This window comes from Nelumbo nucifera, chromosome 3 (genome assembly GCF_055504915.1).
Source record: "Nelumbo nucifera cultivar China Antique chromosome 3, China Antique-T2T, whole genome shotgun sequence".
NCBI classification, from domain to species: domain Eukaryota; kingdom Viridiplantae; phylum Streptophyta; class Magnoliopsida; order Proteales; family Nelumbonaceae; genus Nelumbo; species Nelumbo nucifera.
In genome coordinates this window covers 107,254,264-107,398,442 of record NC_142651.1, presented here as the reverse complement: position 1 = coordinate 107,398,442, position 144,179 = coordinate 107,254,264, and the positions used below count along the sequence as shown (strand labels likewise).

The following is a 144,179-nucleotide window of genomic DNA, read 5'->3' as shown; positions in this document are numbered from 1 at the left end:
AGTGTCAGACAAAAGATGGTCCAGCTTCCAATAAAAGAACTAAGATGGACTCCCTGAATGTGCTTCTATACACCTAACCAAGAACATAGTAGCCCTTTGAGTTCTTTTTTTTTGTCTTTTCCATTATCAGTGTACTTAGACTGTGTAATCGCCATCCTTGAAACAGCTGCAACAGTGTTTTGGGGAGACAAAACTGTGCTCCAAAACATAAGATTGCCAAAACTCATAACTGGTGTTAGAATTTGCAATGAATGGAATTTTGTTACTTAAAGGGCAGATATCACAATTGAAATCCATTCCTCTTATCAAGAAGAGAGTGGTTTATGGAGTTATAGTAACTTGAAGAGGAAATTCAGATGGCTGGTTCAAGAGATGGAAGTTAAAATCAATTGGGTAAAAAGATCAGCTAATTCTTTTGCTGATGGGTTAGCTGGACAAGGGGTGGACAGGGATGTCATGTTTTGGGCACAGATGTAACTTAATTTTTTTTCTTTCTTATGTTCTCTCTTCTCTCTTGTTTCTTCTCTTGGGGCTCATAATTTAATTGGGAGATAAGAAAGTTTGTCTTCCTCTTTGTAATTATTGTGATAATTAATGAATTGTATTATTGATAAAAAAAAAATCTGTAGTTGAACACCATTCAAGAGTAGCAGTTCAGACTAGAAAAGCTACTTTGATGGGATGTGACAAAAGAAGATTCCAACCCAAAGGAAGATATTTCCCTGCTTGTGAACCAACTTATTGTATAAAGTCTGAATTGAAAACTTTCCCGATTTCTCCCATGCATCAGCCTCTAAATTATTGGGTTTTATTACTTAAAATCAACCTTAACAGCCAAGTCATTGGATTGACTTCTCAATCATTTAATTTTTTTTTGAAAATTCCTGATTAGTACCCTGTACTTTGGGTTTAGTGCCATTTTGGTCCATGAACTTTAAAACACAACAATTCAGTACTTGAACTTTCAAAACGTGCCAATCCAGTACCTGTTGTTAACCAGCCGTTAAGTGGCATTTGAAAAGACAAAAATACCCTTCGAGTGTCATCTAATTCTCTTTATCAACCATCCAAACGTTGACAAAAATGAATAGTCCCAAATCCTTGACCCCAACTTTCTTGAATAGAAGAGGCTAGGATTTGAGACTGTTCATTTTTTGTCAACATTTGGATGGTTGATAAAGAGAATTAGATGACACTTTATCTTTTCAAAGGCCACTTAACAGATGGTTAACAGGTTGGTTAACGACAGGTACTGGATTAGCACGTTTTAAAAGTTTGAGTGTCTTAATCAGGTTTGTTTGGATCCCTCCAAGCCAGATAAGAGGGTTTGGACTCCTAGACCCAATGGAACCTTCACTTGTGCTTCTTTTTTCAAGTCCATCTCTCAACTTTCTACTCACCAACCCTTTCCGTCAAAAGAAATTTGGTGTAGGCAAGTCCTCCCAAAAATTATGGCTTTTTGTTGGGAAGTTTTCCATGGGAAAGTAAACACTTTAGACAACCTACAAAAGAGAAGACCTTTTCTCTGTATTTCTCCTAATTGGTGTATCCTCTGTAGAGCTCACGGTGAGGATTGTTACCATCTATTAGTATCTTGTCCCTTTTCTACAGACCTTTGGGCTTGGCTACTTTCGTTGTTTGGGGGTAGTTGGAGTCTACCAGCAGAAGTTCACATGCTCTTCAACCATTCTAACTTTTATTGGCCTACAAAAATAGGGAGAATTATGTGGAGATGTACTCGTGCTACCTTGACTTGGACTCTTTGGGAAGAAAGGAATCTCAGAATTTTTCAAGATAAGGAAAGGAACAACCAAGATTTGAAAGACTGTGTGTTAAACAGGGCAATACATTGGCTGAAGACCTTGGAAATCTTTCGTCAATTATCTTTTAATGACATTTGGAGAAATTGGTTAGTAGTAGCAAGGTGCTCATCTTTAAAAGCCAAATCAATTACAAGCTGGTCTCCTCCACCCGAAGGCTCAATTAAGTTGAACTTTGATGGAAGCAGCATGGGTAATCCAGGATTATCCGGAATGGGGGGTGCTTTGAGAAATGAGAAGGGAGAGATTTTGTTGCTCTACTCAGGTCCTTTGGGAATTGGGAATTCCATCAGGGCAGAACTTTTAGCTGCTGTACAAGGGGTCCAATTTGCAAACCAGCTGGGGGTATAACTAATAATCAAGGGGGATTCCAAAGTGGTGGTGGGTTGGTTGAAAAATTCTGAAGAGGCTATGTGGCAATACAAGAATGAAATGAAGAAATTTAATTGGTTGACAAGGAATATGTTGGTCACTGTACAGTGGGTGGGGAGATTAGCAAATACCTTGTCAGATGTGTTAGCTAAGCAAGGGGTAAATAGGGAAGAATTATTTTGGGCTCAGTTGTGATTCTTGTTTTTCTTTCCTAGTTTACTTGTAAGTTTCAAGGAGGGGCTGCAGCTCGCACCTCTCACTGGGATGATGTATGAACTCACTCTAATTTGCTTCTGAATCAATAAACTTACTATTATTCATCAAAAAAAAAGTTTGAGTATTGAATTGTCGCGTTTTAAAGTTCAGGGACCAAAATGACACTAGACCCAAAGTACAGGGTACTAATCGGGAATTCCCCCCCTTTTTTGTCTAAAGTAGGGCTCCAAATCATCTCATTATTCACCTGTTCATAAAGTCCTCTATCACAGCATTCTAATTCATAAAGTGAAGGGAATCTTTCTTGTGGTGTGAAGCCCCTACACCATCTCTCAGTTCATATTGCTTTTTCCAACCTGATACTTGATTTCATTTTGAAAATCAGGCAGAATTTTTTGGATGCCATTCCAAACTGCACAACCCATAGGAGTCAAGGCTGGACAAGGGTCCCATGCTCGGCTTGTAAGTCCATATTTTCCTGTAATTACCTTTCTCCACAGGCTTTCTCCTTCCCTGTTGAACCCCCAACACCATTTTCCAAGAAGGGATTTGTTTATTTTCCTGAGATTTCAGATATCCAATCCACCATATTTTCTTGGCTGGAAAACTTTTCCAATTTATCAAGTGAAATTTAAAGCTATCTTTCCAACCAGCCCATAGGAAGGTTCTCGTCTTCTTTTCTAGTTGCTTTGCCTCTGAGAAGGAATTTGAAGTAAAGATAAATAATAAATTGGGATTGATAAAAAATAAATAAATAATAAATTGGGAGGGATGATAAGACACTTATTATCATGTGAACCATTTTGATAGTTCTTTTGTTTTCCACATAGCCAGGTTTCTATCAAATCTCTCAAAGACAGTATCTCATATCTTCATTGAATTGCATTTTGCACCAAGAGGCAAGCCGCAAGCCTAGGTGTGTGGTGGGGAGCTTCCTAATGCTGCTGCCCATTACTTCAGCCAATTGGTTGGCCATGTTGTTCTGACTAGAAATTGTAGAAAGAGGTAATGCTAATGTAGAGATGGTATAAATGAAATGTAATGGAACAGATAGCAGAGATGGTATATGACTTGTGGTCTTATGGACATATTTTTTATGTAAGCAAATGTGAAAACTAACTAGCTCAGTTGGTAGAATATCTCTATATTATCATTGACAGGGTTGGATATGTAATGTTAATACACTATTTAAAGGCAAAAAGAATCTGTGATAAACTCCTTTCTTAATTGATATGCAATTTTGGATATGCATTTGGGATTCAATGATTGCATTTTAAATCTGTCCAGATGTTGTATATTAGGTAATACTTTTTGATCCAAGAAGTTTGAAAAAAGAAGGCTTGGGTTTTGAACCAAAACATGAATACTTAAATGGTTGCACCTTTCTCTAAATTCATGAATACTTTAAAAGTCTATGTTTAGAGTGTTGCTGAACCTTGGATGTCATATCAAAACTTAACTTGGTATAACGGTCCATGGTTGTCAAGGTGCTAAGGCTGGATGACAGTGGAGTGCCTTGTTGCCTAGGTGAATAGGCACCTACCTAGGTATTGTCTAATGTGCTCACTTTTAATGACAGAAAAGTCAAAGAGCTATCCAAGTTTTGAAAGCCTTTGCTTATCTGAAGGGGGTTTATTTGGGGTCAGCCCCTCTGAGAAGGTGAAAAAGGCTCATAAGAGGAGCTTAGTGAAGGATTCTGATCAAGGTGCCAAAATAGAGTCCATGGATAAAGCTTGATTGGTACTAGAAGGGAGAACAGTTTATGACAATAGTGGGTTCTTATTTATATGTGAGTTGGATAGGGCTTTCTCTTTCTGGGTTGAGTTTGTGATTTTTTCTGATAGCAAAAATATGGAGCTGAAGTTGTAGCAATGTTTGATGCCGATTTGGGAGAAAATGAGTTTTTATTATATTGGCATGGAGTATTCTTGTTTTCAGGAGTAATAAGATTTTGTTTTGATTGAAGGTTATGTTGCTGTTATTGCTCTGTTTCTTTCTCTGTCTCTCTGTCTCTCTCTCTCTCTCTCTCTCTTTTCAGGCGATTTCTTATCACCTTTTTTTGTATCTCCTTTTCTCTTCTAATGAATTTTATTTTACTATTAATTTTTGTCTTAGATAAGCCTTTATTAAACAACTTATAGCATGTACAAGGCGTTGTGTCAGCCACTTTGGTACCTCTTAAATTGAAGATTGGTTTTCTAATGTAGTGGTGATGTATATCCTTGGTTTTTATTTTTGGGGAAATCTCTTATACTACCCCTAAGTTTTAGGAAATGGACTTATACACCCCTACTGTTTGCAAAATCCCTTAACCCTAATCCTTCTGATAATTGATCTTAATTCTACCCCTATTTTGATGGCATTAAGGGAATGTGATGGTGTTAAGGGATTTCGCAAACAGTAGGGGTGTATAAGTCCATTTCCTAAAACTAGGGATAGTTTAAGAGATTTCCCCTTTATCAATGTGTCATACATCGTAATCTAGAGAAAAATCTGCATTTTTAAGAGGTTTTATTTATTTTTTATGGTTTGATAATTGAGATAGTGATGAAATGGGATCTTTTCCTGACTGCAGAACCTATTTCATCAAGTAAACATTTCAACAGTGAAAACGTATGAAAATTCTTTTTGGGACTTTGTATCCATTTATGTTTACTTCAAATTTCTGGTACTTGAAATGTCTACTGACACCACACAGGGAGAAAGAATTGGCTGCTGTTAAGATCAACGCTGCAGATGTTGACATCATTGCAAGTGAACTAGAGGTTGGATTCCTCGTCTCCTGTGTTTAACTTGTAAACGTGCCCTTGTAACAATGGTGGTCTTGTTCAAAGTTCTTATTTGTTCTATTATATGGAAACAGTTGGACAAAAAAGTGGCTGAGAGAACACTCCGAGAGCACAAAGGGGATGCAGTTGCTGCCATCCGCTACTTACTACGCTAGGAAGATTGTGAACCATAACATACAATGATGGATCCAATGTTACAGAAGCTCTGTAATGAAACCTTCTCAATGCAAGCAGAAACGACTTCTTTATTGGGAAATACATTTACAGTCTCATTTATAGATTTATCAGCACCATGAAATCCGTTTAGTATTCAGAATGTCCTAACATATTTAGTATCTTATAGTTTACCCATTTGATACTACTTTCTGATATTGTTTATTACCATATCAAGGGAGACACGATTGGCCCAAGAGCCAAAAATTGATGGACCATCACTTGAATTGGATGTTAGGTTGATTACTTTGGCCATGACTCATGAACGGGGACTATTTCCTTTTAGGCCATGTTTTTTTTTCGGAAACATATTTACTTGGGGAAATGCACTTACCTGGAAAGTGTGAAGTGTTGGGTAAGTGCGCTTATCCATTTTTTTTTTGTTTAATTTATTCAGGTAAATAACATTACTTATTTTCCCATGTTCTTTTTCAACAACCATTTTCCTTGGTAAGTTGTTATTTTTTTCACCTTTTGCCAATTTTACCCTTTCACCATTAGCTTTTCTAGAAGGGGAAAGAACATTTTCTAGTATATGTGAACTGCTCAAATTTTTTTTTAGATGAGAACCACTCAAAATTTATGACGTCCAGATAAGGCACATCTTGATAAAAGATCTACTTTTGCAAATTTTTACCATTATCTTGTTGTTGTCTATAGTTGAAACTGTTGGTTAGAATCTGATTGAACAACATTTTTCGAGTTTGGGATAGTAGCATTCACATCATCCTCACAAACGTTAAAACAACCTCTGCATTCAACAGTTAGAATCTAACTGAACAACAAGGCTCTGGTTGGATATGATTATTGCACATCATCTCTCCTGCACAACAGTTCGGTAAATCTGTTCCAAAATGGCTATTGGATATGATTACTGCACATCTCTCCTACCCTATGCACATCTGTGGCAAATTAAACAAGAATCAAATGAAATATGAGAATCTAAATTATATATTTGCATATGGATAGAACACTCATGTATGAAATCAAACATGACTAGCATGGTCAAATGAAAACCATAAACAAGCATTATGACATTATGATATAATGTAATGGCTGATTTGTTCATGTTGGCATTAGTCTCTTTTTTTTTCCTCTTTTTTAGGTTGTAATTTTTTTTTAATCTTTTTATCATTTTATTTCTAATCTCTTCTAGTGGCCATTGCTTGGTTTAGTAGTAAAATCTTAGGCTAGCAACCATGAAAATGCAGCTTCGAGTCTAAGAGCAGCCTCTTTATGCAATAAATAAATAAATAAAAGTAATGCCAAAAATTATTTGGGACCAACATTCTGTAATGACCTTTCATTCCTCCTCTCTTCTCTTTATTGTTAACAAAGTGTTTTTTTTTTCCCTAATGAGAAAATACTACCAAACTTAGTCGCCCCTTGCATGCCCTCTATCTAGACTATTTTACAAAATGTCAAATATTTATGTTTTTCTTAATTTTCTTTATTTTTTTTTGTCTTGAAAAATTTTGTTTAAACTTTAAACCTATCTATCTCAAATCCATCTTCACCTCTCTAGATCCCATTATTGACCCTACAAACATTTATTAACTAATTTTCTAAACATGGACCATACCTATTTGGTCAACAACTTTTTTAAATCTCAAAATAAATTGATGAAAACTAATATTGAAGGGAATTTTGGGATTGACCAACAATGATGCTTTCTCCTTATTTTATGTTGTTTACGACCTTAGCAACTGTTAAACTATGAGAATTTGTGGCCCCTCTGCCTTTAACCCTCTAGCAAACATAAAGAGGTATTCTCATGGAGAAGGTGAAATGGTGAGTTCAAGTACCATCTAAAGGACTAGAATAATAATATTAGCTCCCATCTCCCCACTCCAACCACCTAAAAAATGATAGCGGTTTAATGAAGCAACATACTGTGGAGATCAACCATTGCAACTAAGTATAGAACAAGAAATTTTGAGTTGGAGTGGGTGCATAGTAAAGGATTGGATTGATCAATCCCATACCTCTTTCATAATTGGGCATATATATAAAGTGGGGGATGTCTGCAAGTTGTCTTTATGAAGAGATCCATGGTCTGTTGAAAAACCTCCTATTGAGCTGTATCCATCTCTTTTCATTGCTACAGAGAATAGAGATACATTAGCATGGAACTGCAATGAAGAGGGAACAAGTGTAGTAGTTTGGAATGCAATATTCATAGGAAACCTCAAGGATTGCTGCTACTTATCTTATTTAAGCTATTCCTCATAATCTCATGAATATCCATATCTTTTCCTTAGCTATTCATCTATTTTCCCTCTATTTTCTTGCTTGACATGCCTTTGTGTATATATGCCTATTTGCTTCTTCACAATTTTTTACTTTTCCCCTGAACTTATGTTTTATTTTTTGAAAGAAATTGCACATCACTTTAGAAAGCAGGGTGTGTGTGCACATCAACCATGAGAAAATCCTAGTTCCTCAGCTTTTTGCCCTTAATTCCACTAGTATTTCTGCATTATATATACTCAATACACTTCAACAAGTTTTCTATTTGTGATATATAGTTTACTTATATCATTTATAAGTAACAAGAGATGAAAAACTTCCAATGCCATAACTTGACAAAGTGTTCAACACCTTCATACTGACTAGTATGCTAATCCCACTCTTTTAGGATCAATGTGTAAATAATTTCTCATCGACCTCTTCTCTATTGTTGTTTTTTCTTCAAACCAATCAAACCGGAGCAAGAAAAAGAAACTAGTAAACATGAAAATCAAATATGCCTCAAACCTGAAAATGCAGACATGATGACAAAACCAAGAACCAGATAAATATTCTAAATTGCAATAAATGACACATTTCTATAGAATACTTTGGTAATGTAGTAAATAGTCAAGTCTCATTTTAGATTGTGCTCTATAAAAGAGGGCCAATAAGCTAAACCAAATACATTGTGTTGTTTAAGGTTAAATGGCTAATGTTTCATTTTGATTATTGTGCTGTGATTAATTGTTTCAATGTTTATTTGATGTGCCAAATTACTTGAGTTCTTTTACCATCCAATCAAGCTATCTGAACAAAGAGTCAACTTCATGCACTTTCAAGTACTCAAACAAGCTATTAAACAATGGTTCATGAATATTAAGAAATGGTTCAAATTTCCAGTATTCCTCCCTACCCCACCGAAAAAGTAAAGAAAAAGAGCATTAGCTTCATTTGAAAAACCCAAGAAATAGCATGAAATTATTTCTCTATAATGGAAATGGATCTTCAACAATCATTTACAGAAGAGACAAATGAAATTGTTTATATCCCTCAAGTTAACGATCTAGATCATACAAAAGACAAATATATAACCTTCGAGAGTTGTATCTTGAGCCTCATAGACAATCCTTCCTCCTTGTCCAGAAATTCACACGTTCCTCAAGCTTACCAACGTAGATGTGCACCTCAGAGGATGCAATTGAATCCTCAAGCCCTTAAATTTTGGTAGGCTATAGATTTACCAGATGTTCAAGCATTAATTGAAGAAGTTGCGGTGGCGACAATAGGGTCGTACGAAATCCAGGACGAGGAACAGTTACTGATTCCAGTATCGTAGATACGAGAGATGGATATATGCAAGAAACTACTTAAATAAATCTCCTATGAGAGAGAGAGAGAGAGAGAGAGAGAGAGAGAGATTTCAGGAGACCAGAGCAAACATTGAAAAAGAGAGAAAAAAATAAGATGCATTTGTGCATCACAAAGGAACATCAGAGTAGAAAAAACGATTCTTACCAGGAAAGAAAATGAGCAACCGGCGGTGACTAACGCAGTGGCAGTGGCAAGTAAGAGGATTAGGGGTGGCAAGAACGATGAAAATGATGAAACAATAGAAGTGGAGAAACTCTCAAACAGGCGAAGCCTTATGTTTTGGGGGCAACTTTGACATTTTCATGTTTATTGTATTTACCTTCAACTCGGGAAATCAACTTACCCAAGTCTAAAGAGGGAACCACTTACCCAGGTAAGTGATACCCGGGGAAATAAAATTTACTATAGGTCCCACTTGTTTTTGAAATCCGAACATGGGGGTCCCCACTTTTATTTCACGAATTCGGCTCCATTCCTAACCCCATCCAATTGGTCCTTCAAGTGCCACAAAGCATCACTGCATCACCTAAAACAACCCAAGTGGGAATTGCACCCAATTGGTCCTTGAAAATGTAGCAATTGCCACAAAGCATCATTGCATCACCTAAAACAACCAAAAGTGGAAATGCCACCCAGCACCCTTACCCTTTGCACAATGACCCTATGAAAAGGGAGGTACGAGCATCTGAAGTTAGATCTACCCAATCAAACATGAGTCCAAATCTGCTCCTCATTGTCACAATTGAAGCCTTTAACCCAGCAAGCATGCCAACCAAGTATTCTTTTATGTGTCTTGGGTGGGTTATATATCTATTTTGTGTGTGGAGGGTTGTAATGGCAACATTGTAATTGTCAGTATGAATTTTTAATACTTGTGATGTTTTCTTTGTCACTCCCCCAAAAGTATCTTTTCGCTAATTTGTGCTTGTGCTTGTCATCTTTATTGCAATACAAGGTGTCTTTTGACTAATTTGTGTGTCATTATTGTTACCTTTGTTGCTTGTTTTTTTATTTCATAAATTTTCTTGACTCAATCAAGCGTTGTACGGGGCCTCAACTACTATCCCCATGATAGTTAGTATTAGAGCCGGAGCTCATCAACACCACTGAACCTTCGACACAAGCAACACCATGAAGCATAACATGGGTGTTGTAGAGGAGGTCAAGCATGGACTCTCCCTGTCCCATGAAGTTGGTGATGCACTAGATGATGATACTCTCAAGGACAAAGCCCCAAAGGGCCGAGCAACTAGAACTAGCAAGCGCGATAAATCAGTAGACAATCTTGCAGCCTTTGACACTTGCATCCTTCGGTGTGAGGCTACAGTGGGTGAAACTCGTGATTGAGTGGAAGAAATCAACCTCAACGCTGAAGCCATTGAAAATATGGAAATGAAAAGTCGCTTGAATGTGTTCATCAATGAAGTCCGAGACATCTTGAATGGTGCCTTCAAAGAAGCCCTTGGGTCCTCATCTTGACAAAAGGGGAGCCCCTCATCTTGAATGGCGCCTTCAAGACCAAGTCGAAGAACTCAAAGCCGAGTGGGAAAGGTGGAAGAGAGCCACAACTTCATCAACCACCCTTCAAGCACAACGAGAAGAAATCAAAAGGGAGTGGTTGGCAATGAAGGCCTCCTTGTCCACTCCCTCCAACATCCAAGCCTATTTGGATGACATGAGAAGGGAATTGATTCTCATGAAGAAGGCGATGGCTAATCCACCAGTACCTCCGCCACTCCATCACTTCCCTGCATCAAGATTTGCAAGCCCAACTCATATGCAGGTGCTCATGATGCCCGAAAGCTTGATAATTTCTTGTGGAAAATGGAGCAATATTTCTCTGTAGCAAACTTGAGGATGAAAACACTAAAAAACGTATTGCAGTCATGTATTTATCGACCTCCTTGGGTGCCTGACCTTGGCATTACTAGACCAACATCCCTTGCGGGGCGGCCCTGCTTAATGGGTAGCATGGCTACCAGGGTTCCTCATGGGCGCACACATGCTCATGGGGACAGTGCATGAACTGACACTATGCCACCGACACTCAAGGGAGGCTTGGCATACGGGCCTGGCCTAAGTATGTCCCTTCACCATGCCAGCCCCTTGCCCAAGTTGAATGAGCTATCCCGTTGCCCATAGCGCACGGGTGTGTTCTGGCCCAGCGGTTGCCTATCATCATGGCACAACATGTGCTCTCAACATCTCGGCATACAGGAGTCCCTTCTCATTGATGCCAAGTCGCCTCACATCATGGCCTTCCCCCTTTAGCACGTAAGCAGCGCATCCCATAGACCGGCCAGAGCTAGCAGAGAGCCCCGACCATACGACTTGAGGTCAAGATCCAGTGCTACTGACGTTGGTGGAGCCATCTCATCAGGCAACTCCTAGCCTTGCATCACACAAAAGGATTGTCCTGGCCTGCCTTGGCCTAGACACCGCACGGGTTTCTTCCACTGTAGATCTACCCCCGTGACATTGGTATCAGAGCAAGCTAGCCAACTGTTGCCACAGTTGGTATCAGAGCACACGGAGCCAGTTGAAGCGGTCATCCCGACAAGCAGCATATCGTGTGGTGCGATCCCTAGGCCCTTCCACTCGGGTTCAAGCAAGCAAGCCTACACATCAGGCCTAGCAAGAGGCCATTCATCGTATCCCCATTCCAATGACCCTAAAATAGTGCCCTTATGGGGGCAGATGCATTGGGTCCTGTGCTCATGCGGGGGCAGACACATGAGCCACTTAATGGAAGACATATTCTGGTGGTTTGAGTGGGGGAGTGCCATTCTTCCTCACGGACATCAGTTGTTGTTCATTTTGGTGGGGTATGGGCGATGCGCCTACATCTTGGTTTCATGACGAATGAGCCATTGTTCCGTAGCTTTGTTTGAGGCACTACTAAGGCAGGGACTGTAGTCCGAAATTGGTTGGTGTCGACAGTTGGTCAAGGAATATCACTAAGGTGGCAGTTTTGCATCATGGGTCCTCGGTTGAAGACACAATATTGGAATGATAGGAATGTGGGTACACTGGTCGTTGAAGTATGGCAGCCCTACATCGGCAATGCAATAGGAGGACATGCTCATTTCAACACAGGTGGAACATTCACAATAACAACATACATCACAAGGTGAGTGCATGTTCGACAACATCATGGGTAAAAGTTGCCACCACTCGCACACAACTTGGTCAGATCTCCTTGAGGTAGCAACACATTGGGACCCCCTCAGAGCAAAGATGTAGCCCGAACCGGCGAGGTGAAATGTAGTTTCAAGGGCCAAAAGAGCATAAGCCATGGACTAGGTTTGAGTAACCCGCACACGGTGAGGTGAAGTCTGCAGGCCAGCATGATGAAAGGGTACCCATGACACATCGCCAACAACAGGAGTAGATCCATCACATTGTGTTCGGTAGCACCACCAAAAAGCTACCAAGAAGACGGTCAGGCCTTGAGGTAAAGATGATACATGGGGCGGACCTCCGTGAAGTATACACATCCAATTTCTTCGAGGGCTCTTCTCACACATTTCAATGGCATAGCCATCGCGTGGTTTGAGTAACCTCAACACAGGGGGTGAAGTCTAGGTAGGCCGGCATGGTGAAATGGTTCCGTCCCCATAAATGGACACCAACATAGGCAAGACCCAGGTTATCCAAGCGAGCCCAGGAACTTGCACAGAAGTGGATGACGCGGGACACAGACGCCCATTCACAGAAGGAGCAATTGTCGAGGATGACAATGGATTAAGTGGGGGAGCCTGTTATGGTCTGACACAGGCTTAACCTTGTCTACGCTTGGCGGGCTTACGTTAAGGGACACCATTGTCATTTTTGCTTGTAAGATTTTTGGGAAAAGTGATGTTATCTTTAGGCAGATTTCCAAAAGTTTAATATACTCTTTGTGGAGGGGTGGTCGACCTCCTTGGGTGCCTAACCTTGGCACTCCTAGACCAACATCCCTTACGGGGCGGCTTTGGTTAATGGCTAGCATGGCTACCAGGGTTCCTCATGGGTGCACACATGTTCATGGGGACAGTGCATGGACCGGCACTGTGCCACCGACACTCAAGGGAGGCTTGGCATGCGGGCTTGGCCTAAGTATGTCCCTTCACCATGCCAGCCCCTTGCCTAAGCTGAATGACCTATCCCGTTGCCTATAGCGCACGAGTGTGTTCCAGCCCAGCGGTTGCCTATCATCATGGCACAACATGTGCCCAGCATCTCGGCATACATGAGTCCCTTCTCATCAGCGCCAAGCCGCCTCACATCATGGCCAACAGAGAGACCTGGCCAACTCATCGGGCAACTCCTAGCCTTGCATCACACAAAAGGCTTGTCCTAGCCTGCCTTGGCTTGGATGCCGCACGGGTTTTTTCCGTTGTAGATCTACCCCCGTGACACATGTGCATAGAACATGCTTTTACACTGGTTAGTATAATGCAATTTCTGCATTCTATCCCTTCTAAAGGGCCATTGTCTAATGTTGGTCCACGGTACCAAGTGCTTTAGAGAGAGGTGGATTACATATAGACCTAACCTTAGGTTATTATGTTACACAAAATGGTGCTCTTAAACTTTTTTTTTCCTTTATTTCTCCCAATTTGTGTATTTGTGTGTTCGGGAGGGGGGGTTGCAATGCCATGTGACCAAGTAATGTTGTGTTTCAATTTGGGGTTATATCAGATAAGGGCAACTTTTGGGCCCTAATATCAATAAAAGTAATATATTTAATAAAATTTCAAAAAATAAATTAACTTTTTAAAAATAATATAAAAAAGGGGCAAAGTTGATGTTCATCATCATCTTCTTCTTGTAGGTTATTCATTAGAGCTGCCCGCCACCGTCTCTGGCTTGTCGGACACTGGCAAGCTGTCTTTTTGCTACTATCACGTATCAGATTCTTTTCACCAAGCTGGAATCCATCTCTTCACATATCTGATTCTCTTTGTTTCCTCTCAATTTCCCAAACCTGTTAAACCTGTCCCACCCATTAAACCCCTTGACCAAACGTTTTCTACTTTCTTAATGCTTATAGTGTGACTTGAACCCAGATCAATTAATAATAGCACTTAACACTACTTTAAGCCACCAAGCCATCTCACCTTTTGTGTTATTTAATGAAATAAAATAGATTTTATTAACTTTTGTGTTCATCAAAACAATCAATACATACATACATACATACATACATACATACATACATACATACATACATACATACATACATACATACATATATATATGATTAACAATCCCAACTAAAAATAAAAAAATACTATTTAAAATTAGCATTTTATAACTAAATGAAATAAACAATCTATCAAATCCAAATTTACATCAAATGATGATTTTAATCCCAAGAAATTTATACAAATAAAATATTAATAATAGAATAAATATCTTAGTACTTAAAATTTATAAATTTGTGCATGATATACAATATAATAGGTTTATATTTATGCATCCTGAGTATCGGGTATCGGATACCCTAAAGTCAAAACCCAAAAGCCATCCCAAACCCTATAGGGTTTTGATAAACATGTCCTATTAGGGTTAGGATGGGTCGGATACCCGAAAATTCTCACAAAATTGCCATCCCTACCTAAAAAGCTCACAAAAGCCCAAAATAACCAAAAATTTAGAAGCTTCAAAAGGAGCTTCCTGTCTTTTTGTGCATAAAATCTTTCATTAAACAGCTTAGTGGACCATGGTAGACTAGGATACTAACAAAACAGTCCAAGTCTTTAAAGACAAGATCCCAAAAGCTCATTATGTTTTCCGGACATCTAGGTTGCCATAAAATCTTCTTAAAAAGACTTGCCAAATGGCACCTAGGAGGAAATTCAGAATTTTCTTTTTATAGTTTTAATGTAATTATTGTTTATTATACATCAAGAAAAGAAAATGGAGAAGCTCAAAATATGGAAAATTGAAGGGACCGGATTAGCTAGAGACAAAATCATACACATTGGCCTAGGCAACCTATCACTAGTAACACGCCAGTGTTCCATACACATAAGGCCTACATGGGACCCACACCTTATGTGTACAGAACACTGGTGTGTTCACTCATGATAGGTTGCCCGGCTTGCTCTGTATGAATTTGTCTCCAGCCAATCTAGACTCGAAATTGAGATATTTTATGGGAACATCTACTTCTGATGTATTTTGGTTTGTCTGTTAATAAAGTAATATTATCACAAATAGAAGGGGCATAGTTTTCAAGGCACCAAGGCAAGTTTAGGCAACAACGGAGTGCTTAGTCGCCTACTCGCCTAGTGTCTCAAAATTAAATGTATTTTTCATAGTATTTCCAAGACTATGTCTCAAAAATAAACCTTTTCTTCGTAATATCTCAGAAATAACCATTTTCTTCATAATGTTTCAAGGACAGTGTCTTAGAAATAACCATCGCCTAGTAAAGGAAGGGATTCTCTGTTTTTTTTTCATAGAAAAAGAAGAAAAAATCAACAAATAAGGAGAAGGAAGGGTAGAGACCCTGTTTTTTGTCTCAAAAAAATAGAAAAAGCGACAAACAATATGAAGGAGAAGGGGGGAAGCCCCTGTTATTGTTTAAAAGAAAATGCAAGAAAAAAACCTTGAAAATTTGACCGTTTCAAAAAACAGAGAAAAAAAATCAAATGAAGAACATAAATTTATAAGGAGCGGAGCCCCTGTTTTTGTTCCAAAAAATGAAAGGAAAAGAATCAGAATTTAAGGAGAGTTATTTCTTATCCCAGAAAAAGAAGGGGTAAGCCTCCCTAAACCTTGTTAATACTACTTAAGTCATACTGTTCTGGCATCATAGAAATTGCTGACGAAACAAGCTCCTTGTGAGAATGGCAACATTTTTTTCTTGGGGTTACATAACATGTGTTGGCCCTACGGGTGGATTTGAGCTGAGCCGGGCTGAATACTAGGTTATTCGAGTTCAGTTCGCAGAAATAGTGTTAAGCTCGAGTTCGATTCGAGTTAGAGACTTGAGCTTGAGTTCAGCTTGGTTCAAAAGCTCACAAGTTCGAGCTCGGCTTGATCTTGAGCTCGACTACAAACCAAGATTTTTCTAAAAAATAAAAGTTATACATATAAAAATATTTTTTTTTGTTTTACATAAAAATAAGAATTATAAAAATTATTTACTTATTATACATAAAAAATAAAAATATTATATATAAAAAATACTATTATATATAATAAAAATTATTTATTATATACACATATATATGTATGTATGTATGTAGATAATAAAATTTATTTATTTATTTATTAGACTAGGCTCAATTAGGCTCGCGAGCTTTATGAGCCAAACTTCACTAGGCTTGAGCTCAGTTTGATTAGTAAACAAGCTTATATATCGGATTCAAGCTCGGCTTGAAGTTGAGTTTAAACCGAGCCAAGCCAAGTTTTTCACGAGTCGATCTCAAAGAGCTCATAAGAAGCTTGTCTCATGACCACTCCTAGTTGGCCCATCTTCCATCCCCTTAACCCCCCAACCTTGATAAAGTGGGATTTTTTATCCTAGGTCTATGCTACAACAAGTCAGAGATCCTACTAATTGAACCATCATAAGTTGATGAATCACCACATGAGTTATGCTAATATACAGATATGTTTATTAATTATAACTTGTGCGAATGCCCGATCAATTCCATACTCGCATCGAGTTATGTTAGATCGAGTTCAGGTTGGACTGGTTGATAAAATTGGGCTTTGACTTGTATTGGATCAGGCCGAAATTTGAGATATACGTCTTAGGGTTGGGTCTGAATTTTTACTAGAACTAACTCCACCTTTCTAAGTTGCAGCCCTATACACATTGCCATGCATCCAGACGAATGGGGATTTTAAATTGAATGCATCTTTCATAAAATTGAAATTCAAACTCAAATGGTTGACATTTATTGTTTATAAAATAGTCACTGCCAATGTTTGAAATTAGGTGTCCTCTCTTCAATCACAAGTCTCCCATGCGTTTATAGATGGTATAGGTCTCAAAGAACCATTCAATCTAAAAGCTTAAGCTGTTAAGTGTAGTTCTTGAACACGAAAGCCCATTGGGCTTAAAGCATGAACAAGCATAGGCCCACCCATACCTTGTGCTGAAATTTATTTAATTATAATGGGTATAATGAGAATTGAATACTAGAGTCTAGACCACTTGGTCAAAATGGCTCTGATACCATCTCAAAGAACCATTCAACCTAAAAGGTTAAGTTGTTAGATGAGGTTCTTGAATAGGTTGATTTTCTATCAATAGGACTCACCATTAAATGGATCTTACCTTGACGAATCATTTGTGTGAACATTCTTAAGATCAGATACTTTTTAACCATATATATATATATATATATATATATATATATATATATATATATATATATTGTAAAGAGGAAAGAGGAAGGTGAAGAGTCTTCTTACCTCAATGCTCACATGGATACATCTGTCCCTTCCTTCTCTTCTTCTCTTTCTCCCTTTTACCAAAAAGTAGGCATATCACCAGCCAAGAATGATAAAAAAAAAAAAGCATGAGGGTAAAATAGGAATTTAAATTCATATGAGCTCAGGGTATATTTAAATCAAATGGGATATATTGAAGTCTATTTTGAAAACCTATATTTAAGCCAATTTCTAAAAAATAAAGGCATTTTGATTAATGGAAATTACACCAGTACCCTCAAAACACACCTACACAATACATCCCAACCATGTATTAGGAACATCTTCCAATGAAAAGTATCAAAAGATGTTCCTGCACATGTGGGGAACATCACTGCACATGTGGGGTGCTGATATGATCTCATGTTAATGATGACCAATGACACTATTGATAGATTGACACAAAAAGCCATTCTATTTGTAAAAATATAAGATAACATTACATAATTAAATTCAACTTTGAAACTAACACCAAAACCAAAGCAAGAATACGCTTGATATAGTATAACTATAAATAACTTTGGTTGGAACTAATCGAATGATTTAACTTCATTTTAAGGGTTGGTAATTTTAAAGATTTTTATTTGATTGGGCAATTCCCATATTTATTTTCTATTTTTTATTTGTACCTAAGTTGATATATAGTAGGAATTGATTTTTAATATATATATATATTGAAGTATAAGACTAATAGCATAATAAGTACTTTTTTGTATTTTTGATGATAAATAAAACACATGTCCTCCTTTTATATTGACCTCTTTGTCTTTCTTGTTCTTAGTCCGGTTTATAAATTTGATTTGACAATTGTATTATTTTTTTTTTAATTTTACCGTATCTTTAATGGGATGTATTTTCTAGAAACATGTCCTCCCTTCTATTTTTGTCTTCTTCTCTATAATAAGATTTTATAAAATTAGAGCAGGGTTGAATTGGATAAATAAATAATTAAATATTATTTTTATTCATCCGTTTAATTAATTTTAATGTCAATCAAGAAGACATTGATGTATTGAGATTTGTTTATTTGCAGGAACGCATCGATATATTATCAAGTGTGAAGCGTCACATTGAATACCAGAATCTATCGACCCTTAGGTGTCGGTGATCCCGTACTCTCGTTATATGGCTTTGGCAGCCCCGTCAAAACATAGACAATTTGGAGCTAGAGGTGTCAATTGGACCAAATTTGGTCCAATACGATCAGATTAATGTTTGAACCGTCTAATACGATCAAATTAGTTTTAATTTAGACTTGTTATAATTCAAACCTGGGGCATTGACACTTATATCCAATGTTCAAAATATTGATACACTTGATACATCGGTATGGGCATATTGGGCATTTCAATACTTGTTTTTTTATTTTTAATTTTTCAAAACTGGTTCAGGGGAGTCGGTCTAGGACCCCTCCATCCCCTGAACTGGTCAGACCCCCAATACATCCACTGTAGGGGCGTATTAGAAGGGTCCCGGAATGATACATATCAGCCGATACATAACGATACTTTGAACCTTGCTTATATCCTTTATCTTCTATCAATAGATTGTATATTGATTTAATCTTGACCCAATCCAATACAAATTCATTATGGATGATGGATCAAGTCCAATTCAATCCATTAAATACTTTGGACCATTAAGTCTGGCCTGGTCCAATTCTATGTCTTACTAGTCCATCCAAATTGAGTTTGATTTGGTAGGAGTCCAACCAAAAACCGGTTCATTGACACCACTATTGGAGGGTAGTGGAAAAGGTTCCCAAATCTTGGTGACCCACTTTCCCCCAAATTTTCTACCTAACGCCTTACAAGTGAAGGCATAAGCCTGGGCCAACATGGCCTCGGGTTAGGCTGGGCTTGGTTCTATCCCTTTGTGTTTTATATAGTATAAAGAAATTTAGAGTTCAGTCCACCTCGGAGACTTGTTATTTTTTTTTGGTTTTATTTATCAACACCTCCACCTATGTTTCACTACCCCCTTGAATACAAATTGTACTAAAGTTTATGGGGGTGGACAACAATAAAAACCCCTATAATATATATTTAGTGTTAGTTAATTGGTTTTAATTTCTTTTCTGGTTGTGTGTGTTCACCACTTGCATCCCTTGCTAAAACCTGAGAGAGAGAGACACCACTCAGGTTGGACTTGGGTTGAGGCCTCGGGTAGCACAAGCCCAACAAGATCCCATTTGAACCCACCTAACATTTTATGATATACATATCTACATATTACAAAGCTAAACACGCTCAAGCCCAAGCCTAGCTTGAGATGTTGGGTTAAGCTTGGGTTAGGCCAGGGTTAGTAAAATCAGGCTTAACCTTTAGTTGGGCTAAGACTGAGAGTTTGAGACTTAGGGTTGGGCTTGGGTTGACCCTCAACCCAACCCCACCCACCCATATATGTTGCACCCCAAGAAGGAACATTATGACATTCCTAATTGTATTAGTTTTTATTTTTATAAAATTATTTTAACTTTTACTAATTTTTTATTTAATATTACTTTTTGTTAATTTTAAATGGATTAGGAGATATTTTAAATTTATAATAATTAAGTTTAAAACTAATAATTTTGTTAATTTTTAAATTTTATCAACAAATTTGTAGTATAATTTTGTTTTTTAAATGAACATCAAAATATAAGATTTATTATTTGAAACTTAAATGTTCTTACCTTTCGGTTAAACATGTATTAATTTGAATTAACTTTATGTTTAAGTAAAACTTGTATTAAGAAAAAAATTATTAAGATATTTTTTATTAATTCATATTATTTTTTATCTATAATTTTATTACATTACTAACTTAGTTAATTTATTGTGTCATTAATTAACTAGTTAACTAATTAACTAATTATCTTTATTATTTAATTAATATTTTAAGTATATAATCATTTTCTAAGTTAACTAAATCTGTTAAGTTAATTAATTAATAAAAATTAAATTCACTAAATAAAAGTAACTGATTAAATAACCATGTAGCGTACACAAAGTTAACTAATAACAAATTAATTTATTTATTTAAGATAATGAAGTTAATTAATTAAGGTAATGAGTTTAAGTCAATGAAATAAATTAAGTTAACATTTATTTATTTTTGAAGTTTACTAATTGAAGAATTATGCAATTAATGACTTAGTTATGTTGTCATTAATTAATTATGTAATTAACGACTTAATAAATGAAATTCACTTTGTTACACTTTTCTGTACTTTTGTTCAATATTACACTTGTGCATTTTCTTTGATTTTTATAATAACATTATAATTTTCATGGTGTATAGAAGAAGGTGGGCTTTTCTTTTGAATTTTGCATTGATCTCAAGTTGGGGTGTAATTGGCGTTCCATTACCAATCAATTCCCATACAATGTTTTGCATCAAGAGGTTCTATAAAGTATTTTAGGAGAAAACATGAGTCAATTAGAGAGAGTTATTTTAGAAAGATTTAAGAGAGGTTTTAGGGAGAGAGAGAATATTAAATAGAATGCAAGAGGGGGGGGGGGTTGGAGAAAGGAAAGACCATTTGACGTGGATAACATTGCTTTACATATACAGTAGAGATAGTATTTTAAAAAACACATGTTTTTACTTTTTCAAACAGTTCAACCAAACAACTTTTTTACTGGGTTTAACTTGGGAAAAGCATGAAAGCCCATTTGAGAAGCATTGCAAACGCGACCTTAATACCTTGGATGAGAGACAGCAAGAGCCTAAGGCTGATATTGGCACAATTGGGTGGAGCAGGTAATGCATATATCGTGGTCTGTAATCAGCTGTTAGCCTCTCTAAACTCCACGTTGTTGATCGAATCACTCAACCAAACCAATGTTTTTCCAACTTTTTCCATATTAGGCTGCGTTTGTTTTTGATATAAACACTTCTACACCGATGGAGTTGAGCAACGATGGTTCAGTGAGAGTGTAAAATGCGGGCCGTCCATCGTGCCCATTTACACTCCTGTTTGGTTACATCGACGTAAATGGTGGTTGCCTATGCTTGGTTAATACAGTCCTACGGCAGATTGCTCACCAATGAACTTGATCGGACTTTGGCATCATCGATGAATCGACCTCCATTGCATTCCACTTTCAGTGCTGTTGCCTTCCACGTTCTAGAGATCAGAGCTACGTCAAGGCCAAGACAGTGGGTGGTGCTCTTTTCCAATTTGTTGCAACAGTAAGCAATGGAGATTGATCAGAGAAGTAGAGAGGTAGAGAGAGAGAGTAGATCGGGGGAGAAGGGGATTGATTAGAGACGGAGAGAGAGAGAGAGAGAGAGAGAGAGAAGCAGAGAGAACCACCATTGCATGGTTGAGGATGATGCAGAGAATGATAGAGATATTGAAAAAAGAAGTGGAGAGAAAGAGAGAAAGAGAAGAAATGGCAAAGAACCACCACTGCCAGAAGTTGCAGCAATAAGTAGGAACAAGGGAGGGTAAAACCAGGGAAGAAGTCGAATAAAAGGAGAGAGATGGAGAGAAGTTTCATCAAGTTTTGAGAAGAAGATAGAGTTTTATATCGATTTTATCAATATAAACTTTCCACTGATTTTCAACGGAAATAATGACATTAATATACTTTTACACCAATTGACAAGGCATATTAACACCTACTAAACTCGTGCAAAATCAGGACCCGGGTGTAAAATTTACCCCAATTCTAATTTACACCTCAAACAAATGCATCTTAAAATCCCAACAAAACCAATTGTGTTCAAGTACGGATCTGCACCTCACAGGCTCCTCAAACCAACCTCACAACACCTCCCAGCCATACATCAGGAACATCTCCTGTAATTTGTATTGTTATTCACAGATATATTCCCAATACAAGGTGGAATAGGGCTGTGAGGTTGGTATGAGGTGCAGTCAGTGAGGAGCAAATCTTGATTCATTGTGTTCTTATATCCAAAATCCACGGTGGCATGGTCGTTTTGGAATGTCTCAGCACACCGTATACCTCCTCCCAGTGATCACCCGGTCAGTCATTCCCTTTAGTAGTAGAAATAAACTAGACATTCGACCTTCGGTCAATCAGTCTCCTTGTACAAGTCTTATTTCTGGTAATGTGCCTTTGGGCTACGTTTGGTTGTAATGCAAATAAATTTGCACTGATGCAAAACCATAACAGTGAAAATGCTTTGGGTGCAAATTCTGACCTATTTTTGTTTCAAATTTTAACTTATTTTGTTTGGTTGCAATACAAATGAATTAAATTAAGACATGAAGCAGAGGATTTGCATTTTTTACATTTGCACTCCCATGCATTTGTACTAGTGCAAATAAAATTGCACTGCAACCAAACACAGCCTTGGGTTCCAAAACAAGGATATTCGACCTTAAACAAGAGAAGGAAGACATTGTTTTCTCCGGTTTTTGTTCTCTATACAAATACAAAACAAGGTTTAGAAATACAAAATACATGCTTTTGCACTGCACATACTGAGCCTTGGCTGCATTCACGGATATAAAAAGAATTAAAAAAAAAAAGAGTAAAGAAAAGCGATAGTTCTTCATGGAATGGAACAGAATCATGTTGACAAACATGACAGAATTTATCTCCTTAATTTGCACAAACAAATAAATGACGGTGCACAACACATACAGACTGCAATCAGTGATTTAGATATTAGTCCTCTCAACGCTTTAAAAATCACCAAAGAGAATTGCAGAAACAAAACTTGAAAAAAAAATGTTTGCCCTATCCCTGTCAGAGTATGCCTGCCATCTGTATAACTTGTCACTTTGTGTAGAGAACATCCTCCCATGGATGACGGTACAGTGGCTGCTTCAATCTCTTCTGGTCAAATGTATGCCTGCAATTTTCCAATAAAAGAAAAAGATGAATAATTGAATATGACCATATCTTTCCTGCATCATAGATTTTCCCTATTAATCAAGTGACAACATAATAAGTATCCTCTTACACGTGGACAGCATAAGAAGAAATAATCTATGCCATATCACAGCTAGTTATCATCTCAAGCAAAACTTGTTTTTCTCCAGTAACAGGGAAACTTAAAGTTCAGTATAATATAACTCATATTAGTACTAGTGGGCATGCCATCCAATCTATGGTTGGACCAATCTCTCTCTCTCTCTCTCTCTCCTATCTCTCTATCTATCTATCTACACACACATATATATATAGATATATATTGTGACTTAAATCATATCACTTCCATTCTGAAACCTGATACTGGTGATTTAGAGCCAAAGAGTTAGTGGTATGCCAATGTCATGGGTTTGATCCAACAAAGCAACATGAAACCAATTGCAAATGAATTTTCTCATCCAACTTACCCAATCAGACCAATGGAGCGTGCCAGTACAAATAGACCATTCAGATACCCAATTTCAACGATCTCATCAATTTCTTGCTTGCTGAACATTCCACTACCAGCAAGGAGATCCAAGAAAAGAGAACCGATTGCACCATCTACATTGAGCACCAGATTGTTTGCCTTAGACAAGGTGTAGTTCTCAACTTGAACCGCATATTCCATGTACTTCACAGAAGGGAAATGCGTGCGAGCAAACTTTTGTAGTAGCTCTACTCTCTTATCTCTGTTGTCTCCTCTTTTGATCCTTTACCACAACAATGAAAAATCAAGGCTAAAATAAAAACCATGAGAACACGAAGTCCTTTCTAGTTACATTATCATTGACATTGCTGCATAAACCAATAAATGTGTAGGTAGTGTTACAATCATACTACTCTAAAAACCCTTTGATTGTACTCAATTTAAACAAAATGAGATCACCAGAGAAGCTTCATACCTGTGTCCAATTCCAGGTACACGAATGCCCTTCTTTTTCATGCCTTCAACAAACTCATAAGGTGAAAGACCCTGAAAAGAGAAATAATGATAACAACATCCTAGTATTTTCCACATTCTTCTCTTGGCAATGACAGTAACTTTTGATGAACTCTGGTAATGGCTATGTAAACTTACCCTGTCATAGGCATCTTTGAAGTATCTAGCAGCATCATCAATGGCTCCACCAAATCGGGGACCAATTGTAAGCAGACCTGTTCCAGAAATTCAATCATATCAGAATTTTATAACTAGATTTCCAGATCTTCTTTTCTTTGTTCAGGCATAGGAACCATCAGAGAATTGATAAATGCCATCGAGTGGTTAAAATATACCTGAGACAAGGCTTGAAACCAGATCCTTTCCGGCCCTTGCTGTAACCATGGTGTTGTGAGCACCAGACACACAGGGGCCATGGTCGGCACATAACATTATGCAAATCTGACCAAGATATTAATTTTAGTAACAAAAGTGCTTATTGATCAACAAAGAACTTTAACAGGGACATCAAGGCAAATTTTGGACCAGAATAATGAAAGCAAACAACTTTTAAGATGAGAATAAGGGTTCATGATAATCTCAAACTCTATGATAAACCTACCTCAATAAACTGTGTACAATAACCAGGAAGACTGCGTTTGAACCACAAAAGAGAGATGACATCCCCAATACCATAACCTTGTTCAACAATGGATGACATAGGGACACCAGCATAGCATGGCTCCTCACCTGAAAATAGGAGAAAAGAAGTTAATATAATTGTTTTCTTCTGTACACCATTAACACTCAAATACTAGAGTGAGAAATGGTAAGGTTCAAATTGAACCTCTGTCATCAGAGATAGTTGAGATGATGTGAGTTGGAGCCCGAACTTTCCCACTCTTAATTGCAGTGTTAAGATCCTCGGGGATCTGAGGAGGCTTAACTTCTTTCACTGGTGTGATCTTCCCCTCTTCAACCTAAAATAAAAATACTGATCAGACATGGAGTCCAAGGGGTAATTTATTTCAACCATAAAGGAAAAGACTAAATAACTGCAGTATAGTGACCCATACAAGTTTCTCAAATGTCTCTTTGATTGCAGACTCAAATGCTTCATATGAAGTGGGTACAACAGCACTTGCTTCCCTCAATGCTTGATTTTTTGCTTGTGCTGACTCCATCTCACCACCACTTTTAGCACCCTGATTCAGAAAGATGGTTAGAATTAGAGAAGTGATGATTTCAAATAGAATAGCTTAGGAGGGACCAAGACATTCAAATGGTAACTTACAGCATGACCAAATTGAACTTCTGACTTGAAAAGTCGTGCACAAGTTCCGCTAACCCATGCCACTATGGGTTTATTGACCTTCCCTTGTTTTAAGGCTTCAACTAGGGAGTACTCATCTCGCCCACCGAGTTCCCCAAGCACAACCATCATTTTGACCTAAGTCAGATGGGAGGATTAGGTTGAAGAAAGACAAATTATTAGCAAGTAAAATTCCTCAGGCTGGAAGAAATTAAAATTATGTTATTCACTTGCATTTGTAGTCTATTTTTTATAAGTTTAATTTGTGATTTGAGTTTCTAATTTATGATAATTTGACAAGGAGTATAACACTGAAGTTAGACTGTTAATTCTTAGCTTTTGTACTGCATCTTCAAATGCAGAAATTCTTTAGACTGGCATTTTGAGAATTGCATCTAGGATTTTTGCATTTTAAGAAACGCATAAATTCTTACCTTTTGTAGGGGCTGAGAAGAGGGAGAACACATGTTCAAGTCTGAGAGTGGCCACTTTGTGCAAAAAGCAAATGCCAAAGATTAGGTTAGTATCCAGTCCGCCCCTCTCAAGGCCCTAGATACCCCAGATAGCTGGGACCAAGATTGGGCAATGGCCTTCTTTTATCTAGGATTTTTGCATGGTTCACAAATTACATCGCTAGGTCTATTTTACAATTTTCAACTTCTAAGATTTGGCACTGGTCAAATGCACTTTGTATTGGTCAAAGTTAGGATTTTTGAACCATGGCATATGTTTAGACATAATATGGGAGTATCTTATTTTGCTCATTAAGGATTGCTTAGGGTAAATGCTAGCAACTTAAGAGAAAATTACACATTTTAACTCAAGCAAGATTTTTTTTTATTGGTAACTTGGGAAAGATTTGGACTTTGATGATTATGCAAATACCTATGATTAATGGATTAGAATTAAATAACAGAAAGCTCATGGAGAAAATATAAACTCTTTCGTCCATGCCTATGACCCACAATAATTAAAACAAGATGCATGTCATGCAACTTTTTGATAGCAACTACATGATCTGGTGAACAGTGGATTACCTGTGGGATGTTGTTAAACCGCAGGACATGATCAGAAAGAGTTGAGCCTGGGAAGACATCACCACCAATTGCAATGCCTGAAGAAGTTTCAAAGTTAATAAAAATCATAATCAAACAAATGAAATCCCCATATAGTTGGGATAAGGCATGAATGATGAATAAAAACAAATAAATGAAATTAAAACCATTAAAATTAATAAAAACAAGAATGGCCATATCATAAAGATACCTTCATATATTCCATCAGTTACACGTGCAATTGTGTTGTAAAGTTCATTAGACATGCCACCCTGAAGTTACAAAATACACTTTGAGATCTAAATAGTTTTCAGAACCACAAAGGAAAAATGTTAACTTATTCTCTATTACATAGCACAGCTAAGGTAACAAACTTAAGTAATACTAGAAAGGATGCCAAGTCCACACTTCAAGCATTTTAAGTAAAAGATAATGCATATTCCCAATGAAATCTTATTGCATTTCTTCCATGATTTCAAGAGAGGCATCTTCACGGAGATGGCTTTGGACCACATATTCCAGTAAAAGTTTACTTTTTCATTTAAACAGCATATATGAAAAAAAAAAATCTTAACAAAAATACCACCTCATCTGACGAGGCAGGCCTTAGAAAATGTGTGCATATTCTGTGAAGCCTCACCAAAATAATTTCCCCATATGCTTAACGTTGGGCTCTTTTGGACCCCAAATTATCTTGCCATGTGGAAGATTTCTGAATTGTATAGATTTCACTGAATAACCTGACTAATAAACCCACTCCCTTCTTTATATTTTCAGAAAATATTTTAGTTCCATCACATTTTTCGACTGTTTCATGCTGCAACCCACTATCAAAATTAAGTTTACTTAATTCAGCAAAACATTAGGCATTGAATCATGACTTTATGTTATATGCCACTGAATTACAAGCGACTAACAGAAACAAGACATGGAAAATTCATTATTATGTATTGTAAGTAATAAATTGTTTGCTGCAATGGTAAAATCTAGGGCTGACAAGTTTGAGAATACCAGTGTCAGTCTGAAAGCAATGACAGTGCAAAAAATGCCAAAGGTTAGGTCTGTATCCAGTCCACCCCTACCAAAACTCTGAATGGCTAAAACCACTATTGGGTAATAGCAACTCTGTTGTATGTATGTACATTATGAAAATAAACCATACAACTTTAAATTAAAGTATTGGCAGGCACTTATTAAGGTACTAGTAGTGAAATCATGAACATAAGGAGAGCTATTGTGGAATTTTCAAAATTGCAATTTCTTCATTTTTACTTTTGTGAAGTTTTTTCAAGCATTAAACTTTTGTTCTTGGTTTCTTTCTTTCTATCTAGATTATGTTTTTTTTATGCTTATCCATAAGTGGTCAAGGATTCAATTTACTCAGCATATTCACGCTAAATATGGATTGAGAGCTTGGTTTCAAAGTGCATAAACAAGTCAAAATCCAACAACTTTGAAAGAAATTTTGGGCTTCCAACAAAATAATCTACTTCTAATGCATGTCACGTGAAAAGTAGCAAACAAATCAGTTATATTATGTATGTAAAACATATTTAGGAAAATGGAAGGATGAAAAAACCTTTAATGAGAATAAGTGATATAAATGACCCAAACATGTACATTAATTAGAAAATTACAGCTTCAAAAACTAGCTTAGTCTGGTCAATTCATTAAGAAGCATTGTCAGTATGTTCACAATAGGATCTCACTTTGGCACATGGAAACAAAAGAAGAAGGTAAAATGCATAGAATCTATACATACCGATTTGGACACAAATCCAACAGACCCAGGCCTGTAAAGTTTGCATTGGATTATGTTGTCAATAGTTCCTGCAGTGTCACCAATCTTGAAAGCTCCAGCTTGAATGCCTCCAACAGTAGCAGGGCCAATAATAACCTACAAGAAGCAAAATTTATTGATTAAAAAAAAACATAAGAACTGAAAGAAAAAATGGATGAGGGGGAAATAAAGAAGAAAGATCAACCCAATAACATTATGCCAATTGCCTCCATTTGTGAATAAGCATTTGGTTTTTGGCCATTCTTTGTCAAAACCATTTGGAATTAGGATTCAATAAGATATTGCAAGTTTGCAACTGCAAAAGCAACTGACACCTAAAAGAAATCCCTAACACCAACCCAAAACGGTCTTTTTAAACTCAGTCACAGCTTGTGATCAACTACAGAACACCATGTCAACTTATTGTGTCTTTCATTGAAGCATCAAGCATTCAGTTATTCTATGTCAAAATATCAGAATTTGATTATGTGATGCAAAAGACATTTAAATGAATGTAAAAGTGATCTTTTAAACTCAGTCACAGCTTGTGACTAACTACAGAACGCCATGCCAACTTATTGTGTCATTCATTGAAGCATCCAGCATTCAGTATTCTATGTCAAAGTATTGGAATTTGATTATGCAATGCAAGAGACATTTAAATGAATCTAAAGTTTTCTACTATGATCTCTTTTTACCTTATTATTCAACCGTGCATATGCAATCAACTGCTTGGTATCTGATTCTGGAACACCTTCAGCTATGATGGCTACAACTCTAATGGTTGGCTGTTTCAAAGCAGCCATCGAAGAAGCAGCAGCACTGTAGAAACACTGAAGTGAAATGATGAAGCAGTAAAAGGTGAAGTTTTGCACTTCAGCATATCAGCATTCAGCATATGAAAAGCTCACCTTCGAAATGATGCAAAGTTGATAAAAACATCAGCAGTAGGATGTGCAGCACAGGCAGCTTCAGTGCTGCAGAAGAATCCAAAAGCAAATCAGGAAACTTTTAAGTTTAAAAATTCACAATAAAGAAGAAATCCAATACCACTGAGAAGAAGCCAAGATTCAAAAATCTGAAATGCTGATTACCTTTGTTTTGGTAAGAGATCTGTAAATGATAGGTGGACCATCTAGTAGCTTCCTATTTGACCTGATTAGGAAAATTTTTCCCCATAGATATAGGCCTATAAAGGAATTCTGGATAGACAAATATTCACTGCCCCAGTACACATCACCCCTGTACCCCAACCTGCATTGAAGTTTTTTCCTGAGTTACATGTGTCATCCAAGGTTTCATTATTTAATTTCAAAATGCCCCAAAAGAAGGATTGCTTTCACCAAATGGCAAGGTTTTAAGCTGGAAATTTCCCCATGAGTAAAGAGCAATGAGAGGAGCATGTGGGACCCTTTTTGGCTACCAACCATATTGCCACATGGAAGATTCCCAACTCCCTGACTAAATGACCCAACTAGCATGTAGCTAAACTACAACTTCACCAATGTTATTTTCTTATAGTCAAATGAAGATTTAACAATTTCTTCCTGTCTCCCTCACATATGCAAGTATGGTGGCTGGTGGGTTACTAGGCAGGTGATGAAAACAGGTTTTTGAACCCAGGTCATTATATCAACAGTAGCAAGTTTACCAACTTATGAATTCATTTTATTAGTTCTCCAACCAAATAACTTCTTTCCAAATCAGAGTGCTTGCCAGCCACAGTCCACAAGAACCAAAACAAGCTCTGGCAAGCCAAATTTTGTACTTCCTTTTACAGTCATACCCACATAAATTTCAGTTATTCAAGCCTGCTCATGAATGCAGTGGAACCAACCTATGCTCCAGAGTACCAAAACTCACACTTTTTGTCTGGAGGCATGCATATTATCCACCATAAAGTCTTATATCAAACTTGATGTGGATCACAAGCTTTTTAATCAGAATGCACCAAAGTGCATCTGTTGCGTTTGAACTACATGCAATAAAATATATTCTAACAATGATGTTGAATACTTAATTGAAATGTTTATACAGTATAGAAAGAAAAAACAAGGAGGAAAACAAGGGAGATAAGAACAAACGTTGAGTGGACTGGTATTGCAATCTCCTCTTGACCAAAAAAGAGTTTTTGAAATCCCTCAGAACCTGGGTTAATGATCCCAGCAATAGAAGGTGTCTCCCTCCCTGAACATATAAGAGACATTTGGATATTAATATTCAACAACCTTTCAAGAATAGATAATAATATTAGGTGCCTTTGTTGAGATGCAATGGCTACACCCTTTCCATGAAATTCCATGAACAAGAAAAGAAACTATACATACCACAAAGGAAGTCAAAATCAAGCATCCGTTGGATAGGTAATTGCTTGTAGTTGTAGAATAATGCTTGTGTAGTTCGGGAGAATAGTTGTCCCGTTGCCATGATGAAGAAAAGCACTCAAAGAGACCTGTAGAATAGAGGTGATCTTAGCTTTCAGTGCTGATATTAGCAGCCAAACTACAGAAAATAATTAAACCCAAATAATTACTTAAGGAAATTATTCCATTTCCTTTTCAATTAGTAGTAAAAAGACAACAACAACAACAACAACAATAATAATAATAATAATAATAATAATAAAAACATTTCTCTTGGATACGAGTGACAGTTGATCTTCTACTCTTTATGGTTCTCCCAGTAGCAAATAAAACCACGACTTTGAAGAAATAGTCAACTCTTTAAGCGAGTTTGTAGATAACATACCAAAGAAGAAAAAGGGAAAAAAGAATGAGATGACAAATCACGAGAAACCAGAAAGCTACAGAATATAGCCCCGGAACTATGAAAAAATGGACTCTTTTTGGCGACCTAAGTTCTCGTGTCGACCAAAAGGGGGACATTTTGACTAAACTGCAGTCTAATTTTCAAATATGGAATTTCAATTTTAAAAAGTACATTGATATATCCACAAATTCTTGTCAAATGTATTGGATCAACTACAGCAAAAGAAGCTCTGCAGAAATTCAAAGTTCGGAAAAAGAAAGTGTTTATTATATAATAAACAAATTCAAAAGCCTCATAGCCTGACAACCCTGAAAAGTTACCAAAGAAAGAATAATTAATAACACTGGTTGCTCTCAATCGATAGTACATAAATCTTTCGGTGGTTCAATGTTAGAAAAAGAACTCAAGAAGGATTTTACTGTCGCTTAATAGAAAACTGCGGAAGAAGGAAATCATTTACAACCGCGAAAGAACCACCTTGTACAATAGAGAGAATCACAATTATCTATGACAAGTGGATCTCAAACTCAGTACTAGACACTGTACCATTGAAACTTCCCTGTCGGACCAAAAACCAGATCTAGCACAGAACTCAAATCAAAACAACTGGAACCGAAACATTTCCACAAGACAAAGATAAAAAAATTCCAATACTAAATGGAGTTTTAACGTAAAAGAAAAACAAATACGCTCTCATTCTAACATGAATTCGAGTGTAGAGACAAGGTAGATCAGATCCCAGACTGAAATCCATCACAGAAATGCAAATTTCACGAATTCTTCGAGCGAGGCAATCTACCTGAATCGAAGAGGCTCGACCATGAAAGAGAGAAGCAGATAAGAGAGATTAAATTGGCAGGGGGGGGCCAAGCAAGGAAAATGCAGAAAACACGGAAGAAAGGTGGGTGCTTTATATAGATGGAAGATAGAAACAGCAGAATACAATCCAGCTACCCCCTCCCACACCACAGAGAGAATGGAGAGAGAGAGAGAGAGAGACAGCGGAAGGAAAGAAAGAGGGTGAAGAGCAGGTCACGTGGCGTATGTTAGTTAGTTCACAACTGTTCGATTTTATAACGAGAAAAGGCAGAGACAGAGGGGTGGGTGGTGGTAGTCTGGTTGGTACTTGGTAGGTACATCCAAAGGTGGGATTTGAATTCATTGAAAGCCAAATAAATAAAAGGAAAATGTACGATGCGGGATAGATATGGTATCGGAAGAATTTTGATTAATGAAAACCCAATCATGAATTTTAATAAATAACACCTCATTGACTACCATGATACCAGTTGATTGATCAATTTTTTAAATATCATATCTTTTTCATATCATATTCTAATCTATAAATAAAATAAAGTGGGATTAACGGATGAAAATTCCTAATTAATTGCGCTACATTTTCTAAAAAAAAAATTAATTGCGCTAAACCTGAGGAGGGTGTATTACAAAGCAGTCGTTTGGGGTTGGTGTGCAAATTAAGCTTAATTAGTTCTTCGAATGTGAGTTTGATAAGAAGTTTAGCTTGAAATTTCTTAAGTTTTATTGTATCATATATATTTATAAAATATATATAAATATATTCATTTTCGAGCTTTCAAACCGAATTTGAATTCATTGAATATTTAATCAAATCGAGTTCGAACCAAAAAATAAATTTCAAATAAAACTTGAGCCTAATAGTATTTTAGTCAAATCGAGTCAAGACATGCGAAAGTTCAGCTCGATTCGATTGCACCCTTAGTTTGGGGCCACCATAGACCTTTAATCTTCAGATTAATATCATCCGGTCAATCAAAATTGATTTTCTTTTATATACAGAGAAAATTTTCATTAACTACAAAATAAGATAATCATAAACAGAATTCAACGAGAAATATAAAAAAAAAAAATGCATTCATAGCTTCGCACCCGCCATCTTCTCCCAGGGAAATTTTATGTAGCAATGTATTTCAAAGCAAATTGGCCTTTGACATTTTCTTGAAATATGAACAGTAGGTTTGCTTTAGGATAGAACACTAGGGTTGGAGGGGTTTTGGGTTTAGGGGATGGTCTACTCTCGTTGTATAATTCTATGAAGAAAAAAAAAAAAACAGAATTTTGTGGGATACACATGAGTAAAATGGAATGATATTGATGTTGTTCGATCCGAGGTGTCTCGAACCAAGGTTGCAGTCAGATAGTCATGCCAACTAGTGAAGACAAAGTGGAAGAATAAAGTCGCATAACAAGATCTGAAACCAAGAAAGAGATCAGAGTCCCGAGGAGTGATTGCCCAGATAGGCACTCTGACGCTCCAGTCAGTAAGAAGAATCGATGGTCGGGTCGAGCAGTTGAGAGCAATGTTGGTCCGAGCAGAATAGTAGAAATAACTAATTGCAGATTTAGTCGAGTTTCTTGTGAAAGGAAAGAGGGGGAAGATGAAGATTTCAACAGTAGAGAAGAAAAGAAAAGAAGAAAAGAGTAGGAAGTCAAACAGGATTCAGAATTAACCCTAGCCACCTACCTCTCATTATATTTATACTTAACTTAAAAGATGAGATATTACAAGGATGCCCTTAATATAGCTGAACAGTCACAACTTAAAAAAAAAAAAAAAAAAAACATAAACTAATGGGCATAAAGCCCAACAACTTCCTAACTAAATAAAAAACAACTCGGACCAACTCAACAAGAATAACAGTATAGAGGTTGAAGAGTCCAAAGTCCTTTACCTTGAGTGGAGGTTACATATTTATAGTCAAACATTCGTGTTCAATTCGGATGAGGCTTTCGGGATTGTCGGGATGAGATTGTTTGCCGAGGTCTTCGGGATAAATTCTAATTCCTAGCGGAGTTGTCCTCCTTATTTATATGGGGATCTCCTTTCTTGGTCACGCTTATCCATCCTACATGGTGCCGATATGACCGAAGAGATAGACAGCCACGGAGGTGACACATGACACCCAAGGCCAGCTCAACCATAACCCAAACAGATAGAATTCAAATAGATAGGTAATAAAACAAGCCTCACAAATACATTAATATCATGAACTGTAAGATTGAAATTACCATGAATAAGGCATAGAATCATATTACCGAAAAATATATACAAACATAGAAGATATATATTTTGGTAGTTTATGTGAGGAAATGTATTAAAATTAACGTAGGACATATGGATATCATACAATAATTTCACCAATAATGCATGAACCAATATCTCAACTCTCAATCTGCCAAAAAATCGACATATGATACAATGATGATATGCTAGGTGATGAAGGGAAATTTGGCCTGACCTCGCAATCACCCAACACGTGGCAAAAGCAAACAACTCAGGGCAGCAGAGCGCCCAAAACGAGCACCGAAAGTAACGAAGTCCAAGCTCACTACTGAGCCCGAACTCCACCAGACCGGATTCTCTACTAGGAGCCCGAGCTCCCTACCAAGAACCCGAGCTCCCTGCAAGGAGCCCGAACTATCTCGGGTCCTAAGCCTCACAAAGCCGTGACCTGAGCTGGCCCATGGCAGCTCGGAACACTCCCCAAACCGAACTCAAGACATCTCGCTCGCCACTCCAGCACTTTGCTTCCGAAACACCAGACTGACCAAACGTACCTGACACCAAAGACGTCCATATCCAAGGGCGGCGCACCTGACTGATTTGGGATCTGACGCCTGACGGCCGCACTTCAAACGGCCTCCTGCTACCGCCACCTACCACCGTCATTACCATCCGCAGAGACGGCTCCGACAAAAGGAGCAGTGGCAGTTCTGTCCGGCCAGAGGAAATGACATCCGAACTGGCAGGAGCTCAGAGATAATCATGCCCGATCTGACAGAAGCCTGGAAATGAGTGCGTGAGGTGGTTATAAAAGGCTCCCTACCCCCCAAGAACAAGGTATGCTAACTTTTGCGCTATCTGGCTTATCTTGCCTTTGAAAGACTCTAACTTGAGCTTTGGAGCCCTTACGCCGGGTTCTCCCTGGAGCTTCTTCACCCCCTCCATTTCAGGTCCCCTGCCACTCAATTCAGAGGCAAGAGCATTGACAGCTAAGATCGGCCGGATTGTGCATCATCAATTGGCGCCGTCTGTGGGAATCGCTTCAAAAAGTCTCCCTCCAAACTCTCATACCCCTTTCTTCTTCTTTGAAAAACTCAACACTCATGGCCTCTTCCAGCAACGCCGGACGCGGCACAGAGACAAACACCACCGGGGAACAGCCTCAAGTTCCCGTGGTGTGCATTGGGCAGTTCACCATCCCCCTCTCGGTGGACGGAATTCCCAATCTGAATACGCCACAAGCAGTGGCGCCTGTAAACCTTCCTGCCACAAACATCCCCTTCCCCCCCCCCCCCCCCCATCAAGACTACCTTCACTGAACCAACCGCCGTCCCCCTAGCAGCTAGCCAAAATCGGTTGGACGACCTGATGCAGTGCATGCGGGCAATGCAAGCCCAGATGCAACGGTTCCAGCAACACCAGCTTCACCAGCACCAAGTGTTGCACAACCTCTCCCAGTATCACTATCAACAACAGTTCTCCCAACTGCCACCGAACCAACCACTACTTCCACCTCGCCACCCTGCTCCGAAGCCGGTCAAGGCCTCTCCGCAGGATGGGCGCCCCCACCAAGGAAGGGCCTCCAGGCCCCAGAACCCCCCAAACAGCCAGGCCTCGTCCCTAGGCCGGAGAGAGAGAAAAGTCATCCCCGCCTCGCAGCTCGCAAGTGGGTCGAGAACCTCACCCGCGAGATCGGCACCTCGGGGCTCCAAACCGGAGTTCCCACTCATGGAAAACCGATTCGGCACACTGGCAGCAGCGGACTACCAGCATTCCGAGCCCATCGAGCTCGGCAACACGGAGGCCAGCAGCGCCAGTACAAGGCCCACTCAACAGCGAAGGCGCCGTCGAAGTCGACGAACCGCCACCCGTGTCCTGTCAGAGCTCAGAGGCAAAGGCGAGATGATCTCGGACGAGGTAGGAGTTGCCCCGATTCTCTCAGTTCCTTCCCCCCTCGCGTCAGAACTCCTGGCAGTCCCCTTCCCCAGAGATTTCAAGCTCCCACCTCTAGACAAGTATGATGGGTCCTTCGACCCCAACGACCACGTTGACGCTTTCCAGTCCCAAATGCACCTAACCAGAGCCAGCGAATCATGCATGTGCGTGGCTTTCACCACCACCCTCAGGGGGGTAGCCCGCACTTGGTATAGGAACCTGGCCCTCGGGTCGATAAAGTGCTGGGCTCAGTTCGTGCAGGTCTTCACTGCACACTTTGTCACCAACAAACGGTGCCCCAGAGCAGAGGAAAGCATCTTCGGGGTAGTCCAAAGGGAAGGAGAACCCATACGGGGTTACATCAAACGATTCAATGAAGCATGCTTACAGATACCGCGGTTAGACCCGGCGGTGCAGCTCGCGGCAGCAAAAAGAGGGGTGACGCACAAAGAGTTCAAATGGCACATGGTAGCTAACCAGCCCGCGACCGTGGCCGAATTTCTCAGGCTCGCGGACAAGTTCATGAGGACGGAGGAAGAAATCAACCAACGAACCGAGGGTGGAAACGAGAAGAGAAAGAGGGATGGCGAGCCCTCTAACTCAGTCGACCGAAAAAATCCGGTCCGGGACCCAAAACCGAACCAGTCGTTCCGAGCTCCCCTACCAGCTCGGACAAATTACACGCCACTGAACACAAGGCGGACCGAGATCTTAATGACGATCAAGGACGCCCCGTACGTGAAATGGCCACCTCACCTAAAGGGAAATCTGAACGAAAGAAACAAGAATTTGTATTGTAGTTTCCATAGGGACCATGGTCACAGTACCGAGTAGTGCAATAATCTCCGAGACGAAATAGAGGGGCTCATCCATCGCAGATACTTGAGAAACTTTGTACAGCACAACAATAATAACAATAAAGCGGATCGGCCAGGCGAGCATGAAAAGGACGCCCCCGAATCTAGCAGCAGGCCTGCCGAACCGTTGCAACGACAACCTCCGGTAGAAAGGCCAATTCAGGGAACCATCCATGTAATTGTGGGAGGTTCGGTGGTAGCAGGGTGTACCTCGGCAGCAGCCCGGACTTCAGTTCGCGAAGCGGTCCTCGAGGAGCAGAACCCTTCGAAAAGGCCAAAGACCGAAGAACCAATCCTCTTCACGGAAGACGACGCACGAGGAGTTCGCTACCCCCACGATGACGCGCTTGTCATTAAACTAAGGATCAGCGACTTCGAGGTCAGACGCGTACTCGTAGATTCGGGCAGCTCGGCGGACATCCTCTTCAAATCAGCGTTTGATCGGCTATAGCTGCCGAGGAGCGAACTAAAGCCCGCAAACACTCCCCTGGTGGGCCTCAGCGGAGAGGAAGTCAGGCCCCTCGGAAAAATAACGGTACCTGTGGAAGTCGGCACGTGGCCTTGTGCGGTCAGACTCAACCACGACTTCCTGGTGGTCGCGACCCCCTCCCCATACAATGCCATAATAGGGCAGCCAATCACGCATATCCTACGAGCGGTGGTCTCCACCTACTATTTGGCCATGAAGTTCCCTACGGACTTCGGTGTGGGGGTAGCGTGGGGCCACCAACTCGAGTCCCGCAAGTGCTACGTTGCCGCCCTAAAGGGAAAGACCAAGGCAGCCGGCGACCTCGATCTAGAGTGGCCCGCGGAACAATGCGAAGAACGAGCCTCGCCCACAGAGGAAACAGTCGCGATTCCAACCTCGTCTATGGACCCAACTCGCACACTCCAGATCGGTGCTTCCGTCAAAGAACCCCTACGGACCGAACTGGTAAGTTTTTTACTTCGAAATTTAGATATTTTTGCATGGTTCGCGGCCGATATGCCCGGTATTGACCCTGGCCTTATAACTCACAAACTTAACACTGACCCTTTAGTCAGACCCGTTAGACAGAAGAAACGGAACTTAGCCCCAGAGCGTTGGAAGGCGGTCGACGAGGAAGTCGAGAAGCTCCTCGCGGCAGACTTCATAAGGGAAGTCTATTACCCGAGCTGGGTGGCCAACCCTGTGCTGGTGAAAAAGACGAACGGCAAATGGCGCATGTGCGTCGACTACACCGACCTGAATCGAGCTTGCCCGAAAGACTACTTTCCCCTTCCCAGGATCGACCGCCTAGTGGACACGACCTCGGGACATGAATTGCTAAGCTTCTTGGATGCCTACTCAAGCTACAACCAAATTCGGATGGACCAATCCGACGAGGAAAAAACCAGCTTCATAACCGAGTTCGGTCTGTACTGTTACAAGGTCGTGCCCTTCGAATTAAAAAATGCCGGGGCGACCTTCCAAAGACTTGTAAATAGGCTGTTTCGGCCCCTGATTGGCACGAAGATAGAGTGTTATGTAGACGACATGGTCGTCAAGACACAGTTTTCACAAGAACTAATAAAAGACTTGGATTCTGTCTTCCAAATCCTGCGTCAGTTTAGCATGAAATTGAACCCCAACAATGTGTCTTTGGCGTCACCTCGGGCAAATTCCTAGGCTACGTTGTCAATCGGCGCGGTATCGAGGCCAACCCGGACAAGATAAAAGCCATCCTAGATATGAGACCGCCTCGGAAAGTAAAAGAAGTTTAGAGGCTAAACGGCCGCATAGCCGCTCTAAGCCGCTTCATGTCCAAGTCGGCAAATCGCTGCCTACCCTTCTTCAAAGCAATCAAAGGCAAAGGGTTCGAGTGGACCCAAGACTGCCAGCTCGCGTTTGACGAGCTAAAAGGTTACCTCCCCAGTGTGCCAACCTTAGCTCGGCCCGAGGAAGGCGAAGTCTTAGAACTGTACCTCTCGGCTAGCGACGAGGTGGTCAGTTCGGTACTAGTAAAGAAAGCAGACCGGGTCCAACGACTCATATATTATGTTAGTAAAATCTTGCAGGGAGCAGAGACAAGGTACCCGCAGATAGAAAAGCTAGCGTATGCACTGGTGATTGCAGCACGGAAACTCCGCCCGTACTTCCAGGCTCACACCGTCATCGTCCTGACCGACAAACCTCTGAGACAAGTTTTACTCAAACCCGAGGTTTCCGGCCGACTGACGAAGTGGGCCATCGAACTCAGCGAGTACGATCTCCAATACAAGCCAAGAACTGCCATTAAGGCCCAAGCCTTGGCAGATTTTATCGCAGAATGCACGTTTAGCCTCGAAGACCCTGAGTCAGTCGAGCCCGAGATCCCCAGTTCGGACGAGCTCAGAGCTCCCAAGCCAAACGAGTCCGAACCCCGTGAAGTAGCAGCCAATGTAGCATCCCTCCTGGTTAGACCAAGCGCGAACTGGGATGAGGAGCCCTGGATCCTTCACGTAGATGGCTCCTTGAACCAGCAAGGCAGCGGGGCTGGAATAGTGCTACGCGGCCCGAGCGGAACAAAGCTGGAATACACACTACGTTTTGAGTTTGCGGCATCCAACAATGAGGCGGAGTACGAGGCACTGATAGCCGGGCTAAACCTAGCGCACAAGGTTGGAGCAAAGCACATAGTTATCTGTAGTGATTCCTAGCTCGTGGTCAACCAAGTTACAGGCGAATACGAAGCGCGCGAGCTCACAATGATTGCATATTTGGCAAAAGTAAAGGAGGCTCTGCTCAACTTTCAGTCACACTTCATCAAGCAAATCCCGAGGTCAAAGAACGCTGAGGCCAACGCCCTGTCCCGACTAGCTAGCACGAGCCACAACGCCAGGAGAACCGTGTACGTAGAGGACTTACCTCGGCCCAGCATTCTCGGTGGGGCAGAAGGGGTTGCTCCCGTCACTGAAGCAGAGCCGAGCTGGATCGACCCACTCGCGAGCTTCCTGCTAGACGGAACCCTCCCCGTGGACCGCAACGCAGCCAAGAGGGTGCAGCGCCAGGCAGCCAAATACGTCATGATAGATGAACGGTTGTACCGACGATCCTACACGCTCCCCTACCTGCGATGCTTGCGCCCAGCCGAAGCCGGGTTGGTACTCCGCGACACTCATGAAAGCTTGTGCGGCGGACACCTGGGGGGCAGAGCCCTCGCCCAAAAAGCACTTCGACAAGGATACTACTGGCCAACGATGAAGACGGAGGCAATCGAGCTCGTCAGAAAATGCGACAAATGTCAGAAGCATGCCAACATCCACCATCAGCCCGCTGCCGACCTCAAATACCTCACCAGTCCATGGCCCTTCGCCCAATGGGGCATCGACCTCCTAGGGCCATTCCCACCAGCGACAGGCGGAAGAAAATTCCTAGTGGTGGCAGTAGATTACTTCACAAAGTGGATAGAAGCTGAACCCCTGGCAATAGTTACAGTCCGAAACATACAGAACTTCTTTTGGAAGAACATTGTATGTCGCTTCGGGCTACCTCGGGTACTGATCTCCGACAACGGCAAACAGTTCGAAGATATCAAGTTCCAAGAATGGTGCCAAAGTATGGGAATTAGTCAGAACTTCACGTCGGTCGCACACCCGCAGGAAAATGGCCAAACAGAAGTAATGAACAGAACCATCCTCCGCGGACTAAAAGCACGAATAGACCAAGCCAAAGGTTTGTGGGCAGACGAACTACCAAGCCTGGTTCTCCGTAAGGTCTTGGTGCCCGAACCCGGCGTAGGGAAACTTGGACCAAACTGGGAAGGACCCTATAGAGTAAAGAAGGCACTCGATGGGGGGCATACGAGCTCGAAACCCTAGAAGGAAAACAAGTACCCCGAGCATGGAACGTCGTCAACTTAAGAAGATACTACCTATAAACCACCAAGGCAAGTACCCCGAAGCCGAGGTAAAAAATGAACTAAAGGACCGAAATGGTCAGTTCGGCAAAAAACGCAGCTCGAAGACAGGGCAACCAGCACTTGAACAAAAAAGCCATTTCATTTCAGAAAAAAGGTGTACATTCAAAAAAAAAAAAAAGCAAAAGCCACTTCATCTTTTACAAGTCAGGGGCTACTTCATCATTATCAGAAGCCACTTCGACAACACCTGAAGGACCTGCTTCCCCCTCGGAGTCCGGTTCGGCATCCGCGGCATTAGCCATCTCTTGAGTAATGCGCAAAGTAGATATGGCGCTGGTATCGAGCTCGGGGTACGTATTCCGGATCATCTACCATCAGATCATCGAAATCCGGCGAAGCAATATAATCACTGACAGCTTTTTTCTTCGCGTCTTCGATGCCTTGAGAGAAGAACTGAGTCCTCTCCCTGATATCCTCCTGAAGATACTCGACCTGATGTTGCAGGTCCAGCTTCAATTCCGCCATATGCTTCACCACCACTTCCATGGCCTCAGCATCTCTCTGAGACCTCGCCTGCCTAGACCGCACGAGGCGAGTAGCCTCCTCGGCAACACGAGCAGCCTCCTCGGCAGCTCGCGCCTGCCTCGAGCACCTCACCACCTGGTTCGCCAAGGCGTGAATAGAAGAGTTCACCTGCCAAAGGGAAACAAGGGACCAAAGGAACGAATAGAAGAATAAAGGCCGAAGAACTCTAAAGAAGGGAGCACTTACCACCATGGCATGGGTAACGACACGACAGGCCACTTGGTGCAGAGGGAGCTCGGTCCACGCCGCGACTTCCTCGGGAAACATGGCCTCCTTACTCCGTTGAAGAGCGTGAATAGGCGACAGCACTCCTGAAGTCCCCCGGGGCCTCCGAGCCCGACGGCCCAGCTCGCGTATGGGCAGACTCGGAGTAAGCGAGAGCCCCTGTGTGAGTAGTTTCGGCATAAGGAGCCCCCGCCGGCTCCTGCATAGGAGGAACCATCTCGGGCTCCATAGGCTGATCCTCCGCCGGGTAGTCCGGCACCTCGGGCTCCGCACCCTGGGGTGGCTCGGCGCGAGCTCGCTTAGCCACCCGTTTTCTCCTCTTCATGCCCTGGAACAAGTGCCCACCTCGGGTTCCTCGAGAGTTCATCGTACCTGTGAAAAGGAGTTCGGCATCAGTAAAACAAGTAAAAGAAGAGCAAGACAGGATCGCTAGGGGAAGAACCTACCCGAACTCAGGCCAGCAGCAATAAGCTTGGCCTCCGTCAGATACCGTTGACACTCCAGCCCAAGCCGTGCCCATTGCCGGAGGCCCTTCGCCATCTCTTTATCGAGTGTGACGTCGGAGTCGGGAGCGGCCATCCCCCAGCCGGTCTGAAACGGCCACCCTAGCGCACTTCGCACCCCGAAATAGTCCCGCTTCCACGCCGAGACCTTATTAGGGAGTCTGTGTAAGAGCTTGAAGCCTGGGCGAGGAGACAGGTAGTATGCCCACCTACGCCCAGGAAGGGGACCCGCTTGCTTTTTCAGCATTAAAATAGAGGAGAAAATCTCCAGATCCAAAGGAAAGTTCTCGTCACAGAATAAGGAGATCGTCCCCACTAAATTCCTAATGGAGTTCGGGTGAAGCTGGCCGACCGTCACACCAAAGTGGTTTAGAACCTCGACGAGAAGAGGATGAAAAGGCAGTCGCAACCCCACAGCGAGTTGCTCCCAGAAAATTACGATCTCATCAGGACCGTGTTCCCAAGGGAAGCTACCCATAGGGATGAAGTAGGCGTGCTCCCCGGGCAAGTTGAAGTAGTCTATGAGGGATTGAAGTCCCTCAGGCGTCATAGTCAAAGGGCCGAACTGATCTAAAGCCCGGCCACGACGGGAGGTGGACGCTGACCTACCCGAGGCACCTCGGCCTATAGGTTCAACCTCTTCCTCAGGACCTACATCGGGTTCACTTGAACTACCGGGGGACACAAATTGGTTCGTACAACCTGCATCAGACCCGCTTGAACTGTCTGAACCCTCTGAACTAGACATCAGGGAATGGGACGGTATTCCAAGAGCACTCACCCGGGAAGAAGACTGAAGTAGACCACGAAAGCTCGAACAAGCAAGGAACCTGGGACGCGAACTGAAACTTAAGCGCGAGCTCAAGAGGTACAGTAGCAAGGACTGCCCCCCCCCCCCCCCCCGCTATTTATATCCACAGCGGCCGGAAAGCGACGGCCCAGATCGAAGCCAATCCAACAGTCCACAGCCGCGCTAAACCGCACGTCTTCCGAAGCCGACCAGCGCACGTCTTTCCGAAACTGACGAGGCGTCGCGCACGTCCTGTCAGAGGACGGGGCGTCAACACGCATCTTCTCGAAACTGACAGGGTGTCAGCGCACGTCTCCTCACAATAAAAGCATCTGCAGCACGACTCCTGAACGGCTACCATCACGTCTCCCAAACGCACGCCCTTTTTTTGAAAATCAAATTAAAGCGAGCGCCCTCAGTGCGGACCAAAACCCTCCTGCTACCTCACGAACTCCCCGCGCCAAGACAGGACCCTTGTCGCAGGGAGTGGGGGCAATTGATGAAGGGAAATTTGGCCCGACCTCGCAATCACCCGACACGTGGCAAAAGCAAACAACTCGGGGCAGCAGAGCGCCCAAAACGAGCACCGAAAGTAACGAAGTTCAAGCTCACTACTGAGCCCGAACTCCACCAGACCGGATTCTCTACTAGGAGCCCAAGCTCCCTACCAAGAACCCGAGCTCCCTACTGAGAACCCGAGCTCCCTGCAAGGAGCCCGAACTATCTCGGGTCCTAAGCATCACAAAGCCGTGACCCGAGCTGGCCCATGGCAGCTCAGAACACTCCCCAAACCGAACTCAAGACATCTCGCTCGCCACTCCAGCACTTCGCTTCCGAAACACCAAACTGATCAAACGTACCTAACACCAAGGACATTCGTATCCAAGGGCAGCGCACCTGACTGATTTGGGATCTGACGCCTGACGGCCGCACTTCAAACGGCCTCCTGCTACCGCCACCTGCCATCGTCGTTACCAGCCGCAGAGACGGCTCCGACAAAAGGAGCAGTGGCGGTTCTGTCCGGCCAGAGGAAATGACATCCGAACTGGCAGGAGCTCAGAGATAATCATGCTCGATCTGACAGAAGCCTGGAAATGAGTGCGTGAGGTGGTTATAAAAGGCTCCCTACCCCCCAAGAACAAGGTATGCTAACTTTTGCGCTATCTGGCTTATCTTGCCTTTGAAAGACTCTAACTTGAGCTTCAGAGCCCTTACGTCGGGTTCTCCCCGGAGCTTCTTCACCCCTTCCGTTTCAGGTCCCCTGCCACTCAGTTCAGAGGCAAGATCGTTGACAGCTAAGATCGGCCAGATTGTGCATCATCACTAGGTAATGGTTACATCACTTTTAATTAATTATTATATGTCTTAAACTATTAATTTGTTATTAATAGTAAACAAAAATATATAATCTTAATTTAAAATTAAACCGGTTGTAGGAAAAGGCATAAGGAGCATAATCCTAGCATACATATTATATCTAATTCATTGTTTTAATTTTTAAATTAACTATAATATTTTTATTTTTATAAATTACCAAATTTATAACAAAAAGTTATTTTTGGCATAAATTGTTGATGGATCCATGGGTTCCATAATCATTTATAAATCCATCTTATGGTTCTCCCCTATCATAAAAACCATTTAAAAGATATAAAATAAATTACTTTCATTCTTGGGGATATCTATAAATCAACTAATACAAGCAAAAACATCACAAATCTATAAAAAAAATCAATATATCTTTGCATCTCATACATCTAAATACATAAATCTACTAAAGCACGAGAGGTTAAATGGGAAAAAAAGGAGAGATTATTTTTTTACTGATTTAGGTGGTTTTTCATAACACTTATGACATTTGAACTTTTTAAATGTGCAACCCATTTGTATTTAGATCTGATGACAAACTTTGATCAAATAAAATACTTATCAAAAGGTAAGACAAGACGCATTTGCTTCAGACTTAAAAAGCAGAGATGCAAGTTCAGAGATAAAAAGTGGATTGAAAAGGTAAAAACCAGTAACAAAACCCCTTCCACCATCGTGCAACTGGCATGATGTTGTATCGATGTGAATTTATCGACCAATACACGTGCAATGCAGAACGATATGGGCAATATGGTTCAGCAGGGGTGGAATGATCTAAAAACATTTACAATTCACCTTTGCCACGTGGCCCACGTTTCGGCCAGTATAGGAATTAACATGATAGATGATACACCTTACATCGAACATATCAGATATTCTGAAATTTGATTGTGGGTGGGATTCACGAAGTTGAACCAGTGTACCCATCTTTGTAGCTAGTGAGCCTAACCCATGAAGAGAGCGCTAAACAACAACTCAAGAAGCAGTCATCAACGAGACAAAATGAACCAATGAGAATAGTTGTCTAACTGTTTTTGGGAATGTAGCTTTTATAAATTAAACATGTATTTTGGGTGTAGTGCCACTTTGGTCCTCAAACTTTAAAATGTGATAATTTAGTATCTGAACTTTCAAAATGTGTCAATCCAGTGGCATTTGAAAAGACACAAATAGCCTTTGAGTGTCATCTAATTTTCTTTATCAACCATCCACATGTTGATAAAAATGAACAGTCTCAAATCCTTCCCTCTTCTATTCAAGAAAGTTGGGGTTATATCTCAGTAGACATTCTGGTGACCTGAACTTTCTTAAACAGAAGGGACAAGAATTTGGGAGTGTTCATTTTTTGTCACTATTTAGATGATTGATAAAGAGAATTAGATGACACTAGAAGAATATTTGTGTCTTTTCAAATGACACTTAACGACTGGTTAATGGTAGGTATTAGATTGGCACGTTTTGAAAGTTTAGGTACTAAATTATTGCATTTTTAAGTTCAAAGACCAAAGTGACATTAGACCCAAAGTACAAGTTATTAATCTGGAATTTTCCCTAAATTATAATATAATATCCTTCTTCATAAAAAAAATATTTATATATAATACAAACTGTTATGGACGCATTCCTCGGAAAAACGTACCATCGCCGCCGGCAGCAACAGAAACCTGACCCACCGCCACATTAGATTAGATGATCTTGCTTGTTCTTATCTTATTCTATTGCTCTTATCTTATCTTGTTAGTAAGTTATTAGATTAGGATTAGTTTATCTTATTATCATATTATGATTAGTTTATCTTGCTATCAGATTAGGATTAGTTTATCTTGATATCATATTAGGATTAGTTTATCTTATTATCAGATTAGGATTAGCTTATCTTATCCTTAGCAAGATAGAATTGGAAGTCTCCCTATTCAACAAGAAGGCTCCCTAAGATTAGGACTCTTGTAATCTCCTATTTAAGGAGACACCGTTACTGAATGAGGATATCAAATATTCAGTCAAGAAAGAGAATAAATGAGAGTTAGGTGATCTCTTGAACAAATCACCATTAGGGCGCCTAGATAGCTTCATCAAGAGCAGGGAGGAACAAGAGAAAACAGAGGGTTTCCCCCGTGGACCGACCCGTGACGAGATCCTATTTGCGGGCCCATAACATTTTGGTATCAGAGTCGGTCGTCATGGGAGATCTGCAGCAGCTATCATCCAGGGTCCACGAACTGGAGCATAGGCTTGTAGAAACCAGCAGGGAGGTTCGTGAGGTTAAAGATGATGTCCGGGAGCTGCGGCGCTTGCTGGAATCGTATTTCTCTAATAGGGAGAGGAATCCAGAAGGGGCTGTAACCACAAATAGCCTCCGACCAAACTTGACGGAGCCGTCCGGCGAACAACAGTAGTAGCAACAGACTCTTCTTGGTCCACAGCAGCAGCAACACCCTCTGCCACAACAGCCAGACAACCAACAACAGCAACAACTACAGCAGCAGAAGCAACAACATGATCAACAACAGCAACAACAGCTTCTCTGAGCAGCTATTACTAGTCCTAGTATAGTTGCCCCGAAACTGGCCCCTAAGTCCTATGGGCCCTTCAAGGTTCTACAACAGATTGGCAGTGTGGCCTACTAGCTGGAACTGCTAGAGACCAGTCAGATTCATGATGTCTTCCACATCGCCTTGTTGAAACCATTTACGGGTGTTCCTCCGGACCAAGTCCCCTCCCTACCACCCCTGCAAGATGGCAAACTGAACCCCAACCTAAAGTTGCCATCCGCTCTCGTTTCAATCAAGGAGTTCTTGAAGTATTGACGAAATGGTGTAGCTTACCATCGGTCGAAGCCACATGGGTCCCATTGACAGAGTTCCAAGCCACATATCCGGAGTTCGAGCTTGAGGACAAGCTCGTAGTCCAAGAGGGGAGTAATGTTATTGACGCATTCCTCGGAAAAACATACCATCGCCGCCGGCAGCAACAAAAACCTGACCCACCGCCACATTAGATTAGATCATCTTGCTTGTTCTTATCTTATTCTATTACTCTTATCTTATCTTGTTAGTAAGTTATCAGATTATAATTAGTTTATCTTATTATCGTACTAGGATTAGTTTATCTTATTATCAAATTAGGATTAGTTTATCTTGTTATCATATTAAGATTAGCTTATCTTATTATCAGATTAGGATTAGTTTATCTTATCCTTAGCAAGATAAAATTGAAAGTCTCCCTATTCACCAAGAAGACTCCCTAAGATTAGGACTCTTATAATCTCCTATTTAAGGAAACACCATTACTGAATGAGGATATCGAATATTCAATCAAAAAAGAGAATAAAGGAGAGTTAAGTGATCTCTTGAACAAATCACCATTAAGGCGCCTAGATAGCTTCATCAAGAACAGGGAGGAACAAGAGAAAACAGAGGATTTCCCCCGTGGACCGACCCGTGACGAGATTCTATTTGCGGGCCCATAACATTTAACACAAACTATAAGAGAAAACTCTGCCTTCATTCGGAATGCAGATGGTAAGGAAAAATTTCAGAAGCCATGACAATCAATACTTTTTTGATCCATGACATTGTGTACTTTTTGGAACTTCACCCGTATAAATTACAAGGATAAACACATAAAACCAAAAAAGTTATTAAAGGAACTAACTAGTACTTCTACAACAATGGGAGTATTTGCAACTCTGAAGGCCGACCAAACCCAACACTTTCAGGGTATTTTCTGTCATCATGAAGAATGAGGACCTTCAGTGTGCCAGATTCCCTCAACCAGGCAGCTACGACGGCCCCTGAAGATATAAAGCGGCCAAGATTGCACTTGGCAACATGGAAGGGGGCACCGATTCCAGCAAGTAGTGCCTGAATAACTCGTCTTAGAGTGCCATCACCAGCTACTTTACTGTGCTTGCCCCACCCTGTCAAAATGCTGTAGACAGGCACAGCGTGATTTAATGCCAGATGCTAATAGTAAAATATACAAACTGAATGGAAACCCATTATAAGGTTTCACATGTTTCTGCTTAAGTAGTCAAGAGTCGGCATATACCTTACTAACTTTGGCAATTCACGGCCTTGAAAAACAATAGAACGTATATTGAGGAGCCATGCATGCACCATTGCTTGAGCAGCTCCAGATGACATCAAATGCAAATCCAAGCATGAATCACACCATGCATTCTCCCATACATGTCGACGTTTTCCTTCAAGCACAACCAATTGGGCTCCTCGCCTCTACATGAAAGATAAAATGGGGGATCTCTCAGCATTTCCCATCAATACAGTAGGCGACATGCATGTGCCTATCTAGAAGTATCAAGTCCTCGTCTGAAAATCAATGCTCAGGGCCTCTAACCTCCTTGAAATTAGCACTTAGATAAGCACCTTCTACTATCTTATGACAACCACTTGACTGGAAATTGAAATATGCCACGGTATAGAAAGTGAAAAAATACATTAAGACTGCCTGCTAAGAATTTAGCATGCTTAATGGTCAATATTTTACACTCGTTATGAAACAGGTCCATCGCTAAAAATTGTTCATATTCACATAAAATAATTTGCCTTTACTTTCTCCTACTAAATCCTAGTACTTCATCCAATGATGTTGATGCAAATAATAAGATAAACCAGAGGTGCAGTCCATAAGCATAGAGTGTCGTTATTTTCAATGGCTGGATGGCTGAACCAGAAATCCATCAATCCATCTGAGAAAGTCTGCCATTAGCAGATAAGACTGTCTGCTTTTGCAGTTAAACAGCTTTCAGTGTCCATTTTGTCCAGAATTTCCCTATTTAATCTGGCAGCATTTTTACAGACATGATTTCACAAGAAAAAACATACACCGGCAAGAGCATCAATTCCTTTTACCAAAAGCATGCTATTGTGTTTCTCTGTGCTTTGTGTGGAAAGAAAAATGTTCATAATCCAAGGTAGAGGTGTTGCTCTGTGAATTATTTTGTTTTGGTAGAACAAGGATAAAATTTTAATTACTGAATCCTGTCTGTACTGTAGGTGTTGTCTTAACACCTGATTAGGATGTACTCTTTCTTTTTAAAGAAAATTTTCTATTTACTTATCAAAAAAAATAATTAATTACTTAAGTGATTCAAAGTTTGGACTTTTGATGGTTAAAAGCAGAAGTTTCAAGATAAAAGTCAATTGTTTTCCTTTAGTTTTTCCAGTTCGACCAGTTACTACCAAGTTGTTTCGGTAACAACAACACAACTTAGCAAGCTTTTGCCTTGCCTTATCCTGCAAACTTGAAATAGAATGACAGCAGCACAGTTTAAAAGAATGCCCAATGGTGAAAGCAAAATGAGAGAATTTACCAAAACCCTTGCAAAATGCTGTTAGAGCAAAACTCCAAAGAAGAAAGGAATTGGCTTTGTCTAAAATCTAAATGATGGTTAGAATACACTATTTCACTGCTCTAGGATGTTCTAATGTCTGATTTCTTTGAACATATCCAGTTCAAAGCACAAGTGTCATATCAATTCCACCAACATCATAATGTGAATCTCCTAAAGCATACAAACAGATAGAAAGCTTACTGTTAAACTGGAAAACTGCAATTCTTTGTGAGAATTGTTTTTTAAAATACATATTACCAAAAATTTGGTGAATATTTTTTTTGAGGAATAAAAGAAAAAAAAATATTGATAAAATAAAAAAGCAGATTACAGCACTGATAAGGGGGTGTTAAGATAACACCCGAACCCCACTACCAACAACAGCAAGGCTTACAATGACACAAGACTAACCAAAAGAAAGACTGAACCCCCCCCCCCCATACAGCAAGGCTTACAAAGACACAAAACTCAAAAAGAAAAACTGAGACCCCGCCCAATACAGCAAGGCTTTCAAAGACACAAAACTAACAAAAAGAAAGACTGAGACCTCTCCCCCCCTCATACATTGGCTAGTCATCAGGATCAAACGACTCATCCTGCCCATCATCTTCCTCATCCCAAACTTTTTCTTCTTTCCATTGCAACATCTTCTTCAATTTCTCTTCCCTTTTACTCATTTCAAAATTTTCGAAAGCTTTTCTAGCGAACTCTTCGCCTCCCCAAAAGAATAGCCCTAAACTCTTGCCAATTCTAATCTCCCTGTCCACCAAGGTCTTAATCTCCACTTTCTCCCCCTCCTTGTCAGCTTGTTGAGACAAAGTAAGACTACTCTCACCAGCTTGACCTCCAAAGTAAGACTACTTTGGTGAATATCCATGTCAAGCTGTCAGAAACATATTGATTTTGACAAGAACACTGGTTATCAGGTAGACTGGAAATTAAAGGAAAACTAGAAATTAGAAATTAAAGGCATCTTTGTAACTTGTAGAAGAAAAGGGAAAAAAGAAAAATAAAGACATCTGAAAGACTTATCACAACAGAGCCCCTTTCATAGCAACAGTCAGTGAAAAAGAAATGACTCAACTAACCACACAACAAACAAGAACCAATCAATCAACCTACAAATGTAGTACTTTAATTCCTTGTGATGTATATTAAGAGATGCAGCAAGCATGTTAGAAGTATAGGTTACCTGACCAAAGTGCCATAGCATGTCAGTTAGAGCATTATAAAAAGCAGATGCAGTTGAAGAGTCCATGCTTTTCACTTCATCAAACAATGATTGAGCCTGAAGCCATATTTTTTCACTACAGCCCATGAGAAGTCCATGTGCAACACCATACACCTGATTATCAAACAACCGGAGTTCTTCCAATAACATTGAAGCATCTTCAAATGAATTGCAGCGGCTGTAACGAGAGATAAAATTACATTTATAAATTTATGTGCATTAAAAAAGTGTATATGCAGCTAGTATAACTTCAGTGACTGGGATTCCCAGCGAGTACCAACAGACAGCCCTTGGGCTGGACAACCACAGGCCATGCCAACACTATCCTAAGCGCCAGCTACAATGATCTTATTTATTTATTTATTTTTATTTTTTTGCTTGATAAAGCCTCCTTTTTATGCTATAGTAAAACTCAAATAGTTTTCTCATATAATATTATGTTAATCGTTTTATTTGGACCCCCGGTAGCTGGGACCAACATTGGGTGATTGCCCATTGGCCCTTTTGTTTTATTTGGACCAATAGAAACAAGAACATCATGTCACATTAAGTAGCAACAGTATTTGTAGAAGTAGGCCTTATCCATCTTATATTTTGTTGGCACAAGGTGGCCATTCCATTCATAAAAAAAAAGTGGCCATTCTCAGACTCAAAATCACATTACCACACTTGTCATCCCAAAATTTTACCATTAAACCAAGCAATGGCACCTATCAAAAGTTGTCGATGATATACAAGGCATCAACAGCTAAACAGACAATAGACACCCAGTTGTCCAAAGGAAAAGGAATAGTAATATTGTTGAATATGATGGTGTTATGATTCTTATCACATGGAATTGGTAATATGGTACAGTCTTAGCACATGGAACTGGGATATCCATCAATGGGCAACACGTCATAAAAAAATGAGCCCAAAAGTGGGGTTTTTTTTTCTAAGTGCAACTTGCATGTGATACAACTAATCCAGTAAAATTAGAATTTCTAAAATGATAAGAATCCTCAAGCACAAGCAATGCAAAAGATTGTAAAATCAAGTCTACCTGCAAGCATTTAAAATGGCCGAGAAAGTGACAACATTTGGTTTTATTTTCAGTTGATGCATCTTCTGAAAAATTCCCAAAATGCACAAAATTTCCTGAGATTTTCTCTTTGTATCTTCCTTTGAATACCGCACCTTTTCATCAGCCAGCTGCCCAAAAACTCTCATCACCTGGTTATTCTCTTCTTTGTCTCCCACCTTACACTCAACAGCTTCCTCAAGATCCAAATGCATTAAAGATTCGGGCTGTAATTCATTCACACCATCATCAGCATCTTCTTGAAATTGTCCAGTTGCTGACCGACCAAAGGCATCAATTATTGAATTGTAAGTAACAACATTAGGCTGGATCCCTCCTCTTGTCATCTCGTCAAGCAAGCCAACAGCAGATTCCACCAGTCCATTCTTGCATAAGGTATCAATTAATGCACTGTACAAAACAACGTCAGCCTTCAATTTTCCCTGCTTAAACTCTCTAAAAATATCCATTGCATCTTTATGCATACCCCCTTTTGAGTATGCATCGATCAAGGTAGAGTAAGTCAATACATTAGGAGTAACGTTTTCTGCTTTCATCTCTTCAAATACTTCTTTAACTTTGTCATACTTCCCTTGCTTCCCATACCCACCCAAGAGAGCATTGTAAGTGACAGCATCTTTTTTGATCCCCGAACCTTCCATCTCCCTGCAGATGCCCAAAGCTTCCTCAAAGCGCCCAAGCTTCGCATAAATTGAGAGCAAGGTGTTATATGAAACCCTATCCAAACCAATACCCACAAACTTCATCTCATTAAACAGATTCAATGCCTCTTCTAATTTACCAGCCTTCGCATACCCATCAATCATGGTACTATAAGACACTACATTGGGACACACATTCTTCTCAGACATCTCGGACATAATCTCAAAAGCCAGATCCATCTTCCCACCTTTACAAACTGCATCTAAAAGTGTATTATAGGTAAAAATGTCCCTGTCAATGCCTCTGTAAACCATCTCATTGAACAAATTCCGCGCTTCCTCCCACAACCCACCACGACTACAAACAGCAAGGAGGGAATTGAAAGTGATACGATCGGGTTGCACTCCATTCCTTACCATCTCATCAAATAACTCCACCGTCCGACTAAAGTCGACACCCCCTTTCCCACACGCATCGATAACTGCGTTATAAGTGACCAAGTTGGGCTTCAACCCCGAAGCTTTCATCGACTCAAAGACCTCTATGGCCTGCTGACAAAACCCATTCCGCCCATAAGCACTAATCAATGCCGAAAATGCATAAACCGTATTGCCGTATCCCTCGGTGTTGGCAGTCTCGAACACACTTTTTGCAAGATCAACCCGTCCCAACCTACCAAGAGTGCTAATCATCGCACTCGCCAATTTCCCCTGCTCGTTCCGCTTGTGCTCTCTCTGAACCGCGAATTCGAAGCACCGAACCGCCTTGGAGCACTCCCCGCGATTCCCGAGCTCCCGAAGCAGGAAGGTGTAGTCGTCCGAACCGGAGAGCTTAGTCTCAAAGCTTCGAAGAACAGTCTCTAGGGTTTGCTCGTCTCCGCCGAAGCGAATTGCCCGTTCCAGAACTTCCTCCGCGACGGAGGTGTGTCTGCTGCCCGTGGCCGCTTTCTGGCGGCCGAAATACATCTTGGAGACGAACCGAGTTGACCTCCGGCCACGGAAATCGGCACCAAGCTCGGTCTTCGAAGAGGGAAGAGGGGAGAGGGAAGAGAAATTAGGGCTTCGAGAGAGAGGAGCATTACCTGGCTTGGCGGCATTTCGCGTAGCAGGCGAAGACGAGCCAAGGGAGAAGTTGTGAGAGCTCCTCCAATGGTGGTTTGGGTGTTGATTTTGCAGGTGATTTTGGGGATAATGGTCGTTTTGGTAGGATTTGGTTGAAGTGATGGAGCAGTGCGGAGGTGCGGAGGAGGCCATGACCCATAAAACAGAGATATAGCGGAGATTTTCAGGAGCCCGAATGGGAATTGGGAAAAAGGGTCGTTATCGGAACATTTTTCAATCAACCTTTTCCGTAGGCAGAACAAATAGAGGCTTTCGGTTTTGGATATTGATTTTCTTGATTATACGATTCTAGCTTCTCTACACCTAGAATTGGAACTTCGCTTAAGAGTATTCGAGGTTGTGTATAGCGTGCGAAAAAGTGTAGCATGCCTCCAACCGCCCATGGCGGCAAAGGCTGATCGCGGTTTCGCACCTACTAGAACTGAGGGCCCGTTTTGGAGGGCTTCAACGTTTTTCTTGAGGACTTGAGCTGTATTGACTTGAGTGCTCGTTTGGAGGGCTTCACGCAGTGAATTCTGAGAGTGAGAAACCCTGAACACGGTGATAAAGCCGTATTTGGTAAAAATTCAAAAAGTTGGAAATATAGACTTACAAAAACAGCAAAAATGGAAATCACATCTTACAAACGTCAAATTCGAATCCGCTAATAATTTCGACTATCGAATATGATCAGGTCCAATTTAATTTTTGAATATTTTAGAAAAATATAACAGCTTAAAGAAAAACAAAAATACAAATATTTTTCTTCAACTATTTTCATCATATATATATATATATATATATATATATATATACATTATGTTTTTATAAAAAAATAACATAAAAATTATAAAATGTAATACAAATATATTTATAAATAAACAAATAACATATATGTGTGTGAGACTAGATCAGATCTTTTCGAATCGGATAGAAGTGATTCGAATCCGATCCGATTTTTCAATCAGACTCTATTATCCGATCCAATCCAAAATTCAACTGGATTATATGCAAATCTGACAAAAATGTGATCAGATTTTCGATTGGTTCGGATCATAATTCAATCCATTTGCACCCCGTAAATGAACTTTCCAATAAAGCTATTGCAGCTAATTTCTCCAAATCTGATTTAAATAAGCTACTAAAAATAGCTTGACTCAAAATTGCTTTCTCAACTCATAAACTTCTATTTTTGGATTTTCCATAATTTCACCATATATGGCTCAAGTGTTTTTTATATATGAAGCCTACCTAGTAATGCCATAAGCCACCACTGCCTGAAAAGCCCTCCCAAATGGATACTAATTAATTTGATTTTTTCTTTGTAATATTAATTTGAATCTTTATGACAGCCACCGAACTCACCGAACTGTATGAAGTGAATCATAATAATGGCTTAAAAATAAAGTGAGAACCAAATCTTCTGGTTGGTTGGAAATCGATTATAATTAATAGAATCAATATGCGTTGGAATTAGGTTACAACAATGAGGGTGTTTGATTTCGTTTACATTTATAGAATTAACATTTTGTATTTGTGTAGTTGTAAAATCGAGAAAAGCAATTAATAAGAGTTTTTATGATACATAAGCACCATATCAACAATGTGTAGATAAACGCCTACCTATTTTAAAAAGCTAAAGTTTCCTTACAAACATTGATACATAAGAATGCGCATAATGAGGTCTTTACTAATGAAATGTCTATATGCCAACATTTATTCAATAAACATAAACGAAACCAAACACATACAATGTTATAACATTGAGACCGGACATAAATCAACTGGGTCACGGTTTTACTCATCAATCAGTTCAGACGGTTAGCCCCATTCAAACCGTTATTCAAAATTGTCCTCCTTCATTGGCATCTCATTTGGATTTATCCCGCTAATCTCAATATTCCAACTGTAATCTAACCCCAACTCCAACAACATTTAAGCCCTTAAACCCTAAAGTCTTGTAACCTTTTTTTTTGGATAAAAAAAGTCTTGTAACTTGAAAAGCTGAAAATTGGCTGGGACATCTTCTTGCACGCAAATCAGCTTAGATTTGTGTGTCTTTTTGTGTCTTCGGCAAATTGATTAAAATCTGGTTGTTTTTTTTTTAATCATCTAAAACCGTGAAAACCTTGACCATATGGATTTTTTTTGGGAATTTATTCTCATTATTTAAATTAAAAATTGAGTCTTATTATGACTTTTTAATTACCATGAGCCAAATATATATACCTGATCAAATTAATCATTTCATGGCAAATCAAAACCATTCATTTTGAAGTCCACCCTATAAATATGTCATTCGTAAAGTTTAGATTCAATCAAAAGGCTGGTATATAAAACAAAAAATTGATGTTTATGCCTTCAAAAAATTTAATGGATGGAAACAAGAGCAATTTCAGAAGGATATATATTTGGTGCCTAATCTTCCACGCCAACAATTTTAATATGCTAGATGTTCATATCATTTCGGTGACTTTGGTCCATTCAATTTGAAATAAGTTAAATAGGGTTTGGTCACCAATATGACATGAATTTCAACAATGGGAAATGAGTAGGGTAGCCCTCCTTTTGGTGACATTAATATCACTCTACCGTCTCCCTTGTTTTTTTTTTTTCAATTACAAGTTATTGTTTGTAAAATAGTAAGATGTATAAAGCTGAATGGCGTGCATTACAACCAAAATAAAACGAAATAAATGCTGAGCATAGAAATGTTGTTTTTTCTTCCCATTTGAAGATTAAAAACAAATAATAAATAGGAGTGAATTTGCACTTCTAATTCTTCCTCTATAGTTAGGGTCTGTTTGTTTGCAATTGGAATTGGAATCAGAATCGTAAATTCACTATTTTGAGAATCGGACTGGACCGGATGGTTGAACCATTTGACCTAGGAATCAGTCAACCTTCTAGGTCCAGTTTTATGCTAGACCACTTTTGTGAAAAAAAAAATGTTGAAATGGCCAAAAAACCACTAAACTGTTTGAACTGGGCAGCAATTTGGGGTTTTTTAATAAAAATTTATTTAGGTCCCATTTGGTGTGTCTTTTCATGTGGGTTGTCAGCTTTTTAAAAGGCTGGCAGTCCATGTTTTTGTCTTTTCCTATTTGGTTGGAAAAATATCTAGTCGCCAAAAGACGTTGCATTGGAAAGACGTATGAACCCATTTTAGGTGATTATCGAGAAACTTCAAATGGAGTTTTTATGTTTTTTTCAACTTGTCTTCACATGGAAATACGCATGGAAAGACATGCCTTAACCGAAACGGTCTTCAAGCTGCCAAGATCTTAATGCAAAAGTCGCTACTATTTTTTTTAAGATCATTAGTGGAAAAATAAAAGGAGATTTAGATGGAGGGATTGAGGCGCTATCAAATCTGTGTGTGTGTGTGTGTGTGTGTGTGTGACAGAGAGAGAGAGAGAGAGAGAGAAAGAAACAATATGAGATCCGAGATTAGAGAAATAATCATTGTCGTCGCCATCATCATCACTGGTGAATGTTGTCGTCTCCACCCCCTACTCTTCATTATTCTTCCTTCCCTCCTTCTTTCTTTTTTTTCTTTTTTTTCCTTTTTTCGTGTTTTCATGAGCCAACAACCACTATCTCTCTTCTCATAAAAGAAGAGAGAACATAGCTATATACATCTACCCTAATATTCCAATCCAAGGCTTGAACTGTTTGACCTAATTAGTTGGATCATTGACTTGGAAAAACCGATGATCAAAATGATTCAGTTTCCAGGTAGGTTTTTAAAACCTTGGGTCTATTCCTCCCACTCATGTGGTTCAAGTTGGAATCAAAGTTGGCCAATGAGATTTCAATTACCCCCAAGCAGAATGCACCATTTCGATTATGAGTTCAGACCCATACTTATACAACCAAACAAACTCTTAGATTTTTTATCAAGAACATTTCTTTTATAATTATAAGGGAAAATTCCACTTTAATACCCAAACTTTTTGAATGTGTCCCTGTAGGACCTAAACTTTAAAAAAGTGTCAAGTTGGTCCCTGTCGTTCACCGACTGTCAATTATCTATTGAAAATGTCAAAATTACCCTTCAAAAGAAGACAATGTTCATTGTCTTATACCTTGAGACTGAACTAGTTGAGGTATTTGAGATTCTAGACTAATGAAGTCATTGCCTTCTACCTTTAGATTTGAAACACACTATTGTCTAGTTATTTCTTTGCTTTTAGCTATTGTTTCCCTCTATTATATTTCATGTTTTTTCTCTTTTTTTCTTTGAAAATAACCAGTTAAGTCTCAAGGTAGAAGACAATGAACAGCGTCTTCTTTTGAATGGTAGTTTTGACAATTTCAATAGATAATTGATGGCCAGTTAATGACAGAGATCAAATTGACACTTTCTGACTGCAGTGACACGTTTGAAAGTCTAGGTACTAACTTGACACTACCCCCAAAGTTCAGGATACTAAAGTGGAATTTTCCCTAATTTTAAATTTAAAGAATGATTATGATACCTTAGCTAAACCTTGCAAGTAGTAACTTCTCCTTTTTCTTTAAAAAATGAAAATTTCCAGGATTTGTTTGGTTCATACTTTGAATCATAATAAGAGTGATCTATTCTCATAATCTGTTTGGTTCAAACAAAATTTGAAATCAACTAGAATGAGATTTCATTCTCAAGGGAGGAGTATGAGGAAATGGTCATTCCCTTGAATTGGTGAATGTCATTCCACTAGAAATGGGAATGAAATTATGATTCTGCCCAATGAAACAATAGGGTGTATTGGTAAACACACACATCCAAATGGCCCATTCCAATTCCTGCCGTTTGGTTGAGTGGGATAGGAATCCCGTCCCCATTTTAGGCATAACAGGTATGGGGGAATGGCCATTCCAGTCCATTTATTTAATTAATTATTTGTTTAAGACCAAAAACACCCCATTCGATTCCAACCCCTAATCAACCAAAGTTCGAAGGTTGTGTGAAGAACTCCTTTGACCTCCATGCTAGCCGTTGCTACTACCAACCCTATCTCTAGCGAGGCAAGACTGTCATTGACCATCCTTCATCCCCTCCTTCTTCCAAATCCATCACCGTTGCCGCCAATCCATCTCCAGCAAGGTAAGGCTATTGTCAACCATCCTTCATCCCTCCTCTTCCCCCTTCTTCTTCTTCTTCCAAATCGGCTGCTGCCACGCCAATCTCATCTCTAGTGAGGTAAAACTGTCACCAACCATCCTTCTTCCTCTCGTCCTCATCCTCCTTATTCCAAATCAACCGCCCTTCTTCTTTCTACCATCTTCCTCCTCCTTCTATGTCTTCTTTTTTTATTCAAAATGATTGTTTTATAAATCTGCAAATCCACTAAATTTTGATTGATTTCTAGTTAAATCAAACAATAACAATCAGAATCTGATTCCAATTTCTGACTGAACCAAACAGACGCTAGAATATATGATTTTGATTCTGATTCTGATTCCCTATGTTGTCTGCAAACCAAACGGACCATTCCGATTCCGATTTCACATACCCTTGTTCCCACGAACCAGATGGGCATTCGGTTACCTTGGACCCAAACGACCCAATGTGCACGGAAATCAGACCATGGAAGGAGTATATATACATGCAAATATGTAGAGCGCAAAATCAAGTATTTTGTACCGTAAATATTTATATTTGTACTCCTTCCAAACCGAGCCGTTGGAAAAATGATGACGGATGAAATCGCGGTTATTTTCGGTAGAAGTATCTCCGGGGTCGTGAGCCGTCAGTTTGTCAGTTTGTGAGGAGAGTGGAGAGCGAGCGATCAACTACAGCCAGACAAAATTTGCTGTTTGGCTCTATTTAGATGCTTTCCGTGCATTCTTTCTCTCTATTTAATCACCACTCATCTTCACCCAAATAGCATCCAAAAGTAGAGCTTTCAATCACTGGTTCACTACCCCAACTCGGGAACGTTCATCAATAGGATTTTGAATCTTCACCGTTGCTTTTTCTTGATAAGCAAATAGCTCGATTGACACGATCATCATCGTCAACCTACGTGCCAACATCGACGGCTCTGATCGATGTTTGGATAATCAACTCATTAGAAAACCTCTTTTCATCCACAGATACAGAGTACAGAGAGAGAGAGAGAGAGAGAGAGTGAGACACCTTGATGCATCCGCCTCCGCCGGTTGGCTGAAAACAGATTTCTCGGAGCCTCAGTCACCATGCCCGATAAACCAATTCGGCCTTCCCGAGCTCTTCGTTGAAGTCTAAACCCTAATTTGTTTTTCCCTGAAGTGAAACTAGTTGTGTATCTTTATCCACTGGAAGTCTGCATGAGTAGGCAGGAACAGAAGAGGTCCATTGAGCCGAACTACTTGAAGCAGCCATGGGGTTGGTTATCCTTTCTAATTCACCGTCTTCGCCTCTCCTCGCTATTTCCATTCGCCGAGCTTCTTCTCCGAGGTCGATTTCTCGGATTCGCCTTCGCATCGCTTCTCGCCATTGGCTGAATAAGTCTGCTGCTTCTCTCAGGTAGTGGACTGCTCTGCTCTTCCATCTAGCCTTTTGATTTCTTATTCTTTTTAATCTTCTGAGCTATTGTATTGAAATATAGTGGTTAACCACGTGAGAGGAGAAAAGCGAAAAATCAAAGAAGGGAATACCTACCTAGTATGTCTCTTTTGGGTTCAATTGATTGATTTATATTACGTTTGAACCTTAAACCGTTCGTGTTGGATTATTTGCAACAAGAAGCTAAATTATATCACATGTAGAAAAATAAGCTAAATTATATTATTATAAATGATAAATCCACTAAGCATCAATTAAACAAAAAATTTTGATTGCGATAGGCGATTTGGTCCGATAGTTTTACTTGATTCTTTTCTAAACTTCCGTTACTTATCCTAAAAAAGGTTGAACAAAGAGTTACAGGACTTCTAGTTAACTTGCTTGACTTTAAAATTCATAGAAGTTCATTAGAGCGTTTAAGTTGTATATTCCCACTTTTTACTCAACGAATCAATTGTACCATTGGCGGCTCTTAATCTAAGCAATAGAAAAATGAAAGTAACAATAAAAAGGCAACTACGCAAAGATGGTCCAGGCACCAAGCTATATGGGGCAGTGTTACATGGATGTTGGACACTGGAATCAGAGCTCGTGTGCCCACTTGACAAGGCTGAGGAATAGACCGGTAGACATGTCTATAGAAAAGTATAAACTTTTAAAATAATCTACATTTGGTTGATTTTTAACAATATAGACCATTAGAAAAAAGCTATAAAAGATCATTTTTTCTATTTAAATAACATTTTATAGGAGAAATAACACCCATCTTGTAGATTAGCTGTTCATTTGAGTTGAATAAGCAAGGCGAAAAAAATGTCACATAGAAATGTCCTTCAAGAATCCATGAAATGTTGGAGTCCAACCAGTGTGGCACAGGCACTTCTTCCATTGAGGAGAGTCCATACAACATCGATTTTGGGTGATTCAGTGGATATGGATGTAGCCTATGCCCTTTTTTTCCCACAAACACCTATTAAACAAACTCAAACCTGCTTTCTGACACATGTTGGCCTGAGATTTTACCATTGCCACAGGGGACTCTCAGGGAAAGCTTTTTTTTGGGCTGTATTGTAAGATTTGAGATTTGTATGGAGTCAACATTCATGCTATGAGTGGTTCACACTTTTGTATTTAACTGTTATTTTAATGAGAGTTACTGTTTCCAATAAAAAAAACCATTTCCTCAACTCTCAAGCAATGGCCTCTGAGATGTAACGATTTGAGGATGTTAAGAACAACTGGCATTTGAAGCACCTTTTTCAGTATGTCACTGATGGTATGACTTTAAATATACTTCTATTTGTTAATTAAAACTTCTAACAGTTATTGTTTGTTCTTTTTAAACTTTGATCCAGGCAAGGAAATTTCATTTCAAGGTGTTCGTTCACAAACACTGATATACATTTCAATAATGTTACCACAGAAGAAGAGATCCCAGATGACTTGTCATCTATTCCATCTGGTTGCTCAGTTCCACTTGTTCATATCCAATCAGAGATTCTTGGAACTGAATCTTTCAATTTACTAGCCGAAGATTCCTACATGGATAGCCTGTTGACAACATTGCCAGTATGGCTTAACATTCAACCAAAGTGTTTTGACATCATGGTCATGACTTGTGTACTCTACTTTTCCATTTTATTTGCTATTTGGATTCTCAGTTTTCCATCATTCATCTTTCAGGTCCTATCGGAGGATGAGCAGAATGCTCTAGCAGCCACCCCAGCTCATCCAGCAGGATTGTATGGTAGGATTTTTTTTTTTCTATTTCCTTGAAACTATGGATAATATCATGACTCTATTAAATGCGTCAGGGAATTGACCCATGTTTATAAACTTTACATTTTTTATTACGAGATTGAAAAATTACTCTGCTTGATTTAATAAACTGAAACCAAATGATACAGGCAGGAGAACATGTATAGAATTGTTCCTGATGAAATTTGCATCTATATCCTTCTGTAGATGTTGGTGCACAAATGAGATGCTCAAGACCAATTTTCACTGGGATTCCTACCTGGATCACTTAGTTCAACCTAACTATTATGCCAGATAGAAGAGAGATCTTCATCTGTGTGTGTTTTAGGTTTCCAATATTGCCCTTGTATTTTTTTTTTTAACTTTTTTCTTGCATAGTTCATACCCAACAATATGTCAGTCCATTTTAAAGTTTACTTTGCTAGAGGGGAGTATCTGTTGGGATGAGGAACTGAAACCTTATTCTAATAGGTGCAACACAAACTATTTGCTAAAACATTCCTAATAGAAGTCTCTATTTTTACTCTTAGTACTGTGTACATTCTGGTCTTATACAAAATTGCTGTTTGATAATGGCATAAGTGGCTGAACTGATCGATTTATTGCTTTGTCTTTTTTTTTGATAAATTTTATTTCTTTGTTGCTTTGTCTTTTAGTGGGTAAAATATTTAAATAATAAAATATTCAAAGGTATAGCAGTCAACTCAACTTTGGCTTTAGGAATTAAGGAATTTATAAAGGTGCAGCTCAATGCCTTATCCCAACTATATGTTGATTCCAACAATATTTCATGTTGGTACCCATGGAAATGGAAATCATCATCATCATCATCATCGATGCCTTATCCCAACTATATGGGGTTGGCTACATGAATCCTGTTTCGCCAATTTGTTCTATTTAAAGCCATATCCAATGTTAAACTATTAGTGCTTAAATCATTTCTTACTACTACTACCCATGTCCTTTTTGGTCTACCCTAAGCTCTTCTAGCCCCTTCAATGTGTAACAAAGCACTTCTAACTGGCGTAGTTGGTGGTCTTTTATGCACGTGCCCAAACCATCTTAATCTACTTTCTCTCATTTTATCACTTGTTGGAGCTACTCCTAGGTTCATATTGGCTAACTTCATTCCTAATCCTATCATTTCTAGTTTTTCCAATCATCCATCTTAGCATTCAAATTTCTGCCATATTCATTTTTTAGACATGTTGTTTCTTGACTGTCCAACACTATGCTCCATACAACATAGTTGGCCTTACAACCGTTTTATAGAACTTTCCTTTTAATCTAAGTGGTATTTGCCTATCACATAAAGTCCAAATGCACCTTCTCCATTTTGTACATCCAGCTCTAATTCTTTGGGCGACATCCTCCTCAATCTCTCCCTTGTTATGAATTATTGACCCATAGAATTGGAAATGTGTCATGGAAATATTAGGAAATTTATGAACATGTTAAACCATGTTTATAAAAAGACATTATATATTAATATATATGATGAAAATTAGGGCTGTTATTAAGAATGCCCAACCCGACCAAACCGACCAACCCGGACCGACCCAACCCGAGTCGGCCGGGTTTTCATTCGTACTGGTCGGTTTCGGGTTGGGCACATACAAAAAACGATATCTCGGGTCGGTTTCGGTTTTGACATAAGAAAACCGAAACCGACCCGACCCGAACCGAACTAGTCTTTCTTCTACTAGTTTGGTAGTTCCTACTTCCTAGTTTGAGTAGTTTCCTAATTCCTACTAGTCTTCTAGACTTCTACTAGAAATAGAAGGCCCATTAGGCAATTACAATTAGAATTCAATTAATTAGGTGCCCTTTTTTAGTTTTTTACCTAGATTAGGCAATTACAATTAGAATTCAATTAATTAGGTGTCATTTTTTAGTTTTTTACCTAGATTAGGCAATTACAATTAGAATTCCTACTAGAACTAGAAGGCCCATTAGGCAATTACAATTAGAATTCCTAGTTTCCTACTAGTCTTCTAATTCCACTTTTGTCTTCTCTTAAAATCTTATATTCTCTAACTTAACTTGGTTGGTCCGCCCCCCTCAACTCAAGTCCTCAACTAATTCAGAGTTTATTCGGTTTTGTACAGGAGCAAAACCGAAACTGACCCAAACCGACCCAACCCGACTCAAACCGACCAGGTCGGTTTGGCCTATCAGTGGGTTGGTTTCGGTTCCCACCTCTGGTAACCCGACTAGGTCGGGTCGGTTGGGAAAATCCCATGAAACCGACCCAACCCGACCCGTGAACACCCCTAATGAAAATAGTTGAAAAATACTTATATTTTTTGCTTTTCTTTAATATAAACTTTTATATTTTTTCTTTTAATAATTTATTAAAATTTTCATAATTCAAATTGGATCGGATCAGATTTTGGTACCCGACATCCTTAATGGATTTGGATTCAAATCACCATTTGTTAGATCAGATCGGATCGAATCTCAGATATGTGATATCAGATCGGATTCGGATATACCCTGATTCCAATCCAATCCGATCCGTTTACATCCCTAGGGGTAGGAGGAATCTTTCCTATTATGGTGGTGTCATTTTTTCAGCACCCCTTGATGATGAACTGATGCTATTAGTGTTTGCTCAATTTCTTGCACCATTATCTTAAGGTGGGTAATGCAACAGTGAATCAGATTTATCCAAGGTTTGGAGGATTGAGATGTATTATAAATTGTCTGTACCTATTTATTTATTTATTATGATAGCTCTATGGCTTGCACTCTTGGGGATGGGCTCTTAATCCAACCCTTCTTTGAGTTGCCCTTCAAGAAAGAAAAGCAATTAAATTTGCAAAGAGGTGGTGCATCTTTTCTGAATAAACAGTCCTCTGATCAGAATAACCATGTTATTTTCAGCTTTGTATGCTAGTTGCTTAGCTGGGAATCTGACTGAGCAACTGTGGAACTTTGCCTGGCCTGCTGCAGTTGCATTGATACATCCAAACCTTTTACCTGTTGCTGTGGTTGGTTTCTTCACAAAGGTACAAAATGGATCCATTGACATTTCTTGTAAAGATTGAATAAATGTATTATCTCATAAAGCATATGGAAAGACACATTATGTCACTCAGTCATTGTGGCATATGCTAAACCCCCTATTGGTTTTGGGGCCTACAGGGACTTCGCTATTCCTCCATTCCCAAGCTCCAAATTAGGACATGAAGTTATGAATGCATTTTATGTCCTTTTGTTCATAAGGCTGAGGAGAGGCTGTTGCTTGGTGCAATTATAAAATCTTGGGCTGACAAGAATGGGAATGTGGGTTCAAGGTTGAGACTTGAGAATGGTTGCTTCATGCAAGAAAGTGTGGAAGGTTAGGTCTGTGTCCAGTCTACCCTTCCAAAGATCCTGGATAGCCAGGAACAACATTGGGTAATGGCCCATTGTGGCCCTTAAGGCCAAGAAAAACTGAATAATGTTAGGTCTAAAAGAGTCTCTAACAGGTTTTCTGGGCTCTGGTAAACAGCTTGCAATATTTGTTGGAGGGCCTTTAATTGGCAATCTTATGGATCATTTTCCTAGAGTACCTGCATTTACCTTTTTGAGTTCTATTCAGGTAATTCTTCCACTTTAATTGTCTTTACCTTTAGTATTTCAAATGCTTTTTATGTTATTGTTGTTTCTCATAGACAGGTGCTTTATTACCTGCTTTGTGTCAGGCAGCTGCTCAATTGTTATCTGTCGCAATGATAATCCGTGCTCACACCATTCATACTAGCTTTGCACCATCTATGCATATCCAACCTTGGTTCATAGTACTAGTATTAGCTGGAGCTGCTGAGAGGCTTTCTGGCTTGGCATTGGGGGTTGCCATGGAGAGAGATTGGGTTGTTCAGGTAGTGCAATTTCATGTTATGCTGTCTCTTCAATATATATAGTTAGTCTGCTTTTCATATCTTCTTATTTGTTTTTCTTTCATCTATTGGATTGTGTTTGTATATGCAGTTAGCAGGGAGCAATAGGCCTATTGCACTTGCACAAGCAAATGCCATTCTCAGTCGAATTGATCTCCTCTGTGAGGTGTTTACTACTTTTCTTTGGTCATTTGCTTTTTTTTTTTATATATATTTGTATGTATGTGTGTATGTATAAATACGTGTGTATTCTGCATATACTTCTTGTATGGTATGTTGTATTCTATTTTCTTTTCTACTATGAAGACCCAAGACAGATGAAACTTGTTTCAAACCATCATAATAGATTTGTGACTGTTTCATGGCCACAGATAGCTGGTGCATCACTCTTTGGTTTTCTTCTTTCCAAGTATGATCCTGTTACTTGCTTGAAGCTTGCTGCTGGCCTGATGATATGTGCATTGCCTATCCAGGTAATTAAGTTTGTGCTTTATTTATTCTGGTCGACCTGATTAAAATTTAATTTTGTTGATTGCTTTCTGGCTTATGTTCCATGTTTCAGATCCTTCTCACATGGTTAACCAACAAACTATCTACTGGAGTTCTTGATCGCTGTAAATGTCAACAGACTTTTGGGAAGGCAGATGCAGGGAATTTAGGTATACTTTAGCTGTATTCATCTATTTTAGAAGCAGGACTTCTGCTGATACTACATTTCTAATATGAACTCTAATGCTACCCAGTTGAAATAGGTGTGGATGCCATCAAGAATGGATGGACAGAATACAAGCAGCAACCTGTTCTTCCTGCAAGCCTGGCCTATGTGCTCCTATACTTTAATATTGTTCTTACACCAGGTGGCTTAATGACGGCATTCTTAACACAGCGTGGTATTTCTCTAACTTGTTTCTATTCTGTATTTCTGAAGATGGATTGCTTCAATGCAGTCAAAACTTAAATCTGGGCCTCAGTCAACAAGGAACATGGGAAGTCCCTTCCCATACTCTGAGGTGTGCCCATGTTGCAAATCTAAGTTCTTTGGTCTTCACTGTTGGGCAGTTTTTTGCCCTCTCGTTTTCCTGTTCTTAATTATCCTTAGGTGAGTGAACACAAATATTTTTTTCCTCCAAAATTGAGATGATGTTGAATTCCTCCATCTGTTATCTGTATGTTTCTTGGCTATTCCCATTCCCAATGGCCAATGTCCTCCAGACAGTACAAAATATTGTTGTATGTATGGTGGTGGGTCCCTAGCCGGTTGATGTGTGCTATACATGCACTGGGGATAGGAGGGGAGGGATTCTTCCACCACACCGATGTGACTGCCTGTTTTGTGAAATTCTGATCCCTGCTAATCAGGATATTTGGAAATTCTCTCTAAGCCTTCTTTCTTCTCACATTTTCTTTGTTTGTTTCTTCTTGCTTCAATTATGGATTCCATCTTTATATTCAATTTATGCTGTTGGGGTTAACAGGTTTAAACCCATCCATCGTTGGGGGGTTCAGTGGCTTATGTGCTTTCATTGGGGTTGCTGCAACCTTCATATCTGCAAACCTTGTCAGACGGCTTGGCATTCTAAAGGTTTTTTTCCCATTTAAAATTGTTCTTATTCTTATCCAGATTCTGTATTAATTCTGTCTCTAAGATGTGGGTTCATTATACTAGGCTGGAGCAGCTGGATTGATATTCCAGGCTTCACTTCTCACTTTGGCTGTTGCCGTGTATTGGAGTGATTCTCTTTCTCGGCAGTCCTCCCTCCTTTTCTTTCTCAGTTTGATTGTAAGCATGTCTTTAACCTTCTTGTTTCTACTAACACTTATTTTTTGAACCCATCAAAGCACCAGTTTGTAACTGTCCAGTTTTTAACCATATTTTTGGATGCCCTTTTCTTTCATGCCCACCCTTTTTCTTATATTTGCAGGTATTATCAAGGTTGGGCCACATGTTATATGAAGTTATAGGAGCCCAGATCCTTCAAACTGGGATCCCAGCTTCTAAGGCGAATTTGATTGGAACAACAGAAGTCTCGGTGGCGAGTCTTGCAGAACTTGTTATGCTAGGAGTTGCAATAATTGCGAATGATGCTTCTCATTTTGGTTTTCTAGCCATGCTCTCCCTCTCTGCTGTAGTTGGAGCAGCTTGGATGTTCTGCCAATGGTTGGCCAATCCCACAGATGAACATAGAAGGCTTTTCTCCTTTGACTCGCAATTTTGATGTTGAATGTGAGTATTGTTTACTTGCTTTGTGTTTCATTTTTGAAGCTTCCTTCCCGTCTTATTTCCATGCTTTCATTGACCATGAATATCACTCTTAAGTTTATATACTTCTCCCCTGTTAGGGGAGATTATTTTCAGCCTGGCCGGGCCTGGGCCCAATTCTTTTGGTCTGACATGCAATTGTTATATAATTTAAATATATACATATAGTTATCTGTCATTTTATTTTATATTTATTTTTTTATATATAAATATTATAATTACGCAATACATTTCATATAATATTTTATATTACATAAAGTATAGCATAACTTTATACATGTATTATTTGTTATCTATTATATTTATTTATTGTTTTATGATATAATTTAATATTTCATATTTAAAATTGCAGGCCCAGCCGACCCATGCTCATCCCTACTCCCCAGTTCACCCCCTCCAAATTTGTCAACTTGGGTGACGGCGCTAGTCAGTTGACCTTGTTATGGAGCCAAAATATGGATGATTGTGTTTGTGACCAATAAAATTCACAAATGGGTGATTGGGTGAATGTTCATTTGGGCAGGTATACTGTGAATAGTTTCATTCAGCTAGCTACCCCGTCCAAAGTTCAAACCAGTTGGAAAATATGCATCAAATAATATGTATCTAGGCTGTGAGACCTATACCGACGTTTGCCTGGTAAAATTTAAATCATATTGCACATGTAGAAAAAGTGTCACCATGATAAATTTCCTTTGGTGCTTAGTATCTAATTCAATTTATTGCCCTTTCTGCTGTCAACAGAAACTGTTCAGCATCCTCTCAGGGCTTGCGCAAGACTGCCTGCTACCTATTCAATTTGTATACCTGGAACTGACGTAGCTTCTGACAACATACATGTAATTATTCATAGATAATTCTGAGCCAAGGATTTGCTGCATTGGCGGTTGTAAAGCTCCTTGCTGCAGGTTATTATAAAATTACAGCGTTGATCCTGTACGGGAACGGCTGTATATATCATCCTGCCAGTGGGAATTTTTTTTTTGATTGGCAGAATTAGTTTGATATACACTGCTGCGGGGGAGCCGGACCCTTGTTCGCAGTATAATTCATTTGTTCACCCATAATGCTTTGATGCAACATTTTTTCGCGAATGATTAAGCTGATTTTCTTGTTTCAAAACTGACAGTTGGGAGTGACAAAATGTTGTGCCTCTTGCTTGTATACGTTCCAAGTTCAAAGTATTGAAAATGCAAGTGTATCGGAAAAGTAATTTTAAGAGACGTATCAAGATACGTTTGAAAACGTTTACATATGGATGAAAAATCAAGATATGCATGGATACATAAGAAAATTCAAAAAATCTTTAAAAAATATGAACAATAATAAAAACGAGTTTTATGTGATTATAATTAATTTATTTAAACATAAAAAATCATTCTTTAATGATTTATATGAAGTATTGGGATATAATTAGTAACCATTGAAAAATAATAGAAGAATTACAATGTATGTGTATACATACTAATATTTCTTAGTTAATATTTTTTTGAAGTCATTTATTAGTTAATTGTTTATTATATATAGATTTAGATGATATTTATTATATATACAAGTTAAGTATTCCTTAATTTTTAATAAATAAATTTAACTTGTATCCATCTTATTATTATATAAATATTAATAATCAAATTTATAGCATTTGTTGGGAAACATCCACCAAGGCAAGAAAGATTCTTTTAAGTATAAAAAAACATGTTATTTTAATAGATAATTGAGGTTGGCATAATGGTTAATTAATTAGTGTTGCAAGCAAATGACTTGAGGTTCAAAACCTCTTACCTTTGGTTTGTGACTTTTAACAAGTTATTTGATTTAACATTAAATGCTGTAATTAAAGGTAACTTAAATGAACATTTAATTAAATTATATTAGCATTTAGTGACATCTCAGACTTAAGACTTAATTAAAATTGATATTAATGAGAGAGAGAAGATATAATTTAAATTTAAAAAGGAGAGGAAAATTAAATTCAGCTGATACAAAATGCATATCGGCACGTTTTGAATTGTATCGGCCGATACATACTCGAAACGAACCGATACATTGCTGATACGGACCTGTATCGGTTCGATACGGACGAAAAAATACGAAACCATTTAATTAGACATGTTCCGTGTATCGGAACTCTTCTGAAATGATACGTATCGGCCTATACGTTACGAAATTTAAAACTTTGTATACGCTAACTGGGTTGTCAGTTGTCAGGTTCATTCTTTAACTGAAACAACACCATGCTCTTAGGCTGTCTAATTGCAGATGTTGGAGATGAGGTTTTGGGTAGACTGGCCTTAAATTCCAGAATAAAATGGATTCCTTCAAACCAAACATAGCCTAAAGGTGTAGGGTGTAGACGGCTTTGCTGAGCAAGAGTTCCAACCAAACCGAACTGAAACGGAAATCAATTAAAACAAAAAAAAAAACAAAAATTGAACCAAACTGATACCCAAATTAATCGAATTTTTCAATTTATCATCTGAACTTGAACACCCCTAGCAACTTAGCAAGAGTTGCCTATTCCAATCATAGCACCCACCAATGGGTGCTTATATGGGTTGGCATTAGTTTGCTTTGGTAGAATCAAATTCGTCTGCCGTGTTGCGAGTTTTTTTTCCGGCGACCCTGATTTTGTGATATGTAGAATTTTAGCAAGGCATATGATCGAACCATCCCCGGTTTGTGATGAGATAGAACTTGGAGAGAGGTGGATTGAGTATTGAAATCCCTCTTTAGATATGGAAATTTCCTCATTCTTTTAACATATTTCTCTACAGCTTATGGCCCAACCGACCCTCAAACAAGAATGACCTTTCAGGGGTATGCTAAACCTCTACCACAACAGGGCCGTCAGAAGAACCCTCTCACGACCTTGCAATGGTGACTATAGCTCGTGGCAAATATTGAGGGCATTAGAGCAATGTTATGACACAACTACCTGACTTGAGCTGCAGCTTGTAATCGAAGCAACAAAACTGAAAGTCACTTGAATAAAAAGAGCCCAGCTTTTTGCTCTTGTAGATGTTGACAACTACATCTTCTATAGTGCAATGCTCGAGAACAATGGTTAGCATTAGTGTATATGTTCTCTCAGCCATAGGACCGATGATGGTTGAAATAAATAAAAACTTCCTCTGGGATTTAAAAGCACCTTCAATAAGTTCTCTTTCTCACGACTGGTTTTCTTACTTCTTTTTTTGCAGTAGATCCTGAAGAAGCAATTCCTATCGTCAATTGGTATAAATCCTTCAACCTGTAGAAATGGATAAAACAAGTTCATAAACATCCAAGACATGCCAAACAAAAATTCGGAACAAAGTAAAAGACTTCTTTTTATATACTTGTATGTTCATCTACTTTTTTGCATTCCCATTACCTTGGCATACCAATAAAAAGACCGATGACAGAGACACCAACAATGAGAGGAAAAACTGGTGCTGGCGTTAATTCCTATACAACATTACGCACAAATTTTTAGCAACTTGATCCAATGCCAATTGATTACCCAAGATGCATTATTTAGAATACCACATCAATATACAAAGTCCACATAATTCATTTTGAAATGTACCAAGCATTTCAGCCACCCAACCAACCTAGTTAAAAGAGACGACAGGATCTGCTGCCAATACTGGTGTGTGGACCAGGCTACATGACCAGATTATGAGTGAGCACGCCAATGTTCCATACACATGGGGTCCACATTCACACACTTGCATTTGCAACAGATCCCTTCTAGTTAAAAGACACCTTAGCCTATAAAAAGTTGTCACAGGCACTGAACTACCATTGCTCATTTTATGGTGGGATCAACAAATTTCAAATCGAGAACAAGTAATCAGAACGACAGAACCTCTGTTCACCATGCCCTGGCTCAATGCCATGGTTTGCAAGTGCATGTTTTGTTATGAAAAGACGCCATTAGTATTTAATGTAGCATGTACCTGTTTGTGATGATCCTCCTCAACTTTGTATCTGAGAGGGCCAATGTGAACTTGTGCTTGCTTTTCCAAGTCAACCTCAATAATTTCTGATTGAAATCTGTGGGTACTTGATGGAAGGCTGGAACGCAACTGCACAAGATGCTTACCCTTGGGCAGATCCCTTATATGAAAAAAGTGGGAAAGTGGCAATGGAAAAACTGACTCAATGTTAGATGGGTTACTTGCTGACTTCACTTCAACCAAGAGATGTGTTTCTAACTCCCTAATGCCAACTCCCTCTACATGGCCAGTTAAAATGGTCATTTCCAACTGTTCAAATACTACAAAATCCAGACCCTTGATATCTTCAGAGCCAACCTACCAAAAGGAAGAGAACATTATATGCATGCAGAAGTGAGTATAAAGAAGAAATATTACAAGCAGCTGATAATAGGTGATGCTTAAACACAGATTTTATAGACATTAGGAAATAACAGAATAAGAAAAAATGAGAAACCACAGATAAACCAGAACCACCAGAGTTCAGACTGAAGTGTTTGGGAGTAAAAATGCTGCAGGGGAATCCTAGTTATTTCTACATCCATCAGAGGATATTATGGTCATTGAACATGTGGTAATGGAAGACAATTTGACAATCACAAAGCTAAACTGTAATGATGAAAAATCTTTCACCTGATGCATGGGACCAATCAGGATGTTCAAGTAGTATTCTCTGCCAAGGCTTCAGAAGCAGAATGAAGCCATGAACTTCAAACATCATACCAAATTCAACAGTCAACTTAGCCACACAATCAAACCAGAAAGTGGGACTCTTATTGTATATTAGGTGAAATGTTTAAATTGTAACGGTGTACCAAAATGATGGTGTTCAACTCTTGAACTTCAATGCATTTTACCATGCCTCCCCTCTAATAGTCATAAAATGTGGACACTCTTTATTTAGGAAAAATCTCTAAGATACCAGAAAAAGAATAGTTTTCTAAAATGGGAAATTTGGTTATTATCAGTTTGGGGCAATCATGAGCTGGGCTTAGCATCTATGATAAGGGCTATAGCCTGGGCCTGGGTTTGACCTTTGGGTCTATGACATTAAATAATATGGTAGCCTAACTTGCACAGCTGTTTATCATTAAATAGATGAATGAAAAGCTTTCATTTTCATAATTCATGAATGTGGGACCTTCAGCCAAAAGGCTAACCTAACATTCAAGGTCCCACACATCAATGAATTAAGAAAATGGATGCATTGCGTCCATCTATTTAACAGTAGCTAATTGAGGAAAATAAGCCATGAACTTGCACATGAGTTTACTCATGAGCTGGGCTTAGCATCTATGATAAGGGCTATAGCCTGGGCCTGGGTTTGACCTTTGGGTCTATGACATTAAATAATATGGTAGCCTAACTTGCACAGCTGTTTATCATTAAATAGATGAATGAAAAGCTTTCATTTTCATAATTCATGAATGTGGGACCTTCAACCAAAAGGCTAACCTAACATTCAAGGTCCCACACATCAATGAATTAAGAAAATGGATGCATTGCGTCCATCTATTTAACAGTAGCTAATTGAGGAAAATAAGCCATGAACTTGCACATGAGTTTACTCATTGACCCGTGCCAACTTGTGAATCTTTATCAAACATTGGGTGTCCATGCTACACTTATTTTTATATAAATTTATGTTTTACTTTATAAAATATAAACATTATATATAATACAAGTTATAAGAGTCGTATAATAATATTTATATAAATTATTTAGTAAATATATGATATAATATAATATATAAAAAATATGTAACATATAATCTGGGCTGGGCTGGAAATGATCGCCCCTGACACTTAGACTTGGTGAAGACAAAACCATTTAGGATTTAAGCCACTGGATTACATAATGGCCAGTCGGATTATCCAATTCAACTATTTGCTAAAATAAAATATATATAAATTATTAAAATAGCAAGATAATAAATGCTTTCTTATTATCCTTTACAGCTAGTTTACATCTAATGTATCTGCTCAGACCAAATAAGCATTTAAAAACAGTCTACCTGTCTTCTCCAATCCTATGTTAATCAGGTTTGACTGCTGTTTAACTCAAATTGAACATCGATGCAATGAAATCGGTTTAATCATTAGAATAATTAAAAAATGTTAAAAAAGATTATAAAGAAAAAGAAAATATATCTCAAGAGATGTAAAGAGTAAGATTCACTGCAACTCACCTTAACAACTATACTATTTGTCCATGAGAACTAACACTATAACATCTTGAGAATTAACACTATACTTGTCCATGAGAAGAAGATTCACTGCAACTCACCTTGACAACAACAGATTCTGGTGAGACACGTTCTATTCTTGGGCTTCCAAGCTCATCCTTTTCCACTACTTTGACTATATAGGTTGTATCAGGAAGAAGTCCTCTCAGACGGTAGCTTCCGGAGGAATCTGTTGTTGTCACCTCATAATATCCTTCCGATTCTGATCGAGCCTCGACAGAAACACCTTCTTTTGGCTGGCCAGATAGTAATGTGACAGTACCCATAGCACTGTATGAAGGAAAACCATTTTAGGGTTTGATAATAAAAGGCCATTACCCAATGTTGGTCCCAGATATCTAGGGTCTTGGGAGGGGTTGTGAACATTTGCATAAATACTACTTGAAAGTAAACACTTATGTACATTCATTTTTGAAATAGTTTTCAAGGCGCCAAGGCGAGGCTAGGTGACCGGGGGGCGCCTTGTCGCCCAGTTGCCTAGGCGGGTGCCTAGGTGATCGATTTTTTTTTTATGTTAAAACATAGATCCTAGGGTAGTTCCCTAGGTACCATAACCATATTTCTTTAATAATTGTTCATGATTTTCATAATAAAAGTATAGAAAAATCAACATATTCATGAGAAGAAAAGGAAGAAGGAAAATAAAATTCAAAAAATATAGGGGCTGAACCCTCATTTTTGTTATAGGAAAAGAAGAAAATAAAATATATTGGTAGTAGTAGTAGTAGAAGAAGAAGAAGAAGGATATATGGAAGAGGAAAATGTGCTGATTAGATAAAATTTTAAGTTCTTCCTTACTTATTGGTTCAGGTTTTTAAGTCTTTGAGGGTTCAATACAACATTTAGCAATGTTTGTGTTGATTAAACCCTAATAAATAAGAAAATAGTAAAAAGAAATTAGTATATAAACACACAAAATGATTATTTTAGTTTAATAATGTCTATTTTATAATTATAATCTCAAAAAAGAATGAATAAAAAAATATTTTATAGTAGGAAGTAGAAAACTGCTTGGCGATTAGTCGAGGCGAGCCTCAAAGGGCGCCTTGTCGCCTAGGCGTCACCTTGACAACTAAATTATATGTTGTTCATGCCCAGCCATGATAGATGTAAGGAATATTAAGCCACAAGCTACAAAATGGAATTTAGTAATAAGGGAACGGAGATAGAGAATGTAGAGCTGGTTAATAATAAAGAGGATATAGAATAAAGATATGGATGATTTTCTTAGTTTTTGAAAGAGCTTAATGCTTCAAAAAACATAACAGAGCTGGAATATTGATACAGTCTGAACAATGTAAAACCATAGATATGAAAGAATAAGTAGAAGGGTGAAAGAAATGCACAAACCTGTAAGCAACGCGGGTGGCCTGGAAAACTACATTTTTAGACTCACCAGAACCAAGTTCTATTGCCTGTGCTGGAGGCAAGAAGGAATATTCCTGTGGATCAAGGACAGATTAATGTTAAAATTGTGCATAAGACATTCTTTCTGTTTAACAATTAGCATTAATAACAGAAACAACTCTGAGCTTGTTGAATTCTATTCCTAGAAAGCATATGGCAGTAGCATTGGAAATCCAGGGGGCCATCAGGGGTGGGAGGAATCTTTAGAGATGAAGTTGCAATATTCTCGGGCCCAATAGGAGTCGGAGATTCAACAAATCTTAACTTATGATGGTTATTTAAGGGCTGCAGAAAGCCAATGGAATGAATTTGAGCAACCTAATCACTAAAGGTGGCTCAAATGTGGTGAGTGGATGGCTGCTGGATTTTGAGAGAGCATCATGCTCCTACAGAAATGAACCCAAGAAGCTCAGATGGCTGACTAGGAACATAAAGTGAAAATTCAATGGGTACAAGGGTCAGCAAACAGTTTGGAGTAACTAGAAATTTTTTTTTTTTTTGGGTTCAATTGTAACAGAAACTTCATGGGGAGAGTAGTATCTATGCTCTCAAATGGCGTAAGGGGCCCATAATAACTGTCAATAATAGTGCTACAGGCCTGTAAATTTAACTTCAAATGGTCAAAAAAATTTCTCTATGAATTCTACTGCCATTATAACATACATGATCCTTTTATCTTGGTATTGTCTTAATATTGGTTTACTAATACTTAAATATTTTCTCCATGAATTGAAACAAAAATTAGAAATACCATATTCAATAATAAATTATTTCCTTTGAAGTAAAATCAGTATACTAATCAATTGTTCAATGAATAGGTAAGTTGACTATGTAAGACAAAGCTAACAAAAATGCATAGTTTAATGAGTACCTTCAGCAGTGGACGCAAGTAGAAACTTCCAGGGAACAAGTTATCAAAGAGGAAAAATCCACCAGCCCCAGTAACTGAATTGTTCCTATAACCATCCTCTCCACTCAATGATAGTAGAACGGAAGGAAATTGTCCTTTAGCTTCCTCATCCGAATATATATGCACTGAAATTTGACTAAGCTTCTGACAAGAGAAGGAATTAGGTCCAACTGCTTTCAAATGATAACCAGGCTGCACAACATAAGATCAATATCAGGAGCATAATTATTTGCAAGCAAAATAAAATGTATCAACCCTGTTCAGGACATTATATTTAGGGTGGGTAAAGACACACACATGGAGTAAGATATCAGAGTTTCAACTTGATAGATTAATGAAATGTGCTGACCCTGTTCAAGTGCAACCTAGATTGCTCCATACATGACACTAGTTGAGTCAACTAGAAAGAATCCCAGCAACTGCAGACTGGTATGACTGCCAACCAGCTATTTGGCATTCATCCATATTACAAAAAGGCATCAATTTAATAAAATCTATACTACATTCGAAAATGCAGTTGTCCACGTCAGATTCCTCATATTGTTCCCAACCCTTTCAGAATTGTGTTTTTGGGGTTTTTAAAATATTAATTAAATATGAGGCTATTTAAGCTCACCCACAACCAATTCAGTTAAGAAACTGAATGTAGCATGGACATCTTTTTAACACCAGCTCGTTCATTGTATGGGTCTCTTCTAGCATTAAATATAATCTGGTTAAAACTGTCATATTTAAATTAAATAGAAATAATTTATTTAGTACAATTAAATTAGTTGTCTGAAAATCCCCAGTTTAGATATGATTGAAAGAGCAGAGGAAGAATAAAAGGTTACAAGAGAAAGAAAAATATGAAACATGAAAAATTAGAATTATCTTTATTTACCAAAAGAAAACTTTGTTACTTTCTTATCTAAACTTGACCATGTTATATTTAACAAAGACAGGAAAAATATATCGTCTCCATATTACAAAGAGGAAAGCAAACTAGAGGATGACATGTTCAATTCTGCATGTACTAAGAGATTTTCATCATTATGGAACATAATCAACTTCACAGACAAAAGTAACACCATACATATAACTATTACAACTAAAAGCATTAAAAATAACTTGCTTATAAATAATCTGAGGAAATAAGAAACAGAGGTATCTTCAGTTCCTCGCAAGGCTGGTGAGCTTCTATTACTAATAACAAGGTTTAAATGCACCCAATAAGGGAAATTGATGAATAAAGCAGAGTATCATATTTCATGGACAATGATGCATCATATGCACAGTACAGAAAATGGTTCCAAAAGTTTCCAAACCTTTGAAGCTTCAAGGCTGTAACTTGTATCATCGTACAAAGGGCCACCAATAAAGAAACCATCTGCTCCTGTAGCAGTTTCCAGTGCTAATTCACCTTTCTGCAATGGGGCATTGCTACTCACTCCAGCAGCCATAATTCTGATACTGACACCAGAAAGGGGTGGGGAAACTGATCCTTCAATATACAAGCCCAAACGACCCAAAAATGGAGGAATAGTAGGTTGGCAACCATCATTAGTCACTGAGACCTATCAAAGATATTCAAGAGATGTTGAAAACCATTCTATTAGACAATATTAAAATATACTCATGGTGTGAAAAATATCAAAGCTTACAGGGTGGTTTCTGGGATAAAATAATATCCTCTTTTCTTCATCATTCCTGCAAAATCACTGCCCTAATTAGTGCAATAATAAGACCAATGACTGAGCGACAAAGGTTTAGCCTGATTTCCAGGCAAACAAAATACAATGTCAACAACCAGAACCAAGGTGTTTAATTGTACCAACACTTGAAACATTATAAGGGGCCTAGCAGATCACAATGTTAGAAACTGGAATACAATAGGAAGTAACTACAAAGTTCCATTTTCTAAACAGGAAAATTCATGAATTTTCAACAAAGAACAATAAACTGCTTTTTCCTGCTATTCTGCAATGCCAAAGAGAATTAACTTTCCTCTATAATTATACCTTCAGCAAGTAACTGGTTTCTATCATACAAGAAAACCAAATGTACAAAGCGCATAGCCCTATTAAAGGCCTAATCTTTAAAAAGAGAATGGCATACGCTATAAAAATGAACATATCCACCATGTTTAGCAAATACCATCAACCATTTCATTAGCTTATCTTGATACATTTTAGAATTAGTTTTTTATTATTATTATTTTTTTTTTTTTATGTAGGCAACTGAGCCCAAATTTGGAAAATGATTGCCTTCACAACAATTGACATTCTTATGATTGTTCAGTATTCCCGCCATTGACATTCTTATGGTTGCCTCCACAACAATAGAGGGAAAGGAGAAATCTGTGAAACAGAGGCCATTCAGGAGGCCAGAAACTTCTGAAAACTAGAATCACCAATGCCAATCAGATCCAAATTACACACCCAAAGCAATACTTGAAAGCACCTCCAAACCTGGACGAGGCTGGAATGGAGTGCACATCAAAATTCAATTTCATTAGAATCATCATCATCATCATCATCTAAGCCTTGTCCCAACTATATGGGGTTGGCTACATGAATCCTGTTTGTAGAGAGACTGGACCAAATGGGCCCTAGTATCTTTTTATTTATTACCTTCTATTATATGTACAGTTTATGTTAATGGGCCTTACCCATGTGGGTTTGTTAACCTTTTTTCATTCCTTATGTTGTTTTCAGTGTTTTAAAACGTGGACGCATGATGTGAGGCGTTCCACTACCTAGAGGCGTGAGGCGTAATTCAAAACGCAAGAGGCATAAGCCTCCCGAACACAAGGAGGCTTCCTTAAGAGGAGGGGGGTTATGAGGAGGATGAAAAGGAAGGGGGGATCTCATTTTTTCTTTATTTTTAATAAAAATCTTTTATATTAAAAAGAATAAAGATGCATAATAGTAGTTCAAAGGAGGGTGGGGGGTCTTGTCAAAGCGAAGGCGAGTGAGCGAAGCGAGCTCACTGAAGTGGAGCAAGACCCCCCCCCCCCCCCCCCCCCCCCAACTCAAAAATACAAATTGGGCTGCATCGAAAAGGGGGCGGGGGAGGGGGTCTGGGGGGCAAAGCCCCCCAGCCGAAGGGACAGGGGGCAAACCATTTTCTTTCCCCTTATCTTTTCTTCCCTTCCCTTACTTTTCTTTTCTTTCCTTTTCTCTTTTTTTCTTCTCTTTCCTTTCCTTTTCTTTTCTTTTCCTTTCCTTTCCTTCCCTTCCCTTTTTTTCTTTTTTTTTTTCTGTATTTTCATATCAGATGTGCATGAGGCGCAAGAGGCGTACGCCTCTAGCACGCCTCATGAGAAAAGCACAAGAGGCGTACGCCTCTTGCACCTGAGGCGTACGCGTCAGAGGTGCCAGCACCTCTGGCATACGCCTCAGGGCGTTCTGGGAGCGCCTCCAGGCGTACACCTCCCACGCCTTTTAAAACACTGGTTGTGTTATGAGGTAGCTGCCCCATTAAGGGCATCTTTGTAATTATGACTGTTACGATTAGATTAATAAAAAGTGACTAGGAAAAAAAGAGAGAGAACTGATCAAACTCTCTTCTCCTTCTCATCTTCTTCTTCCTCTTCTTTTCTGCTATCTTCTCTCTTTTCTTCTATTTTCAGAATAAAATATCCTCTTTCTTTTGGGTTGATTCACATCTCTGTTTTGTCATTCCATTGTATTCAGTGTCATATCCATCATTAAATTAAGGGCACTTAAATCAATTCTTATTAGTTCAAGTCTTTTTTTTTATCAATAACGGTAAATTCATTAATAAAAAATTGTTAATTACAATACAGGGGGAGGTAAACTGTCATAACTCCCCACCAGCACAAACCAAAAAATACAGATTTAGAAATGAGCCCAAAAGAAAGAACCCCTATTGACCCCTTGCTTGGCTAGACCATCTGCAAGTGAGTTAGCACTTCTCTTTACCCAACTGTGTTTCACCTCCATGTCTCTTTACCCAACTGATTAAGCAAGGTAGCCCACTCTCCACGGGCGCTTTGTCACCTAGTGTTGCCTTGACAATTAAGGAAAGGATAATGATTGTCTTAGTCCTTGAACCTTCCAGAGTATTTTGTTTCTTAGTCTGGGTCCTTTCCTCCAAAAGATTCAGAGTCTTGAAAGTCTACATTACACTTTGGAGTCTAACACTCCATGGGTTCTTGAGGAAATTTCTACATTACATTTCTTTTCTATCTCCTGTCTTATTTGACATAAATGAATAGCTAATGTACAAGATGAATGCACTTTTTGTATCAAATGTTAGTACCAAAAGCAACATGTTTTTAAAGGTATACTTGAAAAAAAAATAATTATTTTTGAAAAAAGTAACTATTATATTAATCAGAAGGGCAAAAGGAGGGGGATGTACAAACAAAATAAACAGACAGTCCTATTAAGAGACACCCCACTTAACGGGGCAAAGCGTTTGCACTATACAAAAAGGTTCTATCCACCCCAGATTTAGCCAAATGATCCGCAATTGAGTTCAGCTCCCTTGGAATCCATCTAAATTCGCAAAACAGAGAAGAAAAAACTTCAGAAATCTCAATGAGAAAGTGGCCCAATCTCCAAGGGCCCTTGTCTGGGTGGGAGGCCCAGCTAATAGCATTCCAAGAATCTCCCTCAATGAGAATAGAGTTAAGCTGTAGAGATCTAGCAGTTCTCAGACCAATCACTAATGCTCTGAGTTCAACTTCAGAAGCATCTACTGCACCAGCGGGATCACTGTAAGCCCAAATAACTGAGCCTCTCTGTTTAGAATCACTCCCCCAATGCCAGCCGCCAGAATCTGGCCAGAGATTGCTCTACAACTGCCATCAAACTTTAGTAAATAATCTAACTCAGGCCTGGGAGTGAGGAGGTGCCTTGTTTGATTGCTAACAGTGGAGGACTGTATAATCTCTATTAAAATCCTTTCAAGATCAGCATATCTGAAACCTTTGAAATGATCAGAGGAAAGGATCCAGGAAAAGGTGCACTCAAGAATTCTTTCTCTAATTGCTTCCGTCCTCGCAAACTTGTTATCAAAAACATCCCAGATACACCACATAACAACATGAGTTAAGGCTCTCCAAAAAATTTTACCTCTAGACCCCAGATTGCAAGGCCACTGATTGAAAAAGTTTGCAACCTTATTTGGGGGAACCCGATAGAAGCTATGTCCGAATACCAAATCAAGGAAGAATTGCAACAGAGAACGAGACACCTCACAATTGATTAGCAAGTGGCTAGCTGATTCACCATCCTTCATACACATAATACAGATATGAGGAGAAAGATAACGATATCCTAATCTTTTTCTTTGGATCAGATCACAAGTGTTAATGCGCTCCCAAACTGCCTCCCAGATAAAGAACGAAATTTTGAGAGGCACCACACAAGGCCAAATTCTGCTGACCAAGAAGGTAGGAGGGGTTCCCAAAGTAAGGTGGGTGAAAAAGGACTTAGAGGAAAATAGGCCATTGGGAGATAAAGACCAAATACGTTTATCAGGGAGGTGATTAGAGAGAAAAACTTCACTCAAGGAGAGAAGGGAGGAATCTTCTTGGGCTTCAAAATCAGTTAAAGCTCTATGAAAGTTGAAATTATAGGACAAACCTTGATTATCTCTGATGAGAACATTAGAAACTAAGATTTCCTTTCCAAAGCTAGACTGAAGAGGTTAGGATAGGTGACAGAGAGAGGTTGGGAGCCCCACCAAGTATCAGTCCAAAATCTGGTACAACTACCAGTTCCAATTCTGAATCTTAATAAGAGGGAGAAGAAAGGAAGGACTTGCATAATACCTTTCCAGGGGTTGGCAAAGGAAAATCTGTTTGTCACAGTGTTGCTGTCCCACCTGTTATTGTTCCTTCCATATTTACTTAATTACTTCTTATTATGGAAGCCCAGAAACTATCTTGTTCCAAGGGGAAGCGGAATAACCATTTCCCAAGAAGAGCAACATTTCTTTCTTCCAAATGTCCAAGGTCTAACCCTCCATCCTTATTCGGTTTGCAAACTATCTCCCAGTTAACTAGGTGTTCCTTTTTTCCCCTCCCTCCCAAAGGAAGTAGCTGCAATTTTTCTAGAATATATCTCACTTTGGCTGGCATTTTAAAGATGGAGAGGAAGTAAATTGGCAGGCTGGATAGGGAAGACTTGATGAGAGTAAGTCTGCCCCCTTTCGAGAGAGAATTTCTTTTTCAAGAATCCAACCTTTCCTCACATTTTTCAATCATCGGAGCCCAAAGGGAGGTAGAAGAAGGATCACCCCCCCCCCCCAAACGAAGGCTGAGATAACTGATAAGTTATAGGCCACTTCTCAACCTTACATCCAAGAATTTCTTTAAAGATGATCAACTTATCTTGGGGAACATGAATACCTACGATGCTGCTCTTGGCTAAATTGGCTCTTGAACCCACCACAGCCTCAAAGCATTTGAGAATTTTCTTCAAATTTCTGAATTATTTAACCTTACCTTCTAGGAAGAGAATTGTGTCATCAGCATAAAACAAATGAGAAATCCGAATCTTCTCTCTACCTACTAAAGCCTTTCAACAAATTACTTTTGAAGCGGATTTAAGGAGAAAGTCTAGTAAGTCTGTTATCAAGGTGAACAACAGCAGGGATAGAGGACATCATTGTCTCAATCCTCTCGAAGCCTTAAAGAATCCTTGGGGGACTCCATTGATAAGAATTGAGAAGCAAGTAGATTGAATGCATCCTTTCATCCAACTAATCCATTTATCTCCAAATCCTTTGAATCTCAAGATATTCCAAAGGCACTTCCAATCCACTCTGTCATACGCCTTTTCTAGATCAATTTTGCAAACCACCCCTTCTTTTCTTTTTTGTTTCCTATCTTCTACTACCTCATTAGCAATTAAGATCCCATCCGTAATTTGTCTGTCTCTGATGAAAGCACTTTGGGAGAAGTCCACCACATCTCCAATTACTTCCTTTAATCGATTAGCTAGAGCTTTGGCTAGGATTTTATATAGGCTGCCAAGGAGACTGATTGGCCTATAATCTTTAGTCTCAACTGTGCCAGCTTTTTTAGGAATCAGCTTAATGAAAGTATAATTATTGCCCAGATTTAATTTGGCTGATCTATGGAAATCAACAAAGACATAAATTAAGTCATGCTTGATAATATCCCAACACTCCTGATAGAAAATCAAGGAAAAACCATCAGGGCCAGGGACCTTATCTTCATCAAGACTGAACACTGACTCTTTAATTTCCTCTTCCCTAAAGTCTCTCTCAAGCCAAGATTTCTTATCTCCTGAGATCTTAGAGCCATTCCATTCTGATAACAAAGGTCTCCATCTTCTGTCAGACAAATACAGCTTCTCAAAGAAGTCAACTATTTCTTCCTTGATAATAAAAGGATCCTCTGTCTCACAATTATCCACCACCAATTTAGAAATGAAATTCTTCCTATTCCTGCCATTAGCCAAGCGGTGAAAGAATCGGGTGTTATGGTCTTCTCTTAACCAGCTCACCCTAGATCTTTGTCTCCAGTACACCTCCTCCCTCCACACTAGTTGTTCTAGGGCAGCTCGAATGTCATTTCTTTTAATTTCCCTCTCTAACTGACCATCAGTCTCTAACATCCAGATTTGCATGATATGGTAACAACTTATCTTTTTCTTCAGAAATCACTTTAAAGTTCCACTTATTCCACTCCTTCAGCTTCTTTTTGATGTATTTAAGCTTTTGACCAAACTTAACCTGCCCAACCTTCAGGGTTACATTCATCCCACCATCTGGCCACTTCATCTTTAAAGTCAGGGTGGAAAATCCAATACTTTTTTCAAATCTGAAAGGACTTTTACCCGTTTGTACTCTTTCTGTATCCAAAATTAATGGCCAATGGTGTCTTGCCATTTTGCGAGGTCAATTTGGGAATGGGCTTTGTCCCTATTTGGATGTAGTTGGAATACCCCATCAGACTTGCAAGGCCTTTTTTCCCCTTCTCTTTTCAGGTGGCGGATAAAAAGGGGAAGGACAATGTGGAGAGGACTAAGGGCTGCAGTATATTAGACACTTTGGGAAGAAAGAAACTCCAAGATATTCTCAGAAGCTCAGAGAGGAGCAGCAGATCTGAGGGCTATCATTCATATTAGGGCGGTACAGTGGCTGAAATCTTTGGAGCTCTTCACAGATTACACTGTGGATGACATGTTGAGGAAGTGGGGTGAAATTGCAAATTGCACACAGACTAAGTCAGTAATGAGTGTGGTTTGGACCCCTCCACCTAGTGGATTCATGAAACTAAACTTTGATGGGTGTAGCAGGGGAAATCCGGGACAATCGGGGATTGGGGGTGTTTTTAGGGATGAAAATGGGATCATATCTGCTATGTTCTCTGGCCCAATTGGAGTGGGTGACTCCCTTAGAGCTGAGGTCTTTGCAGTTATGGAAGGAGTACAAAAAGCTAAGGAGTTGAACATCAAGAAACTCTTAATTGAAGGGGATTCAGAGGTGGTGATAGGGTGGCTGATTAAAGATCACAATGGCTTATGGAAGTACAATAATGAGAGGAGGAAATTCAAGTGGCTGGTGCGGGAGATGGAAGTTAAGATACTTTGGGTTAAAAGATCGGCTAATTCCCTAGCGGCCGGTTTAGCTAAACAAGGGGCAGAAAGGGATTCACTTTTTTGGACTAAGCTGTAACTATAGTGTGTTTTCTTTATTTTTTTCTTTTCTTGAGGTCCTTTGTTGCTCTTGGAAGATAAGCGTGTTTGTCTTCCTATTGTAAATCTTCTTTTGATGAGTTAATGAAAGTGTTATTGATAAAAAAAAAATTATTAATAATAATAATAATAATGACCAATGGTCTGAGGTATATCCATGTCCAGTTGTCTGAAGCGTCTTAGGAAAGTGATTTTCCCAATCAGAAGAGTAAAGAAATCTATCCAGTCTACTGCAGATTGATTCAGCTTGCAAGTTTGACCAAGTAAATCTAGTATTAGATAGGGGGGATCAACTAAAGAAAGGTCCCTGATAAAACGGGAAAACCTTCACATACTTGAGGTAAGTCAACCTCCATTAGATTTCTCTAGGACAAATCTGGTGACATTGAAATCATCTCCCACGCACCAGGGGAGCTGACAATGAGCTCCTACACTTTCGAGTTCATCCCACAAGTTCTCTCTCAATCTAGGGGAGTTAGGAGGATAAACACCAGTGAATATCCAGGTGAAATCATCATACTTATTGGTGAAAAGAATAGAAAGAGAGTAGTTTCCTCTGTCAACTTCCTGTCCAGAAACTTGATTCTCATCCCAAACAATCATAAGCCCACCTGAGGCCCTAGTGGAAGCAATTGAGGACCAACGTTTACCATTAACATTCCGTATAGCCTTGATCAATCTTCTATCAACTGTCTCTTTTTGGTTTCTTGCAGAACTATTATATCCGGGTTTAATTTCTTAAGGGTGTCTTTCACTAGGCTTCTTTTGGTATCGGCCGATACGTATCATGCCAATGGCTTCTCAGCACGCCCCTACAGGGGTTGTATTGGGTCAGACCATGGTTAAGAGGGTAGCCGGGACTTAAACTGACCCCTCTGAACCGGTTTTGAAAAAAAAAAAATAACACATAAAAAAAGCACCTGTGTTGATACTTTGAACCTTGTCTCCCCTAGCCCTCGCACATTCCAAGATATGATCCTCATCATTCATCTGTTAGAGAAATCCCCACTACCTTCTTTCTACCAGCCTTACTCTGAAAACTGTTCTTCATTTCAAATCACTTTGGAGCTTCTTCAATTCTCTAACCGATTTAGGTTTTAGAGAATTGTCTTCCTCTCCCAAGAACTTCTCAGTACTCCATTTTTTTCCTTTCTTATCTACCATCAAGATTCCCAAAACCTCTACTACCTTATCTGTATCCAATTCTGATCCATTCTTAATCAAGGTGTTATCAGTCTCCTGACTCTGGGCTTCCAAGAGAGGAGTCGAGGTAGGTATGGAAGGAATAGTAACAGGAGAGCCAGAACCTGTGCCGAGATTAGGGGGGCAACCAGAAGGAAAATGACAAGGAAAACATTCAAAGGAAGGAGAGAATACAACAGAATTACGAGGGGGTGGGAGAGATAGTACCTGAAACTTGGGCCTGGAGGTCCAGAGAAGGGCTGGGATTTTGGGAACCGGCTCCTGCCTTATCAGTCAGAGAAAGAGGCTTAGTCATCTTGCTTCTGGTACTAACTGAATCTTCCAAATACAACTCTTTAATTCTGTAGCTACCGGATAGATTTGCTTCTAATTCCGTTCTGTAAGGCTCTGATGAAACATCGGAATCATCTTCTTCCTGATCCCCGAGCAACACTTCCTTGAGCTTATCTAAGTAGAGAACTGGAACTTCCTCAATTTATGCTTTTCCACTCATCTCAATGATATCTTATCACTTGGGATTTGTACTTTTTCTTTTTCTCCTTTAATGAAATTATTATTTTACTGTAAAAAAAAGATAAGGAAGAATTCAAATTGACCATGGATTAGATGGGCTTAAGGAGGAAAGGGATGGCATAGATTGGGGTCCCATCCATTCCAACTCAAACTGATAGGCCCCAGGCCCAGGACCAGAAGGACAGTCCATTAGCCAATTTTTGTCTCTCCTTGTAAGCTGTTTAAGAGTGGATGATGGGATTTTTTTTATCAGGATAATTCATGAGCCATATGTAAACATTAAGAGCTATCAGAGGGAGGCAGCCATATAATTTCTTTTCCACATATCCAGTCTCTTATCCTACTTGAATACCATGTACCAAAACCCAATCTCCATGTTACAGCCAAGGGGAGGCCCAAGATAAATAAGAACCCATCCTCTGAAGCTTCACACAAATGATAATTAGGGGTGCAACTTGGGTGGGCTCAGGTTGGGAAATTGCTTAAATTTCAATGCACCTGGCCAAAAACCCAGGCACAATGAAGTGTAAACTCTTTAAATTGGGTAGCTGCACTTTTTTTTATCAGCATAAATTGGGTACCTGCCTTGCACCTCCAATAATAATGTCTTGTATAAGCTGAAAATTGAGAAAGGGGCAAGCCCCATACAAGGCAATAAAATAGGAGACATAACAGAGAAATTCCATTCTATCCTCAAAAAGTGCTCCATAACCTCTCAATCCATTTGTTTCCTCAGAATTCTCTTTGGATTACACATTTAGGAGGTGAAATAGAGATCCAAACTTTGCTAGAAAAGGTAGGCCAAATTGCCAAAATAGAGAATGAATAAATTCTGCCAAGGAACCTTGAAGAAACATTCAAAAGTCAAACATATAAACCAACCAGGTAAAGGAACCTTAAATTAATACCCATAGAGAGAACTCGATGAATAAGCAACCCAATATACATACATCAGTTGTGCTCTTTCAGTACACCAGGACATCACTTAATAGCTTGAATAATTTCCTTAACATGCCTAACATTTTTTCAGTCAATTCAATAACCTGGCCAACAAAAATGGGTGAAGGGTAGCCACATGGAACCAACTGTTTGGGAATGGCACCTGACTACTACCTATTCTCTAAGATACCCAGATGCATATATAAGGATGCTGTATAGTGTCAGCTACTTCAATTTTTAGTGTAAATTCTGTATATGAAATCTTGTCTAGATGTGCCCTTGTCATATCTGGGTAATGTAGCTTATCACAAAGGTTCTAGTGTATGGAACATGTGCCCATGAGTGCTAACTAATATTAAACAAGAATTGCTGGACCAGTGGTCCGTTTTGGTTTCTACACAAAGACCAAATATTTATCTTCCAGATTTGGAATTTGGATGTGTTTGCAGAGATGGTGGAAGTGAGATAGCAATAGCTTACTTAAGGCTGTGAGTGAGAATGAATCCCGGGATTGAAAAGGCTACAGATTCTTAGTTCCTACTGGGATTGAAAGAATTGCAGTGGACAAGACTGTCAATGGATGAGCAATGTCCAATAGAGAAACTGGAAATTTAGACAGGTTGAGAGACCCCAGGTCTTCAATTACCAGTCCAAACATCTAATTCAGTTGGATCCTAAGATCCGCTAATCCCAGGGTTGGGGTGGGGGATCAATAGCTTATTTATATTCAGCAATACAAAGTGTTCTAGTTGTTTCAATTCTGTAATATAGTTTATTGGTCATACTCTGGGGGCTTGGTTGCCTTTCTTCCTTTCTCTGTTGGAAGATTTTTGTATCTCTTTTCTTTCTGACTGTGGTGAAATACTGAAAAAATTGAACACTTCAACCAAAAGTTACAGAGTTTTCAAGCATAATATCAACAAATTAAAGTACCTTGAATCCCGAGGAAAAAAGGTGAGCTTTTCTCCAAGATTGGCCCATATCGAGTAATCATATACAGCAAGGTCTCCTTCATCGTTTCCATTAGAGACAAGTCTGGTACTAGTAGCCTCAATAACTGTGTTGTTGTTATCCAGTACATCAACAATGATATCCTTGGGTAAATCATTTATACTGTGGTGTAAGCTGGAACCAACATGGATTTGACCTCGAAGAAGGTACTTCTCTCCTTTCAGATAGACAGGCTGCAGCAACAATTCAGAAAAGGTATGGGAAACAGAAAAATACAATATAGATCATACATACATACACATATGTAACAGATAAGCATTATACCGATGGATCCATTGTATGAAACTTCACTGAGGAGCCCCCAAAATAGATGCAAGAATCAACAAAGTGAAGCTCATGTTGTCCAGCAGATTCTACACATATCTTTTGGGATCCTTTCTGCAGCACAAATAATAAGCTCAGGATGGTAAAGCCCTTCATTATTATTACACAGATCAAAAGCCAGGAGAGCTTATTTTCAGTCAAAGAAAGAAAATCACCTTAATCTTTAAATTCAGAGGTGAGTTGTTAGGTTGATGTATGTAAGCATCAACATCATGTGTAGAAATTATATCAATCCAGTAACCTTTCTGAGTAAAGACAATCCCTTTTACACCCTCAGTTCCTACAGCCACATCAATAGAACTTTGCTCCCAGCACCATTGGTCCTCCTCAGACATGTCAAGTGAAGATACATGCTTCACCTATATGAGAGATTAATCAAAACTTGCAGTTGGAAATTTGACCAGGGGAAGTATATTAATTTATTGTGAATAAGATAGAATAAAGAATTTAGCGTTTCTTGGAGTGGGTATGAATGGACAGTCACTGCACTGGGAGGATAATCCCAAATTGAGTAAGTTTTTCATTGCTGAAGCAACACAAAGAATAACTTTACAGTGAGCAGTCCAAAAGAAAGTTCAATCCATTTTCAGATTCACTCTGTGGAAAAAATAAGGAAATTGCAACTGGAAAGAGCAAATACAACCATATTGAATTTGCACATGCTAAAGTATGAAAGGATAGAAGCTATGGGTAGGTAAGTAGGTAATTAGGTATTTTGGCATCCATCTTAATGAGTAATGATAATAACTCTTCAAAACGCAAGTTAGAGGAATAATAAGGAAAGTTTAAGTTCAGAGAAGCATGTTCTACCTCTAGCCTGTATTTGCCAGGGAAAACTTTTGGAAACATAAATACATTATTCTCATTAGTCAAGCTAACTGTCCTTTTCTCATCTACACCTTTTCCAGTTGATCTTTTAAGTGAAATGACAACAGATTCACCACATTTCTCCTTGCAGTGTACAGTTCCATGTATATCAACTTGTGCCTGCATTTCAAAAGAAAAATACGAGGACTTCAGTATTTTTCACTTCTAGAAATGTGTATTTCTGGCATGCAAATAATATTTTGGGTTAGATAGCAGGGTTGGCCTACCAAATATATACACCCTGTATTATATTCAACATTCTTGTACTAAAATCAATAAAGTTTCATTTTACTTATCAAAAACAAAAGTGTTTTTCTGACATGTAAATGAACAACAATCCATTTGAATATAAGCAAACAAAGAACTATTACAGGTATCTTCAGTGTGGTTATGCTATAACTAAACACCCACACAAGAACCAAACTCTTATGGATATATAAAATTTATGCTTGATGAATGTTTAATGACTTGGCTGTACCTGTGAAATAAGGTCCACCCTACTAGGCTCGGCCAGGCTATGATTACATAATCCAATATAACATAAAATTAAATGACTAACTGAAGAAGTAGAGTTATTATACATTGCTAGGCTTTCTAACAACTTGTATGCTCCTAACCTGGCAACCAGAACCCTAACCTAAATACAAGTCTACTGATTTCTAAAATATTTCTTTATACAATCACTCTGCACAAAACTCTGCAGATAGTACTAAATACAAGGTAAAAACGTGATGAACTGGAATAATAATCAAATAAAAGTAACATCAAGACTTTCTTGGATGGTGACAAAACTTACCTGGGAGAATTCAACATTCAATAATGGACTATTCACTGTGACATCAACATACGATGGCAAAAACAATAGTTCAGGAGCATTCTCAGGTTGGGTTGCTAATGCAGATAAACGATATTCACCAGGTGGAACCTGATACACATTGGTGTAACTTATTAGAAAAAAGTAGTTCGCAATTTCTATCATTCTATGGATAACTATAAGCATGGTGTTTGCATATTGTTTAGCCATGTCAAATTGGAAGTTCAACTATAGAACATTGCAAATTTAACTGACTTACTACTAGAGTTATTAATACTTAATGGTTATTTAAGATAACACAGCATTCAAATAAACAGCAAAAGCGAACGGTGATGATAATGATGGTAGCAATGGTTATAATTCAGTAAAGGTGAAATCCCAGATTGCTCCATCTTCTACGTGATCACATCAACACTAGTGAACTGATTCATTTTTTTATCAATAACTGCAAAATTCATTAAAAGATTAAGATAAAATACAAGGAGAGATAAAAACTCTTAAATTCCCCCATAAATTAAAAAATATTACAATTAAGCCTAAAGCAACTGATTTCTCCCCACCCCTTATTTTGCCAAAGAATCGACAAACCCATTAGCAGTTCTTTTAACCCACTAGTGAACTGATTCATGCATACACACAATCTAACAAATAAACTACAAGGTTAATAGACACTCTACAGTAAAAGATAAAAGGCTGGAAAACTGCAGAACCTTGAATGTAAAGTGGTCCAAAACAAGATTTATTCAATAATAATTATGAAATGGTTTTTTGAAGAATCCCCCCAAATAAGTGATAATAACAGCATGGATGGTGGTGATGGTAATAGAAATAATACAGTAGAATTGAATTACATGACTTCACTTTCTTTAAGATGACTAAGTAATGACCACCCCGTATATCAAGGGGCAATTATGCCTATTATTTTGTTTGAGATTCACTACAGATTTGGATATATTATTTAATTTAGGAAATTAAATTAGGCTTAATTTGTAATTAATGACCTATTTCATCTGACGGAATTGGCCCACACCATTGAAAGTCTTTACGACAAGACTTTTATTTGAATTAGTAAACTGAATAGAAAGGTTAGTATGGGTCCACATCATTTGAAGTGGGTAGTTTTTTTATAGACGGCCACATGTCTAAGTGAGTACTCTTTTTGAGAGTGCAGTAAACTACTACTACTTTTTTCTGAAATTGGAAAGAACCATTCTCTGGATACTCTTTCTTGTGAAGAAAGGTAGCCAGTTGTCTGAACTCTGAAGTAGATGCCCCTGGTTTCAGGGCTATACCGGATAAATATGTAAAACAGTATGTTTTAACAAACTATACTATAAAAGAATCTAAAATCTTATTAAACTTGGCAAGACATTTTTTAAGAAAAGGTAAAGTATTGATTGTACTCATTCAAAAAAGGCCATGTACATCAAATCTTTACAAGATATAATTTTGATCGCTCCTGCCCTGCCAGCCTTTCAAAAACAAAATGGCAAGGTCCAAATAACTTTAATGGGCAACTCCTTTGAATTGTTCTGTTGCAGCCAACCAGGAATGGGTAAAGCCCAGAATCTTCCTGATTAGATCCTCCAAGGAGCTGCTCCTATGATGGAATATTCCCTGATTCCTCTCCCTCCAGGTACACCAAGACACTGCAGCTGGAATAGTGCTCCACAATTTTCTACCCTTCTCATTCAAGCCTTTCACTTTCCAAGAGAATAAATGACCTTATAAATTCTCTGGCACACACCAAGAGATACTCAGCAGGCTACAAAAATAAGAGAAAATCTTAAACACCTCAGAGCAATGCAAAAATAAGTGGTTTGAAGTTTCTTTACTACTGCCACATAAAACACATATATCTGATTGAACTGCCAAGCTTCTTCTCAACAGAGTATTTCTTAAACATCTGTCCAGCACCACCAGCCACAGTAAGAAGGTCACCTTGGAAGGGATGTCGGGGAGCCAGACTTCTTTACGAGGGAACGCAGCATTGTGGTTATGCATCAGGCTGCCTATATAGGGACTTAACCGTGAAAGTTCCAGAACCCACCCACTTACAGGTCCTTGAATCTTCTAGATCTGGTCTTGGGGAATAACTATCAAGTAAATTGAACAACAAAGCCATCTCCTCTATCTCCCATACATTCAAGCTTCTACTAAAAGTTGGACTCCAGGTGGGTACCCCTTCAAGGAGCTCATAGGATTCAATAACTCATGCTTCTCTGTTCCCTGCCATTAAATACAAAGAAGTAAACCTGTTCGTCAAGGCAAAATTTTCACACCAGATATCTTTCCAGAATTTGATCTTATCCTTCTTCTCCACTTTCAGTCTAATACCTTGAATAAAATCATTAAAAAAAGCACTGTCAACATTTGATACCTTTTTCTAGATCCAATCAGCTCATTGGCCACCAAAACACTGTCAACATTTGATGCCCAGGCGCACACAAAAATTGGTTCTCAGCCACTACACTACTGAGAACCCTTTTCAACCTCTCTGTCAGCAACTTTGCCAATATTTTGTAAAAGCTATTCAGCAAACTTGTTGGCATGAAATCCTTAATGTTTGTGGCCCCTTCTAATTTCGGAATAAGAGAGATGAAGGTAGCATTTAAGCTCCTCCCCAGTGAAGCATTCTGATGAAAATCCTGGAAGACCCCTTTTTTCAACCAGATCCACCTCCTTAATTGCCTCTAAGCACTTTCTATTTTCTGGTTCTGAACTACCCAGCTTCTCCACTTTCCAAGACTTCAAAGTTTCCTTGACAGCTCCTATCTTCTTCACAAAGAATGAAAGAATTAGTCCCTTCAAACTGAATCCCAGACCACTTATCTTTTAAAAAATGAATTCAAATCCTCTTCCTCAAATCAAGTGTTTTCCATTTTAAAAGGTGCCTTTCTGCTCACCTGGTCCCCACACAAAGCTGGATGGGAGTGTGATCTGAAACAGACCTGGGGAGAGCCACCTGTTTCAAATTCGGAAAAAGTTCTTTCCACCCTAGGGAGACCAGAAATATGTCTAACTTCACCAATACTGAGTTTACCTGTTTATTTGTCATTTCGTCCACATGAATTGTGCCTCTGTCAGGGGCAGGTCTATAAGCTCAAAACGGCTCACAAATTCAGAAAGCTGCCTCATATCTCCAGGCCTGTTACCTCCATTTTTTTATCAATTCCTACCTCCTCAATTTCTCTCTTCCAGAAATTTAACAATGTTAAAATCCCCCCTATCACCCAAGGATGGGTAAGGAGTCCCTTGCTTCTGCTAGATCATCCCAAACCCTCGCCCTAGCTTCACTATCTATCAGACCATAGACATTTGTAATTTGACACATCGTACCCCCCTCCAAGGTTTAAAATATCAATACAGTCCGATACATCAGATAGGGCATATTGGACTTTAAAATTACACACTTTTTTTTGAAGTTTTTTTTTCAAACATGTTTAGGGGGTTCATTATAAAGCCTAGCTACCCTCTAGGTCTTAACCTGAAACTACCTGTATTTCGCATATTGGTGGGTCACTGATACAGTACATATCAGCTGATTGGGGCCGGCATGTTGCAAAATTTTGATCCTTGCCCCCCTCCAACTCCAGGATCACAAAAATAGAGAACTCCCCTATATGAGAGGACAGAAGCTTACAGTTCAAGCGATCCCAAAGAGTTACCAACCCCCTGCACTTCTTGCTGGCTTACAAACCCATCTCACTTATCCCTGTCCCTAGACACTTCTGACCACCATAGCCTCTACCATTTCTAATTTGGTTTCCTGAACAAGCAACACATCAGACCTCCTACTTTTGAGCAAATGCAGACCACCAATCTCCTCCCAGACCCCAAACTCCTAACACTGTTGATAACAATTTCAACTCCATTCACAAACACTCAGAGAAAAACTACACTCTCCCCTCCCTTCCGCCTCCTACACCTTTTCCCCTCACCCCCCCCAGAGGAACCATCCCCCTGTCCAGATTTCAGCTTTCTTATACGAAACCCCACCCTTTTTTTATGAATTATAATAAATTTATTAATTCAGAAGCAAATTTAGAGTGAGTTCATACAACATCCCAGCGAGAGGCGCGAGCTGCAGCTCCTCCTTGAACCTTACAAGTAAACTAGGAAAGAAAAGCAAGAATCACAACTGAGCCCAAAATAATTCTTCCCTATTTACCCCTTGCTTAGCTAACACATCTGACAAAGTATTTGTTGATCTCCCCACCCACTGTACAGTGACCAACATATTCCTTGTCAACCAACTAAATTTCTTCATTTCATTCTTGTAACGCCACATAGCCTCTTCAGGATTTTTCAACCAACTCACCACCACTTTGGAATCCCCCTCGATTATTAGGTGTTGTACCCCCAGCTGGTTTGCAAATTGCACCCCTTGTACAGTAGCTAAAAGTTCTGCCCTGATGGAGTCCCCAATTCCCAAGGGACCTGAGTAGAGCAACAAAATCTCTCCCTTCTCATTTCTCAAAGCACCCCCGATTCCGGATAATGCTGGATTACCCATGCTACTTCCATCAAAGTTCAACTTTAGTGAGCCTTCGAATGGAGGAGACCAGCTTGTAATTGATTTGTCCTTTAGAGATGAACACCTCGCTATTGCTGACCAATTTCTCCAAAGGTCATTAAAGGAGAATTGATGAAAGATTTCCAAGGTCTTCAGCCAAGGTATTGCCCTATTTAACACACAGTCTTTCAAATCGTGACTGCTCATTTCCTTTTCTTGAAAAATTATAATATTCCTTTCTTCCCAAAGAGTCCAAATCAAGGCAGCACGAGCACATCTCCACATAATTCTGCTGGTAGACTCCAACTACCCCCAAACAACGAAAGTAGCCAAGCCCAAAGGTCTGTAGAAAAGGAACATGATATTAATAGGTGGTAACAATCCTCACCGTGAGCTCTACAGAGGATACACCAATTAGGAGAAATACAAAGGAAAGGTCTTCTCTTTTGTAGGTTATCTAGAGTGTTTACTTTCCCATGGAATACTTCCCAACAAAACGCCATAATTTTTGGGGGAACTGGCCTGCACCAAATTTCTTTTGACGGAAAGGGTTGGTGAGTAGAAGGTTGAGAGATGGACTTGAAGAAAGAAGCACAAGTGAAGGTTCCATTGGGTCTAGGAGTCCAAACCCTCTTATCGGGCTTGGAGGGATCCAAACAAACTTGATTAAGACAACCAAGCAAAACAGAAAGAGAATCAATTTCATCATCCCTAAGTCCTCTGCGAAACCCCACCCTTCTTAGCATCCACCTTCCCTTTCTCTTCCAACCACATCTGCTCTATTCCTTCAAAGTACCTAGAAACTTCCCCAATCCCAACAACTTTGAGGTAACCCAGGAAGAAGACATCCCAGCACCTGTGACTTTCCCATTGAACCCCTCTACCCCCCATCTCCATCAAAGCCAGCCCCCTTTGCTTCTGAAACCCTCCCCACCCTGACTGAAACTGTGTACCTGAGTTTAGTGACTTCCCCTATTCTTTTGTTACTGGAATCTAGGATTGGTTTCCTCTTTGTTTGGGTACAGGTGGTCTCCTCCACCAAACAGAGTGCTTTTTCAGCCCATCTTTCCTTAGACCTAGAAAAGGAGGCAGGCTGCTTTGGAGATGTACGAAAGCAGTTATTAGTTAATTCATCAAAAAAAAAAAGCAGCAATTAGTTAAGCTTAATTTTGACCAGTGCAGCAAGATCCCATTGGATTTGGACTCTCCATAAAGGTAAAATTTGCAGCAGCCCCCAGGGATTAAAATTGGCCAAGTCTCTCAACTGCAGAAACTTAGAAGTAGAAGAAGACACAAAAGTTGTAGTTAAATGGTTGGGAAAAATTGGAGTTATTTCCAAGGCAATACAGGGAGATGATGAAAGAAATTAAGTCAGTATGCAGGGACATTTATTTCAAGACTGAGTGGATACACAGATCTGCCAATGCAGTGGCAGACGGATCAGGAAAATAAGGGGTTTCTAGAGGGGACTTGTATTGGGGGACAATAGGGCTTATCTGATGTAATTAAATGATTTTATGCAAGGATCAAGTAGCTTGCTGACCTGATTTTACTTTGTAACCTTAAATTTCTCATTTTAATAAAATGTTAAGTTACCAAGCAAAAAAAATGCATCACATAATATTATTATATGGGATACCCGCACCCATACCCATGTCTAGGTCCTCTGGGACTTGATGACATGGAGAGTTATATCCCATTCCCCATATCCATGTCCGTGTCTATACCCATATCTGGGTATAATAGAAAGCCCCAGGTTTGAAAATTACCTATCAACTAAAAAACACAGAGAATAAACCAAGTTATAACTCTAATAAGATGCTGACAAGTTAAAGGGGGTACAATCATGGATTCATAAGTACCTAATCAAGCCCAATTTAAAACTAATTTCATAACACTGCTGCCATTGGCTAACATACCTGAAAGCAAAATCTCCCATTTTCATCAACTTGTTTTACTTGAGGTTTGACATTTTCAGGTCCATGTGTCAATGCTACCTGGAATTCAATTACAAGTATGTTATTTAACTAAAAATGAGCTTCATGATCAGTGCATATAAATAACTAGTTGAGTTGCATCTGTTGACATAAAGGATGTACTAACATCACCTTAGTCCTGTAGCCTGCACAAACCATCCGAACAACACCACAAATATCATAATAGACTGCTTTAATGTTTTCAACGGAAGCCATGTTAGGCAGAACCTAAGATTTCAAAAAAGGGACGTGTGAAAAAAACAGCTACAGAAAAACTAAGATGTAAAAACTATGCATAAACAATGTTTCTTTCTTAATTCTCAGAAGATGAGGCAACTTTAGCATCTTAAAACTGCAACTGAATTCCATTAATATATTTACCAAGAAATTCTCCAAATTATTGAACTTGTAATGGTGCTTCTCAGCTACTATTTTGTATCGTTTGGATGTAACCTGCATATATTCAAAACTCAGAAAAGATTACATATAATCAAAATATGGGATATTATGACAACACTTTCCCAGCCATCACAACTTGAAACAACTAAAGATGTCAATACCATTCCTTTGCTTTTTTTTCTCAAAGAGAAGGCAACAGAATTTCATTAATAGAAAAACAAGTACATGAGATGATGCACAATAGAAGCAAAGCAAACAACAAGAGAACTCAAGCATTACACAAGCAAGGATCTCTCACTATACATAATCTCCCTATGAACTACTAGCCTTAGCTAACTTATCTGCCAAAGTGTTTAATTCCCAAGGGATCAAGGTAATAATTTTTTTTGATGAATGGATCAAGGTAATAATTGCATTCATATTCAAAAAAAAAAGGTAATAATTGCATTCGTGGCAGCCAAAATATCTCTTGCCTTAGCCAGATAGTGAGACATCCTGCAAGGGCCACCCTCTGCCTCTCCTGACCAAGTGATGATGAATTCCTGTATTTTGGGCAGGAGGCAAAGTATTTTTGTATTTTGGAACAGTAACTTCATTAATGAGTTTTCTAAAATAGAAACATAAACCCCTAGTATAGGGTGTTGAACTACAAAGCTGCCCAAAACATATTCTCCCTAACTACCCCCTGTTCTACTAAAGTATCTGCTAGCCCATTAGCTGATCTTCTTGTCCACTTAAAGCAAGCATCCACCTCCCTTGTTAAACTGTATATTTCTCTTATCAACTATCTATGCATCCAGGTTCCCAAACATCCTTATTGCACCCATCCAATTACCAATTTAGAATCCCCTTCTATTTCAATTTGGTGTAGCCCCAACTGTTTGGTGAATCTTACCCCTTAAAGCAAAGCCATGACCTCCGGTCTCAAAGAATCTCCCACTCCTATATACATAGCAATTATTCTGCCTTCTCCATCTCTGAATACACCTTGAAGCAAAGCCATGACCTCCGGTCTCAAAGAATCTTCCACTCCTATATACATAGCAATCATTCTGCCTTCTCCATCTTTGAATACACCCCCTATACCCGAAGGACCTGGATTACCTATAGAGAGACCATCAAAGTTCATCTTCATTCTTTGTTGTGTTGGCAGAGACCAAACTTCCTGTACTACCGGCTTGAAAGAAGAAGTACCTGCCACAGCACCCCAATTCCTGTATATATCTCAGCTAAGACATCTTTAAACAGATCCAGTGTTTTCAACCAGTGAATAACCTTAACCATACACCTATTATTTCCTCCTTGGATCTAAAAACTCATTCTTAAAAATCCTATTGTTTCTTCCCTCCCAAACTGACCAAAGCATAGCTGCTCTTGTAGCTCTCCACATGACCCTTCCATGCTTCTTCGATTGCCTGAAAAAATTTGGGTCAAAGAGGCCCACCACATAGAGCTATCAACCCCTGGGGCTTTAGATCTATCCATTGAGAAAACAGCATTTTTTACTTCTTGGACCTCAGAAGGCTTTTCCAAAGATTCCAGCATTTCTCTATTCCCCACCCTCCAACCCAAACCATCTAAACTTTCCCTTGGTCTACCTAGGGTATGCTTGTCTAGTCATAGTTTATTTCTACTTAAAAATTTAGAGTCATTGCCGAAGTCATTTGAGACTTGTTTAATTTTCTGAGTCAAAATTCACCAACAGCAGAATTGCAATTTACTTTTCTTGACCAACCATATAGTGTCTATTTACAAATATCTAAGTGTAAAAATATGGCTAATGAATGAATTGAGTTATTCTAATTTCTAGGTTCTTTCTTTCTCTTCCACTGGAAGTTTTCTAGCCAGCTCTATAGTCATAGAAGACCTCATGAAAGCCTTCAACAACATCTATTCAACATCCCTAAGAACAAATATTGATCAAGGTATATACTTCGATTCAACATCAGGATTGTCCTTTTATCATATTAATAGATACACCCATTCAATTCTCTTCTTCTTCTGACATCAACCTTACTCTAACAGTTTATGCAAAAAATTCTGAAGAGAAGAATGCCCACTATTCATAAATATTCCTGCTGAACAGCACCATACATGTGTTTGTATACTTTTTTTTGTTGATAAAGAGGAACTTTGTATTGATTGTGGTAAAGGAATGCTATGTACAATATAAGAGAGTCTCCCTTGTTAGCCTAACCTACACTATCTAATCCCATTTCTTACATATGCTCTGCTTCTATGAGTTGTTTTCACCATTGACCCCCTGAAACAAGTATTACCCATGTACCCGTTGTTTAGCAAGAAATCTTTTTTGATCGGTTTACTTAGCAAGAAATCTGCCAAGAGGCTTGCTGATCTAAGTACCCACTTAATAGATACAACAATTTCCCTTGCTAGTTGTTTGACTTCCCTCAAAATATGCCTGTGCTGCCAGGTTCATTGTCTATCCACCTTTAACCACCCGACTACAGTCCTGGAATTTCCTTCTACCACCACATTTCTCATGTAAATAAGTAATCTTTACCCAATCTCAACCCTTGAAGAATCTCTAGCATCTCATCCCTTGTGGAGTCACTGAATACAACAGGACCTGAATAAATAGCAACATCTCTCTGATAGTTTCTATATACTCCTCCAATTCCACTCCTTTTGAATAATGATTCTAGAGGAGGATGAAGAAGACACAATCAGCCACAATTTGAGCAATGTACTTGTATACTGCATATTAAACTAAAGTGATACCACTCTTAATTAGCACCAATTAGAAATTTCAAGAGTCAAGAGAAATTGCATAACAACAGCATAAAGTGGTATCATTCTTCATACAATTTTACCTTAACTTTTCACGGGGGGGAAAGAGAGAGAGAGAGAGAGAGCAATAACAACAATAACAACATAAAATGCTCTGTGCACATAGTTAGCATTTAGTTGCATGAAATCAATGAGCTAGTATGCTTAGAAAACTGATAAAAAAAACCATTAGCGAGGGTCTCCATTATTTTTGTTAATAATAACTTAAATTTTACGAATGCAGCATGAGTTCCATTTGCTCTACTACTATTATATAGTAGGAAAAGGAAAAACATTTAAACATCTTCAGCTTAAACTCACAAAACCAAATCAGCTTTCCTCCTTATTCCATGCACCAAAGATGCCAAACTTACAAAGAAGAATGTTATCAAACCAATCAAAGAAAGAAGCAGGATGTTATCACGTGCATACGAATATGACCAACAATATTAAATGCTCCCCATTTTATTCAAACCACTCCAATAAACAGGTTTAAAAAGAAAATAAAGGGAAGACGGGAACAATGACATGAAAGAAACAAAAGCTCTCATTGTAAAACAATAGAAAAAGCTGCTCTAAAACCAACTAGTGGAGGAATGGGCTCATAGGATATCAAGGATAATTGTAAGCCATTTGCTTTCATCTTGTCGGTTCCTGTTTGCATGCATTCTTACCTGGTCAAGCTTGTAATATCCTTGTTTATCTGTGATAGACCTTTCCTGACCATCAACTATTATTTTAACACCATCAACTCCAACACCATTTCCATCAATTACCCGGCCCCCAATAGAAAATCCAGTGACCTGCACAAAATCATAAGGATATATGATGATGCTATGATGCTACAAATAATGTTAATGGAAATCCAAAAGCATATGCAGTAATTGGTAATTGGACTTGATATTTTGTTCTTTTTTCTGTTCTTTTTTATTTCTTTATTTTTCTTTTTTCTTTTTTTTTGACTAAAAAGTTTTGTATTAAAGGAAAAGGAAAAAAAAGTGATCTTCAGACTTCATTTTTTACTGAACAAGATTAAATCAATTCTCTCATCTGGTAAAAGGATTTACATTAGTCATCTTCACAAATGCTGCTTAGACGTCCAAAAATTGTTAAGGAACAAAGTTTTTTATTGGAAACAGTAAGTTTCAATCAAAGATTAATAAAGATAGTGCAAGAGACAAGCACCCAAATTAAGGAGTGCTGTCCCCACAGACTGCCGCTTACAAAGCAGCCTAGAAGGGTTCCCCATGGCTGACTGACCCTTCTTTGGCTAAACTGTCAACCAAACCATTGGATGATATGATCTTCTAATCCATCTAAAAGTTACACCACACTCTCATGGCTTGTCTATGGGTCCAAATTCCTAGATTCAAGGATAAAAGTATCGGTGTCGAGTACCGTATCAAACAACTTGGATACGGATGCGGATGCGAATACGGATACTGATACGGATACGGATGCGGATGCGGATGCGGATGCGGATGCGGATGCGGATGCGGATGCGGATGCGGATGCGGATGCGGATGCGGATGCGGATGCGGATGCGGATGCGGATGCGGATGCGGATGCGGATGCGGATGCGGATGCGGATGCGGATGCGGGTACGGATACGCTTTGGAAACGCATGGATACGAACAAAAAAAATGGAAACACTTAGATACGATGGAGACACATACAAATTCCATAAATATATTAATAACGCTAAATTTAAAATCAAATAGTCACAAATAATGTATAAATACAGAGGAAATGTACATTTTAATGGTATATTCGTATATATGATAAAATATATTACAATTAATATAGCAGGATGCATAAATATCACACAATTTTATTGATAATGTATCAATCAAGAGTCCAAGACACATAACATATGCACATATTATATTTTAATTATTATATCAATTATTTTCTATTTTACTATTTTTAATTTTTTACATTAACCAAAAAGTCAATTAAATATTGAATTCTCAAATGTAAACTAGAATATCAATTAATAATTTATAAAAAATATAATTTCAATTTAAAATATATCAAATCTGTTAAAATTTCTAAGATATAATATGCAAATTTTTAATTACTAATATAATTATTACATTAAGGACAGTTTTGTTTCTATAGTTTTATCTAAAATTAAAAATCATTTTTTGGTATAAATGTTGATTAGTAGAGTTAATAGATTCTATTTAATATTATACTCTCAAATGTTTTCTAAACATTTTTTTATTTTTGTAAATATTTAATATGTTGTTATTTAATGTAATGTAAATTAAAATATTAATTAATTAATAATTATATATATTAATTTTAATTATTAAAAATAATTATTTTATTATTAATATTTTATTTGCATAAATTTCTAGAGATTAAAATCATCTTTTGGTTTTAATGTAGATTTGATAGATTATTTATTCCATAGGTTTATAAAATATCAATTTTGAATACTGTTCTTTACAACTTTTAGTTAAAATTGTTGAGCATAAATATATCATTTATTTGAATTACATGTACTATTTAGATGTTATATGTAATAAAAGTTATTTTATTTTAAATATTTACACAAGTGCGAAGTTGCCTAAATGGTTGAGTTGTCTTAAATGCACCTGCCATCTAGGGAGACTTGGGTTTGAGTCACGCAATTGCCTTTAATTTTTAATAAACAAGCTCGCGTGCTCGCACATATCGGTCTACATCGCATGGTATCAAACTGATATGTATTGATACAAGGCGATACGCGCCCGTATCAACCCGATACGGTCTGATACACACGACTGGCAAGATACACCTCTAGTCGTAGTGTATCGTGTGCTGGGTAAGGCCGATACTGATACGATACACCCTGTATCGTGTCGATATTTGAAAACTTGCCTAGATGATCTACCTGCATCCAACCTATTACCATCCTAGAATAGCCCTCCACTTCAAACTGTTGGAAACCCATATCTTTAGCCAATCTCAAGCCTTGAAGGAGGGCGAACACCTCAGCTCTCATTGGGTCTCCCACCCCTACTGGCCCCGAGTATAAAGCTAAAATTCTCCCTCCTCCATCCTGTAAAGCTCCCCCTACACCCAATGGTCCTGGATTACCAAGTGAACTCCCATCAAAATTCAGCTTGGTTCTTTGATGTGCATAGGTGCCCAACAATACACAACTAAGACTAAAAAACCATTCCTCACAACTGCATCTTTGGAATTGTGAATATGAGAAATGTAAATGAATATCCCATTCATTACCACTATATTTTGGGCCTGAACAAACCCACAATACACAATTAAGTCATTGGAGATGCATATTTTCATAGGAAGGCTTCATAAAAAGAGAATATTCTCAATTTCATATAAAAATGGAACGTGTTTAGTCAAGAGAGAAAACAAGAAGATCCAAATTCTAACTATGCAAAGCTACAAATAGTCCTTCTACCTGAAATTTTTGAGGGACTGTAATATGATGATGCCCAACAGACACCAACATGGTAGGAGGCGAAACATCAAAAACTGTATTCTCACCCTTGTAGTAAGGTACAAGCTCATAAACCCCTGTAAGGATGCTACAGCAACTGAGACTTGTTTCATATAAGAGGCAATTACATTTGTCAGGACAAATAAAGATGGCAGTTCCATATGCAGTCAAACATAACATACAAAACAAAGAATAAACAAATATAGCTTCCAACATGATCTCTAGCCAGACATCTCAGACATGTTTCACACTTGTATGTTGACATTAATGGGGTGTACGGCATTCATGTTCGAGATATGTGGCTATAGATCATGTTGCAAGCTGTGTTGATAGCAGATCCGAACTCCTAATATTGTACTGACAACTTATCATTGTTGAGAAATTAGTTTTGACGTCCAATAACCCTTGTTGTGCATGGGGTTCTGCTGAATTTTACCCAGATACTCCTGTGGATCTTTTCATCCAGTTAATAGGTAACATAACATAGAAGAAGCAGATGGATGTCTTATAGTAGTAAATGTGTGAGAATTGTTTAAAATGAAGATTGCTGCCAAATGTCATTCAATAGGTAAGTTTCTCTTGTGACATGGTCAATCTACTTTATTTTTGTCAATCCCCCCGGCAGATCAGCAACCAAAACCAATCTTTAATAATTCACTTAAAGAGTAGTTAGATGTTACAATTTACAGTATATGGGAGATATGCCTTGCATCCATAATGGTAGACCAGGTCCTCCTATCTACCCCAAGCATATTCTCAATTTCACTCTAAAATGAGTCTCCTATGAGACTGAGCCCCAAAGCAGTTGGTTTTTCCTTGCCTTGTTAAAGCATCAGCTACACTGTTTGCTGATCTTTTAACCAATTGATGGCTGAGTGCCATTTCTCCAATTAATTGTTGTAATTTCCTCGTGAACTTTCTGCATATCCAGGAACCTATTTAGTGTTCTTTAATCACCTCACAACCACCTTGGAATCTCCTTCCACTACTAAATTCTTGTAGAAGTAATTTAGCTATTCTCGGCTAGTAATTCAGTCCTTATAGAGTTTCCATATCCTATAGAACTTAAATATATGGCCATTATGTTACCTTGGTTGTTCCTAAAGGTTCCCTCCCCCCCATACCGGACTCTCCAAGATTATCTAGACTGCATTCATTAAAATTCACTCTGATGCTGTCATGAAAACATAGGATCCATTCCAAGTATAATTGTATAGCATATTCCTTGCCGAACAAAATCATATCATACTTTGTCAAATCTGATAAATGTCATATGCAGAGTAGTGAGCAAGCACAGCTATAGACTTCACCCTATGTGGTGCAACTTTTATAGAGATAATTCTCAAATAAGAGCTTCTTTGGTGCAGTGCTTATCTTGAAAAATTCTAATATTTCTTTATTTTTTATTGCTAGCAAAAAATTCTTTGAACACAACCTCCTTCCCCAGCTCAAAAAATTGTAATGTTTCTTTCTACCCGAACTTTCCAAATCACCACAACCCTAGTGCATCTCCATATTACCATTCCTCTCCTCTTGGATAGAGAGAAAAGGTAGCTCTTGAAGAGGTCTCCAAAGTCCAAAGCCACTGGGGGGTTCACCTGCATCTAAAATGGAAAAAGAAAAAGTTCCAAATACCTTTACATTCAGAGCTTTTTTTCAGATAAATACAGAAGAAAATTTATTGATAAAAATATTCAGACTTCATAGCTAATTTGGACCTCCCAAAACCAATTGAGTAATATTTTTGCCATGTATTTTTATATAACATTATTAGAAATATACGTTAGCAAGTGCTGCACTCATCCAAAAGGTTTGAACATCAGCTATTTTTACTTGATTTTACCAAGAAAAGATAATACCAAAATCTGATCCAGATCCAAAATACATCCAATTAATCAGATTCAAAATGAACTCAGATAGTGACAGATAGTCAAAAATGCATAGTCAGGTTGAATTTGGATATATCTAAATCTGATACAAACTCAACCTATTTACAGCTCTACTTTAACTCAGCCAAACCTGTCTAATAAAACTCAGTTGCCTCTGATCCTTCAATGTTGATTCCGATTATTAGCCTATGCTAGTCAGATATTCTAGAGGAAAAGTTATATAGAATGTTTATGGTTAAGTGAACTCCAGAAGATGATGATGGCTCCAACATTGTTAAATTAAACTGTTTAAATAAAGTAACTGTCATCTTATCTAAAACTATATATAGCATCTCTTGCACATGTTGACAAAATTCATACCAGGCTATCAATGGACAAATAGCTGGAAGAGATCAACAAAAATGCAAAAATGCATATACAAGGACAAAAAATAAATAAAAGCACTCTATATACAAAGAAGAGAAAAATGAGAGATCACGCTGGCAAGAGTTTTACCACAAGGCATTGAATTAAATATAAATTTTCCATCTGCATCAGATATGGCATGGCAGAGAGCCTTTCTTTGCCAGGGGGCATTACCAGAACCATGAGGACAATTCACACTTTGTACATCATCTGAGTATAAATAAATGTGGACTCCCAAGATAGGATTTCCCTGCCAACAAAACATGATATCATTATGTTTATCAAGAGAAACCTACACTTGCACAAGGCCAGACCATCTTATCAAAAAATGTCGCTATTCCTAGTCTTTACTGATTTGTCCATTTCTAATTATATACTTCCTAGTCTGTCACTCATACATCTCAGCATCCTAATGTCCTAATGTCAGTTACGTCCATTTTCTGGATGTGTCAATTCTTGATTCCCAACACTATTGCATATAACATTACAAGTCTTATAGCCATCTTACAAAGCTTGCTTTTTTTGTCTCTCATATACATCATTTAACAAAACACATTATGTGCACTTCTCAATTTTAACCAATCCTTCATTAAGAATGACAAAGTGAAGGTAAGGGAACCAGTTACTTTGGATATATCATAATCATCATTCTTAATTGCAACCCCCCAGGTGGATCAGGAACAATGATCAAAAAATTTATTATTAATATATAATCTAGCAGTGATTTAAATTTTGAAGGCACATCTAGGCACACAGGCAAGGTGCATTTTAGGGTATGCACAACCAAGGACTTTAGGAGCCCAGCTGCTGACTGGGGAGATCTAACTTTCTTTGTACTCTTGGTTTTGGGCTTTAGTGGAAAGGCCCTTTGTAATTTGTATGCTGTTTCATCAATAAAAGTTACCTTACCTTTTTTCAAAAAAATAAAAGGTTCCAGGCGGAGTATTTTCAAAAAGTGTGTGCCTGGTGTGCCTTGCGCTTCAGCCCAGGCATGTGCCTTTTGAAAATCTATGCATTTTTTCTGTTTTTTTCCTTGTGTGTGTTTATCATCTGGGCAAGGGGCTCCACCCCCAGCCCCCAACCAAGCCCCTTGAGGCAAGGACAAACTAGTCCATATTAGGGTCTTAAATTCTTAATCCCTATAAAGAAGAAAGGTTTTATAACTTTAAGTGTCTTTTAAAAATATCTTTTATAAGGATGAATGAATGACCAACATTAGCAAATATGGGGTTTTATAACTTTAACAATGCATATAAAATGTAGAATTGTAGACAACATGTTTTTTTATAAACAAATAATGATTTAATTAATAAAAGAAGGAAGTATACATTCACCATAAGAGGAGGCACAAGATGTTACCTCCCCTTAGAGATGAGAACATAACCATATTAACATGTTAGTTTTCACATTAATTGCAATTAACCCAGAATTAACTTGATCAATTTACTTTCAGCACAACATCAAACCCCAGAATCATGAAGGTTTTTTGGCCCCTAGAATTTTTTTTTTGTAATTATAATACACATGAAGATATTGGCCAGATGGTTAGATCCTTGTTTTCAGCCACAAATAACCAGGATTCAAGTCTCACCATTCACATTTTACTCAAAATATACATGTATCAACCATAATCATCATCATTTTTTATCAATAATATCATCATCACCATCCATGCCCTATTTTGTAATTAAAATACACATGAAGATATTGGCCAGATGGTTAGATCCTTGTTTTCAGCCACAAATAACCAGGATTCAAGTCTCACCATTCACATTTTACTCAAAATATACATGCATCAACCATAATCATCATCGTCGCTTTTTATCAATAATATCATCATCACCATCCATGCCCTATGGCCCCTATCTCAACCACATGGGGTCAGCTACATGAATCCTGTTTTGCCAATCTGTTCTATTTAAAGCCATATCCACTGTCATGAGTTCAAATCCTACCCTTCTCACTTTAAGTTTCCTGTGATTTACTAACCCGGGTGGGTTGTTGAATCCGGCTGGGTCATTAAAACCCAGCTAGTTTTCAACACTTCTACTGAGGATATAAAAACCAGAATAGTTTCCAGTTCCCAAGTTTTTAACAGTCTGACCATCCAGTCCGGTTCAAGTCTTACAACATTGCCTAGAACCTCCAACAACAAACCCAGATGCCAAAGAAACATAAAAATATGTAATTTCTATACAACAAGAAGTTTTTGATAGAAATATAGAATTACCTGAGCAACAACAAACCCATGAATATCGTATCCAGGGACAAAGAAGATGTCATCTATTATGCCATTTCCAAAACCCAATTCCACCTGGCAACATTCTTTTAAGTAATCAGAGATATGCAGATGTAGGCATTATTAAAGAGAATCAGATCAAATACTTAAAAAATAAGAAAGTAAGGCAAGAAAGAAATTAAAAATATATATATACATATATATCCAACCTCTGAAGAACCTCTAACTTCAACATCAAAATCTGAATGTGAAGCACTTAGCTTGTATTTTCCTGCATCCACATATTTCCAGAGTCAAAAGAGCACCAAAATCCTAAAAATATATGTTAATATTTTCAGGAAAATCTCAACCCAAAAACCAAACACTAGAAGTAACAACTGTTTCACATTCTAAATGTGTATCAATCTTATATAATGAGCATGGCAACAGCATACCATGCAAAAGTTAAACAAACTATTAAGATAAGAATTCCTTTTAACCCTATTTATCAAAAAAAGAATTCCTTTTAACCCACAATCCTAAAGTATTTGTTGTAAGTTCAATAACAGTTGAATGCATCTCAGGTTGACAAAAATTTTATCAGCCATCCAACAGGACAAAACTATGAGAACTTCCAACCTGGAACAATGTTTCTGAATGAGTAACTTCCTACTGAAGATGTCAAAACAGAAGAAATGAGATCCCCCTGGGGTGACAAAAGATCAACTTTCACATTAGAAGGCCCTCCATCTTTCAAAGAACAGCTCTCTCCACCAACTGCTCCCATAATTCTTCCAGATATTGTGAACCTACAATACATAATTTAATTGAAGCTAAACATAGTATGACAGATATAAACAGAATATAATTCCCACATATACGAAACCAAATAATGACATAAACAGATAAGCCAAACCCTGTGAATCGAAAATTAATATCTGCATTTGCATTGCAACCATTTCGATCAATAATAACAGGAACCTGCAAGTAAAATCATGTTCCATACTTGAGGGCAAGCAATTTACAGTTAAAATATGCACAAATGGTCAAGAGAACAAACTTGTTTACCTGATCTGGATCCCATGACCATCCTTCAGGTCCCTTGACTTTGACGACAAAAGAACCCTGTCGGAAATAGTTATCATAAGAATGACAATTATGAAAATACTAATGAGTGTTAATCAAAATTCAAGTAGTTTGGCAGTGTTTATAAAGCCTTTTGAAAAAATAAGCAACAAAAATAAAGATGCACATAATTTGTTTTATAATTGGGAAAAAAAAAGACAAGGATGGGACTTAAAGATCATAATTCATAATAGATCATAATAAAGTTGTAGTATTCATGGATCACTTTTTTTCTCTTCTGAGGAGCGTTCAGAACAGTGATTGAAAAGGTGTGCCTAGGCACTCAAGCGAGGCACATTTTAAGGCATGGGCCTCACCCAGTCCCTAGGCACAGCACTTTCAAAAGGTACATGCCTGGTGCACCTATGAGTATGCCTGGTTCGCCTTGCGCTTCAGCCAACGTGTGCGCCTTGCATCCGAGAACCCCCTATTTCCTAATGTTGTTTATTCATTCATCTTAATAAAATGTCTTCTTAAAAGGCAATTAAAATTGTAAAATCATTTTATCTTGTAAAGGGATCAAGAATTTAAGACCCTAACATGGACTTGTTTGGGCTTGCCTCGAGGAGCTTGGTACAAACATGACTCATAGAATAAGGAATGCAAGATGTTGTACATCACATTAGCTATTTAAGTAATGCAACTGAGGAAATAAAAAGATTATGGATTTTGCATGCTTGAAAATGTTTCCCATGTTTGGTTTTATTTTTAAATTTTCATTTGAATACGCTTTACATGCTATGTTTATGTAATTTAATTTTAGATAATAGGTTTTTTATAACTTAAGTTCATATTTTTTATTAATATTATGTTTAATATTTTTTGCATTTTTTTTTAATTTTTTGGCAATCTTTTGAAAATTTTTGGATTTTTTGGTATTTTTGTGCCTTGCTTCAAAAAGGTGCACACCTCACCTTGCACCTCAGGCACAATTTGCCCCTTGCATTTTTTTTTTTTTGCACCTTGCACTTTTAAAACACTGGTTCAGAAAACTCAGAACACCATGTAATAATCCATCAGAAGATAATGCCTCCTTTCAGCAATGCTGTTACATCAATATTATGAACACAAAGAATATCCACTGCCCAAAGCAGCAAGTTCGAGCAGGCTCTTCTAGTTTACCACTTCTATATGTCTGAGAAGCTACTGTAAATAGTGCAGGATTGTGATGCACAACATATAAGCCCCTGCCATGGTCCTTGGAAAGTAATCAAAGTCAGTTGACAGATGGATGACGCACAATCTCCACCTCTCAATGAAATGATAAGAGTTGTGTGGAGTGGTCCACCTACAACTACTGTTTCTTGGTCATTGTTAATCCACATTAAACTACACCATCACCTAAGATTTCCAGGAATTATGTAGATGTGGCATGAATACAAGAAAATAAGGATATGATTCCATTTCTCAAGTATGAAGATACTTTTGATGGATAGAATGGTTGTATCAATTAAAAGAAAATACATAGCCACCTAACAATAATAGGCAGCTTTAGCTCATATTTTAAGCTACTTAACTTTTTCAATAATTATAATCTGTCAACTTCAATGAAGATTCTAATATTAAAAATAACTCCACAATATATCATTTATATTAGTACATATTTTTGTTGTTTAAAAATCAATATCTAGTGGGCTAAGAGACTTATGCATAACATAAGCATTGTTAGGTGCACTCCTAAATAATTCAGGCCCACAAGACTGTAAGACTCTGAGGGAGAGAGAGAGAGAGAGAGAGAGAGGTATGTACAAGTGGTGATCAGATAAAAGCACTCACTATTAGATTACCCATGCAACCGCTCATGTTTATCACTCATTGGCTTGAAAACTGGAAAAGTCTACAATACCATTTTTTATTTTTTTTATCTAATAACTGATAATCATGGTGGGACTCGTACAAACTAGCACTCCAAACATATGCGTCCTCTCCAAAATTCCTAGCCGGATAAACCAGTGAGAAGTTTCACATCATTAAATCACCAAACTCCATATCCCATCATGGCAATAAGCCGATAACTAAAGGTATAACCGTATAAGTAATCAGGAAAAGCATTACCAATTTTGGGATCTTGAAGATATGAACAATGATTGTTGCCATTTAAGCAATATCAATTTCAGAGTTGTTAGTAGGGTGTTTTGTTGTCCTTTTATTGGATTATGCAGATGTTGTTTGGGCTACAAGGCTCTTCCTGTTTTTGCTTTTTTAATAATTTGTTAATTACTTATCAAAAAAGAAATTTAAGCATACCTTCTATCAAACTCGAGGATAAGATAATATCCGATATAACATTTTCATAAACCAATAAAGGAAAATACTACCAATATGCATCATCATCATTGTTATTATAAGTGACGTCTACAGAGATATGAAAATAGGTATTTATGAAAGCTTAATAATGAAAGCCTAGAACTTATCACTTTGGGTGGCATACATAACATACATAGATATGCACGCCTGCTAAGCATAAATGCCCATGGAGATGTTCAATTATAAGCAGCATTTAATACAATAAGAGATTTATATTTTGAGAAATGGGAAACAGTACCTTGTCATATACTGGGATAAAGTAATAACCATTTGGAGCACACTGTGTCCTGTCTTTCACTAATCCATCCACCGTGCGAAGCTCTACCTGTAATGTGAAAAGGCAAGGTCAGGCATAGGAGGAGTGATGAGAAACAAAGATAGTAACATTATATCTTTGTACTCAGGTCCTGCGGGTGTGGGAGACTCTTTAAGGGACGAATTACTTGCTGCTGTACAAGGAATCCAGCTTGCAAATCAGCTAGGCATAGAGCATCTGATTATTGAAGGGGATATTCCCAGGTGGTAGTGGGTTGGCTGAAGGATCCGGACACTGTGACTTGGGGTTTTAGAGATCTTCTCAAAAAGGTTAAATGGTTAACAAGGAATATGACAATCAGAGTTCAGTGGGTAGGCAGATTAGCAAACTCATTGGCTGATTCACTTGCAAAACAAGGGGTTCTCCGGGATACTTTATTTTGGGCTTCAGTGTAATTTCTTTTGTACTTATAATTCTGTAACTAGCTTTAAAGGAAAGGTCGCATCTCGTGCCTTTCCTCGGGTTGCGTGTAACTCTTATTTGCTGGTTTAATAAAATTTCACTCATTTATCAAAAAAAAATGTGAAAAGGCAATGTCAACACTGAATTAGTATACATTGATCAACATTAGCTTCCAGAACGGCAAATATAAATTGCAACTCCAAACTGTTTGTAAGTAAAGAATCTCTTCCTGGAAATGTCAATAATGCCATTATCTATGACAAAGTTGGTTTTTAATTTGAGACAATTGTTTTTTAAGACTTCAAAACCACACCACAACATACTTCAATCACGGTTATGCTTCTCTAGTGTTATTGATCAATAAACTTGGAGGCTCTCATAGAAAGAAAAATATGTATACCTCCTTCAAACAATCAAACATGTATAAGTATTTAAGCAAGCATAATAAATCCGGAGATAAAATATACTGAAATGTTAAATCTCAGATTACTTGTAGATCAATATACAATGTGTTACGCGCAAAATACATCATACAAGCGTAAAAACATACCGTGATATGTGAATAATCCAATTTCGCATCAGTAGGTTTTCTCGACTTTATCAAAGACGAACTTGCCTGCAACAAGAATACTTTCTTATTATCTATTACTTACTAGCGAAAATTTAAATCATAGCATCTGTTGTATACTAATACAACAAAGAAAATTAGCAGGCGAATCAGATCAACAAGTTCTGATCTAGCGATTGAGAAGATAGGAATGAACAGGAAATGAGGTCGATAAAGATTGTAAGACAGATCAAAGCAGCTGAAGTTAAGAAACTTTTAACTGACATGGACAAGAGGGGATAATAAAGGAACTAACCTCGACAAATCCACCGCAGCCATGGATCGAATCTGCAGCAGTTGAAGTTACATGTATTGCAATTAACAAGAAAATGAGAACGTCTCTAAGCACCATTTTCATTTATCCCGGAGTTTAGATGGAGAGAGAAGTGATCAACAGCTTCACATGAAAATGAAGGAGAATTCCGTCTCTCTATGCTCTCACACTCTCTCTACTGTCTGAAGGAACAAGGGTTTATATGTAACCCACCGTGATTCATGAATACTGGTGCATTGGCTTTTAAAGTCCCAAGATCTAGCGCAACCAAACCCCAGTGGCCCCGCCGAACGCAGACTAATCAAAATCGGCTCGGATCCACCTCTATCTGAGTCAAATTAGGAGTTCGCCCACGGATAGATCACATTCGGTTCGGATAGAGATGTTCCCAATGCACGGTTGGGATGTGCTGTGGGACGCTCTCTGATCTATACGGAGATCCAATGCCCTTATATATACATGAAGTTTGAGGTCATTTATTTATATAGATGCTTATATATACCTGTTGACCTTTCATCCAATAATAAAACATAAGGACAAAAGCGTCTTTAAAAAATATCTTTCTTGTTTTTTTTATCAAATTCTTCCTTTCCTTCTTCCTCTCCTTCTTCTTTCTCCCTTCCTCTCTTCTTCATATATTCAAACAATGATGTAGCATGAAATTGCCAAACTCCTTGTTAGAGGATAGTTCAAACGAACGGGTTTATCAGGTCGGTTCATCGAATTGCAAGAAGGTTAGAATATCAAAGTATGCAGGGTGATAGACTCGAATTGGGCACTCCAATGCTTAAATCAACGATGAAAATGTTGATAGCAAAGAGCTTTGAAGAACAATAGAGAATAAAGTGCACTTATTGCGTGTACCTTATGAGGGCATGGCGTGGTCCTTTTATAAACTTCGAGGTTTGAATTTCATTTTCGAGATATCCGAGAGTGATGAGTCTTATCAATCCGTTATCTTTAGGGCATGTGCATCCCACGTTGGTAGTGATCCTCATCTCGACCCTCCAAGCCATACGGGAACGGGGCCATCTTAGAGGGCACATATAAGTAGTTCACTCAAACTTCAAGTATATACAAGTAATTGTCCTTGGGTGCAACTTGGGCGTGCTCAACCTGAGCCCAAACTGGCCCAACTTGGAATTTTACATGGGTTGGGTTTGGAATTTCGGTCCTTGGGCTGGGCTCGGGCCCAAGAAGTTGGATTTTTTATTTTTCGGGTCAAGCCCGGGCCTAACCCTTAGGTAGCCCGAGCCCGGACCAATTATACACATTTATACTTATATATGTATATATGTAAATGTTGCATACATATTTACATATATATACATACATATTTGTATATATAACATTTGTATAGATATTTTGCATACATATTTACATACATATGTAAATATATGAATATATATTTGCATAAATACATATATATATGTAATTTTAAAATGGGTTCATTGACCAACCTGAACCTGGCCCGAGCCCGAACCCACACTGAGTGCATCAAGTCACAAGGCAGGCTGGGTTCGGGTTTGGAAAAATCGGGCTTGACCTCAAGTCCGGGCCTTAAGCCCAAATTTTAGGGTCAGGCCTGGGTTGACCATAAACCCGGCTCAACCCACCCGACTTGCACCTCCTTAAGATAATCCCTAACTACAAAATGCTAGTTGAACCTAGTGGGTGACGGATTGGAATCAAAATTTGGCCTATCTTTTGACATTAAAACTTGATTCCAATCAAATTGCCCTTTTAATTTTTATCGAAAAGGGGTTTTTATTGCAATCTATATGGATGTAAACGAGTCAAACTACTCATCAACTATTTGAGCTCAACACGTATATAATTGACTTTAGAGCCAAGCTCGAGTAACTCAAAGTAGTTAATCAAGTGGAGATATCAGTTTTGTTACACTCGGATTCAGCAGTTCATGATACTCCCAACGGTTGCCACGAGTCGAGCTTTTCACGAGTTATTCGAACATTATATTTATTGAAGCCAGGAACACCCCATTGCTCAAAGAAAAAACAATCAGCAACCTTTACAAAGAAACATCCAAGCTTTAAAGAAAAAAAATGAAAAGAAAAATGAAAGAAAGAAGAAAAGGAAACTACTCCAAACAAGAGAAGCCAAGAAACACTGACAATAGATCAGCAAGACTAAGAAGTTTCAAGTTACGACCTAGCCCAAGGCAAAACCAATCCAGCGGGCTTTTAACCACCCTTGACCTAGCAAGAGGCTCAACTAAGCCATTAGCACTTACTACGCACCGAATCAAATGAATGGTTCAATGAGGAACCAAAAAAAGTGATTGTCTAACCAAAAGACTGAACTTTCAAAAGAAAAAAAAAAAAACAATGGTTTAACAGTCACCTTCTTCTTCAACATATATTTCTCATATATTTCAAGCAGGTTCAAGCGCTTGGATCAAAACTTTCAACTCGGTTTGGAAGGATTACAAATGCAAATATATAGAGTGCAAAACCAAAACCTTGTATTTTTTTGTATGTATCTATACTGTACATATTTATATATTTTACCTTCTTGTAATGCAGTTCAATCAGTTCATACTAAACAGATCGTTGATCTCTGTTGGAGCCACCCAAATACATTCAATTATACAAAGAAAATAATAAGTGCTCCCATAGCTGAGATGCAAAGGAAGAATGCAGTAAAATATGATTGGTAACCTCCCCATTCTTCAAACAAATGACAAACACGAGGGGATAGATACCAGCTGCTTTTTCGCTTCATTTGAAGTCTCTCAAGGGTGTTTATTATTTGATGGTTGTTTCCCAACATAAGACTTTTGGCTTTACCTTGGGAGGAATAGAACTCCCAAACTTCCCTCGTTGGAAAAGGATTCCCTTCAAAAGGTTGACGGAAGGTTAGAAGGAAAGAACCACAAAAGAAGTCCACGGACACTGGGTTCCCACACTCTCATCCCCTAAGGTTATTTTTTGTTTGAAGGAAAAGGTAGGGAAATATATACAAAGTTTGTAAAGGCTTCCTTACCTTTCCTTTCCTTACTTTTTCCTTCAAAGCAAACGCAGCTTAAAGGACAGAGGCTTATTTGTTGTAAAACCTCAAGAAGGCTGGTCACTTAACCCATTTTTTTCTCTCTCAATGCCCTTCTTAATTAAACCCAAATCCCAAATCCACCCACCCTCGTTAGGAGACATATGACCTATACTTATCAAAAGATAATAAAAATATATGAGGTGGCCTCAATTTGATTGCATTGCATCTAGATGGATCGACCCTAAGGTTGTGTTTGGTTTGAAAGAAAAAGTATCATTTGATTTAATGTTCCAACTTTTACTCAAACAAGTCTATATCTATATAAAGGAAAAAAGGGATGTGAGGGGTCATCTCATTTTTTACACTTGTGGTTCTTTGTTTTAAAATTAAATGGTTGAAATTATAAAAAGAAAATAAGTTAGATGGTTTGGGTCAGGTTAAGTGCCGATATAAACCCAAATTGATGCGAAAAACCAAAATTTACCAAGCAAAACCTAACTTCTATTTAGTCGAATGCATTGCATGGGTTTACTTGCTAGTATATATAAATATAATTGATATCAATTGGTTGCACTAAACACCGATGCAAGTATTCTTAATGGGACCCATTTGATCGTTGTTTCCAATAAGCACTTGGTTGTCACTCATGAGTTTGCCAAAGCTCAAAGCTTGAATTAATTGGAATTGCTAGGGGAACTATCCTGCAAGAGATCGTATGGAGTTTATAAGGTGATGTAGCGTGATCTGATAGATCTCACGTGTCAAATGACTTGGACGCCGAATCAGATGCTTGCCTTGTCGGTGGCTGAGTTAGGTTAGGCCGAGCTAGGGCTGGTCAAACTGTGCTATTCTACAAGAGAAAGAGTTAGAGTGCCCATGTTGTCTGTTTTCAGGGTGGGCACTTTGATGCTTAAATCAGCGAAGAGTTCTTAAGAATTTTAGAGGATTTAGAGAGTGCGAGAACTTAATCATGCGTATCTCTTCAGGTAGAAATGAGCTATTTATATAGGTGTGGGTGCTCAGAGACCTTCTTGTAATGGGTCTCAAGTTCTTGTAGAGCCATTTTTGTTAAGTCGGGAGAGTAATGACATTGGTTACGTAATCTGTGCAGTAGGCTAAGGTTCATCCAATTGGCACTGATGCATGTGATGCGGGTAGGCTAGGCAAACGGTCGACTCATTAATATTTCGGAGAACTCTGTTTGGTGACAGATCTATGCGACAAGTCCATGAGCATGCGCATGTTGCCAATAGTACTTTCTTACCTCGGCCAGTCCTAAGGTAGGTCGCTTCTTGCTCAGAGGTCCTTTAGGTCGGCCAAGCCGAGGTACTTTTAAATCGGCCCCTCGAGGTGCTACCAGTCGACTTACCAAGGTGATATGCTTACTCAGCGCTGAGGTGTCACTTGAACGCCATGTGTCATGATATCATTCAGAGGTCCAAATTACCCCTCATCACAAGGGATGGAGGAAATGAGCATATTGTGGGTTTATAATCTTGGCGAATAAATAAGCCAATTAGTAGTGGCCAAAATGAGAAACCAAACAATATGATAGATTCTTGAAATGAAACTTCTGCAAACAAAAACCAAGTTGTAGATGTGGCACAGTGGCTCCATATTTGCCACTAATGAAAGTTAGAACCATTTGCAAACAATTTCCTTCAATGTGATTTCAATCAATACCCATCTACAAAGCAAACTGAATAGACCTACTATAGGCAATGGAATAGCACGGGCAATAGTGCAACACACAATCAGCGTTTTTTTTTTTTTTAACCGCCCATAGGCTTCATATTTCATTCAATCAAGAAATTGATACAAAGAAATGCCAAAAAGGCCAATCAGAAAAACCCAAAAACAATTTCTCAAGAGAACAAAATATAGAACAATATGAAGGAGAACATAAAGAACTTTTGCAACCAAATAAAGGTGAATAAATGTCACCAACACAAGTAGATAAGCGCATCTCCAATCCACCACATATGGTGAGTGAATCTACTAGTAGAATTCCAAATGACTGCCATCGACGAAGAAACTACGAAAGGAACTCACCTTGAACAACATCTGTCGGAGAACCATGAACAGAGAACAAAACCTTGAGAAAACTCAAGAGGAAGCCTTGAGAAAAAACTCGAGAGGAAGGCTCTCTCAAAACAGAGAAAGAGAGAGAGAGAGAGAGAGAGAGAGAGAGAGAAAAAACCCTGAAGGAGGAAGGGGAAGGAAAACCCAGATGGGTGGCTCCTTTCAGGATTGCCTGAATGGAGCCACCCCCAAAGAAAACCCTATAACTTGCTAGGACTATTTCAATGATCGGTCCTGAATCCTATACACAATCAACATTATGATTAAAAGAATAACAAGAAAGGCTTATTTTGGTTAATTAATTATATGACAAACTTGGGAACACACCCTTCAATTCAAATACCTTAATACCTTAATTGAGTGCATCTTGTGAATCAAAACAAATCTTTGCAATAACAATACTTTGAACCAAAATGTGCGCGTGAGAGAGATAGAATGTATAAACATGAGAGATAGGGCATGCAAAATTAGCAAAGTTATGGGTATCTTTGTTATGAGTACATGGAACAAGGTTACTGGATCGGACAGGGAACCGTTATGGGTCCGGTTCCCGTGTTGAATGGTCTGACCGTCCAGCCTGAACAGACAGCCATCACGGCCTATTCTAACAAAAAGTATTTTTTTTAATTAAAAACACAAAAAATGACCAAAAACCATTTCCAAATTGAATAGTTCAATGGTTCAACCACCTGAGTCAACGATTTTTGGCCAAAAAACAATTTTAGGATAAAATGGAACTGGTCATGTGATCGGTTCCTAGTTTTTCTAGTCTAGCCGCCCGGTTCGGTGTGATTTTGAAAACATTGACATGGAGCAAAGCTATTAAATACTAATATGAGAAAACTCTTGTTTGTTGCCAAGGGCTGTTCACGGGTTGGGTTGGGTCGGTTTACTGAGGTTTTTCCAACCGACCCGACCTGGTCGGGTTACCTGAGATGGAAACCGAAACCGACCCAGTGTTAAGCAAAACTGACCTGGTCGGTTTGAGTCGGTTTGGGTCGGTTTCATCTCTAAGTTCATCCATGCCCCCCATGGCCACCTAGTTTTCTGGAAATATATTTAAAACTGAAATACGTATTTTAGAATATATATATATAAACAAAAATATACATACAAATATATTGGAATATATATTTTCTAAAAATATATATCTGACATATTTCATAATATATATTTTTTAGATATAGATATTGGAATATATATTTTCAGATATTTCAGTTTTTAGTTAAGTAGGAACTAAGTCGGTTCGGTTCGGGTCAGTTTCGGTTTTCACACAAGAAAACCGAAACCGACCCGAACCATTGGTTTATGAATTTGTACAACCCGAAACCGACCGGTGCTGATGAAAACCCGGCCGACTCGGGTTGGGTCGGTCTGGGTTGGTCGGGTTGGGCCTTCTTATGAACAACCCTAGTTGCCATAGAATGGAGAACCAACCATAGGGTTTGGTTAACAATTATCTACTAAGAATCACCCTCAATGCAAATATGATCCAAACTGATGAGCTCTTAACTAACAAAAGGCCTTCTTTTAAAGGTCGTTGCTCGGTGCTTTAAATTCTCTCGCTCTTGCAACGATCAAATCACCAACACCATCCCTCACTACTACCCAGATAGTCAGATTCCAACATAAGATTGTTTTGATTCACCGTCCACGTTAATGTTCAGCCATCTTGTGGACGGTTTGGATAATTTGTTGAGTCTCACTCCTTGATGTGATCAATATTGAAACTTAAAGGGATAAACTAGCGGAGGGGGCCCTGCGCTGCAGGGGCTCGCTCATAAACTATTAGGCTCGAGTTCGATTCGAATTAGAGACTTGAGCTCGAGCTCGAACTTGGCTCGAGTCAAAAGCTCAGAAGTTTGAGCTCGGCTACCTTTAATTGTAGGTCTCTCAAGTAGCTGAGGTGTCGAGCCGAGGTCTCCCTCAATTGCTGAGGTGCTAAATCAAAGTCTCCCTCAACTACTGAAGTGTCAAGCTGAGGTTTCCTTAACAGGCGAGGTGTCGAACTAATGTCTCCCTTAGTTGACAATGTGCCGAGTTGAGGTCTCCCTCAGTTCTCGAGGTGCTAAGCCGAGATCTCCCTTAGTGACCGAGGTGTCGAGCTGATGTCTCCCTCAGTGGTCAAGGTGTTGTCTAGCTCGAGCTCGATTCGAATTAGAGACTTGAGCTTGAGCTTAGAAGTTCGAGCTCGACTCGGCTCGAACTCGACTACCTTTGATTGTAGGTCCCCTAGCAGCTGAGATGCCGAGTTGAGGTCTCCCTCAGTTGGAGAGAGAGTGGCATTATTGTAATTTATAAGAAAAAGAGAGAAAGAGAGAGGGAGAGAGAGAGAGAGAGAGGTGTAAAGTGGGTTGTTACGTACGGCCCACGGCCTAGGCCCGTGCCTGCTGTGGGCTCGTGGGCCGAGCCTTGGGCCAAGTCGGGCCATGCATCGGACCAAAGCTATTTATTTAAAAAAATGACAAAAAACTTAAAATTTTAATTTTATATGATTTTTTTGTATACAATTGCTTATATATACAATAATTAAATAAATTAGTATAATAAAATTAAAAAAAATTATTTATTTTATTAATATATTATATACTATATATTATTATATAATTATAATTTATATAATATTATATAAATATAAAAAATATATAATATAAAATGTATATAAATAATATATATGGGTCGTGTTGGGCCGTGCCGGTCCGCTCGGTTGTGTCGTGTCGTACCAACCCGTGGACCTAAAACCCCAAGCCCAGCACGATTTGCATGATCATGTTGGGCCTAGCACGGCCTGCGAACCGTCGTGTCAGGTTGTGCCAGGCCGGTCCAAAGTTCATGTAGGGTTGTGCCGGGCTACGGACAACACGACTCGATTTACACCTCTAAGGAGAGAGAGTGACAGTCTTGTAATTTGAAAGAAAAAAAAGCAAGAGAGAGAGAGAGAGAGTGTGTGTGGCATTCTTGTAATTTGAAAGAAAAAGAAGAAAAAAAGAGAGAGTTGATAGAGAGTAGCATTCTTGTAATTTCAATGAAAAAAAGTAAAAAATACTATTAGATTCCATTTTCCTCCTCCTCAAGTCTTCTTAAGTACACATTTCAAGTTAATATATTTATATAGATACTTGGCTCTTATCCCATCCGAGGACATGCATTAACGTTAAGATGGTCAAACCAGTGACCCACAATCCAAAGCATCTGAATCAGTTTTTAAAACATTGATAAAACCTTCCTAGCCGGGCCGGATTAAACTCTAAGGCATAAAAGGCTGATATGGATTAGATTACAAAGGCTGATGTGGATGGCTGGTTTTGACTACATCATCCCTGTGCGTGGTAAAAATATGGTAGGATTTGTCATATAATGATCTACCATATATACATAAACCCCTTGGGTTTTATGCAAGTCATGAAAGTTAAATACAAATACCATGTACCATATATGGGTAATACTTCACACAGCACACGCTGCTCTTAGTTCTTACACCATGAGAAACCTTCTATCTAAAGGGAAAATTTATGATGCGGAAAAGATATGGTATGGAAAGAATTTTGATCAATCAAAACTCACCCATGAATTTTGATAAATAACACCTGATTGACTATCATGTCTATGATTGTACTTGATTGATCAGAAGTTTTTCAGATCATATCTTTTTCATATCATAGTCGAACCCATACAGGATTTGAATGTGGATAAACAGTTTGATTTTAGACCTACCAGTCTTGAGGCCCACTAAGTAAATGGGCCGACCTTGGCCTCTATTTGGAGACAATAAGTTCCAGACATTTATTTTATTCCAATGGGCTGACCCAAGAATCTAATCTTTCCTTTCACTGGAATTATTGAATTGCATGAGCCTACTACATTCGGACAAGCTCCAACTTCCAAGTTCCAAGCCTAGCAACTGCACACACATCTGTAATTCTTTTAGACCTAGGAATAGTATTGAATCGAGGCCTGGACCACCTGCATCTGCATCACAGTACACGATTGAGTAAAAACACAATAACTATGACATACACACTGTTACAATGAAAAATACATAGAGAGAGTTGCTTTCGTATGCAAATATTGAAACACTTCGAACGTTGTCCAAGTGGTGTGAGCTATATGGGCCTATGGCTAAACCCTGTATCAAAATACGTGGAGAATAAATTAAAGTAAGCTGACTTCCGTAAATGAATTGGTCGATGTTTTGGGTCCCACCCAATGGAAAAAAGAGGTTGGGCCCAAATCGTATGACAAGATTTCTCCCTGCAATTGAGAGCATCCATTCATGGGTCATCCATATGGGGGAGAGAGGCTTGGGTCAAGAATCCCACTATTGATGAAATTGTTTGGAAACAGATGATGCTGGAATTGTCGCACACAAAAGAAGATGTCAGGATTGAAGAGTTGAGAGAAGAGATATAGGTTCAACTTTATAAGGTCTACTGGTTTGGATCATTGGCCCTGTTGGGAGTCCGGATCTGCTCCTCATATCAACCTCACAGCATGTATTAATTTTACATTAGTAAAATCTTCCGTACTACTATTCATGATAAATGTTTTCGATATATGGTGGGATGTGACTGAAATCAGTGTGTAGAGCGCTTATGAGAAGCAGATCCCAATTTCCCGGTTGGGCCTGTTGAAAATAGGGCTGTTCATAAGAATGTCCAATCCGATCAAATCGACCAACCTGGACCAATCCAACCAGAGTCGGCCAGGTTTTCATTAGTACCAGTCGGTTTCGGGTTGGACAACTATATAAACCGATATATCGGGTCAGTTTTGGTTTTCTTGTGTGAAAACCAAAATCAATCCGACCTGAACCGAACTAGTAGTAGTTCCTAGTTTGAGTAGTTTCCTACTTAACTATAACTAGTCTTCTACTAGAACTAGAAGGCCCATTAGGCAATTACAATTAGAATAGGCAATCTATCATAGTTTCTAACTTTCTATAATCTTTTACACCAAATAGGCAATCCATTAGGCAATTACAATTAGAATTCAATTAGGTGTCATTTTGTATAGGAGCAAAATCGAAATCGACCCAAACCGACTCAAACCGATCAGGTCGGTTTGGCCTATCAGTGGGTCGGTTTCGGTTTCCACCTCAGGTAACCCGACCAGGTCAGGTCGGTTGGGAAAACCCCAATAAACCGACCCAACCCGACCCGTGAACACCCCTAGTTGAAAGTTTATTTACTTGGTGACCGCCTATTTTCCTGCAGATTTCTTCTGACCATTTTGGCTTCCATCGTAAAGATTGGCCAATAAAAGCAAGGAGACTTCGATCGGAGGGCTCACCCAATGAACCCCCTTCGCACCGAATTCGGCTTAGTCAGGGCAAAGTCCATCCGAACAGTTTTTACTGTCTTGCATTGAGAATATCTCCGTATTGATGTGTTTTATTTCATGGGAAGATATTCTCAATGCAAGGTTGAGAAAGGCTGTTAGATTGGTGTGGGCACAGGTTTGCCCTGATGGAAGCTCGTCTCTTTCTCACCCTTTTCTTCCTCCTCGTCCTTTCAAAATCCCAAGAAGCCATGATTTCATCCATCTAAGCAAGGATAGCTTCATGTGTAACGGGAATGCAGCTATGCACACCTCTACGTTAAAATTTAAAACCACTTAGGCTGTGTTTGGAAATGATGCAAATATGTAGAGTTTAAAACGGTTCATATAAATTGTAAATTTGGGTTAGTTTTGCATTGACAAATTTATCTTCTTACCAAACAGATTTTTAACTATAATGGATGCAAATACGAATTCCAATAAAGCATATGCTTTTTTTTATCAAAAGCCCATTTAAATACAAATTTGTTTCTTTTTTATTAATGTACTTTACATCTTATTATCAATGACTCAATGTAAATATGCATGCAAAACACATATAAAAGTGAACTAGAGTGCAAATTTACCTGAACCAGGATTTACACTCCATTTGCATCGTTTTCAAATACAGCCTTAGAGATTTTAGAATGGAATAATTTTCCAAATGGAAGTTGGTTTACTTGGTTCATATCTTCTAAATTTCCTATTTTATGAGTTGTATAGTTAGACTCAGGAAGGAGTATAAATACAAATATATATAGTGCAAATACAAGGTTTTGCACTTTATAAATCTGTACTTGTACTTTTTTCAAACTGAGCCTTGAAAACAGTGGCAGGTGGGGAAATTTATCTTAATCAATGTTTTAAAAAACTGATCCGGAGGCAGATTTGTTTTTGCCTTTAGGTCGCGGGTCACCGGTTCGACCGTGCCACATCAGCATGTTATATATATATATACAATGTATAATTGTGTTTCAGATATTATATATGTATTATTTTATATTTAATTTATGTTTTTTAATTCAGTTTTTTTATATATAAAAATATTAAAAATTACAATTTAAGGCTGAAGAAGTTATTTTTTTGAAAAAAAATAGCAGGGCAAGGGGCTGCATAGATTTTGAAAAGTTACTCAAAATAAAAAAAATACCTCAATCAGACATCAGAGTGCAAAGTTATGGCCTCCCAAAGTTTGCATACATAGTTAGTATGCAACTGGTGACCCAGTCATTGGGTTGACCGAGTCAATGGTCCAACCGCCCGAGTTGGACGATTTTTGACAAAGTCAATACCTTTTGACATTTTCTCTGGTTTTACTCGAACCAGACCCGAAATCTTGATTGGGTGATAGTTTGAACGGTCCAACCGACCTCGTCAACGATAGGTTGAAAACATTTATCTTAATTCAAGGGGATACTGTAGTATAGGTGAGGATTTGGACAATACATTTAGAAAACCAAAAAAATTTCTAAGAATAACAAACCATCAATACATCACAAAAAAACATTATTAGTACCAATGGGAATTGGATTTGCTCCTCAAAGTGACCTCATAGCCACATCCGATCGTGTATTAAAAACATCTCCCCCATGAATAATAAATTCAAGTATGAAAGATATTCACAATGTATGACCAAGACATATTGTGTGATCGGTGTGAGGAACATATCAGAGTATATCCGGGCTCTTCCAAGGGCTGAAACGTGGGGTTTCCTTGGCACCAAGTTACTATAGCAGAATGCGTGGTGTTTCTTCGGCACTCACTTTACCGGCCACCCACGAAAGTCCAGGGGCTGACATGTTGAAATTCTTTGCCTCGTGTAGATGAGATCACATCTCCGTCTCACAAGCGGCCGCCCCACAACGTCCCACAGCACATCCCCGCCGTGTATCGGGAGATGTTCCCAATACACTGCGGGCATGTGCTGTGGGGCATCGAGGGGCGGCCACTTGTGGGGCAGAGATGTGAACTCCGTGTAAATATCCCGTCTCGACTCAATCACATGCCACTACCTCATTGGACGTGGATTATGGTTATGGGACGCCAAGAAAAGTGGATTAACCTATACCAACGGAGACAAACTCAAGAAGATTGACTACTGTAACAAAACCAGTTGTACAAAGTATTGCCAATAGAGGTTGTAGTGATGGATGATTGCTAAGGCCAACCCCGAATCCAAGCAAACAAAGAACTCAAAACCCACTAAACCCGGATGTAACAGCCTTCATAACCGAATATAAGAGCATTTAATCTTAACAAGAATTCAAAACCCAAGCTTTTAGTGCTTGGCTTTTGAATTTTGATGGCTGAAATGGTAAGAAGCAAAATGGGGCAAAATATTGGATCTAGAGCAAATTCCTTGCATAGTAAATTTGTCTTCACAATGGAAATTTGGTCCTCTATCCTATTTACGAGATGATTAGGTTCTAGTATATATTGAGTGCATTTCGTACTTCCATCCTTTCCTACTCTCAAGATTGACCAGTTTAATTAAAATACTATCCTATTTTGATTTTTGAGGAGACGAAGCTCTTTTTTTTTCCCCTTATTTTTCCCTGCTTTTGTACTTTTATATAAAGTCAAAGAACAATTCTTTTTTTTTTCATTTTATTTCTATTTATTTGGTTAGTAGTTTATCCATTTAGATTTCAGACAACATAAACACTAGAAGGATATATAAATTCCAATTTTAATGAAATGGAAAAAGAATATTACTGTAAAAGATTAGTTAACACAAAATGAACTTGGATTTTTTTTTGTTTGAATTGTAATTTAAGATGGCTGCGTTTGGAATCGATGCAAAACTTCATCAGTGTAAAAGCACATTGATGATGTTTTACACCGAACCATAAAAAAGTGACCACTAACTTTGAAAATTGTGGATTTTTACATCGATTTCATTGATTATCAATGTAAAACTTTATTTTTGATAAGGTACTCTATCCAAACACCAACAATCTAAACTGAAGTGGTGTTTTATGTCGATCTTGATTTATACTCTTTTCAAACACCAACAAAATTAAATCGAAATAAGCATTTACATTAATTCCAAACGCAGCTTAGGGCCTGTTTTCCTGAAAAAGATTTGTAGAGGTATTGTTGGCGCAATTTTAAAATTAGAATAATCTTAACCACTATCTGTGTCGTTTTTTTTTATTTTACACTTTTGGTAGGGCATACCTGCTACGACCAATGAATGTACAAAGAGCTACTCATCAGCATGTGTACAGTTGCCAGATGTACCAGCAATTAACGTGTTTACTGATGATTGGATCATGTAACCCATTTGTACTTGTACACACGTCTTGTTTGCAGCATGTCTGCAACAAAAGTAGGAAAGATGAGAGCAAAGAATTTGCTGCACAATCGTCAGTTGGCATGTAGTGAATTAGAATCATACCAGTTTTGTAATTCTAGCGTAAGACTAAAAGAGAAGGAAAAGAGGGTTTAGGAAAGTGTGTCCCGCTCCTCTGAGAAACCAGATTGAATGATTGATGCTAGGTCAATCATGATATGCCATGTCAGTCTGATGTATGGGAGTCGGCCCACATATACAAGATGACGTGGTGTGTTTCGATTGATCAAGGATTATTGGTAGAGTGGATCAGAATCTAAAGGCCGAAGAAAAGAAACATGGTGGGTCACTCCTAAGTCCAAATGGTTCTTGTAGGCTGTAGCTCAGCCCATGATATTTTTAGAAACGGGATTGATTTGAGCACAACGCCGGTGAAAAATGAAAACACAGGTGGTGTTTGGTTCTATTGCTGTTTTTCCGTTATGTTTTCATAGAAAGTAACAATTCAATCAAGGTTGAAAAAATCGTTACGTATCGGCCCATATCGGTCGATACTATTGTATCGGACCCTTCTTGATAGGCCCCTATAGGGGTTGTACCATTGTATTGGGTCAAGGCTTGGTTCAAAGGGTAGCCAGGACTTAAACCGACCCCTTTAAACCAAAATAGAAAAAAAAGTGAAAGTTAGAAAAAGGCCGATACTCCCTACTGGTGTATCGGCCAGCATCGTTGAACCTTGAATGCAATGGTTTGGTGTTTTGTAATGGGAATCGGGATTTGCTGCTTAGAGCCAGAGCGCGCCTCACACCGACTTCACGAGACCAAATCTGCTCCTCACAAAGCGCACCTCACAAGCACATCCCACCATGTATCGGGAACATCTCCCTTACTTAAATGTTATTATTCATGGGAGATGTTCCCAATGCACAGTGGGATGTGCCATTGAGGTCGGTGTGAGGTGCACTCTCTGAGGAGCAGATCTGGTCTCCGACTTCATAGTCACATCCCACCCTGTATTGGGAACATCTCCCCGTAAACAATAAATAGAAGTATTGGAGATATTCGTAAGCCAAGACATGCTGTGAGGTTGGTGTGAGACGCGCTCTGTGAGGAGCATATTTGGACTCTTTCAATCGTCACCCAATGCAAAAAGTGTTAAAACTGATCTTCCAAATTGGCCTGATTATTGGAATCAGTGCATTTTTTTTGTATTTCTTGAGAAAATGACCAACCGAATAGTAGATTCGACCATTGAGACGAGGCAAATTACTAAGGTTGTGTTTGGTTCCATGGGCATTAATTGAAAAAATGCTACCACATCAGCGCCACATAGGCGTTGGTGTTTATTGCAGATGAAGAAAAATGAAATAACCTTTTGGTTTCACCGTTTATCAAATAAATTGTGGAAAATTGAAACACTTTGATTTTTGTGCATTAAGCATTTGGGGAAACGTTAAATTCTTGTTTTTCTCCAATGCCCCATCGTTTCTTGAAACCAAATGCTGATATGACACACTTTAATGGGTATTAATTTGAGGTAGAGAGCAAAAAATGTTTAAAGTGAAGCCCAACCAAACAACAAAAACATGAAACATTTAAAGTGAAAAAGTACAAATAAATGACCGATCCATTAATACCCACGAAACCAAACACATATTAATGTGGTTCTTATGTAATATTGTTTTCTCAAAATTAAAAAAAAAAATTAGGAAATGGCAAGTAAAATTAGATAAAAAATTGCTAATTTGAAAATTGAAATCCAGGCAATATTTTACAAGTGGAAATACATGCACAATGACAACCATTTGTCACCTCAAGAAAGTTCATTGATCATTTTCACCCTCCACAATCGAAATATGAAGTAAAAACCATATTGCACTCCACATGGAATTCTAAATTTCAATGTAAACTTGCAATAATTCAAAAATTCAAATAACCTACTTATAACATCAATACCCACCCGTATATTGATATCAATTTGGAACTGACACCTACCTAACTGTACGGTAAAGTTAAAGATTTGTTGGATGGATCGAACAATAAAAATCCCAAATATTAAGGTATCATGCGTGACATTGAAAAAATAATAATAAGAATTGGGTGGAGGGACCCAATGTCAAGCGTCCATCAAACAAAACATCCTTTCATTTTCAAATCTATATCCATTCCATTTTTGGCAAGAAACAGTTTTCAATCTACGCCTCACGTTTCACTCAAAGAAGAGATTAAGATTTAGGGTCCGTTTGGTTCATAATCACAATTGGAATCTAAAATTTTTATAATCAGATTTAGGGAGTTAACGATTTGACTGCTTGGGTGAATAGGTCATTGGCCAATTCAATGGTTTTTGGTCAAGGACTAGGTTTGGGGTAAAATCGAACCGTTTATCTGGATGGTACGGTTAGACCATTCGGATCAACAACGCTTTGAAAACATTGATTGTTATAGTCTGTTTGGCTTAGATAGAAATCAAAATGAGGATTGGAATCAGCTGGAATGGGATTTCATTCCCAAGAGAGGGGTAAATGGAGGGATGCCATTCTACCAAGAATGAGAATGGGATTCCAATTTCACCTAATTTAACAGTTGAAATCGGAATAACCCATTCCTATTTGGATTCCAAATCCCTATTCATCCAAACCAAACGAGACCTTGGAGTCGATCTCTTGGTCCACTCCACTCACTTATACGATCCTCCACGAACCATTCTAACTAAACCAAACCCTAACATTTTCTTTTTATTATCAAAAGAATGCTACACACAACACTCAACCATCCGATTCAATGTTTTGGTGTTAGATGGGCCCAGGTGATTAGGTTATGATGGTGGCGAAGCCCACACATAAATGTAGACTTTTGTAGGCTTAATTATAGGATAATATGTTAAGGGGTATATTTCCTTTCATTTTAAAGGAGAACAAGTGAAGGGGCCCCGCTTCGCAGGGGTTGGATTGGAATTGTAACATTGCTATTTGCTACATCAAAAAGGACAATGGTTTCTTAATAAAAAACTTACAATTATACGTATTCAAGTCTTGAAACTTATATAAAGACTTAAAAAAGATCATCATGTGTTTGTTTTTTTAAATATTGCTTCAGCAAAGCATCTCATATAAAGGAACACAATCATATAGTGATTGTTCTAAGTTCTACTTCATAGATCAAAGTTGTCCTTTGTTTCACATCGAGAACTCCTAGTTGACCCGGACGGTAGGACCATTCGACCCATGAACCGTCTAGGCAATTGGTTCTGTTTTACCCCAAACCCAGTCCCTGGCCAAAAATCGTTGAGTCAGTCAATGATCCGTTGACTCAAGTGGTCGAACCGTCAACCTGTTGACCCATTCAACGATTTTTGGCCATTTTTATTTTTTAATTATTTTTTCATTTTTGTTGTTAGAACGGGCCATCCATTCGAACCGGACGGCTGAACCGTAGACCTAGAAACCAATGGCCAGAACGATTTCGTTTTCAAGTTGTTTTTTCTACATGTCAATAATTAGATGAAATAACTTTGTAGTCATAGTTATGGGAATGGTGGACATTGCAAGGGATCTAAAACCTTGAAAGATAAATCCAAAGTGACCTTAAACACAAAAAAATGGCAGTAAATCCACCAAACTGGAAAAACCAAGGAAAAAAAAAATAAAAAAATCGAGTCCACAGTAGAATAAACATTTGAATAATGAAAATCCAAAAGCATAAAAAACCAGGGTTTTCAAACCGTCGTTGACCTGGACAGACAAACATTTCAGCCTAGGAACTATCCAAGCAACTGGTTCTGTTTTACCCTAATCTTGGTCATTGACCAAAAACCGTTCAATCGGTCAACGATCCATTGACCCAAGCGGTCGAACTGTCAACCCATTGACCCGTTCAATGGCTTTTGGCCATTCTTTTTTATTTTTTTTTTAATTGGGAGCCGTCTAGGAAACCGTTTCGTTTTATCCCAATCCCGGTCCCTGGCCAAAAACCATTGAATCGGTCAACGACCCATTGGCCTGAGCAGTCAAACCGTCGACCTATTTACCCGTTCAATGGTTTTTGGTCATTTTTTAATTTTTTTAATTTTTGTTGTTAGAACGGGTCGTCCGTTTGAACCGTTGACCCAAAAACCGGTGGCTAGAATGATTTCGTTTTCGGGTCGTATGAGTCACATGCTTGAATGGCATAGCAAGTATGATAATGCTTAGTGGATCTCACACACTCAATTTTTTGCCTATAATTTTTGTTGTCAGGTCGTCCGTTTGAACCAGACAATCGAACCTTCAACCGAAAACTGGTGACAAATAAAATATATAAGATTCTTCTTGTAATTTGAAAATTTTCAATGAAGAATCTTATATATATATAGCACATCTTCCAGGTGTTGCGTGCTCTCACAATTGGTGGACTCCCATGAGTACCACACCTTACAAGCCTACTCTTCTTATTTGTTTTTTATGTGAAGAAGGATTTGTTTTAAGACTAGAAGTTAGAATTGAACTAAAACTTGTCCAAGTTAGATACAAAACCAATTTGACCGGGAAAACTAGTGGCTGAGAATTCAAACTTGTTTGGGAGTGTTTATGCTTTAGGAATGTCTAATTGAATATAAATTAAAGGATAGAACATCTAGCCACCTTCTCCTATTCTCTCTAGTTTTCTCATCTATCTTTTCTCTAGAATACTTCAAAAACATCTCTTAGGTTTGGAGATCCAATTGTTGGAGCCTTCCCTTGTTGATTTGATCATATAACAGCCTTATTTCCATAATTGGAACTGTAGGGAGACATGCTATACTCTAGAATAGTGTTTTTGAACTTCCATTGACCCAAATGGTCGAATTGTTCGGCCTAGAACCGTTCAGGCAATCGGTTCTGTTTTACCCCAAACCTGATCCCTGACAAAAAAAATCATCGAATTGATCAACAACCTGTTGATACAGGCAGTTGAATTATCGATTTGTTCAACGGTTTTAGCCATTTTTATTTTGATTATTTTTTTTTAAAATTTTGTTAGAACGAGCTATTTGTTTGAATCGAATGATTAAACTGTTGATTCGAAAACCGGTGATTAAAACAGTTCAAATTCCGGATCGATTTTTAAAACATTGCTATAAAACTGATCCTTCTTCTTAGAAAAAGTAGAAAAGGCGCAAGAACACTGGTGCGCCACTCACGTCGTGTTTTACATCAGGTATACTTGTTTTGGGTCAATAAAGACCCTAGATCGATCCTGAGAGAAACGATTTCTCGTAGTGCAAAAACTAGTTCTATAATTTCGCGCAAAAAATTTAAAATTCTCACACTGCGGTTTCCACTAGTTTTGCACCAAAAGTTTCACAGGCAGTAACGATTGCACAACAAAGACAGGTCGACAACCACACAATGATTGAGTAACAACCGAGTAAGGGCAGCCGTTTCAGGTGAAAATCTCAGGTTGACCGGAGTGGCCATTACTCCCACAACTGTGTTGCGCCTCTACGAATAATGCATTCTTTCCAAGGTACAAGGCTCCCTCTCCTCATTCTCAACTCTCATTATTCTCCACAAACCTCAACGCACTTCATCTGCCTATCAAGCTTTTCAGCGTGTAATCATTTCTAGCTCCATGTTCAGTTGATCGTTGGAGAGTCCTCCCTAGATACTGAACTCTGGGGTCTCTGATGACATTTCTTTATGATTGCATGTTGCCTGAGGTCAAACACCATTGACCATTCCCAATCTCTCCTCGGTGTGAAATAATAATATTAAACATTAAACATTAAACATATATGATATTCATATTTAAATTTAGTTGTATAAAAAATAAAGGCGAATATTAGCTTTATATGGGCGGTGTTTGGAATCAATGCTATTTTATGAGGGGCGTTTTCCTAAAAAACAGTGCTGCATAAGCATACTGTTTTCTTATTTGGTGTTTGGCAACGATGCTGTTGCTTTAGAGCCATTTTCTGAGAGAAAGGTGTTGTATGGTTGAGGATTTGTTGCATATTTTTCTCAAGAAACGGCTTCTTATTTTTTTTTGGCATTGATGCTGCCACATAGGATGTTCTATGGGGAAACAAAACTGATTTTGTTGATACCAGTGTTGTATAACCATTTTCAGCATTGGTCAACATTATTCAATGCTTTAGATAGTGCCACGTCATTGTACCATTGGAAACATCTAGGGCAACATTTTTTCTAGAAAAACTGAACCAAACATAGGGCCGTTTTTTGAGGCACAACCTTTTCTGATGTGGCACCATTTTTTGGAGCAATGGCATAAATGTCTAACAACGCCTTAGGCTTTCTATGTGGTACAATTGTTGTTGCTGCCACATATGCATTTTTCAGTGGCATGTCAACATATTGTTACTAGCAATAGTAGAAAAATGAAAAAATACCAAAGTGCATTTTCTCCTACCACACCTTTCCAAATTTCCAAGGAGTGATCTGAGAAAATATTTTTTCAGAAAAAACAGCTAACCAAACAGCATATGTTTTCCCAAAAAAAAAACAGATTTTTGATTGGCGTTGATGTGGTGCTGTAAACGACATTGATGTAAAACACCTACATGATATAGAATTTAGAAAATATTAGTAAAAGTGCATGTGCGTTGCACATGGTAGTGTATATATTGTTATTCAACTCAAAAACCTAACTTCAAATGTTCTTATAGTTTTTATCAAAGTTTTCAACATGCGGTTGAACCACAGAGTTGGATTTATTGGTTTGTCAATTGGACACATTTTTTAAACCCATTGACTTGGCCAAGATCCAAATGAGGTCCTTATTGGTATAACTACTAACCTATTTAACCAGGAAAATGGGCTATGGTTAATACATGTTCAATATGAAGAATATATAATATTAATACATGTTCAAAATTTTCCATAAAATTTATAAAAAAATTCTATATTTTTATTTTTTTATTATTTAAATTATGACGTAATAAAAATTACTTATTTAACAAGAGGAAATGCAATTCCAATATATTGTTTGATATTACTTTTAAATATTGGGGCCAAATCAATTTATTAGATTAATTAGCCAACCACCAAACCGCTTGCCTATAGTGGCCTAGCTAATTAAATCATGGAACCATTTGACATGGTTACTGGAGTCATGTGTCAGACATTAATGCTTTATTTTTTTCCTAGTTTTTATCCCATTTCCATTATAAATGAAAATAATTTCCATTTATCAGACTTTTTTATATGATGAATATATAATATCATAGAATGTACCCAAACTTATCTACATTTTTCTATAATTTTGTGTATTTTATTGTTTAATTATAATATCATATGATAATCCATTTGATATGGACAATTGAACCACCAATCCACCACTTGGATGGAAAAACATTTGGTTTTTTTGGTTGATTTTAAATTTTGTATTCCATTTTCATCATTAATAAAAGTAATTCTTATTTTCATATTTATTTTTGTTTAATATTATGAATATATAACATTAGAGTTGTATCAAAATGCTTTATACAAAGCTTAAATTTTTCTTTGAGTTTCTATATACATTTTTAAAATTTATTTCTTATTTATGACATCATAGATTGACACACTTGACCTAGAAGATTATAACGTTAATCTACCGTCTAGATATGAACTTGGTTTCGCTTTCAAACTGGTTTTAAATTTTGCATTTAATTTATATCACCAATAAAATAATTATTTTTTATCATACTTATTTTTTATTTATATGATTAATATATAATATTATAGATGTGCCCAAAATTGTTTTGTATTTTTTGTATTATTCTATTTTAAAAAAAATATATTTTTAATTATACATCATCAATTAACCCATTTGATCTGAAAGGTTGAACTACTAATCCGCCCCTAGATAGGAAAAATGTTTCATTTCCTATCGGTTTTAATTCTATATTCTATGTCCATCATTAAAAAAATTATGTCTATTTCATCACTTATTTTTTTAATATGAAAAATATAGAAATGTGTCCAAATTTTTAAAAATTTCTTTATTTTCTATATTTTATTATTTATTTATGACATCATGGAATTATCCATTTGACCCAAATGGTTGAACTACTTACTCACCACCTAGATGGAAAAATGTGATTTCATTTCTAGGGTTATTTTAAAAAAATAAAATTTCATTATATTAATAACTATTGTGTAATGATTTGTTAGTGGAGTTTAATGATGAGAAACAAAAGTATAAATGTTGGATTGAGAGAGAGAGAGAGAATGTGATTTATTTAATGGCTTAAATGTGAGACTTGATGAGAGGTAATAATTGTATGCACTTAATAGTATTGTTTTAATTGCATTTTCTACTTAAATATTGTATTCCATTTTCATCATTAAAAAAAGTAATTCTTATTTTCATATTTAATATTATGAATATATAACATTAGAACTATATCAAAATGCTTTATACAAATCTTATATTCTTCTTTGAGATTCTATATATTTTTTAACATTTATAACTTAGTTATGACAGATTGGACCATTTTACCTGGATGGTTAGATTGTTGACCTACCATCTAGATATGAGAATGGTTTCATTTTTAGGCTGGTTTTAAATTTTGTATTTTATTTATATCACTGATAAAATAATTATTATTCATCATACTTACTTTTTGTTTATATGAGTAAGATATAATATTATAGTTGTATGGGTGAGCATTCGATTTATTCAGTTAAAAACCGAGCTGAATAAATTGAAAAATTTTAAACCAAATTAAAAAATAAAAGCAAATCGAAATTGAATAATAGAAAAACCAAAATTTTCGATGTGACTTTTAGTTATTTCGATTAAAACGAAATTTTAATAGTATATACTATATTATATACATTATAACATGTAATATATAATATATATATATTATGAAAGCAAATTTCATTATATTATATATTGCATGTGATATACAAAATTTCAATTTATTCGATTATCCAAAATTTCTAATTCTAAAAACCGAATTAACCAAAACCCTAAAAATAACAAACCAAAATTTTCAGTTAGGTTTTAGCCAAATTATGCTCACCCCTATAATAGATGTGCTCAAAATTGTTTTGTATTTTTTGTATTATTCTATTGTAAAAATTTTATTTTTAATTATACATCATGAGTTAACCCATTTGACCTGAAAGGTAGAACCACTAACCCACCCCCTAGATAGGAAAATTGTTTCATTTCCCAACGGCTTTAAGTTATATATTCAGTGTCAATCGTTAATAAAATTATGTCTATCCTATCGTACTTATTTTTTTAATATGACAAACATGTAATTATGTCCAATTTTTTCAAAATTTCTTTATTTTTATATTTTTAACTTTTTATTATTTATTTATGATATCATGGAATTATCCATTTGACCCAAATGGCTGAACTACTTACACACCGCCTAGATGGAAAAATATGATTTAATTTCTAGGTTTATTTTAAAAATATCAAATTTCATTGTATTAATAATTATTATGTATAGATTTATTAGTAGAATTTAATAGTGAGTAACAAAAGTATTAATGTTGGATTCAATGAGAGAGGATATGATTTATTTAATGACTTAAATGTGAGACTTAATGAGAGGTAATTGAATGTATTTAATAGTATTATTTTAATTACATTTTCTACCCTTATAATGGAGGTGAACCAAAATCAAGAAAAATGCTATTTTAGTAAAGAAATTTTCCAAAAAACCAATACCTTATTCATAGTATTTGACACATCAAATTAACCACATTAAATGAGCACTTGATAAATATTTGGGTAAATTTCTTAAACTACCCTTATGGTTTAGCTAATTGACTAAGTGTACCCTTACTGTTTCTAATAATTGACTAGTTCTACCCCTACTGTTACCATCCATTAATACTCCGTCATGATCTGTGCACATGTAGCTCCTCGTGACCTATAAAATTTTTTCAAAACCCAATATTACTCTCATCCCCTTCATCTCAACATGACATTGTTCGGAAAACCTGCTCTAGCACCCGTTGAACATTGATCCTTATCGTCACATAAACCCAAAGGCAACGTAATCAGCGAGAAGGTCACCTCACCCGTGACGGTTCCCAATACCCGTGACTATTGCCTCTGTTCTTGGAAGCTGGCTGTGAAACGCAATTTCGAAATCTCAATACATGGGAAGCGGAGAGCAAGAGCCCCGATCTAACAATCGAGATTTCATCTCTCTGCACTCAGCTATGGCATTCGGTCACACGAGCGAGAAAGCTCCTCCCTTCCCAAGCAACCACTTTTTGGATGGTTGTGAACTTCCACCAACGAATCGAATCGAAGGTTGATCCGTACTACTTCGGGAACGCGATCCAAAGCATTCCCATTGTTGCTTCTGCTGGGGAAATCCTTTGACATTGTCAATACATTTGTTCCCCACTGTGCCGAAACTTTTCAACGTCTTTGTACAGCTGCTAGAATTCCTCCGCCTTCCGACGAATCTTCTCTTGGCCAGGAACTCTGTTTGGGCAGAATTCTTAATGTCTACATCGGCAACAGTTTGCTTCTTGTCAACAGCGAATTCATCTTCTTTTTCTTTCTCGTAAAAATACATATATATATTTTTGTTGCTCCTCCACAAATCCATCCGTCCTACCTTTCTTGGTCTTAGTTGTCACTTTCCTTACTTCCTCGTTCCGTGAATCTTGAACTTCTCTACCAGCAGAATTTGTTTTCCTATTCAGCGAACCTTTTGGTCGGCGCCTACGACGTACGACCTTTACCACGGATCCATTGTTATTGGGTTTATTTCCAAAATTACTGGTCATTTCCTATCCTCTGGTCTCTCTCTCTCTCCTTTCCTCTCCTTCTCCCTGTAGTTCCATTGTAACCAAAGTTTCGAAACCCTAGAACCTGAAAATCTTAAACCTTCATCTTTGATCTTACTGAGTTCTCTCAGCACCATGTGTAACACCTAAGACTTAGACGATGAAGATTTTATTTTGAAAATTTGAAGAAGAATAAAGAGTAAAATAATTTTTTTGTTCTTTTATTAATGGACGTTAACGGTGAGGGATGTATTAGTCAATTGTCAGAAATAATAGGAGTAGCGTTAGGAAATTTTGAAACAGTAAAGTTACACTTAGTCAATTAACCGTACTAGTTTAAAAAATTTATCCTAAATATTTTGACAACCCTAAAAAATGGGTATTAATTTTTTCAAGGTTGGGTAGGAATATTTTAGTGATAAATGTCAAAAAAATTTTCTAATTACTCATTTAACGTGCTTACAACTTCGTGCCTACCTCATCTAAACCGATTATAGATAGGTAGCTATGGATTTAGGTAAAGTTGTTGAGAGTGAAAATAAGAGACGTATATCAAATAAAAAAGCAATCAAAATAACCCATAAATTATTGGTCCAAAAGATTTCTAAGTGTACTTGGTTGGACAGGTAAGCTTTCTAGCACTGTCCTTACAGCTCTGGATTATGGAATCGCATACCATGTATCATTCATGAACATCTCCATTGCCAACTCAGGTTACAATGTCAGAACAACTGGCGATTGACATATTTCTTGTCCTTTTGGCTGAGATATCAAGGTGTTGACTGTTTCAAGGGAAGTGACGACACATGGGGTCCTATTGGCAAAAGTTTGTTATTTTCATGGTTTATAATGAAGTGGATCACAAATTCTCACACAAGCTCAATTCGTGGACTTAAAAGGACAATTATTAATCATTTTTTTTAAGTTATTAGTCATTGAGTATGCATATTATGGGTGGATGATTTACACTTTAAAAAGATGGTGTGGTATCCTTCTAACACTTGCAACTTTCAATTTGGACATAAATAAAATAAATTAAATTAGGTTACAGTCAATTAACTGTACTTTATATTCTATCTTATTACAAGTGTTTTTAAAACTGGACCGGACCAGACGAGACGGTCGAATCGGAAAAATCAGAAACCAATCATCTGATCGGTTTCGTTTCATCCCCAAACCAATTTTTGGCAAAAAAAATTGTTGATTTGATCAATGAATTATTGACTCAGGTGGTCGAACCGTCAAACTATTGACTAGAACAATGATTTTGGCCATTTTTGTTTTTTATTATTTTTTTTATTTTTTGTTAGAACGGGCCATTCATTCATCAGATCAGATGGTCAGACCGTTTGACTTGGGAACTGGCCCCCATAATGGTTCCTCGTTCGATCTGTTTTAAAAACCTTGCTTCTTATTATTATTATTATTATTATTATTATTATTATTATTATTATTATTATTATTATTATTATTATTATTATTATTGTTATTATTATTATTATTAATTGTTTTGGTGGGGACTTGGGTCGTGAATCTTTTGATTAAGGCTGCGTTTGGAATTAGTGTAAATCAAGAGCGAGGTAAATATTTGCATCGGTTCGGTTTTATACGCATTTGGAAAGAGTGTATAATAATGATTAATGTAAAATTGCACTCTGATTCAGTTTTGTGTGTATTTGGATGGAGTGGAGTTTTACCTCGTGGATCAGTGTAAAACCTCATCATATGTAAAGTTTTACATTGATTATCGATGTAAAAATTTACACCGATTGCATCACGCTTTTCAAAAATACAACAGTCACTTAATGATAGTTCAATGTAAAGCGTCATCACTGTACTTTCACACCAATGATGTTTTACACTGAGTCCAAATGCAGCCTAAAGAGTGAAGCTATTTATATCTTCTCTTCAAATCAAAGCCTTATCAATGAATATGTCCCACCAAACTCATAAAAAATAACTATCACATGATTTCATTTGGTCTAAATGTTATTTTAATTTACTATAAGCTTTCTCTTTATTTTTGGTGATATTTGGCAAATCTTTCTATGCATGGTTGTATCTTGTATGGACTTCAAAAAGCTCAGAAGACCAAAGATTAATCTTTTTCCATTTGATAACAAAAGCTAGAAAAACCAAAAGATGTGTGCCCAAAATGATCCGAAAATAGGAATGACAATCGGGTGGGTTTGGGGCGGGAATTACATTCTCCATCCCCGACTCCAACCCCGAAATCATCCCCCACCCCCGTCCCAGATCCCCATTGGGAAAAGAAATTCTCCTCCATTCCCGACCTCAACAGGGATGAGTTCCTCGTCTGAAGCAAGAAAGATATAGTAATCAAAAGAGGAGAGAGTCAAGAGGCTTCAGACTTGCGACTTGCGAGTAGATTCAGATCTGTACGGAAGTATATTCACATCTGTAATCTATTTGAGATTTCAAAAATCAGAAATCAAAAGCACTGAATTGAGAGAAAGAGAGATTGTGTGTGAGAGAGAAAGAGAGAGAGGAGTACCATTGCGGGCTTGCGAGTTGCAGCGTTGCCTCACCTGAAAGAGAGAGAGAGAGAGTACCGACTGGCAATGGCAGTTGGCCACCTCTATTCTTTCTTCTTTGTCCATCGAGTGGAAGTAGAACTGTAGAAGAGAAGAGAGTCAAGAGACTCTCGAGAGTTTAAGTTTTTGTCTTTTAGTCTTTTACTTTTTTACTCTTTTTGAGTTTTTGTAATTTGTGTAATGTTTAATTAATTTTTAAATGTTAATTGAAATAACAAAATTGCTATTTATTAATCAAATAATACATAATATAATATAATTATATAAGGGGCCGGGATGGGGTGGGGATTGCATTTCCCATCCTTGTCCCCAAACCTGATCGGGAATTCAGTGTTAGCCCCATCCCTGACCCCGACCATGCCAAAGCACTCCCCATACTCGACCTTGAGTCGGGGAGCTCGAGTACCTGTCGGAGACGGGAAAAATTGCCATCCGTATCCGAAAAGCCTGAAATCAGCAAAACTTGAGAAGTTTCAAATATAACTTTTGGGTGTTTTTCGCATGATAAATAGACTTCAAATGCATTTTGAAAGCCCAATAAATTGTCATTTATCAAATGGTCTTAATCTTTTAAAAGGCAATACCTCAAAAGTTCAGTACAGTCTTTTGACCATCTGGGCGTTTATAGATTATTCAAAATAATCTATAATTAGATATTGAGTCAGCTTAATGCGCTAACATCTCTGGTTTAGATTATTCAAAATCGTGGATTAGAAAATATAATGCATTGCAAATAAGGGATATGATAGATGAAGAAAAATGGATTGAACAATTTTTCTTTGACTTAGCTAGATCACACTGTGAGCCTTTTCAACGCATGATAATAATAGTTCAGGCTCAATTTGGTACATATTTGTTACCAAGCTAATAAGCCGTATTGTGTTCAAAACGAAACTATCCTTTGTATTATGAACCATTTATTTTGTATAGCTTTTGTATTATCAACTTGAATATATGCAATTAATAAAGATACGCATTCATAAACATCTGTCCTATTTTTGTTTTAATTTCTGAGTTAATCTTGATATAGGTCCTATTAATGATGGACCCGACCAGAAAACAATACAGGCAAACTGGGTTGTTAAATCACTCTGTGTGTCCGGAAGCAATTAGATTGTTAAATGAGTTAAATCATTCTGTGTCCTGAAGCCGTGAAGCCTTTGCAATGGGATATGCTCCCAACATGATCTGAAACTGTACATCTCAAGTGTGGTCAACTCAATCTTAAGATAAATTCCGACCAGTCTCATGGTAAGATGTGTGGTATTAAATCGTCTTAAATGGGGATTATATTCTCTGTCCCGAACCCCAACTTTGAAATAGATTTGAAGGGGCAATAAATAATTTTAAGAAAGTAATTTAACTTGGAAAATATCACGTGAGGAGGATCTCATTTAATATTCAAATAGGGTTCATCAAACATCCCTTCCCCACCTTGTCTTCACATTTAAAACCAGTGAGAGGCATTGAAAGCAACCACTTAATTAATAGTTTAAGAAAGGCAGAATCCTCTTTTAAGTTGATTGGCTTAATCTTTTTAACTTCTAGCTTCATATTGTTCATATTTCTAAATCAACAAAAGAAAAGGGGATAACGAAAGTATTAGAAAAGTACAATTTTGTAACCAAAGCAGTGTCATTTCTTGAATAAATAAATTAACTTTTCAATCAAACTATTAAATCTGCCCTCTCAGAGCGAAATGAGCTGTTTGATTGATTACCACATGTTTGTGTAATTGTGCCCATATGTCTCGAGTCTAATTGTAATCTTGACAGACTTAGGCCTCGTTTGGTTCGTAAGAATAGGGGTTTGGAATCGGACTATTTCGATTCTAATTGTTTAATTGGGTGGAATCCATATCCCATTCTTGCTGAAAATGACATTCTTTCATTTGAGAGAATGGCCATTCCCAGCCCCTCCCTTAGGAATGAAATCTCATTTCCACTGATTTCAATTTTCATTTCTGATGCAGCGCAATCCAGACACTCCTACCTGGCGGACGCCTGGCTCCTAACTAGAGACGGACAGTACCTGAGAAGAGGAAGGCGAAGGATTCCCGGGAGGCTTGCCCGGTGGGAATACTCCGATGCTTAAGTTAGAATACTTGGGAGAGCTGTAAGGGATGCAAAGAGAGCTAAGAGTGCAGATGGCGCTAGATCAGTAAGATTCGAGATTAATTCAAGATACCTTTGCTCCTTCGACACTAGAGCCTTTAAATGCAGATGTTTTTGTCAAATCGGGCGTAACCGCCACTGGCCTTCTATCGCAGCCGTTATTTGCCAGGGCTGCGCAGGTAACTGTTGCAGAGTACTGCCCAATCGGATGAGAGACATGACCCGTAAAGGACAGACACGCCACCACCTATCGAAAGACGTGGATGCAGTCTGCTGGGCTGGTAGGGACTACGTCGTCAGTCAGGAGACGTGATGTAGTCTGACGGGTACAGTCTCGTCAGATAAGAAACTTCCTGAGAACGTCACATCACTTAACAACGAGCTGCTTTGTAGCGAGCTATCCCATAGCAAGCTGCCTTGCAGCGAGCTCCTGGATGTGTCCCGAGGTAATTCCGCTTGGGGTTGCCTTTGGGGCAATCTTCTTGCCTATGTATTGAAGAGAGCTAATTCTCTCAGCTCGTGAGCTAGGATAGACTTGACTTAGAGTATTCCCTTTCTACATACCGGGGTCCATGACCTCGTACTATAGCAAGTTCATTCCATGGTGAGCTATAATGTAGTGAGTTGTCTTGCAAGGACCTTAGTGAGCTCGTTACTCAGTTGTAGTTAGGCTGCCTTACTGAGCTATTGCTTATGCTGAGTCACGTCCACGTATAGCCTTTTTAGGAAGTCGAGTCAAATCATTCTCCATCAATTTCCATTATTGTCTGAACTAAACAAACTATAGAGATAAGGATTCTAGTTCTGATTCCAACTCCAAACCAAACGGACCCTTATTTGTAATAAATTGCCGAGACAATTTTTACTACAGACAATCCAGTTGGACAAGTAGAAGTGATCATCGTTCATCAAACTATTTGGATTCTTTTCCGAGTTTTCTCTTCCACTCCACAAATAACGGGGGTAGATAAATGAAAAGTCTAGAATTGACTTCTTGTTTATATTCAATTTACCATAAAGAGCAAATATCTTATTGGTCAGAACTCAAATATATATACTTATAAACATAAAAAAAAGTGAATACCGGAACTATCTGAAATAGAATAAAATGAATAAAAGGATCATCTTGGATAACCCGAGACTTGATCCGACATGTGATTCGATTATTTTGGATTTGGATTCGATTATAATCTACATCTAATTAATAATCAGATCGGATTCGTATTTTACCCCATTCAGTTCGATCATAATATAATATTTATTAATTTTAATATATAAGTTTTATATAATTATATTTGAAATTATAAAAATATATTCTATATATTAT

At 38.3% G+C, this 144,179-nt stretch overlaps 5 protein-coding genes across 20 annotated transcripts in view; 2 read left to right on the top strand and 3 right to left on the bottom strand.

Moving 5' to 3' along the window:
• The window catches only part of LOC104598754 (DNA-binding enhancer protein-like protein), a 7,663-nt gene extending 1,998 nt beyond the window's left edge, over window positions 1-5,665 (top strand). Inside the window, exons 3-4 of one of the 2 annotated variants that reach the window (XM_010260947.3) lie at window positions 5,107-5,173; window positions 5,272-5,665. In XM_010260947.3, the coding sequence (XP_010259249.1) occupies window positions 5,107-5,173; window positions 5,272-5,352 (148 nt within the window). In that variant the 3' untranslated portion in view covers window positions 5,353-5,665. Of the gene's footprint in view, window positions 1-3,242; window positions 4,972-5,106; window positions 5,174-5,271 lie in introns of those variants that run through there. The other variant, XM_088899727.1, reaches the window with a different exon arrangement.
• Window positions 5,666-22,963: 17,298 nt separating this feature from the next.
• LOC104598755 (ATP-citrate synthase beta chain protein 2) lies at window positions 22,964-32,379 on the bottom strand. Of its 3 annotated transcripts, none has more exons than XM_010260948.3 (17): window positions 31,960-32,379; window positions 30,719-30,843; window positions 30,476-30,578; window positions 29,303-29,368; window positions 29,090-29,213; window positions 28,374-28,508; window positions 26,823-26,883; window positions 26,594-26,670; window positions 25,539-25,694; window positions 25,321-25,449; window positions 25,092-25,224; window positions 24,867-24,994; window positions 24,601-24,706; window positions 24,404-24,480; window positions 24,228-24,298; window positions 23,751-24,035; window positions 22,964-23,263 (listed from the first exon to the last, which is right to left on the bottom strand). In XM_010260948.3, the coding sequence occupies exons 2-17, from the start codon at window positions 30,816-30,818 to the stop codon at window positions 23,188-23,190; spliced, it is 1,827 nt and encodes a 608-aa protein (XP_010259250.1). In that variant the 5' UTR covers window positions 30,819-30,843; window positions 31,960-32,379; the 3' UTR covers window positions 22,964-23,187. The 3 variants fall into 3 exon arrangements, with proteins under 3 accessions (XP_010259250.1, XP_088757354.1, XP_010259251.1); XM_088901228.1 differs by having other exon boundaries at window positions 31,864-31,974; XM_010260949.3 differs by lacking the exon at window positions 31,960-32,379 and adding an exon at window positions 29,486-29,645 and having other exon boundaries at window positions 30,719-30,734.
• Window positions 32,380-47,811: 15,432 nt separating this feature from the next.
• On the bottom strand, window positions 47,812-54,259 carry LOC104598756 (pentatricopeptide repeat-containing protein GUN1, chloroplastic-like). Of its 4 annotated transcripts, XM_010260950.3 has the most exons (4): window positions 51,953-54,255; window positions 50,872-51,088; window positions 48,377-48,561; window positions 47,812-48,256 (listed from the first exon to the last, which is right to left on the bottom strand). In XM_010260950.3, the coding sequence occupies exons 1-4, from the start codon at window positions 53,884-53,886 to the stop codon at window positions 47,989-47,991; spliced, it is 2,604 nt and encodes an 867-aa protein (XP_010259252.1). In that variant the 5' UTR covers window positions 53,887-54,255; the 3' UTR covers window positions 47,812-47,988. The 4 variants fall into 4 exon arrangements, with proteins under 4 accessions (XP_010259252.1, XP_088758198.1, XP_088758199.1 ...); XM_088902072.1 differs by lacking the exons at window positions 47,812-48,256; window positions 48,377-48,561 and adding an exon at window positions 48,647-48,793 and having other exon boundaries at window positions 51,953-54,259; XM_088902073.1 differs by lacking the exons at window positions 47,812-48,256; window positions 48,377-48,561 and adding an exon at window positions 48,647-48,685 and having other exon boundaries at window positions 51,953-54,257.
• Window positions 54,260-59,804: 5,545 nt separating this feature from the next.
• LOC104598758 (solute carrier family 40 member 3, chloroplastic-like) lies at window positions 59,805-69,289 on the top strand. 10 transcript variants are annotated; one of them, XR_016083900.1, is made up of 15 exons: window positions 59,805-60,226; window positions 61,621-61,834; window positions 61,949-62,012; window positions 64,910-65,034; window positions 65,520-65,609; window positions 65,713-65,889; window positions 65,999-66,073; window positions 66,279-66,380; window positions 66,470-66,566; window positions 66,651-66,797; window positions 67,383-67,489; window positions 67,574-67,687; window positions 67,830-68,131; window positions 68,520-68,806; window positions 68,912-69,289. XR_016083900.1 is itself a non-coding variant. In XM_088900655.1 (14 exons), the coding sequence occupies exons 1-13, from the start codon at window positions 60,081-60,083 to the stop codon at window positions 68,121-68,123; spliced, it is 1,752 nt and encodes a 583-aa protein (XP_088756781.1). In that variant the 5' UTR covers window positions 59,811-60,080; the 3' UTR covers window positions 68,124-68,131; window positions 68,912-69,289. The 10 variants fall into 10 exon arrangements, 2 of the variants coding, with proteins under 2 accessions (XP_088756781.1, XP_010259255.1); XR_016083902.1 differs by having other exon boundaries at window positions 59,811-60,226; window positions 66,660-66,797; XR_016083901.1 differs by having other exon boundaries at window positions 59,811-60,226; window positions 68,520-68,690.
• Window positions 69,290-70,876: 1,587 nt separating this feature from the next.
• On the bottom strand, window positions 70,877-114,213 carry LOC104598759 (Carbohydrate-binding-like fold). The gene is made up of 27 exons (XM_010260957.3): window positions 113,728-114,213; window positions 113,415-113,480; window positions 112,385-112,471; window positions 109,783-109,839; window positions 109,631-109,695; window positions 109,354-109,523; window positions 108,945-109,006; window positions 108,727-108,810; window positions 106,587-106,746; window positions 104,164-104,279; window positions 101,417-101,545; window positions 97,935-98,006; window positions 97,686-97,781; window positions 97,497-97,574; window positions 91,044-91,172; window positions 90,191-90,367; window positions 89,536-89,739; window positions 89,321-89,434; window positions 88,979-89,229; window positions 78,353-78,398; window positions 78,017-78,265; window positions 76,671-76,901; window positions 75,743-75,834; window positions 74,434-74,662; window positions 72,109-72,465; window positions 71,541-71,614; window positions 70,877-71,417 (listed from the first exon to the last, which is right to left on the bottom strand). The coding sequence occupies exons 1-27, from the start codon at window positions 113,827-113,829 to the stop codon at window positions 71,318-71,320; spliced, it is 3,597 nt and encodes a 1,198-aa protein (XP_010259259.1). The 5' UTR covers window positions 113,830-114,213; the 3' UTR covers window positions 70,877-71,317.
• Between the last annotated feature and the right edge of the window lie 29,966 nt (window positions 114,214-144,179).

Excerpts from the sequence above, each read along its gene's own strand:
- LOC104598758 (XM_010260953.3), top strand. The coding sequence starts at position 60,081 with ATGGGGTTGGTTATCCTTTCTAATTCACCGTCTTCGCCTCTCCTCGCT. Across the intron at positions 62,013-64,909 it reads TCATCCAGCAGGATTGTATG|CTTTGTATGCTAGTTGCTTA; the intron begins GTAGGATTTTTT and ends TGTTATTTTCAG. Across the intron at positions 66,567-66,650 it reads GGCAGATGCAGGGAATTTAG|TTGAAATAGGTGTGGATGCC; the intron begins GTATACTTTAGC and ends AATGCTACCCAG.
- LOC104598755 (XM_010260948.3), bottom strand. The coding sequence starts at position 30,818 with ATGGCAACGGGACAACTATTCTCCCGAACTACACAAGCATTATTCTAC. Across the intron at positions 28,509-29,089 it reads ATGCACGGTTGAATAATAAG|GTTATTATTGGCCCTGCTAC; the intron begins GTAAAAAGAGAT and ends TGCTTCTTGTAG. Across the intron at positions 25,695-26,593 it reads GGTTTAACAACATCCCACAG|GTCAAAATGATGGTTGTGCT; the intron begins GTAATCCACTGT and ends CATCTGACTTAG.
- LOC104598759 (XM_010260957.3), bottom strand. The coding sequence starts at position 113,829 with ATGAAAATGGTGCTTAGAGACGTTCTCATTTTCTTGTTAATTGCAATA. Across the intron at positions 89,435-89,535 it reads CTCTGAATTTAAAGATTAAG|AAAGGATCCCAAAAGATATG; the intron begins GTGATTTTCTTT and ends TTTGTGCTGCAG. Across the intron at positions 75,835-76,670 it reads ACTTGCGTCCACTGCTGAAG|GAATATTCCTTCTTGCCTCC; the intron begins GTACTCATTAAA and ends CTTGATCCACAG.
- LOC104598756 (XM_010260950.3), bottom strand. The coding sequence starts at position 53,886 with ATGGCCTCCTCCGCACCTCCGCACTGCTCCATCACTTCAACCAAATCC. Across the intron at positions 51,089-51,952 it reads GCCATTTTAAATGCTTGCAG|CCGCTGCAATTCATTTGAAG; the intron begins GTAGACTTGATT and ends CTCTCGTTACAG. Across the intron at positions 48,257-48,376 it reads GAATTGCCAAAGTTAGTAAG|CATTTTGACAGGGTGGGGCA; the intron begins GTATATGCCGAC and ends GCCTGTCTACAG.